At 41.0% G+C, this 144179-nt stretch overlaps 8 protein-coding genes and 1 long non-coding RNA gene across 23 annotated transcripts; 4 read left to right on the top strand and 5 right to left on the bottom strand.

Annotated features, from left to right (window-relative positions):
• Positions 1-15019: 15019 nt before the first annotated feature.
• On the bottom strand, positions 15020-19138 carry LOC127142675 (uncharacterized). The gene is made up of 3 exons (XR_007813637.1): positions 18651-19138; positions 18545-18577; positions 15020-18317 (listed from the first exon to the last, which is right to left on the bottom strand). It is a non-coding gene; the product is annotated as an uncharacterized LOC127142675 (long non-coding RNA).
• Positions 19139-20200: 1062 nt separating this feature from the next.
• Positions 20201-34035, bottom strand: gpr176 (G protein-coupled receptor 176). Its single transcript, XM_051071778.1, is given in 6 exon segments — positions 20201-22337; positions 22339-22489; positions 24856-24935; positions 24937-25109; positions 32747-33097; positions 33950-34035. Coding segments are annotated over 5 exon segments (1719 nt in total). The 5' UTR covers positions 32976-33097; positions 33950-34035; the 3' UTR covers positions 20201-21251.
• Positions 34036-34342: 307 nt separating this feature from the next.
• On the bottom strand, positions 34343-39386 carry acot20 (acyl-CoA thioesterase 20). Of its 4 annotated transcripts, none has more exons than XM_051071779.1 (4): positions 39175-39386; positions 37009-37563; positions 36710-36912; positions 34343-36290 (listed from the first exon to the last, which is right to left on the bottom strand). In XM_051071779.1, exons 2-4 carry the CDS (start codon positions 37463-37465, stop codon positions 35700-35702), a joined length of 1251 nt encoding a protein of 416 aa, XP_050927736.1. In that variant the 5' UTR covers positions 37466-37563; positions 39175-39386; the 3' UTR covers positions 34343-35699. The 4 variants fall into 4 exon arrangements, with proteins under 4 accessions (XP_050927736.1, XP_018538071.1, XP_018538070.1 ...); XM_018682555.2 differs by lacking the exon at positions 39175-39386 and adding an exon at positions 38572-38650; XM_018682554.2 differs by lacking the exon at positions 39175-39386 and adding an exon at positions 38523-38630.
• Positions 39387-41204: 1818 nt separating this feature from the next.
• susd6 (sushi domain containing 6) lies at positions 41205-72663 on the top strand. Of its 2 annotated transcripts, XM_051071780.1 has the most exons (8): positions 41205-41484; positions 46041-46223; positions 48195-48389; positions 67178-67372; positions 67718-67912; positions 68046-68184; positions 68977-69458; positions 70127-72663. In XM_051071780.1, the coding sequence occupies exons 3-8, from the start codon at positions 48236-48238 to the stop codon at positions 70150-70152; spliced, it is 1191 nt and encodes a 396-aa protein (XP_050927737.1). In that variant the 5' UTR covers positions 41205-41484; positions 46041-46223; positions 48195-48235; the 3' UTR covers positions 70153-72663. The 2 variants fall into 2 exon arrangements, with proteins under 2 accessions (XP_050927737.1, XP_018538073.1); XM_018682557.2 differs by lacking the exon at positions 46041-46223.
• An 828-nt stretch (positions 72664-73491) lies between these two features.
• srsf5b (serine and arginine rich splicing factor 5b) lies at positions 73492-79910 on the top strand. 2 transcript variants are annotated; one of them, XM_018682560.2, is made up of 8 exons: positions 73492-73648; positions 73935-74079; positions 75302-75372; positions 75463-75576; positions 76029-76101; positions 77459-77532; positions 77702-77809; positions 78342-79910. In XM_018682560.2, the coding sequence occupies exons 2-8, from the start codon at positions 73954-73956 to the stop codon at positions 78655-78657; spliced, it is 882 nt and encodes a 293-aa protein (XP_018538076.1). In that variant the 5' UTR covers positions 73492-73648; positions 73935-73953; the 3' UTR covers positions 78658-79910. The 2 variants fall into 2 exon arrangements, with proteins under 2 accessions (XP_018538076.1, XP_050927738.1); XM_051071781.1 differs by lacking the exons at positions 77459-77532; positions 77702-77809; positions 78342-79910 and adding an exon at positions 76452-76930.
• slc10a1 (solute carrier family 10 member 1) lies at positions 79778-84364 on the bottom strand. The gene is made up of 7 exons (XM_051071782.1): positions 84114-84364; positions 83890-83988; positions 83415-83527; positions 81434-81638; positions 81127-81305; positions 80663-80862; positions 79778-80164 (listed from the first exon to the last, which is right to left on the bottom strand). Exons 1-7 carry the CDS (start codon positions 84333-84335, stop codon positions 80103-80105), a joined length of 1080 nt encoding a protein of 359 aa, XP_050927739.1. The 5' UTR covers positions 84336-84364; the 3' UTR covers positions 79778-80102.
• A 5666-nt stretch (positions 84365-90030) lies between these two features.
• Positions 90031-102284, top strand: max (myc associated factor X). Of its 10 annotated transcripts, none has more exons than XM_018682566.2 (5): positions 90031-90208; positions 90490-90516; positions 97508-97633; positions 99544-99682; positions 100662-102284. In XM_018682566.2, exons 1-5 carry the CDS (start codon positions 90173-90175, stop codon positions 100847-100849), a joined length of 516 nt encoding a protein of 171 aa, XP_018538082.1. In that variant the 5' UTR covers positions 90031-90172; the 3' UTR covers positions 100850-102284. The 10 variants fall into 10 exon arrangements, with proteins under 10 accessions (XP_018538082.1, XP_018538083.1, XP_018538084.1 ...); XM_018682567.2 differs by having other exon boundaries at positions 99547-99682; XM_018682568.2 differs by having other exon boundaries at positions 99559-99682.
• Positions 102285-102803: 519 nt separating this feature from the next.
• Positions 102804-121329, bottom strand: fntb (farnesyltransferase, CAAX box, beta). The gene is given in 13 exon segments (XM_018682564.2): positions 102804-103316; positions 104616-104730; positions 104912-105023; positions 105911-106043; positions 108717-108846; positions 108944-109030; positions 110613-110696; positions 112123-112226; positions 112228-112270; positions 114970-115061; positions 115855-115927; positions 119189-119253; positions 121091-121329. Coding segments are annotated over 13 exon segments (1311 nt in total). The 5' UTR covers positions 121190-121329; the 3' UTR covers positions 102804-103142.
• A 1174-nt stretch (positions 121330-122503) lies between these two features.
• On the top strand, positions 122504-135525 carry rab15 (RAB15, member RAS oncogene family). The gene is made up of 7 exons (XM_018682565.2): positions 122504-122944; positions 130273-130333; positions 131085-131145; positions 131928-132005; positions 132643-132732; positions 133335-133400; positions 133583-135525. Exons 1-7 carry the CDS (start codon positions 122821-122823, stop codon positions 133739-133741), a joined length of 639 nt encoding a protein of 212 aa, XP_018538081.1. The 5' UTR covers positions 122504-122820; the 3' UTR covers positions 133742-135525.
• The last annotated feature ends 8654 nt before the right edge of the window (positions 135526-144179 follow it).

Below are 144179 nucleotides of genomic sequence, written 5' to 3' on the forward strand. Positions count from 1 at the left end.
GTGACAACCAGAGGTAAAATATACTTAGAAACCAATTCAGCCCTTATCACTCACAATACTCCAATATGAACATAATTTCACTACAAAAACAACAACATGGAAGCATAGTAATGCACCTGCAAGACAGCAACCCAAAAGAAAAGTAGGCTAGAGGCTGCAAAAAAATCGATTCACAATCATCATCAACACAAATAATTCAAGAGTAGGAGCAGCCTTTCAACATTTAGCCGTCAAACAAATGTAGGTAGTCAGCCGTAACAGCTAGCTTTAGCTGGCACCACAGCCTCACAGCAATTACCTTGTTGAAGTGAAGCCGTAGTCCCTACGTCTCAGCATGGAGTAAATGCTCCAGAAAGAGTGGATGGAAAAACAGTCCTCATATGGTGTTTGAACTCTAGAACTAATGTAACCAAAGTTGAAAAATGGCGGCAAGAGCGCGTAACGCTAACGCAATTGACGTTCGTTCAGCCACGCATCCTTAGTTACTGTTACTACTTGCGGCGTTCCATCATAGAACGCCACATAGGAAGTTCACCGTAAAAACTGTGGCAACTGCACCGCTACTGATTCTTTGTTATTTTATTAAACAAAGGTGTCTTTGATTTCAGAAGCAGACAAAAACAGGCTTCTCATTTCTAGTCGTGGACTGTTGATTGCTGTCTTGTTTGTACTTCCAGAAATTATATTTCAATTTTTCAAGTGGAAAGTATGGATAGTGTTATGGATAGTATATATAGTGATATGGCTATAGTTACGATAGACTCTTACAGTGTCCAAAGGATATTGCAGTCCTAAACTGGTTCTTTTCTAACATATTCTATAGATACTAATACTTTTGTGAGTTAATGATGATACCTAGTACTAAACGTCCCATAAAGAATGAAAGCTGAAATATCATAAAGTCTGGAAGATTGTTGTATCCCAGAAATCCCAGTATGGGTGTTGTAAGAGAAATACAATGTGGTATTTGGAAAACCGCCCTAATATGATGCAATATTTGCCTGGAAAGTTGGAATTTTTAGATCTCCTGGAACATCTGACACATACTTTTTATCTGTGACCCTGACACTGGTGTGACCTGAAATCTACCTTGACCTTAAATGGAGCTTTTATTGCACATAAGCAGGCCACTGTCTTATTTTGTCTCTCCTAGTTCATCCAGTACTTCCAGCAGGAGGTTTCATTGACATGCGAGTGATTCTGAGCAGATGCTGTCTTCACCTTGCTCCTCCAAGAATCTGACAGAGAAAATTAATTCATTTTCACCGGCCTGGCTGGAGCCTAACTGCCCTTTCAGCGGCAATTCAATTTGCACTTGACCAGGAATGCAATCTTAGATCCACCAGAGCTGAGATATTGCATTTTTGCTCCTGACAGACTCAGCCCTGTGCTGACAAAGAACACAACGCATTACAATATATTAAGACACAGGTGTCACATTGCCATATTGGGGAGACAGGTGAGGCTTTGAGGATATTTTTTTTTCCTTTGCCTTACTATTCCATTGAGTGCTCCCTCCATGAATAATATTTTCCATGGTGGTTATATCAAACCAGTATGCCATTGCTCACGCATCAGTGCTGTAATGGCTGGTAAAAATAAAAACCTTGAATGATGCATCTCCTCAGTCACTCAAAATCCAACATTTTTCATAATTAGTTAGTGTTGAAGGTCAACAGGTAGATACTGACTATGATTTGATGATGATGATAATGTTGACCTCATTGTTACCTCGAGATCTGGACATTACTTTAACTAGAATAATGTACTGTTCCATTTTGTATTTTTCAAGCTATGCAATGCAGTGAGTTCATGATCTCAGTTCCGTAACACCATATTGTCCTTTAATTGCTTGTTTGTTGTGTTTCTATGAGGGTTTTAAAATTCGGACCCATCATTATGGTCAGCTGGAGTCAGAACTGTTAATTGGGTGCTGCCAAGCCGAGGCCTCCCCACACAACCCATACACCCAGAGGATAACTGTGACTTCATAACCACATGTATAAATGCAGTCAGCGAAAGGAAAACATCAACAAGGTTTCTGTATAGACGTTTAATTGTTTATAGGGGATTCCCAAAGGTTTGTGCTTGTCGTGATGCAGTTTATAAATTCAAAGACAGTGATGTGACTCATATCGACCACTGGGGGATGTTTACGCCACATGACTTTCTCTCTCCTATAATATGATGCTTGTGGTTATTCAGTTTTTAAGCTCACTTGGGCATGAGTTTATATGAAAATACACCCTTCATATCAGCCGAAATTCATAGAATTGAACTGCAGTTTAGTAGAGCTTCGCGTCCCAGCTGCTGTAACGTATCAGTCACGCGGTCACTGGCAGGAAATCTTTGTCGAGCTCAGCAGCATGGGAAGAGTCATGTTTTGAAGAATACTTGACAATTCATCTTCAATTTACAAGGATTTCATGAGTAAAAACTTTACTCCATGTATACTTCACTCAGTGCAAAATAAGGAGACTCTGTAGTTGGGCACAGATTTTACCCTCTGGATTACTTACTCGCTCCTTTTTTATTTTATTCCATTTCATTATTATAAATCTTTGTCTGCATTCTAGCAGTTTATTTACTCATCATGGACAATGACACAGTGTGTCACAGTTATTTCAGTGTGTAAAGACCTGAAATCTTCATTGATGATGCACTGACTGTCAGCTGAACAATGAAAAACTTCTAATCAGTAAGTTTCACTTTTCTGAGTCTCCTTGATGAGATATCTTTCAGGCCCAGACTTTGTGTGTGTTAGTCTGCTCAGCTGCTCCTGATTTTATCATGACTGTGTGACCAGCTGTGGCTAATGCAGCCATGATAGTTACACAAACTAAAGGCCGACGATACCTGACCACAGCCAGCTCCCCGTCATAGTTCCTCCTTTACATTTCCCTATCCGTTACTTTTTCCTTGCCAGAGAAGTTCCCATCTGGGCACAGCCAACTTTTCCAAAATAGAAGCGTAAATGTAGCGGCGCACCACCCAAAACCAACAGTCAGTCTGTCGTCTCTGTGTCTTTCCCCACATTTTACAGATTTTGCCCCCTGGCTTGATGTGGCCCAAACAAGAGGGCGGTGGCACAGCGCACCAAGACTTCTTCTGACACTGTGCATGTGTTTAACCATTCTCATTATTTGCTGAAATGAGGAGAGGATAGTTAGAGTCTCCAATCATCTCCTATATAGTCTTATGGTATTTATTTATAATAATACTTCTAACAGTGACATAGAGAAGTATAAAAGAGTTTACAACTGGTCTTAGTTTTCATTTTTGAAATAATAACAGTACCTTCCAAACAGAGCAGGAGCCAATGTCATATCCCAGGAGAAGTGCAAAGACCTTGACTCAAGCAACACGATATGATTCAAAATGAATGGTGGCTCTGATGTAACAGATGTGGTTTCACTGGTCTGCAGCATCATAACTTACGTGTCCCCTCTGCCTCAGAAATCTCTCTCTCTCGCTCTCAGGCTGCATATGACCATGAATCCCCTCTTATTAACCTCTGATCCAAGTCCCTCAAAGAGAAGACAATTATTGACAAAGACATCTGAAAAATTGATAATGGCATCCGGCTGCTCCCCTGGACTCCTTCAAAAAATCCTGATACTATATTACATGTCATAGCGCTTACAGGGCTGGAATGCAAAGACAACTAAAGAAAAAGATCTGAATATATATACAACGAAAAAAGTCTTTTGGGACAAGTGAAATATTTTCTTGCAAGCTCCCCGCTATTTCTTTGTTTTTGAAGAAAGGCAGGGCAGAAGTGTAGTCTCTCTTACCTGACTGGCTTCAAGAAGGTTTCAAATCTTTTGAGACATCTTCTGGGTTTTACATAAAATAGAACAAAGTTGTTCAGGGAGCCACATAAACACATGGAGCTTTATGATCTAATGTGATTTTTGTTGCCAGGTTTTCTATACCACTACACCTTAAACTGTACTCAACAAAAAGTCAAACATTTTAACCTATAATTTAGCATCTTAAAAATCAAATGGAAATCAAACATAAACCAAAATATAATACAGAATTAAAAGACAGAATATTGTTCAGTAATCAGTGTTGCTTTTGTCGTTGCACACTTTTACTCTCCAGCATTTATTCAGTCTACATCTGGTGTGAAAAAATGTTTGGGCAGCTCTGTCCCTCTTTCTTTGAGATGTCAAAGGTCACTGATTAAGTCTGCCAGGAGAAGACTCTGCATCATCACATCCCCACAGTCCACAGGGTGTGTGTCACTAATCAGCAGCTGATGAATGGTAGCCCTGGGGTCACTCTGCAAGCTGCCTAATAATGTCTGTCTGCTGGCTGGTAACCCTCAGAGATGAAAGGACTCTCATGCATGATGCTCCCAGGCTGACCACTGAGGTCAAACTCCTTTTGAAAAGTCACTGGTCACCTGCGTGGATCTCAAGAGGAGTCTACTTGGATATTGCTAACATGTATCTTAGATGAGAGTTGTAAAATATCCACTTTATATCAAGTAAAAAAAATGATGAATTTGTGTGCATTTACCCTGCAGACAGAAACATATACAGACAGTATATCCTTTTCATTTCCTACAGATCACACTTTAATCTCAGTTCCCACTCATGGCTGGCACCACTTACCTCCTATAGATGTGTTTTTGCAATAGGAGCAGAGTTGCCAGGCATTCACATACCACATCACAGCATGTACCTGTGGAGAAGGTCTCTGCAGGTTTGAAAACAGTCCCTGGCCCTGCACAGGCTCCTGTAGAGCAGAGAGGCCATGAGCCGCTCCGTGTTGTTACTGCAGCTGCAGCCAGACATTTCCTGGACGTCCTGCACGTGCGTTGGAAAAACACATCACTGTCCGCTTCCAAAGTGAAATCCGCTGCCCTTTACCAATCCACAAAAGAATGTAAGTGACGCATTAAAATCACAAAATTAACAGACAGACGTACCTGAAAATGAATGGAAAAGCAATAAAACAGAGACATGAGAAAGTACGATCTGTAAGATGTTTTCAATTTTGAAGGTTGGTCACATGATGGAAAAACAGGATTCAGTGTTGTGGCTTCAGTACTCTATTACATTTTAATTTCTTTTTAAATGGAACACCTGGGCAAAAAAACCCAACACATTTGTAACCGTAAATCAAACAGTGCATCACAGTGTATATGTTTACATGCACAATGAAAATTCAGTCTTTATCCATTTACACTGGTACTATGATGACCTGAATTGTTATGTAAATGCCCCAAATGATCTTAATCAGATCAAGATTACAAACACAGCTAGAACATAACAATGTTGACAAACCTTTTGTTCTCAGTTTTGCGATTCTGTGAGATTATTTGGGTCTTTCAAGCTGTGAGGGTCAAAGGTCGCCAGCCACTGAAACCCAAGTGTCCTATTTTCAAGACAAACAATAACTGCCTGTGGTGATGAACAGTGGAACAAATACTACACTAAATTAATCCATATAAATACAGTTATTAGAGAAGTATTTACTTTAAAGCATGTAAATGTTATGACTGGAGACCTGACAACTGTAAGTCCAGTATTCACTCGTCTCTTAGCTCTGTTTTTTGCTGAATACTGCACATGTACATATGCGGCTACTTTCCTGTGCCACCCTTGCATTAGTTATATTGGATGTCTAGTAGAGGAGACGATAGACGAGTCCTCCTACCCTCCTTCTTCAGAGACAGCTGTAGGGCCTCTAACCACATGAGTGGCTCTCCTCCAAGAAGAAGTTGAATCAAAAACACACAGCTGGTCATTGGTGTACGCACACCCATTAGACACACACAACCTGAGAGGTGAGTTATTCATTCAGAGGTCAGTACCTGTTAACCTCTTACTGCCACGTTAGTTCAAACAATATGGATGGGTTTTTAATCACCAGGTGTGGCTCTCGTTCATGTACATCACATCTGGTTGTGAAAATATTATCTGAGGTGGAGCTACCATATATAATTTCATTTCAATAATTTTTCAAATAAGGGATCAGTTTTGCATGCAATATGTCTGTGGAACTGCTCTAATTATTATTAACTGTTTTGGTTCATTCTCATGGCTCTCGTTAACACGGGAAGGAGCTTTTTTACAATGAAAAAAGGTCTAAAAACCTGTTATACGCTACCTGCTCAGCACTGAATAGCAGATAGACAAAGGTAACGCCCAGCTGCTGAACATGGTGGAGCATTAAACAGCTGGCAGGAGAGTGTCCATGCCTGTATATCTGACCTGCACAGGCATGTTTGCCCGGTTAGGGCACCAAACCAACCCAGCCACATCAGTCCAAGTTTGGCCCGACCGTTTGATTCAGCGTGGAGCAGCCAAAGAATAATACATTGGCCGAGCAGCTGGTAATGTTAGCCCAGCATTGGCTTAAGCATCTGGTCCAGCACAGGCCTACCACATGGGTTGTCTTTTGTCAGAAGTGCCCCAATGCTGTGTCCCTGACCCCTCTTGACGATGCGGCTGCAACCCAATGTACCCCCATCCCTGGTTTTTGAAGGCTGTCCAAAAAACTCTTTGACCTTGAGGATACATATTGAAACAGTTTCTGCACTGCAAGGTATTTTTCCTGAAACATAATCTCACAGAGAGCCTGGTGCATATGAAGGGCACTGTGAGACACTGTGTGGCACAGTGGCACAAATGAGTCTTTGTTGCTTTGTGGGTCTTACATCATCTCCAGACTCCGGTTCCTGGATCAACTGCTGGAGGGTTTTGATGGGAGATCCCTGTGGTACACTCGACCCTACACTGAACCCACCAGCTTTTTACCTTTCTCACAGAAGCTGCTGTTAGCTAAATCCTCACCTTATATGTTCCCATGCAAGATTTTCCAAGTGCACTTGGCTAAAATCTCACCTCCCTGCCCTGCATCGGCCTCCAAGCCTTGCTGCTTTGGATCAGGAGCTGAGCCACGCTAGCTGGTAGGTCAATGGCCACAGTGTTAAAAACAGTTGCAGCGCGGCACTATGGCTGCCTCTGCTGCTCCATCTCATCCTGCCTGCCTGCCTGAGCTCAGCTTTTCCAGCCGTAACTCATTCCTGCTAATTAGGACAAGAGCTCTTGCCGCACCGAGAGGGAACCACTTTCACATGGGAAGCCCTTCATTTGTTTCCACCCCCTGGTCCCCTAGCACAAGTCAGCGGTGTTATAAAACAAAGCTCCAACTGAGAAAAACACAGACAAGAAAAATCCTCCAGCTCTTCCCTGAGGTCACCTTCACTTGGCAAAAAAAAAAAAAAAAAGTTCCCCTCACGTGAGCTTTGCTCAGCCAAACGCATAAACATAAACAATTGATGGAAACAGTTGTGAGCTGCTCATCCTTCATCCAACAGACATTTTAACATGATCTAACTTGACAAAAACTGTTATGTGAATTATTTTCCAAAACCACACAAGCTACAAAACAAGGTTCTATTGATCAAAACCAAACATGTTACACGTTGCTGACATGCTGGCTGCAACATTAATGACTCATCACTTCCAAATCTTCTCCCAGTTGGTCATTATTGAATGGTAAAGTGGCTGTAACATTTCTTGGTTGTGGCTCAAGTAGTTTTTATTCCTTTTCTTGTACAACACAACTCACTCAAATATGTCATTGGTTGCAGCAAGATTTACTTTAAATGGCTTATATTATAATTAGAAAACACAACACATGGCCTTTGGATTGGATAAATAACATAACAGATGTGGACAAATGAGTTGCAATCTAGATATAGAAAAACTGAAAAATTAAATTATTGCACTAAAAACATGTAAATGATAACAACAATTGAAAATTCTTCTCCAGAATCAGTCCTGAATTAGCAACACCTCCAGCTTATGAGCTTGTGGCAAAGAAAGACCCAACACAACAATGTTATGCAAGAATTCAACCCAGTGACACTGAAAAGACTGAAAGCAGGAAAGAATGCACAAACAACTTATGCCATTTGAATTATGATGTTAAAATCAAATCACATAATAATCCTACACATAGTGGTTTTGAAGGTGTAACTTAAACCTTTCCCATTTTGAGCACTTTCTGCAAATACATGGAATTCCATTCAACAAAAGGAAAATAAGTCACAAATATTAAATCAGTACATTTGGATCTAACATGCAGCTTTGATCAAATGTCTAATGTGACTGTGGGATATTGCCAACAACAACAAAACTGTAACTCTCTAGGCTTTTTAAGCATACCACAAAATGTGTGAGTGTTCCAGTTGATAAAATTCTACCTTGGTAGCAACAACACTCAGCCAAGAGAATGAGACTCTGAGAACCTTTGTGCATGTTTTTATATGAGACACAGTAAAGTTGGTATGTGTGGAAAGGTGACTGGATGGAAATAACAAGAGGAACACACAGTCTGAGCCACTATGGGGAACAGAGCACTCTGGTAAACCAGAAATTCTCCCTTAAGATTACAAGAGGGGCAAAGGAACAAGAGGCGAGGATTTGAAGAGAAGAACGGGAAAAACAGAGAGAGGAGAGAAAAGAGCACAAGACACACCGTAAAACCTGAAGTATGCCCTCCGCACATTAACACAAAAGGCTCTCCCCTGTAGAAATTAAGAGGAGCATCAGTAAATGACTTTAACCGGGACACCCTGCTGTGCTGTCTGTTGCTCTGCAGGCTCCATAGGTTTTAAATGAAGCTTCCCGCATTATATCTTAGCATGTGAAAACAGGCCAGGCTTTCTGTGGCTACTTTGTCCAGAAATGTTTTACAATAATAGCTGGTATTTTAATGCTAATGATTATTTTATTATGAAATCTAACAATGATCATGCTAATAAAACAGATTTATGAGTTATATTTTATGAAAAGCGTTTGTGTTTCTGCCACTGAATTAAAGACTCGTCAGAAGTCTTGCGTGCTCCTATTTTTGAAGGGCTCCCCTTCCTGAAAACAAGTCTATCTGGCACCCAGGAGGTGTTTCTGGCACCAGGGTGAGACCCTTTTCTGTGTTAGCTGCAAATGTCCATTCTGTTCTCTGCCCCGGAATAACACATTTTCTGAAAACAGCTTTCTCCACAAAGCAAAACAGCTGGTAAATCTTTCATACAGCTCATGCAGTAAAGCTATAAATCAGCATCACGCAGCTTCAGAGCCAGGGCATGTACTGAACCAATAGTAATATTTCACTATCTGTGTTCATGTTTGGCCTTTTGTCAGCTGTTATTCAGTGTCCCAGAGGTTTCTGCTCATCACATTTGGCCTCAATATCCTGATTGTTGGCACCTAAAGATGACAGCTAAGCTAAAACTCGCCTGTCAGTCCACATTAAAAGCTTTTCACTGCAGTATGTAAATTAGGTGCTTTATCATGTTTTATCCAGCAGATGGGGTTAGAACTCCAAAGAACTCCACCAAAGAGTGGAGTCCTTGATCTGGAATAGTTATGAGTGTATCTGATTTGTGTGTTACAAACATTCAGACCTGTGTTATTTCAGAGACTCTTCTTTCATGCAAAATATCAATAAATATAGAACTTTGTCTCTGAAAAGGCAAAACATTCACAGGAATTTCAAAGTTTTTCGAGCCAAACTCAAACAAAGCCCACAAATCCTAATTAAATTCTGACGATGAATTCCTTTCAGCAGGACTTTTTCAGCAACATTTTTGAACCAGAGTCCATCCACAAACCTGAGAAATGTACAGAGGCCAATTAGACCGGAGCCTGTCCGGTCTGACTGGGTCCCAGTGGACTCAGATTGAAAAAAATATCCATCTCTGTGTAGAACCCAGGCACCTGGAGGAGGACAGTCTGTGGTTCTGTGTTCTCCTGCAGGAAGGCAGCTGATGGAAAATAAAGTCTGTCAGCTTCACACACACACACACACACACACACATGGGCCTTCATCTCATGCATTAAGTCCTTCTTTGTATTGGACAGCATGGTTACAAGAACTTTATAAATAATATGGTATTCATATTTTTTACAGTTGTTACACACACTTCAGTTAAAGTTTTTATTAAGATTAATATCACGTTTGTTGAGTTTATATTTTTTGTCCTATTGCTTCTGCATGTCCACGTCCCTTATAGTTCTCTTATAGGACTTCCTTTCCTTTCCTTTCCTTTCCTTTGTCAGTGGTGATGTAATTACTAATGTATTTGGCTTTAATTATCTTGCAGTCAGCTCCATGGTGATACTGGTGTGCAGAGGGCTGGTAGGCATATATCAGAATGTAATGGAACTGATTGCAGACCAGGAGCCAACCAGAGATCCTGTGCTAATTAGCCCCCCCCTTTGACATGACTGAGCAGGGAGTCCTGATGCAGGCTGTTAATGCACTGTTGGGAAAAGTCATAACTTCTGTTTACGTTTCATTGAAATGAGGCTCTTACATTCCAACAAAATGTGATACTCGTCTCCCACATTGTTGTCATCACAGAAGCCGGGTTTTCCATCTATTATTGCAAACACAGGTTACAAATATTCAGTTGTAATTTTGTATGTTGTACTTTTCCAACTACATCTTTAAACCACACCTGAATGAACTGATGTTTCAGCTCAGGCTGATGTTGCCGCATTACCATGCTCAGTGTGATACTGTGAATCTTTTATGCTTTGCTGAGCTGACGTTGACCCCACCTGTCATGTTAACATACATGAACTCAGCCGCCGCCTGCACACAGTCATCCATCAAACGCCTGTTTGCCCGTGTTTACCGGTGATCACCTGACTGTTAAAAGAGATCGATGGGCATCTGTCAGCACTGCTTTTCTGTCATGCTGCTGCTGCTGCTCACATTCCTCGCTCATGCAAATCTGCTCTAAATCCTCCATAATATCGATGCTTTGATGGCCGCTGTCAGGTAACCATTAAAAAACATGAAAACACGCCAGTCTCGTGTGTGAAAGCTGTTCTGTAATGTGTGTTTAATTGTCAGGAATGAGGCGAGCGCCTGAGGGATGGGACGGCCTGTTATCATGACTAGTCATCACAGCCAGACGTCTCTTACTCCAACGACATGACCCAGGAATATTACTGGTTTCATCTGACCGATCCCACTGAATTTGTACGACTTGAGACTTCTTACTAAGAAGTCTAAAGAAAATTAGTCTCTTGTCTTTCAGTGTTGAGTATGTAGGACATGTCTGTGCCTAAAGGTGTTATTGTCAATATAAGGAAAGCACCCAAAGGTCAAAAAGTGCCTCCTATGGGGCACTACTGCCCCCTATTGGCAGAACAGTGAGTGTTTTAATTTGTTTTTACCTTCAACTACATGCAGCTGCCTCTAATAAGATTTCTCTAACATAAATCCAGGTGCTCTTTGGATCCAAGGACATGCAAAGCAGAGCAGTTACACCTGTTCTTTGCTTTGTTATCAATAAGTCATAATCAGAAAATACCAAGGTTCACTGCTCTTGCAAAATCAAACATATGGACTTGATACGTGACTGTTTTTATCATCTCTATGTCTGTTTTTTTTCTTCCTGCAGGGATAATAAAGTCTACTCAGTACCTTGTAACGGGGAACCTGTTTAGATAAAGGTCAGGTAAATTGAGTAAAAAAAAAGAAATAAACCACCCAATCATGTCATCCTAATGGTTCAGCTCAAGTCGACAAATTTAGAAAACGAAATGTCACCCTACATCAGCACCGAGTGTCTGAGGAGCAGGCTCTCAGCAGAATTAGGATTTGCAGTCATGTTCTGGGGGGTGGGGGGTAGGGGAATGTCAGCTGTCTGGGTTGGCCAATAATGAGAGGGTAAAAATGTTAAGCCTTCTGAGTCACATTCAGATGAAACTGTATGAAAAGTGGACTGTGGAATGCAGTGAATATAACCAGAGAGCACGGTGTGTCGGCTTGTTTTGAGCTCATTTCATCATTTCACTACAGGCAGTGGCAGGATGGCGTGAGCAGGACAGACAATCAGGCTCCTTGGTTGTGAGAGCAGCACTCATGATTAATGGAGGGGAAACTGTGTCATCAGAGGTGTATCAAGCAAACTGAAGGGGTTTGTGAATGTCCATCCTCTTCAGGTGGCTTTTGTAAAGATCCACGCTGGGAGTCTGACCACGCATAAAACAGCGGGATTTGGAAATGCTGGCCCGGTTTCACTCTGTAGACTCTCCGTCACTTCTAACTGTCTCATCTTAAATGTCAGTATAGCTGTTAACCCCATACAGGTGTCGTCAATAACGTGTATTTCTGTCGACTTTGTGATCATAAAATCTGGATGTACTTTGGGAAATCAACCCCTGAACACCCACTTTCCTTTAAGTAAAGCAAGATTAAATGTACTGTGAACAGGAGGAACAGACTGGTGCTTAAACTCCATGAATTAGACGCTTCCAATATGAAGGACAAAACCCCAGATCCTAGCCAACTGGTGGTGGTGGTGATGAGGAATGGAGGGACATAGATTAGCACTTCCTCATGAAAATAAGAGGTGTTGTCCTCTGACTGTCTCTGATCTCTAGCCTCAGTTGAGGAAAAACAACCAAGCCTTTCTGTAATGAATTCAGACCAAAGGTCAGCAGCAGACATTAGTCTGCTGACAGTATTGATTATTGATTCTAGTTACCCTCTAATTTATGATTTCATCACCTGAAGCCTGCAGGGTCGTCTTGCAGTGAGACCCCCCGGACTTCCTGTAGACTTCAGGATGTGTTTCGCTGTCGTCATTCCTTGAATCACCATCTGACACACAAACCCAACATGAGTCCCAGAGAGTGGGAGACGCCCCAGGCGGACACTGGGCCTCCCAGAGGGATGATGCTCTGTCGCCTAAACATCTCTGACAGGGCGAGGAGAGGCTGAGGCTAGGTCCTGCCCTGCGCTCTGCGTCTCTGACACTCAAATATCGGTGGACGCTTTAGCTGCGAATATGCCATCCTGAACGATGATGCCTGAGGTCTTTACTCCTCTTGTAAATCGAAAACTGGTTTGCTGAGACTTGAAGTGCAGACGGAGAGAGACAAAAGAAGACAAAAATAGACAGAGGCTGTTGAACTTTATGAGAAAAGAGGAGTCTTGCATGTTATTTTCCCAGTGCAATCTTACTGTTCAAATTATATAACAGGTCAGTCTATTTGTGCTTTCACCATCATCACTATTCAGAGAATTGGGGGACAGGTTGCCATGGGGATATTTGCTGGTCACCATTCACTAACACAGGTAATTGTCCTCCTCTCTCTCTCTCTCTCTCTCTCTCATGTCATCTTCCTCACACTCACTCACCATTTCTCTGACTGTCAAAAAAAAAGCACTGTTGTTGTTTTTTGTGATATTTGTAGAGTTTTTTCTTCTGGAGTTGAAAGCAAAAAAAGATGCAATATATATTTGTGTTGTAATAAAAATCCTGTGATACTACAAAGGTTGCTTTTTGGCAGCCAATTTTTAGGAGTTTCCCGGAAGCACTTAAATGCACCAGCAGGTAATATTTTTCAAAACAGGTCCCTGCTCACATATCCATTAATAACAATAATAATACTGTGACCCTGACAGAAACTAAAAGTGACCACAACTGCAGATGTTCAATGTCATGTACTGGCCTCTTAAAGCTGATGTAAAGCCTCCACACATGGACTACATTTAATGGGAAATGGACTGCGTTCTTATAGTACCTTTATACAGAGCACAAAAGTCCCATTCACCTGCCTACCCACACACACACACACACACACACATATAAATACACACTGTTGGTGGCACAGCTGACACATAGCTGCTCAGGGGAGGCATTTGCAGTTCAGTGTCTTGCTCAAGCAGACTTTGGAATCAAACTACCAACTGTGTGATTACAGGGTGACACACTTTACTCACCTGAGACGCCATTACTGAAGTTATCCTGCATTCATGTTCACATTGGCAAAATGGGAAGTACCTCCTGTTGGCAAAATCAGAGCATAACTCAGAACTAAAATCTATTGTTTTCTATAAAATATACATTTAGATTCATTTATATTGGAGTGATTAAACCCTAAAAACTATGCATTTGCTATGTCCAGTGGTCTGCGTCTTACTTTATCATTTCAATTAATGCTAAGTTGTGTTCATATTGTGCAGCTAGTCTGTGACTTCTTCACTGCATACCAGCAAAAAACTGAGGTGAAACAAGTTCACACTATCTTTGCTGCAGGCTAATTTACATGCTCAAAAAGCTAAAAATAAAAATATATAAAATTAAAACCAGAGATGTGTTGAGTGCACAGTTTCACATATGTGTAGTACAATGTATTTGCTGAAAATGTGAACAAAGTGGTGACTCGGATCCCTCAGGGGAGTAACATGGTCTGTCTGAGGAGGAGACAGGAGTCTAGATGGTTCTACAGTAGCACCAGCATCAGCTCTGCAAAAAGTCTCGAGAGATCAGTCATGACAGGCTTTTATGTCTCCATGAAAATACATTACTGATGAAAGGCGAGGGGCAGAGGAGGGGGTGAGGTCTACGAGCAGAGGTGCCAGCTGAGCTCTGAGGCCACGTCCACACCAAAACAAGTACAAATCTGGATATGGATATATACATCCAGGGAAAGTCCAGGGGATGAGGAGAGTAACAGTAAAGGAAAGAATCAAGGAAAACTGAAATACAACAGCAAATAATTAGAATAACAAATGAAATCAAAAGCAAAAAGTCCTTCCAAATAGGGAGCAGGACTAATCTAGGTTCACCACAACTGGAGCTGACACCAGCACACAGCCTGGAAGCCACCTGCTGCAGGAGGGTGATACCTGGAGGAGCACAGGACAAAAACAACACAAAACACACGTGGCACTGCGGCCAAAAAATGATATTATCTTTCTCTCATTGTTCGGTGTGTTGAAAGCAAAGATCTGTGTGGATGGAGAACAGCACACCTTTTGAAACACAGCTGCATGAATGTCAAGCTTTAACAGATGTGGTTGAGTACCTGAGTCGAGGTGACCTGACACCAACAGTGACAACCCCTGTCACGCACATATTCACATCTACACAGAAAGCACACACACACACACACACACACACACACACACATACACACACACAGAACCAACTCTTCAATTTGGTGAATATTACTGTGCAAGTAGCCAGTTTATTTTTCCTTTTGATGATTTCAGTAATTCTGTTCAGATACAGTGCTGAGAAACAAACATTTTTTAAATTCTCTTTTTACCTCCATTTCCTATGTACGGTCAAACAACCATTTAGCCTGTGATTCAAAACACTTTCCTTTCTGTCTTAATAACAGAGCTACGTGACATCCTGCTGATGAGTTTCAGGTCGAGGTAATTGTTTGACTCATTCAAACTCAAAGCAAGAAATACAAAAACTCTGCTGAATCACACGGCTGTGACTCACAGGTTTGGCTGTCAGACAACCTGAGCTCAGCCGAGGAGGAAAAAGTTGGGTTTCTCGACCCTCCAGCTCTCAAACAACAGCCCTCCATCTCACAAACAAGGCTGCATTTAAGGACACAACAACAACAAGAGTGCAGACGAGATATCAGGCAGATGTATCACACCTATGTATATACAAAGGTCAAAAAGTCAAAAAATTAATCCAGTTACTTTAGATATTGTATTGTTGCTTAAAGCGATTTTAATTTCTATTTTCATGTGTTTCTATATATTTTGGAACAATTTGGTTGGCAGAAATGTCAAATACAGGTGTAACTTTTTTACCTTATTTTTAAGTATATTAAGTATACAAACAAAACAACAAAAGACACAATCCCTCCTGTGAGGAAGGCTGTAAGTAACCTTGACCACGACACCTTGTGTTTGCAAAACTGATATTTTTAGCAGTCATGGCAGCAGGTTTCAGTCCACCTCTTTGGTCCAGACTGTGGTCCATTGGATGGATTACCATGAAATTGTTGAACAGACATTCATGGTTCCCAGAGGATGAATCCCAACAACTCTGGTGTCTTGAGATTTGGTGCACACATGATTTAGTCTGTGTACATTCAGGATAAACTGATAACTGATAACTTTCCATCTAACACCATCTTCAGACAACCTAAAAACCAAATACCTGCAGAACTTGTGACCTTGCCATCAGCCTCAGCTGTATATGTATTTATTTTTTGCTAATAATCAAAGGTGGTAGGTAAGATTAGACTTTAGCATTTAGCTTCACTGTGCCTAAGTATAGTCTCATGGAGCTGCTAGCATGGCTTCAGACTTGTGTTGTTTTACTTCCAGTGAGACAACTAACCATTCAATAGATTTTTTAAGAGAGTGTCCATCGCTCATGCTTGAACTTCATCACTGACACTAACAGCTGTGAAGAAGGATACCATTTTAAAAAATCACTTTGAATGCTTACCTAAAAATCAAGGTGAGATTGTTTCTCAGTTTGAGAAAACAGACAAAATGTCACACTGATTATAAAAGACGCTCATTTGAGTCAAAGAGAAAGTGGCTCGGAGGAAAAAAAAAAGAAAAAGGGAATATTCTTTTTTTTTTCTCCTCTGAGGTGCTTGAAATTAATTGAAAGGACTCTGCTTCCATCTCCTGCAGCCATTGCTTACAGAGTCACTCTACATTAACACCATCATGCCATATTACGTCCTTAGCCTCGCACTTGTACGGCCCCTTAACCCTGTGTTTGAAGTCAGGAGCGAGGGAAACGCTGTAGCTGCTGTACAGCATCTGGGTTACCTGTTGCCTAGCAACCATGCTAATTAAATCAGTTGCTACCAGTAATGGCTACAAGAAAAAAAGAAGTAGTTAAAAACTCTTTCATGCTGCATGTATTCTAAGTCCAATAAGTGGATTTGTTGTTAATGAATGTATCCATGGTGTCGATAATGGCTCTGTCAACTGTTTGGTGATTGATTTTCTCTAATGAAAATAAGCTTTGACTACTGCATAATGAGAGGGAGCATATTAAATTGTCATTATTGTTGTGCATTTGAATGAAGCAGTCACATTTAATGCTGCAGTACTGTTTTCTGTGAGTCTGTGTTAGCTTACAGCCCTCAGCAGCTGCAGCAGGGAGCAACACAAGTTCATTTCAGTGACTATGGACAAAAAAACAGAGAACAAAAAGATGGAGTCCATTTTTTTTTGGATAGGTTCAAGCAGGCAATTATCTGTATAACATAACTATAATCAATAAAGTCTATTCACCTTCATTATGTTGGAGAGGATGCCTGCAATTACACAGATCTGACACATTCTAAACTGATTTCACTGATGGGGACAGTGGATTTTTTTATACTGTTAAAGATAAGCCTTTTGCCCACCTTGTAGGAATTAAAATTCATTAGTTATTGTAAAATGAATAAATATGAGCAGGGCTTATACAGCCAAGAGCATCATCACCTCTAATTTAAATCAGAAACATCAGCATGCTGGGTGGTTTTGCATAATGCTTTAGCGTAAAAGCCAAGTCTGGTGTGATACATTTCCAGAAGGTACTGTGAACTTGCCTGGAAAAAAGATATTTGAATATGCAATACCTCTCAATTTAACAGCTCAAAAATAGAAGTTCACACTATAGTTTTAATGAAATGTTCACGAGAATGTATGAGCCTTTAATGTAAAACTAAATAACATAAAAGCACATAAAAATCCCTGTGAATTTCCACCTCTCACCTATTCTGTGTGGTGAGGTGACTGGTTTTACTCCTTGACAACACCACTGAATTGTCCCATGATTTGGACGACAACACACAATGCCATTTTCTGTAGTGGACTTTCCGTGAAGATGAAGACTGAAGGCAGAGGACGGCAAAACAATGACGACACCAGTGACAGCCATTCCTGCTTAGATTACAATAAACCAAAGCTGATAACAAAAAGAGACTTTGTTCTCCTGCCTCTGTTTCTCAAAGGCTCCTCATGTGCTCCCTCTTACACAAACTGCAAAGAAGATTAAACTGTGTTTTTATAGTCTGGATTGTAGCTGCTCTAATTTGCTTGAATTTTAAATGTTGCAACAAGGATTTCTTCTGCTATTTCTGTGAATAAAATCAGGTTTTGAGCTGACAAAGGATGGGTTAGAAGGCACACTGACAACCTGAATCAATATAACTGAATTGGGAGTTATATTGTTAATGTGCTGCTGGATGTCCAAACCCAGTGGTTGTGCTGCTGACAGAATACATTAGAGCTTTTGTGCAGGCAGTAAGCCTCTGATCTCCTATTAACACGTCTAGACGTTCACCACCCCAAACAGTCACAACAACAAAATCCTTGAAAATATGGCAGAAACCAGTGCTTTCTCTGAAAAGTCACCTTGGACTGGTTGAACAGCACATACAGCAACCCACCAAAACCCTCCCCCTAAAACCCTTCCCCTAAAACCTTCCCTAAAACCCTCCCTAAAACCCTCCTGAAAATGGTTTTAGGGAGAGTTTAAGGAGAGTTTTAGGGAGAGTTTACTAAAACCCTCCCTAAAACCCTTCACCTAAAACCCTTCCCTAAAAACCTCCTGAAAATGGTTTTAGGGAGAGTTTACTAAAACCCTCCCTAAAAACCTCCCTAAAACCCTCCTTGAAAATGGTTTTAGGGAGAGTTTACTAAAATCCTCCAAACCCTAAAACCGTTTCCCTAAAACCTCCTGAAAATGGTTTTAGGGAGAGTTTTAAGGAGGGTTTTAGGAGAGTACCTAAAACCCTCCCTAAAACCCTTCCCCTAAAACCTTCCCTAAAACCCTCCTGAAAATGGTTTTAGGGAGAGTTTACTAAAACCCTCCCTAAAACCCTCCCTAAAACCCCTAAAAACCTCTCTAAAACCCCCCTGAACATAGCTCTCTGTCAGATGGGCTAGGGTCTGTACCCCTCATGCAAAAAACTACAAGTTTGACCTTGAATGTATGAGCAATTGTTGAAAAAAAGGACAGACAGACAGAAAGACTGACAGATGAGTGTTTCTGATTGTTTACCAACCCAGACACCCTGCCCAAAACCCTGCCTAAAACTCTGCCTAACCCTAACCCTAACCCTAACCCTAACCCCAACCCTGACCCTCCCACAGTGCTTAGTTGGTAGCTCTGTCGCTCAGAGAAGAGCTAGTCAAACCCTCGGTTCTGGCTGACTGTAAGTCAGCTGCTTCAGGGATGGCTTCCCCTACCAGGGGGACTGAGGGGCCCTCATAAACCTCAGGTCCCCCCGGCAGTTGCCCTCCACCACCCTGGAACAGAAGCTCCAATTGGCTCAGCTCCAAACTTCAGACCTGTCCAACTCTCTGTGGAGGAGAGGAGGTTCTATTTACAAGCTATCAGCCAAGTGTTTCTGTGACATCACTGTGATGTCATTAGAGAAGAACTGTGTTGTCACAGCGACTGAGTTTCCATGGTAACTGATGTTATGATTTAAAGTTATGATTTAAACCACCCCTAATATTATATTTGATTTTTGCAATAAAATCTAGTAGATTAGTTTTTTTTGTTTCGATAATGTCATTGTTTTGTTGTTTTCGTTCAGCATCTTATGATAAAACAAACAAACCCTTAGTTATTATTTTTGAGTTAAACATTCAACAATTTGGCCTGTGTGGTTGTGGTTCTGATTCACAGTGACCTGGCAGCCTGAGCAAACAACCTACCAACTTTCATCGGGTTTTAACACAAATGCTGCTAACTCTGACTGATGCTTTTCCAACAAACTGTCCAACACTTTAGATTGAGCGTCTCAGCTATGAAAATGTATCTCTTTTTCCTGGACCAACCTTTTGACTCTCAAGATTTTTAAACTCACACATTTTACGTGAATCACGTCTGTGTTATATAGCTGTGCTGTATCTCTGTTGTCAAGCTCTTAATGGTCGCAGGAGTTAAAGACTGTTGTTTGAATAAGCCTTGAATCAAGTCAGGCGGGAAATATGTGCCGAAGCCATCGTATTCTTAATGATCTTCCTGTTTCATGTGACGCTTTGTATTTCCAACAGCATTTTGGGCTCAGTACTCCTTCTGTATATCCACCAAAACAGCAACTTTAAACTATGAGAACCATCTAACACAATCACTAATACAGTCATAATTGGGAGAGAGGTGTGAGAATAAACATATTACTCATCTCTTTCCTGCTTACGTGTAGTAGCAATGGATATTGTTTCCAGTCAGGCATCACTGAACAATTTCTCCTGGTAACACAGCATAGATTCAGGTTCTTTGTGGACATAGCAAGGGATTGTGGGTAGCCCCGAAGGGAGTTACAGCTTGACAAATATTTGAAGTGCAGCCCAGCTCTGTTTACCTCAGCCAGAGCTTCAGGTTGAGGCTGCTTCGATTGAATAATGCATCACAAAAGAATACAAAGCCGATAGTGTCATAGAAATCTGAAACTGAAAATAATTTCACAGAGCTTGTGACCATATAAAATGTGCACTTGCATCTCTACTCTTATTTGCTTTATTTAGAATGAACCAGCAAATTGATTTTCAGGAAACCTGGGAGAAATCAATAAAATTGATCAAAAGGGGCTAAAAGATCCCCAACCTGGATGATTTTCTTCTCATACCAGTAATATTCTTCCATTTTTCTGTCTCTTTGTTGCAATTTGGGTTCTAGAAAACAAGTTAACACACACATTTAAACTCTGAAAATGTCACATTTTTATAACACATATTTGCATACTGTCTTGTACATCTGCATTTTTCATCTTATCAAATCCACTTACATTTAAAATACAAAGGACAACAACATCTACCACATTTAAAGAAATATTCCAAAAGTGGGACTTGAGAAAAACAAAGGCCAGCAAAGGGCGAGTAAAACTTGTCAAACAGGTCTGAACATTTACAGAATGCAATTACAGCATAACCATTTTACAAAATGTTTTCTTAGGAGGTTCAATATCCTCACTTGATTATTTGCTATGGAAATATATCTTCCAGTATCAGTGCATCTCTCAGGATAATTGGGTTTGTACAGTGTGTTCATTTAACTACTGAAGCCAGCTCTAATCAAAGACGGGAGATTCAAAAAGGTATCTGCCCTCTCAGTCATGTAGTCATTGTAGAATGGAGTCCTATTATGGAATTGGTTCTGTTCCAGTGGTGGTGAAGTTGGACTGAGCAGAGTCACAGCGTGGTGAATATTTGATATGAAATTGATTTTCGTCCAATAAGAAAGCTGCTGTGCCTCAGGCGTCTAGCTTTTGTGCAGTAAAGTGGAAAACCTGGACTTCTACAATGGCTGCTACTGCATCTGAGAAGAATGAAGTCAAAAGGTTTAAATTACCCCGAAAGAAACCGAGCATCTCACCGAGCAGCTTGATACGTCAATATCCTGCCAAGGCCTGGTTGACCCATAAGGCCTAACCTGTAATGAGCTGTGTTCGGTGTTGGCAGATCTGAGGCCAGCCAGGAATGCTTCACTGGTTCACAGTGGGAATGGTGCTGACCTTATTGTTTCTGCTGATTCTCCGTTCAGGCCGTGGTCTGGGCAGTTTGGTCTGGATCAGCTCCTCAGGTGTGTTACCAAGCGGAGGCAGCAGCCTCTTCTTGCTGTTCCTGGTCTCGGGTAACCACTGAGGCGGCAGCTCAAATGGTCCAAAACCAAACTGTGTAGAGTCCTCGGCTTCTGTAGGCGTAGCTGGCGCCACCTGTGATGAGGAGGCGTATGCACATGTGTGGACGGGAGAGGCCCGGGGCGCTACGATTGCAGGAGGGCTCTCTTTGGTGATGACCAAACCTTCCCCTGTGCCCTGCAGAGGGTCCTTCTTGGTGATCACCTCCCCTCTGAGGCTCCCTAGTCTCGACCTGCCCTTGAGGTCCTCTTTTGGTCTGGAGCAGGTTCCTGATCCCTGAGAGAGGATCTCATTCTCCACATCTTCCTCTTCCTCCTCCTCCTCAGAGGGTCTGAAGATCTGCTGCTGGCCAATGTTGAACATCTCCAGAAGCTGACTCCCGGAGCGGCCGGCTGTCTCCAGTCCCACCGGCTCCCCGATCACGCCCTCTGCTCCTAAAGAGGCCAGACCCCCAGTGCTGACCACATTGCGGCGGCTGTAGCGTCTGTGAATCCTGGCCAGCAGGTCCAGCCAGCTGTGACGTGCCGAGCGGTTAACAGTCAGAAACAAGAGTGGGTTGGTGAGCAGAGACACCTTGGGGAGCCAGAGGGCTGTGAGGTACAGCGAGATGGGCAGTTCCTTGATGTCTGCCAAAATGGTGCGATAAACCACCAAGGCCCCATAGGGGGCGCTGCAGGCAGAGAAAGCCAGTACCACAGCCAGCAGGGTGGCGTGCAGCTCAGCCTCTCTCTGGGACACGTACGGGATAGAGATGCTGTTCTGCGGAGTCCTCAGCGCTGCGATGATCACCTTCTTCTTCTGGCTGGCACTGAGCGCTCTGCGGATCAGCAGCATGAAGAGGAAGACCAGGGCCAGGGGGAGGATCACCGTGGTGACGTTGTAGATCAACACATACACCATGTGGCCCAGGGAGCGGGTGTGATCGTCTGAAGCAGGATGAGGTGACATAGACGTCCGTCACGTTGGTCACAGCAAACACGGGGAGGCTCGCCACCACCGCATGGACCCAGATATAGATGACCAGATCTCTGGATCTTGCATCTGAGATCTTCCTCTCAAGTGGATACAGCACAGAGTAGTACCTACAGACAAAAACAGAATTTATTTCAGCATGAAGACCTGCATATGGGGAAGATTAAACTGGATTTATTGTGTATGCTGACTGACTGCCACACTATCATAGCTTACTGGGAGACTTGAATAGTGCAAAGCCAGCACCTGTTCTTTTCTTACTGTGACAAGTCAAAACGTCTGGTGTGAAAAAGGTTTATTATCTGACTAGAGCGTTGCCTGAAAGCAGTCACACTGATAATGCCTATTAAAAAACAAATAAAGTGGAAATTACAAGTGACTGTACATCAACAATAGCAGCAGCTGAAGTATGATCTGAAAATACACATCCACTATTTTTTGTGGTTGTATAGTCAATCAATTCATGCACCTTTTATATTAGCTGCAATTCTGACAGAAGTTGAAGGAGATACAGTTATTTTTTTAGTAGATTCTCTAGGCAACAAATTTATCCAGCAGATAATTTTCTCTGAAGTATGAAAATGTTCAATAAATGCCTCTGTAAAACAACTAATTATAGGGGAAAATGTTTCAGTTAAGAAAAGATACATGACATTTTTATCAAATAACAACTAATTCAAATGTGCTAATAGCAACCCAACTCAGACTCAAATCAATAACAAAGGTATCTTTAATAATATGAATGTTTTTGCAGACTGAATTCAGCTTCTGAAATAATGCTATAACCTAACTGCAACATAATGCCCTGCAACTAGGAGGGGACCGGAAAGGTGTGCATATTTAATGCTACAATAATTTTATTGGAATGGGATGAAAGGGTGTTCTCTCCTTTTATCTGTGGTGCAATACCTTATGCAGAAGTTGAAATCATGTGGGTGTGTTTTTAATGCACACCCACAACAGCATAACTAGATCTCCTCATATCTGTATTACAGATAATAATATGTAGATTGTCTCTCATCCTACTGTTGTCCCAGTTGTAAGCAAAACAAATCGTATAAAGAACTTGCTTATTTCCCTGGATTGTCTCTTCATCAGCACATGCGACCGTACGAGTGTGTGCATGTGTGTGTGCATACAGGAACCCATAACTGTACTGCAGTCTAAGCCTGCCTGTATATCCACAGCCTCGATTGCCTCCTTGAGAATAAATAATTCATTGGTTTGATAGCATTCTGCTTGTATTAGTTGCTACGGAGTTGATATAATCTTGTGTAGCAGTGAAACCAAGGCTGAGACGAGGCTAGAACAACACAGGATCTGACTGCAATCACCATAAAACACCAATAAAATATGGCAGTGTGGTTATACTGATTTGATGAAGTCCTGCGTGGTTTTTTAATTTTTCATAATGTGGCCTATAGTAGAGAAATGTCAGTCATCTTTTTGATACTGTTGTATCTAGTGTCAGGTATATTTTGAGAAAAGAGAAGGATTTTCAAATTGAATGTGATCCGGTCTCTACAATAACGTAAAGTGATTCTGGTCTCTTTAGTGTAACTTTCTTCGTTGTTGGTAGCTAAAGAAGGTTAATGTTTTTCGAGAAATTTAGAATTTTGCAGATTACATTTTACAAATATCAAAATAAATTTAAATAAAATGGGATTCTCCAGGATTTAACTACCCATAATCTAGAAAGACAATTTAAAGGACATTTAATTGAACACTTTAACAATATTGTTCAATGGTAGTGATACAAAATTACTGCTAAAGGCTGACAAATACAGTGAAAAATGTTTAGGTAAGGTAAAACTGGCATCCAGAGGAGCATTACTTTATAAGTGTGAGACTTTATGTATCAGCAGCAGCAGTAGTCATCTCAGGCTACTTTTGGCTGCAGCTTTTAGCTCTGCAGGGAGGCCTGGAACACGGCCTCTCAGCATGGTGTATACATGCTCCATCAACCAGCAACCTCTTACCCCCTTTCGTCCACACCACAGGGTGCAGATGGAGACTGAAAAAGACAAATAGAATCTTCCCGAGTTTACACCCTTGTTCGATGTTTGTGCTGCCACAGATATTTGTGCCTCCACAAGTGCCCATTTTCAGGAAGAGGATGCTGACTCAGCCAGGCCATGTATTGATAAACCGATCAGAGAATCAGTTTAAACCATCCACCTCTCTCAAGTGGTACTTCCAAATCCTGTGAAGTGAGTGGGATGTGCCCACTGGCCTTTTTCAAATAGTTATTTCAAAGTCAGTGGTTCTGGCTGCGGAGCTGAAGTGAGTAAAACAACAAAACATCACTCATCCTACTCAGGGACAGAGTGTTGTTTTGGTTTTTTACCTGTTTTGTAAGATGCTTGCATTTTAATTTCAAGTGAAAACTGCAATTATCCCTGACTAAAAAATGAATTTCCTCTGCCTACTTTACCGATGTTTAGGATTTTGTGTCAACCGTGTTTTCTGAATTGACCTGTCGAGTGCGATGGCGCTAAAGCTGAGCACGGTGACGGAGCAGAAGAGTTTGTGGAGGAACTTGATGGCTTTGCAGAGGCAGCAGAGTGTGAAGCCACCAGCAGCAGCGAGGGCTGGCTCCCAGCGCCACGTCGAAGGGGACGCACACCAGGCCAGCGCAGATGCCCGAGCACGCCAGGTTCTTGATGAAGCGATTGGTCACGGATTTAAAGACGTTCGTGCAGCAGGTGCACCACAACACTGTGGCGTTTCCTGTGGAGATAAAGATGAAGAGCTTTAGGATAAGATCAGACATACAGCTTTTTTTCCTGGTTTCTAATTTTTAGAGGAAATGTGGTGTGTTGCATCTTTGTGTATGTGTTTTAATTTTAAGTTTTTATGACCTGTTTACTTGATTTGTGACTTGCATAAACACAAACTAAAAAATAATGGATTTATTGGACAGAGTTTAAGTATCCTGGTAGGATGGCACATGCCCAAAATGATTTCTTGGCAGAGCAGTCCAGACTGCTGTTTGCCCTTGGTTTATTTTGAGGCTTTCCAAGAATGAGAAGCTGCTGCCTTAGATGTTAATATATATCATTAAAAGTTAAAAGTTAGTGTTTGGGGTTTATTCTTAATTTTTCACTTATAACCAAATATATAAAAAGACAAAAATCTACATTTTCAGGAATATTACTGCAGTTATTTTTGCCAAATGAACATAACTAAACAAAGAAATCCTTCAAAGTTGGAGATAATAATAGATTATAGATATTTATGGAGGCTGAGCCCCATCCTCTCCTCACACTTGTTTAGGCTTCTGCCAGGCACTCCAATTCCCTCCTACACTCCAGAGAGAAAATAGCTGGGTCGCCTGGAGACTCTAAACTGTCCATTGGTATGAGAGAAGGGTGACCGTGTGTCTAATCAGAGCAGATGGATAGATGATTTATCCATCACGTCTTCCTGACTTCCATCTAGCACAGAGACTGCAACTGAATAAATTAAGGAATAAAAGGATTGCATGGGGAAAGGAACTATGAACTGGTGCTTTTAGCTGTTGACAGCCAAGGTAATGCATGTTCAGTGCGGTGTAATATTCAAATGTAACAGGTGCAATCAATGAAAGAAAACTTCAAGGAGAAATCACACTTGGAAATGATCATTTGCAGGTGCAAACACTTGATTTGTTGCAATAAGAGCTCATTTATATTGTGAACTCTGGTGATCAGTGTCCTCTACAGCAGAAAACGCAACAAGTTTCAGACCCATGTTGATATTGAATCAAAAGTCAGTGTGAATTGTCACAATTTAAACATCTGCTGTAAGAAATGTTTGATTATGCCTGCATAGTTGCATACACAGTAATCAGCACTGGTAATCTGTAGCCTTAACTATAAGCTACTGAAGATAGAAATCACATGGAGCTCTTTGCAGGGAGGAGAAATCAATTAAACTTAAACTGAGCGAGACAGCACAGGATCAGGTGCAAGCAGGGGAACTGTGGCATTTTGATGTTAAAATCCTGCCATAATTTGGAACCATAATGATCGCTAATTAGGTTTAAAAAAGGTGAACTTTGTACTCTGTGTGCCGCACTGACTGATGTCAGGTCACACAGAGATGACGTGTGATACCAGCCTCTCCAGATGTAATTACCCACAAAGTGTTAGCTGTGCTCTCGTTGTGAGAAACAGAGCAAGATGTTCTCTGGGGAAGAAAAGGGGTTTTTTTATATTTTTTTTTCCTGAGATCGATTCTTTATGTCCGTAAATGTTCCAAAATCAGTCTGAGAGAAACATCACTCATCATCAAATGTGTACAAGAAAAAAAAACTGCAATGAAACTCTGGGCATGGCTAGATATAACAATCAATTACTGTGGATTAGGTTGTTGAGATTTGTCCTGAGAGGTTTTAGATGGAGCTGGCAGACACTGCTTTTATGGGAACATGGTGTGCTTTACTGCTGGTTTCTTACTGTACAGAATTTCGTTAACACAATGTGCGACAGAACACAACACATTATCTGATGTAGTATTTCAGGGAAACCCTAATGTAGGGGTAATTACTGATGAGGTACACTCTACTTTCAGTGAACCTGAATTACATGGGGTTATGAAAGTAGCACAAATACTCACTGTTAACAGCATTACATAAAATATGTATGAGTCCTACATGTACAGACTTGACTATATTGATATTTTGACTTCTTATGGTGCCTATTGATTAAGGCACTGACAAGCCAACACCTCCTCTGTGTCACGAAGAAGAAAAGTATCATATACTGTTTCGGCACTATAACAAAGTGATGCTACTTCTGTCTTTGCTTCTGAGCAACAAAAACTCTAATTCACATCAATGTAAACATCAGTCATTTGAACCCTAAAGGCAACTAAAACACTCACAGTAGTTAAGGTTAGGAAAAGAGTCTACAGCCATGCTAGAGGTTGAGTGAGTCTGTACTTCGGCACAGTGGAGCTACAATGCTAACTACAGCATGCTAACATGGTCACAATGACAATGCTAACATGCAAATGTTAACCAGGTAGCCTACAAGTTACTTTCACCAAGTTTATCATCTAAGTTTAGCATGTTAGCATGTTAGCATTTGCTGATTGGCACTAAAGGAATGTAGTCAGAAAACCAGTGTGGTACAAAATTAAATCCTGAGCTGAAAATGATGCGAGTGGTAACGTACAGGAATCCCCAAAGTTATTACAACTCATCCTGGGAGGATATGAATGTCTGTGCTGTGCTAAATTTCATGTCAGTCCATCCAGTAGTTGCTGAGATATTTCAAAGGATGCATGAAAACATTGACCTGTTGCTGCTTCTAGATGAAAATCAGGAGTCATCAATTTAAGTGTTTGTTAGAAAATTTCAATCCAACCAAAAGTTGTTGATATTTCAGTCTGGATCAAAGTGGTGGACTAACCTAGTGGTAACTGGAGCCTGGCTGCTTTGCCATGTCTAAAAAGCTACTGCAGGTCTGTGATGAGGTCGAACTAAACCCCACTTTAGGCATTTGAACCAATAACCAGTGCTGTTTTTCCTCTGAGGACAGTCTCGATGTGAGGGGGCAAGAAGAGGAGAGGGAAAAGATGAAGCAAGAAAATGAAAAGAAGAGGATTCGATAAAGAAGAGAGAGACAGATAAGAAGAACAAAGGCGATGTCACACCTTCACAGCGGTGGCAATAGAAGTGACGTATGTTAGTTTCAACATATATTTTATAATATTTAATAACAGGAAAACACACTGGTGTTACACACACTCACTTTTTTTTCCCACCTAAACAGGGAAACAGGATGAAAAAGGAAGCTTGCTAATGTCTTCCAGATGCTAATTAACAATTTAGGAATATGCTCTGAGACATTTTTATCATATACTATATAAGCTTTATGGCTGATAAAAGATAAAAGTCTAGACAAACATTACATAACTGAGAATGTGAGTGTCTTTTAAGAACATCTATAAAAACCAAAGTTTATTTGTGCAGCAATTTTCAAAGTGCAAAGACAAAGTGCTTCTACAAACAAAGGCATAGCTGAGACTAATAAATGCATGTCCTTGTAAGTGTTTTCATGCAGACAACATTGGGGCCTCTAATTTTTTATATCCAGAGCTTGCATTGTCTGTAACATCACTTTGTCCTTTTGTGCCTGGAATACTCACCTGGCACTTGAGCAACACCTTGGCAACCACGCTGACAGGAGCCAATGGGGAGAAAGAGCAAACACTAAACATGATTGCTTTTTCCACTTAACAAATAGCAGTCCCAGTATAGACAGTGACATGAAAAAACAAAAAAACAATACCTAAAAAAAAGGAAAAAAAAAGCTTCTGCTGACTGTTTCATGTACATGAAAGTAAGTTGTGTCATCTCAGGATTGGTGTTAATAAGCTGCTGTTATCAGTGAGGTGAACAAGACTCATCTGGGTGTCTAAACATAGTAGGGTGTGCTGTTAACATTCAAAGTGTGAAACATCATTAACACGTTTAACACCTTCGTAGTTGCATCCCTGTGGTGTTATAATCATTCTTCATTTCAGTGAGAGACTTTATCATGAATGGTAACCCACAGAGGAACAGAGAGCCACACGTCCAAATAGTTCACATAATTCCTCACAGACCTGATTATAGACTGCTGGCAACATTAGCTAGTGCCATGCACACTGTGGCACATTAATCAGATTTACAGTCAAACTTTGATCTGTGCTTCATCTGAATAAATGGATAATAGTCTCTCCTCATGACTAGGAATGTTACAAGCTTAAAGGAGTAGTTCAACATTTTCAGAAATCCATGTATTTCCTTTGTTCCAGAGAATTAGTTAAGAAGGTGAATAGTGCGTTCAATATGGAGGAAACTGCAGCTCAGCATAAAGACTAGAGGCAGGGAAACATCTATCCTGGCTCTCTCAAAAGCTGAAAAATCCCCCTGTCAGCACCTCTAAAGCTCACTAATGAACCATTTTGCTTATTTTATTCCATTTCCTACACTACTTATCTTTTGAGGGGCTTTGGGGTGGGGGGCTGTAGCCAATCCCAACTGATATGGGGCAAGAGGTTGGGTACAACCTGGACACATCTCCAGTCCAGAGACAAACAACCATTCACTCTCACACCTGCAGGCAATGTAGAGTCACCAGTTAAACTAACCTGCATGTCTTTGGACTGTGGGAGGAACTTTAAGTTTCCAAAGATGCCAAATACATTTGGCTGAATCTGGGGAAATCTGTATATAATAATGCACTTTCAGTTTGCTTGAATGGTGCAGCCATTAAAAAAAAAGAAAAAAGAAAGAAATCATGGGTTTGTATATTTCACTCATACCCCCTTTGCACTAGCCTGAAATGGGTCCCATTCAAGTTTGCGCATCTAATTTTCAACCATTCTGTGTTTTTAGTGTCGTATTCTACGGATTGGAAAGAGATGAGAACGAGAAAATCCATAATTATCCTTTGGGTGCATCTACTCAAAACTGGTGGAAATGTGAGGTGGTTCACTGGATAGTAATGAGTCTCTGAACCACATACAATGACTGTTGCCAGAGTGAGACCTTTAATGTGAATGTGTAGTGTGAATTACTTGAGGTCACAGTTTCTCTTCACCTCTGCAGTGGTGCTGTGCGTCATGGAAAAGGGAGGGAAGTGAAAAGGAGATAAACAAAACATTTATTTATATCCTATAAGTACATGGTCATGTCCGTGCATCAGGTGTCATAGCTGATCTGTGGAGATATTTAACACATGTGACTGCATCTCTCAAAGGTGTATCACAGATACGGACACCTCAGATGCACTGACTGTATTTCCACATGATAACTGATACCATTTTTTCAGCAACTCACACTGATTTCCTTTTGGAGATGGAGAGAAATTCAATCACAATCCCATCAGAACAGCAAAAGTGCCTACATGATGGAACCAACATCGGTATCTTGTGCATTCCTGATCATCTGTGCTGTCTGACTATGAAGAAAAGATGTATGCTGGCTTTAATCATGGCACAAAAACCTTTTTCATATCCTAAAAAGTGGGTTGAGAATGGAGGACATTTTTGAAAGTCTTAACCTCAAAGACCACCATTTTTTATTATTCACTGTTTTATTCTCCAGGTTTCAAAGTCAGGTCGAGAGCTGCCTGCTGATAAAATAGCTTTTTTCACTGTATAGATACAGTGAAATGACTGCAGCCTCCAATCAGCCTTGAAATGGTTGTTCGAATAGTGCCTGATCCTAGAATTAATTCAGCTATTTGATGCATTTTATTTTGAAGTGGCAATATTCTTGCATTCCATAACCAATAATCATGCACTCTGTGTCACTGGAAATGTAGTCTTAACTCTTTCCTGTTGACAAGTGCAGGATTTGTCATTTATTTTACATTTTTGGGTTCATATAAAAACGGTTGCTTGTAAAATAGATGTTTTGCAATCCATGTATTAAACATGTAGAGAGAAAATCCATGTGCCCAACAGGCAGCCATTCATGTCATCCTTCCCCGACCCTGCCACACTACACTGCACAGCAGGAGGTGGTATTGATTCAGAGCAACAGTTCTTTATTTTTTTGGCAGTTTTGGTGTCAGTTTCACCACATTTCATCATGGCGAAATATGTCTACTCGCAGGCACAAAGTCCAGCCTCTCAGTGAGTCCATACTTTCCCAAACAGCGCTACCAATCATGGCTGAGTGTGTTTGGTGCGGTGAGGAGGCAGCGTATTACCGGCCACATATATGACAAATAACACATTCATATGCGGCTCTCATTTTAGGCAGGGGGATTATGTTTCTGGCTGCTGATATGATGGAGGGGATGTCAAAGCCAGGACTGTGTGACACGGCTCCTTCCTTGCTCTCATCATTATCAGCAGCAGCTTTCCTCTGGCAGCAGCAGGAATATTTGTCACAGAGCCAGCACAGACTCAGGTTGAAAGAAGCTTAAAATGTGTGCGGTAAGAGTGTGCCACTGATATTTGCCAATTTCATGGGGGAACAGGTAATATTAGCTAACACAAGTCAAGTTCAGCACCACAGCCTGTACCAACATAACCGACTCTCATCAGTTTTCTGACCTAAAAAAATAGTCTTTAATGGGAGAAGGCACCAAATACACATTATAAGTTTTATAAGTCCATGCTTGGTTAGTGTCCATGTTTGATTTTGGGAACATTACTCATGAATGCACTGCTGTTTCAAATCCTTAGCTTCAAACGAAACTAAACTATGCACACAAAACTGCACACAGATGCAGACAGATGCCACACAGGTGCATGAGTCTGAACGAAATCACATGCACTTAAACTTGGTTCAGACCAGCTTGTGATCAGTGCTGGTGGTAAACTGACTAGTCTGGAGCTTGGAAATATACTAAACAAACCACACTTAACTTTAAAAGTAACATAGAGGTCATAGAGTCTTTAACTGTATCTGCATGTACTCACATATGAGTCTTGTCTCTGAATGGTGTAGTAGACCAGTATCCTAAACCAGCCTAAAGGTTTAAGATAAGATAATCCTTTATTAGTCCCACAATAGGGAAATTTACATTGTAGCAGCAGCATAAGTGATTGAAAAGATAGAAAAAGACATACATACGAGTAAAAGACAAGATAAAAACAAGATAATGCTATAAAAATATAAACATAAGGACAGTATAAACATGACAATGTAATAAAAAATATTAACAGAAGAGCAATATACACAGGACTCTATACATAGAGACAAACATGAACTAAGAGATTTTGAAATGGAATTGCACACAATGAATGATTGATAGCAGCTGTTTTGGATTAGGATGGATTAATTAAAGTGCAGAACCTAGTGAAAATGGTCCATGTGAGTATGTGGTATACTAGGAGCACCGCAAAATCTGTACTGGACAGCCGCAGAGCTGTAGTAATGTTAGAATGATCAGTAACCAGTGGTTTGACTGGTGAATGCCAAAAAAAACTGATGCAAAGATACAGACTGTAGTTTTGTTTTTTATCAGTATAATGTCACATCTTTTTGTTCAGGTCAGTAACTTATGTTTTTTGTGGCATTTGGCTATTAAACCAGAGAAGACGACCCAAAAAATTACAATACAAGTATTATTATTATTACTACAGCACTAAGTCAATTAACCCAAGCATCACCCACAGTCTTTTGGGCATTGAAGGTTTGGCTGCTTCTGGAAGATTTGTTTGATGCTGCAAATTTCCTCAGATATTTATGGCAGAAAGGATGTTCCCCCCGAAGTTCCCACTGACCCAGATTTGGGGAAACAAACAGTTGATGAAGAGTGTGGATATCTTAATTAAGCAATCCCATCGAAACGTGCAATACATTCATACTAATTAATGCACATGCATGATTTTGGGGCCTGCGTGTGAATCGTGCAGTCTATGTTTATGTGACTTACCGAGCAGCGAACCTATGAGGATGAAAACCTGAACGGTGGTGGTGAAGTCCCGGTAGGCTTGCTCTCGGATGAGGCGCTGCTGCTCGTCCAGCCCGGTCCCCTCCGCAGGCGGGCTGCTGTCCCACCGGGTCGGCGGGCTCGAGGCGTTCAGGAGATCCAGCCAGAGGTGGGCTGCTGTGAAATTGGCTGCGCCGTCCCCGACCGTCGCAGCCCGGCTCCCACTAGCCATGTCGGTTCACCCCCGCGGTCCTGACGGTTTATTTATTTAAAGAAGGCTGGCGGGATGTCAGCAGCCAGCGCTGGAGAGGCATTTCTCAACTGTTGTGTGCTGCTTGATGATGATGACGATTCCTTGCCAAAAAAGAGGGCGAAAAAAGAAAAGATCTAGAGAAAAAAAATCTACAGATGACAGATTATGTGCAGAGATGTCATTGAAGATGTAAGGACACAGGTAGGCAATGCGCCCAGCTGCCTGCAATGAGATGATGTGTTGTCTCTAAACGTGTCTGATAAATTAGGAAAAAACATGGTGTGTCAATCACACAAAATAGCAGGAATGATGAGCCTAGGCTGGATGCCCCGTCATTTCTTAATGCGGATGCAGGGTAGGAATCACCGCTGAAATCCGTGCGCTGCAGTGAGAGAGGTTGGCTGGATGCTATACTCTTTGACACCCGGTGCACCCAGAACAGCAGCGGGTTGCGAAGTGTCCTTTCCGGGAACGAGGCTTGCAGCACCGAGAACAGCACTATAGCATCACCTCTCGTCGTCCAGAAGAAAAAAAAAGAAAGAAGAAAAAAAAGGAAAATGTTGTGGCTGACAGGCTGTTACTCCTGCCGCCGCTGCCAATCGCACTGTCAGAGGCTGGTTATTGGTAGACCGGCTGGTGAGGGGAGCATGCAAGTGAATATTTCACAGCGTGAGGTGCAAGACTGTGAGAGGAGAGAGGGAGCACCTCCTCTTCTTTAGAGAATCCAGAAACTCCACTGAATCTTATGAATGACAAGCAGTGTGGAGGAATATAACAATCATTTGTCTGTCATCAGTACCAAAAGAGAGGGAAATCTTATATAGTTGAAGAAAGTTTTGTTTTTGAAATCAGTCTAAAAATAAGACATTTGTAACCCAACTAAAAAATCTTCACATGGGTCAAAAAACATGGTTAAATTCTTTGGAGGAAAAAAAGATATAACTTGACTTTACCTGGTGGTCTCCTTTCACAATACTGCTGCTGTTGTCTTGCTCTGCCTGTACTCTCACAGGAGCTCGTGACATTCCTCTTTCCTTTGCTGGAAATACCAAAAATAGAAGAGGGCATACCTCAATAATACAGAACAACATTTCATCATTTACCTCATGTTTTCATTCAAAACAGTGAATCCACTCTAGCGTCCTCTGTGAAGGTCCAGGGAACCCCCTTGTTTCACTCAAAAGATGAACAATTAAAAGCTTAAGAATCAGCATCAGCATTTTTGTTCAGTTTAGTCAGAAATATGTGACATTTTCTTTAGACAAAGAGAGCAACTGACTCAAAAAATGTAAAGTCTTTTCCTCCCTCAGGTGATCTACAAATATGTCATGCACGTCCGCACCAGATTCTGTAAAGGCTGTGTTTATTAAAGATGGATGTGGAGGCAGAGGTGTCAGGGTTTTTGTCTACCGAACTTCACAATCACACTCTGGTCTTTGAGGCAGGTTACATTTGTTAATAAAATCCCTAAGAGAGGAGCTTTGCGTCATCAAAGTAAATTCACAATCCTTTGAAAACAGACAAAATCCCTTCATGGTAAGTAATGAGACGTTTCTTAACTTCAACATTGGGAATAAAACCGCAACAGTGGGATTACTGATATTTAAAATATAGGCCTATTTCAAAATCTTTCATCATGAACGTTCTTCTCCTGTTTGGATTCACATTGTACTGAACGAGACAACACATATCTGTCAGTATACAGAGGAAACATCAGAGATGATCGTAGGGAGGCTGAGCTGCCACTAGATGCCATCATTTGCACAAATAATTCACATTCACTGAGTTGATCCCAGGAGACTCTCACTGCTGTACTTAACTGTGTTTGTATTACACTGATTGATGTAAGAGAGGGTTTCATAATTTAAGGTTTTCATACCTAGATGCCTCATTGTATTAGTTTTTAATTGGAATTATTTGTACGCTAATTTTGTAAAACCAGTTTTATTATCCAGTCACAAAGTAAATGATTAATCTTCTATCATCAATACTAAGAATTCATTATGATAATACTGCATTTGAGGCAGAGAGGTTAAGGTATTCTGGATGATTAGTGACGGTATCCAAACACAGTGTGATACTCACTCTGAGACAATTCATGGCCCATCACATACAGGTTGTTTTCAAAGCAGACATTTTGTCATGTCATTGTAGGAAGAGCAAAACGGTAATTAATACAAACAGTGGTTGCTGCAATCCATTTAGATTTATCATTGGGTTGTCTTAGTGGAATATTTAAGCTCAGAGGATCTATACAATCACCAGTTTCAAGACGGGAACCAAAGATTAGCGTCACCACCGACTCAGTATCTGACCAGAAGTGAAAGATGGTCACAATCTCCCCTTCTGTTGCTGAGGCACAGGGTTGAATAATGGCCAGAAAGTGTTTTTGCAAAACATTATGATATCATATGTGTCAACAATTCATCATTTCATCCTATTAGACATTTGCGCAAAACGTTGACGTAATTAGCATATGCTAATACGCCAGCATGGAGTCATAAAAAGCTGGCACCCCATTTTCAAGTGTTTGTTTCAAGTCTAGTAAAGTCAAAAACACAAAAGCTCCAACATAGGGATGCTCATACATAATCATTAAATGCCTCTTTTACAAATTCATTCATTAGAAACTCAAGGCAAAGCTAAGCATAGCTAAGGACAGCCATTCTGGGATGCTTGATGCACTTGATGCAGCATGGCTTGCTAACAAGTGCTCTTGTTGTCCAAGTGGCTCTTGAAGAACTCCTGGACTCTCTCCCACAGGTCCAGCTGAGCCTCAGAGTGGGCTTTTGGCTCCCCACCAAACACCACGGCTCTCCCCACTGCTGCATGAAACCCAGATGGACAATAAGGCATGTGAGGGACCTCCAAAAAGTGTCCAGCTTTAGGATAAGTAACCACCTGAAATGATTCTTTGCCGTTATTTCTCAGCGTTGCAGCAGCCTGTTCTGCAAAGAAAGCACTGTTCCAGTTGTGGTCGTCTTCAGAAACGGCAAACAGGAACTGACAGGTGGCACGTTCAATTGGAATCAAAGATGCCCTGTTCTTTTCCAAGGTGGGGTCTGGTAAGGCATCGCGTATATCTACGAGCCCAGAATCTGTAATTTTAACATTCTTCATGACAGGGGGGAGCGGAGGAATTACAATGTCTTTGTAGTGGAGAGGGATCACAGTGTTTGCACTGCAGCTGTTAATACAGACAGTTGCTGAGATCCCTGAGAAGAAAGATGACATTGACAAAGCCAGTGCACCACTATGAGAAATCGATATGATGCCAACCCCGGGACCTTTGACCTGTACAGAGAGGTATTGTATTAATAAGCACATATTCCCCTGCTACTGCGTCTTCTTTCATAAGATGTGATGAATAAATAAGAACTTTGCCTCAATTTGATCTGAAACCAGAGTTTATACAAACTAGAGCTGCATTACCTAGTAATCAGCCATTTATTTTCTCAATTAATTGTTTCATCTAAAAAATGTTTTGTCTCTGTAACAGCCATAGGTTTGTGTCATCAGAAGCCACTAGATGGCAACACCGACACAGCAAACACAAGCATAAAACAGTGTGTCTCTGATATTTTGTCAACTTATTTGTAATGAATTAATTGGACACTATTTATAGTAAGACATAAAAAGCAGAGTAAAATCAAACTAGGTGGATAAACTGAAGAGTCAGAGATTATGAGTATGATCATTTTTACTGCACTAACCTCTGGCTGACTCCTCAGATATGTTACAGCCTCCTCAAAGTACTCCAAGTCCAGGTTTTTAGGGTTTTTCGGTAAATCCTGGAAGCCGTAATAGGCCAGTGCCAGAACAACGAAACCTTTACTTGCCAAGAGGCTGGCTCTGGGTTCGGTCAAACCTCCACCTAAAGTGTACAAATCCACAATTCCAGGGAACGGCCCCTCTCCTGAAGGAAGTGGAAAGGAATGTTGGGTTTAATACAAACACTGTTCAAAGTTTTATGTACATTTCTCAACTCTCCATATAATTAAGTATAACTAACCTGGTGGTATGAAGAGGACTCCTCGTATTCTGCCCTCTTTCACAGGTATTCTCTTCATCCCCTCTGTCATGAATCCCCTCTCGTTAGTTTCAGAGGTTAACAGCTCACCGGTCTCCCCGCTCACCGCTGCGATCTCCACCTGCGTCGGGCTGAGCACATTCTTCTTCAGGAGCTTACTGTGCAGTGTGTCTGGAGCCATGGCCCAAAACAAACCCATGGGCTCCACTCCGGTGTAACTTCCTCCCAGAGAAGGCGCGCGGCTAACATCCACCTGGCCGGTTTCATCTGCTTTGTACAGGGCGGAGGCCTTGAAAGTCACTCCTCTGTCATCAACCAATTTGGATCTTAATTCTACAGGTTTGAAAGGAGCAAGTCCCTCTACTTTTACCTGCACCAGTTTATCAAACAGACAACGAACACTGGGGAGGATTTTCAGCCGGATCTGTGAGTAAGCCATTGCAGTTCTTCAAGATGGGAACAGTGACTCACAGTAATGGCCTGACTGTCCTTTCCCTTTATTTTAGTCCTGTTGGTACAGCTCTACTGCCACTGCATCTGTCAAGACAACCGAGAATTTAATGAATATCATAGCTTTCCAAAAGAATCCCCTCTATGTGCCTCAGCACTATTAAATATCATCATAGTCATTAAAACATATACTGAACAAAATTAAAAAGTTTTTAAAAAAGTATAGACTATACCCCTTTATTCATTTATTTATTTTTACACAGTCACTGAGCACTTTATTAGGAACACCATACTTGGTATTATTTCTTTGGGCCTACAGACAACACTTCCCACACCATTATACCACCACTACCAACCTGGACTGGACTCTAGACTGTCAATCACAGCATTGTCAAAGTCACAGAGATCACATTTCCCCCCATTCTTTTGTTCAACATGAACATTAACTGAAACTCCTGACCTGTATCTGCATGATTTTACACACACGTGATTGGTCGATTGGATAATTGCATGGATAAGCAGGTGTAAATGTGTTCCTAATAAAGAGCTCCTTCAGTAAATATTCTGCGTAGGGACCTGAAATGTAAACTGCATTAACTGACTTACCACCTTTCACCTAGAAAGTAACAGTGAAAGGAAATCACATGGGCAACACTAAGGCATTCAATTTGAAACACATTAGGTAAACAACATTTGCCGTGCTATGGTCTGTTATAAAACACATGTTTCCGTTGCTAACTGAGAAATGCTTTAGGGGGTCTTCAGCTGATGGAGCAGGGTGCATTCAAGGACAGAGTTATGTTTAACTGGGTGAAAGGTCAAGGTAACACAGCTCAGTTAGCTAGCAGCCAAAACACGAGAGCAAACTTTACATTTAGTGCATGAACTCCTTCTCTGTGGACTAATTAGCAAGCTAGTTAGCAAGAAAGTAAGTTAGCCGGTTTCAGTTTGGTTATGTTTTTTGTTTTTGTGCAGCGTCTTTGTTTTGGACAAACTAATGAACGAACTACAACAGCGAATAATAAACAGGGACACACTATTAATACCTGTTAAAGTATTGTCTCCCACCAGCCAGAAAGAGACTAAAAACCATACCTGTACTAAAGCAATGAGGTACTGATGATAATAGAAACAGCAGTAATCGACTGGGAAGCGGCGACCGGGTTAAACCACTTTACCAAAGAAGGGGGGGTGCACAGGTTTTGTATCAGCTGCCTCTGTTCACTTGTCTCTCTTACATTTTAATACAAATTCTTTTAAAAATATATATATAGTTTTGTTATAAATGTTAATTCCAAAATTAAATAAAATAATATTACATATCTTAATAATTAGTAATTTGCCAACAAAGCGACTCTGGAACCATGTAGGTAAGGAGGCGAAGCATCCACTAGATGTCAGCATTGGCACAGAATAAACACTGGAGGCCCACCTTGTACAAAATTAATATTTAATTTACTTAATCTAAATCTTTCAATTCAGCATATGTTTTTGGAGAATGCCCTGGTCTTATTGTTGTGAACACAGTAAATCAAGAGCAGTACATGGCAGGAGAATCATTTGCACGACATGTGTTTCCTCTATGGGGAAGATGATCTGATAAAGTAATGGACCACCTCGCTGCATTTCATACTGTAAAGAGCAAATTGAAAGGACACTCTGAGACACTGCTGCCTCTTGCATATTTCCAAGGTGTACCTGTGGGTGTCTTGTCAGAGCTTCTTTACAGGGCTCAGTGGCATGTCAAGGTGTTAAGCTGGAGTTTTATCCTATTATTCAGTCGTTGGCCAGCGCTGCGACTTCAAAACCTCTTCTACCACAAAGACGAGAGAGGAGAAGGGAAAGGAATCTTTCATAGACAGAGACGGGAAATTAAGACAGGGCAGGGGTGTGAGAAGAGATAAGAGAGGCAGCTAAATTTAACTGGAAGAGCCGAAAGTGAAAGTGAAAGTGAATTTAACAACTACATGGTATCAACAAACCTGTAAACATCTGACTATAGTGTTTGGATTTATGAAATGAAATGTCATGGTTTTAACTAACAGTGATCTGTTTTGGACATTGAGGCACACAGACAGAGAGCTACCTCCTCAGTTATTGTACGAAATGATTCATATGACTGGAGAGGGCCTTTGCACTGTTTGCTAAGGGCAGTAACATCATAACACATACAGAGACTGATTATTTAGACTAACAATTAAAGGACAACAAAGGAATATTCAAAAGTAGGAGGAAAAGATAGATAAAGCTACAAAATACAAATTACCACATAAATATAAATAGATATTAATATGAGTGTAGTTTCTCAGAGGCGTTGTGAACTCCATACAGTGCACTAGCCACTGAGGATAAAGGACGGATTACTGTATGATATGGATTAAATTATCCTCACATTAAAGCCAAATCTGGTTTATATCTCCCTAGTCAACATTTTTCAATAATAAACCTTATTTTGATGCCATAGTTGCCCTCTATATTTCATGGAGAAATCAATAACCCATTTGTTTTCTATAGAGAAACTGCTCTCTATATTCTGGATGGCATGATAGATTAAATGCTGTCTGGCCTCCTGTTTTATGACAGAGATGTTTGCAGATTCTTTATGAACTCTCTCAGGGTACAGGAAGTAGGTAGAGATTTGAAAAACAGGTGACTGCCTGATGTTTCTTCACAGTGACGCATTATCTCTTGCATGTTTACTGTGCAGAGAAGTGTGGTTAGGTATGATGAGAGATTTCACTTCTCCCCTCTGAGTCAATGAAAGTTTTCCGCCCACTCGTTCTCGTCTGTCTTTTACTTGCAAGTGCACTGTGTAAATACAGCACTATACTGTATATTAGATAATTTGCACATTCTCTTTACACACATTGATAATGTGTGTTTTTAAATGACCACCTTTGGGGTTTCACAAGTACTTAAGTGTATATCTAATGCATATGCATGCTGTGGTGATGTACAACACAGCTACAGAGATCAGAGAGAGAGATCAAATGATCAATGAAACACCCTTGCAAAGGCAACAGTCTGACCTCAGTGTGAACTGTCAGAGAAGACAGAGAGAAGACCTAAATTTTATTTCACCCTTTGTCCCTGGTGTTGTTCCAACATCTGACAACAGGAAATATTTATGAAAATTTGGATTACATGAGAAGCAATTGCTGTTTTTTTCAGGAAGTAGACATGGTAAAACAGCATGTTTAAGATTTCAAATGATATTCCAGTCAGAGGCTGTCACAGGCCAAGTCATCCTCTTTTCACTTTCAGCTTTTTGACTCACTGCAGGACATTTGCATTAAGAATTTGCTAATATTTAGTGGCATTCATCTTCTCTTTTATAATAATAACTTTTCTATCCCATTTTTTTTTAACAGGGTGCTTAAACATTTGCCTCTTTGCTATTACTGTTAAATCTTTTTTGAAGAAAGGCTAAATTTTAATGTCTGTTTGCTGCATGGGTTTTATTTACATCTATTCACTTTTTTAAAAAGTAATTTGCTTACATGTTAATGAGGAAAGCACTATACTGACACATGCGCCACAATGCTTGCAGTTTTAACTTTTAGTGAAGGTATCTGCCGTTTTTATTGTTCTGGTGTCTTGGTGTATTTTTCTCTTTGAGAATTCTTTTGTCTCCCCACCACCAAATCCTGTGCTTTTATTTTGAAGTCGAGCCTTGTGTGGTTTGTGCTTGACAGAATTTGGATCCGCCCTTTCAACGAGGTAGCCATGGAGACCGCGCGAGAGCGAGGCAGCTGGTAGAGCTCTCTCGCAGCGAGCGTTTCCGCTCACCTAAAATAAAGAGCTGACGAGCCGAGGACGAGGAACAACAGCGAAGAAACACTGACAGAGCCAGGCGGCGAAGACGTTATACATACATATATATATATATATATTGTATTTTCCTGCCACATTCTTGTTTTGGCTGTCTCCCCTTTTTACACAACCGTTAATGCCTCGAATGTGAACGAGAGAGAGGAGAGAGGCTCGCCGCTGGTAACCTTTACGTTGGTGAGTCTTGTCTGTTTTTTTTCGCAAGCTAAGCACAGATAGGCCACTACGAGATCTTCTGCTCGCTCTTTATCTCTCCTACCGTTGCCTGTTTTTGTTCATTACATAATTATAAACAACATAAAAAATGTTGACAGTGCTAGAGCAGCGATTAATAACTTACCGAGGAGAACAATGAGTTGTCAGTTTTGTGTTTGCCAACTAAGGAAGTGTGTTGATAATCAAGCTAGCCGCGACCAGTGAGACTATAAATGCTGTATTTTGTTGCTGTCACATCTACCTTATAGTATTCAGCTGGATATAAGTTTTAATCAGAGGGAACAACCCAGCTTGACAAAGTGTTAAGAAATACAGGAAAACAGAAAACCGGCTCTTGGGGCTAGTCAGTCCTGTTTTGTCTGTAACAGCTGTAACGTTACTGTATTGTTACATTGTGGTCATGTGAACTATAATCAAGAGGTTTGCTGTGGTTGAGTTAAAAAACGGTTGTCGCATAATGGTGTGTAAACATGCGACTTCCCGAAACAAAGGCTTAGCACTATGTTACTTTTTTAGAAAGGAGTTGCTTTGGTTTTGTCTTTGTTTTTATCCGTCGTCGTGTGTGTGTGTGTGTGTTGGCAACCCACCACACTCTTTGTTTAAATAGCTCGCTGTACAGTTGCACGTGTCGAAGCGTGTGACTCTGCTGCTAGCCTATGAAGACAGTTGACCACGGCTGGTACAGTCGCGGGGATGATGTATTAAATGTGTTTGGAGGATCCCTTTCCTTCAGATAAATCGCAGTATTGTGAATTTTCCCACTCCCTCCGCTTTTGTTCCGAGAAAAGTTTGCGAGGCGTTTGTTGTGCACAGCTGTGGGTAGGATTAGATGTCACACTTGCAATAGCAAAAAGGGCAGGGAAGTCCAAATGTGAGCTGTTGTTCATCATTAAATATACATTTTGAGAAACCACTGATGTCAGGGAAGTATCCTGGTATAATGTTTCCTCTAAAAATAGCCTCCTGTGCTGTATCTAATACAGGGCTGTGACCAATGTTTTCATAATCGTTGTGCACCACATGTTATTGTGAAAGCTGGGCTGGAGAAAATGATAAATCTGTCATCTATCACATTTTGCCACGTCATTTATATAGTGGTATCTATCTGTTTTATATGCTATGTAGTACTGCAACTTAGATTTTTCTTTTTTTTAATTATCTGCTGGTTAATCTGTCCCTAGAGCTCAAGGTGATGCCATTAACAGCTCAGAACCCCAATATATTCAACTTAACCTAATGTAAGATTAAGAAAAAACAGCAAATTCTCACATTTAAGAGCCTGGACCCATCAGCTGTTTGGTATTTTTGCTTGAAAAAAATGACAAATGACATAATAAATGATCAAAATAGTCAGCAATTACATTTATTTTGATCAGCTGTTTAATTGACTAATGGCTGAAGCTCCACTGGTTTCAATCTTTTTCTGAAGCCCCTTGTTTCATGGTAATATTGGATTTTAGATTGATTTTTGCATAAACTTGATAGGCTACCTTGTTATGTCAGGGTTTCATTTGCTGGATTGGCCAAAAACAGACAGTCCTGTCTGGGTGTTTTATCCATTAACAATTTCTCTGTAGGTTTTCCCGTAGTGACTGATACTATATATCAGTATTGCATTAGAGTACATTTAACATGATGTAGGAATTTATCCATATGGCCCACCCCTAGAGGTGATTTTCTTCAGTCTGCCCCCATAATTATAAAGTCCACTGTCAGTGAGCATTTCCTGCTCCTAAGCAACTTTATTGTGCATTGTAGTGTTCAATGACCAACTCTAAAAACTGACCAAACTGAGTCATTGCTCCACTTTGTTCCTAGAAAATCACCCTGAGTGATTTTTACTGGCAGCTATTATTTTATGTGGTGCGGGGAGTTGCTTACTTCTATTATTTCCCGATAATGTTTTTAACCCAATCACACCTGTGAGTTGTTGATACAGTATTTTAAATAATACCCGATGTGTATTTTGCTGGACAGAGTTCAGCGTTTTTATGCCATGATTCAGAGCTAAAGATGTTTTTCTTCGCAGAAGTGTTACAATCACTCATTTGACTCCCATTGTTCAGATTAACTTGTTTAGTTCTTACACATTGTACAAGCTCTGGCTTTCACAGAGTAACTAGCAGATATACAATGTGCAGCTTTAATGGATCTCTATTTAAAACACATTGTGTAACTGCACTGAGAGTTTTATGATTCCCGGTCCAGCTTTCAGAGGCTGTTTCTGTTTGACAACATAGCTAGAAGAAAACATCTTGTGAGCAAAGATAAGAACACTGTTTGGCGTCAGTCCCATTCTCGGATTTTCCTACCTTTCACCACTGTCAGTGTAACATATGCCAGTGTTTCTCTCATTTTTAGTGCGTTTCCCCTTTAACTGTCACATTTCATCTTACTTCACTCTCTTTATGTTCTTCCTTCCTTCTCTCTTTTTGCTCTTCTCCATTTTTTTCTGTCTGTTTCTGTCCTTCCTTGAGGCAATGCAGAGGGATGCTCAGGCGCTGTGGGGCTTAACACTACAAAATGCTTCATAACAAAGGGTCTTTTCTGTGCTGCCATGCAGAGCCTCATCTCAGGGCTCCCTCCGCAGGCCCAGACGGGCTCCACCAGCAGCAGTAGCACTGGGGCCTATCGGGTGGAAATCTCCTCTCGGCTGTTTCTCTGGCACACTGAGTGCTCTCTGTTCCCGGACACATGCCTGTGCTGCTGCTCTCCTTGGCTCCCTTTGCATTCCAGGAGCCCCGGGCAGCTGAAAAACTGCAGTAGCAGCCTGCTGGCTGGCTGGTTGTCTCACTGGTGTCTGAAGTGGAGAGTTGCATAGTTTTTTCCCCAAGTAGTAGACTAAACAGACAAAGTATTTTTGCTTTAAAAACTCTACCTTCTTAATGCAGTGGGTTGAAACATGGCCTACACTGCTGATAAACAACATTTCTTTTTTTTAAGCAGGGTTATTAGGCCTGTAACTAGTGATTTGTTTCTTTGCCAGACAAGCCCTAAGATGTTAAATTAACAATGACATAAAACAGAGAAGAGCATCAAGTCCCCACAGAGAGGCTGGAATTTGAACACGTTTGGTATTTTTGCTTCATAAATGACTTTATCATATTGATCATCTAAATGGTCCTAATTGATCCATTTATCATTTCAGCTTTAGTTTTATGTGCCAGAATATCAAGTAAAAATTGACTGAGCTTTAAAATGTACAAACACAGGACTAATGTCAGGCATAATAAAGATGTGTTGCTATTCATAAATTCTTGAATTGCAACAGTGCATCTTTATTATGAGCTGGCTTGGCATGATGTTTGATTTCAACACAGCTTTTTCTCATAAAGTTGCAGCTCTCTGTAAATCTGACAGAGAGCTACAGATTTGTGATTGTACAATATACTCTGCTCCTCCATATAAACATAGAGGCAAGCCAGAACTGGCAGCACCAGTTTTGTTGGATGGTTTGATGTCTGGTCTTGCCTCTCGTCTTTACCCTGTTGTGCAGAATGCTGTTTCTTAATTGGATTAGAACACACGATCACATTCATTATGGTGACAATTAAACCACATGCCACTCAGTGCTCACAGTAGCTCTTTTCTGTGCAGGGATAGTTGTGTTTTCTGAAGCTAACACTTTTGAAATTATTAAATCTGGGTCTCAGACACACAGAGCCTTTTCTGTCAAATAACCTATTCCATTGCTACTTATATAATTGAAAGTAGTCATACTGTGATAATGACTTGAATGTCAGCCATTAAGAATGACTTTGTTCAGACGCTGATAGCTATTTAAAGACGAACACTTCGATTATACATACACCAGTGTCATTAGCTGCCCTAAATTGTGATTGGGGTAAGCTAATGTTACTTGGCTTCACATAGCCGGGGGCAGGAAGTGTTTGTTTACGTGGTTTGATGCAAAATTTAGTTCCAGGAAACAGACGCTAAATCTCTTGAAGTTTAAAATAACAGCACATTCTTTAATGTAACGTGTCAAGCTCAACATATTCGGTGGTGTCTGACAGGAAACCCACACAGCTGCAAGTTAGAAAGTTGACTTTCAAACTTGAAATATCTCTGTGTTTCTTTTGCTGTCAAACTGCCTGCTGCGTTATTAATCAATTAAAAGCATGAACATAGAGTCAGCACATGAGGAGATCTGCAAAAATATTCCTTTAAGACTCAGAGCTATCTTGTTCTAACTAATTGGACTGCTGTATTTTCTGGGATACCTTAGCACAGAGTTAATGACTTTCTCCTTTCTCAGACGTTTTTGTGTGAAAGCAATTAAGCTAATTCTGCTTAAGTTTTCACTTTGCAAATGTACTGGCTGTTCAATACTCTGCCCTCAGCTCTCTCCGAAGGTCAGTCCTGCTTTATAAATGCCATCCCAAGTGATTATTTACATCCCAACAGTTGCCTTTGAACAAAAACACGTGTTATATTTATTGTCCTGCCTTTGACCTGACATTGTTTGTCCTTGATTTCTCTAAGACGTGTTAATGTAAAGCCTATCTGTAACCCAGGGCTTAGCAGCAGCACTCTGATCCCAACATGGACAAATGAGAAAGCGTCTATGGATCAAATGGCTGGCACGAGTCCCCTGCATGTGTTTTTGACCGGCTGCCCTTTGGCTCAATGCGGTAACCGAACTGTCCTGCCAAAGCAGACTTACGTCACTCTCTCCCACTGGCCTGCACCACATGCAGGTATGCTTCTCCATCCTTCCTACTCTTGGGGACATCAGAGAGGTGGCAGGCAGTGGGGGGCCTTGCTGTTTTTGCATGTTGGAAATTTCCTGCCAGTTTAAAAGATCTTGATCTTTGGGCATTTGAAATCTAGGCTAGTGCAGGACACACAAATGGGGAAGCACTGGCAGCAGTTTAAAATGTGCTGAATCTGAATTTCAGCATATTAAGAGCCACAGAACAGTGTGGATTCACCCTCTCAACATGTAGCATGAATACTGTGGGTGTTTGTTTACTGTTAATTCCCTCATCACAGTAGCTCCTGACCATATATATGGCAGCGCCAGTGGCCATGCGGCAGATCTGCAATCAAATCTGTGGTTGTCTAAGTGCAGCCATGCCATTACTATAGCCATTAGCTCAGCAGCCCGGTGTAACTGTAATGGGCCCTCTGCCCGCTCTTGAGGATATGCTGCCTGCCACAAAACACAGCTACTTCATCCCAGTGTCTCTGATGCAACATAACCGGTGCTATGTGCACCTGCATCTCATTTACGTAATGATAGTGTATGTGTCGTTACATCCCCCCAATCAACCAACAAATGCTTTTAGGAAGTTAGTTAAGTTGGTATCGTGGAGAGAGATTTGTGAAGAGAGGCTGGCAGTGTTTTTGTCTGCGTGCATATGGCTGTGTTTTTTTCCCCATTGCACTGATGCTGTTTAAAGGTGTCTCGCAAACTCTTTATCTCCTCCCTACTTTTCTCTGCTGCCATCCAGCTGGTCTGGGAGCACAGAATTTGATTTTCCATTTACATGTTGGATGTTTTACATTTACAGCACAGATATACTGGTCTTACAGAGGAAAAACACCTAGATAAATGGAAAAACAGTGTAATACGTGGTGCAGTGAACAAAATAGAACCTTGTCAGACTGATATTATTGGTTTATATTAGCTATAAATGATACTTTACACCTATCATCAGCTCATACAGTATGTCTGGCCATATGAGCAATTAAAAAACACAGGAGATATTTCAGAAAGTGGCACCTGATGTAGTTATCTTTACGTAATTTGTCCATCAAACTCTATTACAGATAACAATCTGTAGCATATGGCAGAGTAGCACCACAGCTGAGCAGACTGTGGAATAACATCTGGTTGTCATTCAGCTGTAAAACATGGTGTCCTCTTCATCATGACTCTTTAATAACTACTTTTGAGGAATTCCTGTTTTAAAAAGTCTGCTTTTATAAATGAACAAATTAATATTAAACAAATAATGAATAAACTTACAAAGTTTTGCTGATGAGCAACTCTGGCCAAACACTAGGGAGCAGCCAGAGTCATAAGCATTGAAATATTGTTTATTTTATGATGAAGCTCCAGAGAAATGCAGTAAATCTTTGGACCAGTGCCTCTCCTCACCAACAGGACTTTAAAAAAAAAAAGGTTGCAGTTGTAATCATTGTTTTGTTTTTGCGCTGACTCTCTCTCCCCTCTGTCGCCCCAGTGCTGCTACCTCATCAGCAGCAGGGATCTGTTTTCCCCCGTTACATCATCTATGGCAGAGACTAACGGCTGGTTTATTTAGTTAGATTTCGTGGCAGAGACAAGAGTGGGGATCGAGGGGAGATCAGAGGGACTCTCGTGCCTCTGCTGCTGCCACTATCGGGAAATTGTTGTCTGTCTCTCTAGGGGGTGTTTTAAATAGCAGCACAGTGTTCTGAGGAACTAACGCATTAGAAGAGGAAGTACACAGCGTCATTCATATAGTTACTGATATCCTCAGTAAACCTACTGTTAATTGATGACGTGCAGAGAAGGCCCTTTTCCATTCACTCTCAGTTGCTCTTCCTGTCTTTATAGGCTTCTCTCTCTATTTCCTGCTGTCTCCCTGTGTTGCTTTTGCTTACGTAATCCTCGCTGAATGTTGATAGTAATCCGTGTCCCCCCACCTCCCCATCCCTTCCTCTCTATGTGGCCCTGACAGGTTAAGCCGTAGAGGACTCTCGCTGGTCGCCAGAGGAAAAGATGTGCGATGGAATGGTAGCGTTTCAGACGAGAGCCCCGTCCTCCTCCTCTTCTTCTTCTCCCTCCTCCACCTCCTCCTCCTCTCTAGCCCACAGGCTGGCTGCCTCCACGTTTCTCCTCCTCTTCACCCTGCTCCCTCATGGTCACGCATCAGGTAAGACACACACACACACACACACACACACACACACACACACACACACACACACACACACACACACTTTCTCTATGTCTCTGTTCACACATGATACACATCGACCAAACCGCCATCTTTGCCTGTCTCTCGCAAATTGATTGAGGTTATTTTTTTCCCTCGGCTCGCAGGTCAGTTAGATTAAATTGGTCTCCTTTACCCTTGGGTCGGTCAGGTTGCTCTGCCTCCATGCAGCAGCTGAGAGCTCGATCCCACCTTCTCTGTGAATCTATTCACTGCCCTAATGAGTCACAACAGTTTTCTCTCTGCTATTGAGTGAGTGAGAGAGAGATGATGTTGTCTGTGGTCACATTGCTGTCATAAGGTTTTAATCAGCCATGACATTTAGCGTCCTCTGAGGGCTTTTAGCACGGCTAGCCAGCCTTCGTTATTACCCCACAACAGCCCTCAAATCAAGTTTTTATTTCAGCCTTATCTTAGATTATGAACTTTGACTGTGAGGTATCAGGTTTTGAAATTGAACAGATTTACACCTGGGAGTTACAGTAAACAGAGGCAATACAGGTATTTATCAATCACTGCAGGGCCTATGATAAAACTGGCTTTCTTTGTTTTGGGAATACAGTCGCGAAACCCCTCCACTTGTGCCAGCTTTCCTTTCACTTTAGCCCTCCAATATTTCCATCCCCTCCCCCCAAGCAAACACACACTACCTCCACACATGCACTACCCACACACACTCATTCCCTACACATAGCCAGCTTGTGAAATGTGCCAGATGTCCTTGCCACACAGAGCAGGCGGATTGTGTATGTATGAATAAATAACTGTGTGTGTGTGTGAGGGGAAGGGGTTCTCTGGGATGTTTTTAAAGCGTTAATTGATTTTCTTTCTTTAATGCCTTAAATAAATGAATGTGTGTGAGAAACAACAGGAGGAGTAGGAAGAGAGAGAGAGATGGGCGGATGGGCAAGGGGAGGGCACTGCTGATCCCTGGTGTATCGTCTCTCGCTCTCTTTCTCTGTCTTATGTAACACACATGATTCATGTTGAGCCCAGAGGGGCTGTGATCGTGCTCACGTTCTGCGTCCAACTCACACATACACACACACACCCTGCCTACCAATACCAAGGAAATGTGTCCTTAAATCCCCAGCCCACGTGCTCTCTGTACTGTATATGTGTGGTGTGTGTGTATGTATGCAGTCCTCTCTTCACGTGTGCGCTCCACATACTCTGGTTATTTGTGGATTTTGTACATGCTATAACATATAAGGCATTCTGTGAATCGGTGCATCAAAAGATAAATCCTGTATTGAACACGTTTGTGACCGTTGCTGCATTACGTAGAGACAAATGTGCACCCAAGAATTTCTTTCCTAGTACCCATGATGCACCTGCACCTTTAAGACTGCCAGTCAATTGATGGAAAAGGACAGATAGTTCTCTAGACTCCACTGCTAGGACTATTTTCAGCTGGCTTGGTTGAAAGACAGTGAGATTTATGAACTATGTGGTCTAGATCTTTCTAGACTGACTATCTCATTTGTTGCTTGGAGGAGTCTGTGTGGATGACACACCCAATCAGACTAACTTTGTATTTTTTTCACTGTTTCTTTTGTTGTTGCTTTGACTCTAGCATTATTTTATTTTGTGATCAACCTAGTTTTCAGGAATGTAATGGAAAATTCTACTCAGCATGCACTGATGACAGTACAAAGATTATTTTTTAGGTGTTGTCATAGCTGTGTATTTTTAACATAATTACTTCCTTATAGTAGACAAGGTAGCAATTTATGCTGACTCACAGTTCAAGAGTTCTTTCTTATCAGTACCTGATATATGAACATAAGCTAAAATATATTAATAACACCAGTGAATGGCCTATACACAGGTTTCTAGGTAAACTGTACTGAAATATATCTCTTCCCTAACCTGTTAATGATGAGTGTAGTATTTCATATTTCTCATGAGCTTTTGGCATTCTGAGCCCAGGCATTGTTGTATAAACTTAAATTTTTAATCAGACATCACAAGTAACTTATATTTAGGAATGAAAGATTTAGAGACTTGCCTCTTTGATAACAGAGGTAACAGAAAACAAGCTGGAAGATATTTTTAAACATAACTCAACTGCTCCGTTCTAATAGATTTTCTGTTGAATCCTGATCACGCAAGAAAAGATTAAACTTTAATGCGTATTGACAAGAAATAGATTCATTTCATTGCAGTAGAAAACAAAGGATATAAATGGGACTTAACAGCAGTTACAATACTAATACAACCAAGACATGAATCGCAGAATTTACAGCATGAAAGTATGAAATTAAACCTATAATTAGACATGTTACCATAAAGGTGAGGCACTCATTTTACAGCTTTAAAAGTCATCATGTTATTAGTTCTCCTGTTCACCAGCTTCTCTCCCTCTCTCTCTCTCTCCTGCTCACCATACATAATTCACATAGGTAATCCCCTCGACGTGTTCCAGGGATGGAGATTGCTCTGGAAATTTTCATGAATATGAAATTTCATCACCGCTGACAGGCTTATTCCAGACTCATACAAATAGCAGTGAGTGCTATGAATAGAAATGGATACTAAAAAATATACTGTACAGCATTTGAGTACTAGAGCAAAAGCTCCAAACACCAGAGACCAGAATATAGTACAGAGCAGCCTCAAACCTCTGTTCCTAGTCCATGGAGGTTTATGTGTCACTTTTGGTCTTTTTATGGATATTGCTCTTTCAGGAAATTTGGCATTTAAGTGATAGAAAGAGGAGATGATCGACAGTAGAGGTTGAAGTTCTCTTTGCTCCCACTTTTGGTGTTTTTTAACAAAGGAAGGAAAAGCTTTAAGCCTCAGCATTGGTGGTTTCATGTTCTTTGTGGAAAGGTCAGAACAACGATTTCTTGTACCTGTTAATACTCTTTGTTAGGACGTAGTTACAAAACCTTTTGGAGCAGAGGTATTTTTAGAATCAATCACAGTCCAAGTCATGTCTTTTATATCTGCCGTTCAGCTGTTCATTGCAAACAAGATTACCAGCAGGGTATCTGCTGAGCTAATGTAAATGGCTCCCTCAAATTTGCGTTTGTGATTACGTTTGTGTTTATGATTCAGAATGTTTTTTTTTCCAAAAGTGGCAACATGCTAAACAAAACATCCTCTGCATTCACACAGAGTGCCAGTAAACGCACACAGATACAAAGCAGCACCTTGGGTTTGTGTATGCAAAGGATAAATGGCATCAGTCTGGAGGATTTTCAGGGCACAGTGCAAATATTGCTGGTTTCATGTCTGTTCTGAGTCTATCTGACATCCCACTAATGTTGGCTGCATAGAGCTCAGTTCCTAATATGGTGTCAATGCCTTACAGTGAGCTTTTGTGGTTTGTTTCAGAGGAAGTGGGCTTAGACAGTGAGTCAGAGCCGAAAGAGTAAAGATGGGAACTCGAAGCGCCAAAGGGTCTATTCACATGATCACACAGCATGTTTTTGGCTCTAGCAGTGTTATATGTCGGGGGCGAAAAAGGACTCTGACCATCCTTGTAGGTCCAGTTAAATAGATAAACGATGCCCTCTAAAACCCCATTGTCCTCTGAAGTTGAGTTAAAGCTGTACATGAAAGTGCCAGCGAGGACCAGAAGTCTCCCACAAACAAGCCTGCTGTGTGCTCTGCGAGGCGGTGACGTTTATGTATGTTCATGTGTGAGAACGGGAAATGGCTTTCCCCCGGCCTGGAAGAAAAGTGGAGTCACAGGGTAAAAGAAAAGAACGGGGGAGGAAAGGGGAGGAGAGCAAGAAGAGAGGGAGAGGGAGCAGAGGGCTGCCTCTCTAATTTCCTCTGAGATCGTTGTTTGTTTTTGACAATCGATTGTCCATTCTTGGCTTGAGATGAACACATTCTTCTCAGGCTGAAGAAGGCCTATTGCACTGGCAGATCCCTTTGTTTTGACAGCTCTTGAATCTAGCGTGTAGGACTAACCCAAGGATATGAGGATGTTTTCTCGAAAGTGGAGTTGCTCAAGGAAAAAGACTCGACAACTCCCTTTTCTCTTTAATAACAGAGGAGACTCCAGTGGCTAGCATAGCGTCACTGCTCCGACCACAGAGGAAAATATCTGAATGAGCCATGCCCCACTTCTGGCATCTTCAAACAGCTGTAGGCTTTGAAAACTTGTTGCTTTCTGTAGCCAAACAAAATGACAAAATGGTGTATGTGTGTGTGTACAAAAAAGCCACATTGCGCAAGTGTGCCTTCCCTTGCAGAAAGTTTGCTAGATAGGCTAAGTTTACAAACAGTGCAGCCCTGGGGGGGGGGCAACAGGTCCTGTGCAATTAACTGTTCAAAATAGTCCCCTGAAGTCCTGTTAGCAAGGCGTTTTGCAGGCAAGCAGGAGTAAAGCAATATGTTGGCTACTGGCTCCTTTCTGAAATGTGAGAACAAAGAGGGCTTTTAGGATGGGGAGGGGGGGTTGTTGGAAGCCACAGGCCAAACCACAGCAAGCTGCAGCTCCACTAGATCACCAGTCTGCAATTAGGACTGCTAACTCACTCTGTGTCTGTGTGTGTGTGTGTGTGTGTGTGTGTGACTGGATATATTGAGCACAGCTCAGCCCCTTTTCTGTGATGTCTCTGTTCTTCGTTTCCCTCTCTCTCTCTCTCTCTTTAAGGCTCCAGCCATTAGCCAGGTGAGACCAGAGCCCATTAGCGGCGGTCTGGTCGAATCCATCAGCCTTTCTCTTTCATTACCTGTGTGTTTATCACTTGAGCCATCACTCTCTGCTCTCACCCTGTGTCATTTAACAGCTCTCCCACCCAATCAAGCCCTAAAGGGAAGCTTTAAACGCCTCGCCAGACAAAGAAATACTCCATGGAAACAGATATTGCAGCGCGGACAGGCGACGCAAGACCCATTTCATTCACTTTTAAACAGTTGACCAGACAGTTCCATTATTTTGTGAAGATCCCAGATGGCCAGCATTATCGTTAGCTACACATTGCTCCCACCTGCCTGTGAACACTGAGCTTATCTTAGGAGGTGATTTTATATTCTTGACTCCCACTTGATGTTAGTTATTTTTACATATTTAGGTGTTTTTCACTTTTTTCCTCCTTATACGTTGAGGTTGCAGCTTGTGTCTGACCGCATGCTGTTATTTCCTCTACTGATGACAGGTGCTGTGTGTTAAAGGTTAATTAATGTCGAAGCAGGGAGTGGTGGCACTAGCTGTACCATTCACACCAACGGTCAGATCTGATAACATACAAAACGGCTTAAAATGCAGAGGTGCGTTTATAAACCAAGCTCTCACTAGTTATTTTCCATGCTTTCCATGTAATGTTAAAACCTAAGCAGTTATTACTAAAAACACCATGTCACTTTGTGTTCTTCAAAGCTTTGTTTTTTGGGCCTCTCTCCAGAACTTGGGGATTATTTTGAAGCTACATTAAGGCTGGGGAGAGGAGAGGCAGTTTGTAAATTGTTTTCCAGTGAAATGTGTGTGGCTGTCTGAAGCAGCAGGCAGTCATAATGATTTCCAAAGGGCCTCATCTGAGGGACCAGCCTGCTGAGTAGAGGACATCTCTGACTAATGAGCTGCTAAATATATCCCCCAGTCTCTCCTGTCTTCTGTTGCTTTTACGTCTGTTCTTTCTTTCAGTCTTTTATTCATTCTTTTCCTTTAGTCCTCGTCTTTTCTTTCATTCTATGTTATTGACTATCTTTGTACTTTCTATCTTTCTTCTTTGTGTTTTTTGGATTTGCATCGTCAAGCTCTCTTCAAAATATTGCCAAAGTACATATTCATGTCAATTTTTATTCCTTTTTAGACTTTTTTTCCAAATCCTTGCTCTCTCTCCCATTTTCTTCATCTGTCTTGCCCCTCCCCTCCACTCTCACCTCTTTGATGTGTGTTTTTGAGGCCCACTGAAACAGTGTGGGCCGATTTTCCGTCACACCGTTAGTCAACACCAGCATCATGCTCAAACATGTTCACCAGCTTACACATAAGGCACTGAGCATCCTACTCACATGCTGAATTTGCCAATTGTTGAGACATCCTCGCTGTGCCAGACTGTGAGCAACCAAGATCAGAACTTATGACAGCAGTGCAGCATGATTAGTTTTCTTTTTAACAGTACAGCAGTGTAAAAAAGTGATGTCTTGATGACAAGTTAATGGCTTTTACCCTTTTCCCATAATGTCACTGGGAAAATTTTAGACTTTAAACTGATCCTCAGATGAATTTTGCGCAGAAAAACATCCATATTTTCCTTTGTAGTCCAAGGAGAGCTCAGATTTTCCTAACATTGGTGACAAAATAAAGCTGCACTTCCTGTAGATGCTTCACAATAAAGCCTTCCAGCGGTTTGCCAGTGTAAGGCTTTTAATATGAAGCAGCAGCATTGCATTCATTAGCAGTGTCTTAAAACAGCAATTACAACCCCAAACCACAGAAATCTTTAGGACAGAAGCCACCAAGGCACAGACAGCTGGATTTCACAAGATCTTTAAAAACATAACAGTGCTTTCTCCTTAGCTGCCTGCACGAAAATCGCTTTAGCACGACAGCAGCTCTGCAATATTGCATATCAGCACAGTTATTAACTGCTGCAGTGGAGTAAAGAGTGGATGCATGTGTTCAGGCTTCAACATGCCATAGATTGCACTGCAGCACACACAAGACTTGATCTGTTGATTCAGCTTTTAGCTTCGTCAGTAGCTCTCGTTAAAAATTCTGCTAGTTTACTTGCTAAATATCTTAACCAGAGTACACATAGACTTGTCAATTATAGTTGATCTTAGCAGCAAAACCACTTGATCTGACAGACTTGCTGATATTGAGCTGAGAGGAAGGGCTGGGCTATACATGTGCTATCCTGCCATGCTTGTGTTGCTTGTTGTCATGGGTGGAGGTGGTGTACAGCTGTTTCTCTTTAACTTACTGCAGTTCTGCAGAAATGGCTCCATCGCTGCTGTCTTTTTTTGTATTTTTAGGCCATTTCTAGCTTGATAGATGTTTAATAGAGATTGTAAACAAGGAGAAGAGAAGGGATGACACAACACAATTCATGATTCTTAGCCTATCGTCCTCCAGAGAGAAGTTGGGGCATAGAGTTGGATTCAGAACAGCACCCCTGGAGCTATTTACGGATTAAATGCCTTCTTAAAAGATACTTCAGTACTGTGCATGGTTGCTGACTCGTAGACCTGAGCCTGAGTGCACACTGAAAGCCTGGCCTCCCTAGTTTCTACACTGCCCTTCTCAGTTTTTATTGTCAGTAGATTGCATATGGTCTTATTTTTGCCAGTAGGGTGTCCTAATTAACATTCAGTATTTCCTGTCCACCTCTCATTATTTTGTGTTTTCCTTTTAGTTCTGTCCAGTCCTATTCTTCAAACTATCCAGTCAATTAGATGGCATTTTGAGATGTTTAGTGGCCAGTTGGCTTAGCTCCACTCTAATGCCCTCTGTCCTTATTACATCATCTGTAAACAGCTCTCTGTAACAACAGCCAAATGGCGAAGGTCTTTGTATAGGCTTCACTGGAGTCCATTTGGATAATTGTGTCATTAGATTTATGAGAAGCGTGCATGTCTCTGTCTTATCTATATTTATCTGCATATCTGTTTGTACAGGACAGTGGCTTTGTAAATGAATGTTTGAATTCATATTCAATTCCAAAAAGAAGTTACGGCCAGCCCAAGCTATCAGACTTCAAAGTTCTTAAAATTTCCGACTTAGTCTCTCCACAACATAACAAAAAGCTCAAGTAATTAACTTACAATAAGAAATTGAGAATTGTGAGCAACTCTCAGCATTTGTAAAGCTACAAACAGAAATGCAATTATCAGAATTGGATTTGATGAATTTCCTGTTGGTAGTATAAGTAACTGCTCGTTTAAACATGTTGTCCTTGACAGCTTGGGTTTGTATGAGTGGGCTGAAGTCATTGTAACTATAGATGTCCGTTGGGCTTGAGTCACAAATTTGATTATTTATAACTTACCTAGCACATTTTAAAATAAATTGGAACTTGTTACTTCCTTCTGACGTATTTGATGGGTTGAGGCTTAACAATTTCATTTGTTTCAGTCAATAACTGTATTGTTTGTTGTTTATTTCCTTTCACACTCTCATTTGTTCTCGGTTACTGAGAAGTGTGGGTGAAGTTACCTTTCTCTTCATGCTGGCAGGAGTCCCAACCAGGCTTTGGATGATGGCAAGCTTTCATATCTGTTTGTGTCCACAAACCATTTGATGTGTTTGAGGTCTAGCCAGCAATATAAACTGTATTTTGTATCTTTCTCATGATGATAAACAGTAGTTTGTTGGAAGCACTGGCACTGGACTTCCTACCTACAACAAAATTTGTGTGCTCTGGTAGTTTTGGAATTTTTGCATTTCTTCAACTTCACTTTATTATAAAATGTTTATTATAAAAATGTTACATGTCAGTATTTTTATTGTTGCATATGCATCTGTGTGAACTGAGTCATATTCAGCACTGACAGTCAGAACTGACAAGACTTGCTAGTTTGTCCAACTTGTCTTGACACGGCTTGCTTGGCTTTTACATCAGGCTGATGGATAGTTGCCCAGAACTTTGATATATTTCCTTGAGAATATTTCCTTGACAAATAAAGGTTGAGGCTGTGGCTAATCCTAGCTTTTCTGTTCTTTCACTTGAACTGACATAGTGATACTAGTGAGAGTGAATGTCCTGGTCAGATATTTTTACCCCTGAGTATGTCTTTTGATCAACTTCCCTTTATGAAGAGAGGATCAGTTGCAGTTTCAATTATTTGTACTCTTTTGTTTGTCTGCAGTGATCTACACAGTCAACTCAACACACACAGTATGCTGGCATGTAAGAACCCACTGTTATGAAAAAGCACAGGACACACGCTTAACAACAAATGGCATACCACTTCTCTCAGCAGAGCAGGCTGCATTTGTTAAGTAGGCCTCTGATGCTTGGTGCCATTTGTTCGCTCTCCTGGTGACTTGCTCAAGCAGTTGCTCTATCAAAGCCCAGTTGGGCTTCATTAGAATGATGATGGACATTTGGCTGTGACAATGACTGCATTATTGAATCACTGGATATGTAATTCAAAATGTGGGATACGGTCTCTTGCATTCCCTGCTTTTTTGGGTTTTGACAGTGATACATCACCATAACCCTGTAGTGTCTTAACAGAAATAAACAGTTATTGCTGTCTTATACTGTAAGTCTGCTCACTGCATTATGACTGCTCCATTCCTCCTAGCCAGTGTGTTGTCTGTAGTACAGTATGTGCTGTGCTATTGCAGTGAACCTGTTCACCAAACAACCCAGGCGTGCCGGTAAGTTGGCCAGAAAAGAACAGCCAGCTGCAGACTAAGCTTTTGTCTTACTGCAATTTTTTTTTTTTAAATTCCATACTAATACAGCTCTGGAAGGACTTACACTGCCCTCACCAGTGGCTCTGGTACTACTGACAGATCAGTGTGCCAGCTCTGGTAAGCAGGGTGGGGATTATCTCCCTGACTTTCACCTTCAACAAATGTCCCAGGCTCAGCACTCATATCTGTGCTGGCGGACAGGCTCAGGCTGCTGAAATATGATCAGCCCACAGTTGCATTGACAGTTTTTTGGGGAGGTTGAGGGAGGGAGGGAGGGAGTGTGGGGTTTGTGTGTGTGTGTCTGGACACATGCACGTGTATGTAGGAGGGGTCCCACACACTCTTTTGTTTTCCTCTGAAAGCTGAGAAGAAGGAATGTCTGCCTCCCAGCTGTCCTCTGGAGTGAGGGTGATAGAAGAGTGAAGGGGGAGCTCACTGTTCGCCTCCACTAACATCCTCCCATCTGTTACTTGAGGGCAGATAGTGTGTATATGTGTGTGTATGCTTGTATCTTAGGGGTTGAAGAGAGGGTCACACAATGGTGCTACTCCAGCCCTCCCCTTTCCCTCCACTCCCTGCCCTCACCCACTTTGGCCTCTCATGCATATTTAACCCTTCAAATGCAAAGTTGTCTGTTGTGCTTTTTGGAGGCACGCTGCTTAAATCTGCCACTGTGCCCCCATCCTTTAGTGAGCGGGGACAATGGGGTGTAATGGCAGCACACGTGGCTTGCTAAATGCATGGCAACAGCAGGGGTGGGTGGGGTGAGGGGAGGATGTTTCTGTCTGTTCAGAGACTTCCTTCACCATGGGTGTATGCAGTATGACATGGCTGTTTCTGTGCTGCAGCTGCAGGAAGAGATGTAACGAGTGGTTGGCTAAGTTCTCTGGAAATGCTCATTCGGAAGCCCACAGCTATTTAACTCATGTTTTGTGGTAAATTTCCTGTTTACTGTAGAAATGACACTGTTGGCTTTGGCACCAGTGCTCAATACGGACATTGCTTGGCCATTGTAGGAGTGTGTGGTGATGACATGAGTCTGACACTCAGATTCGTACCCTGTGACCTTAACCATTCACACAACACAGATAGGTTGTTAGTGAGTAACGCAAACCTGCTGCTTACAAAGGCGCCTTGCCTACACTCGCATAGTGAATAAACTGTCTGCCTGTATCTGTGTGTACTCTGGCTTTTATGTAAACGTGCCGCCACCTCCCTCACACTGCCTCCTCATCCTCCTCTTCCTACTCCTCCTCCTCCATTCTTCGTCAGTTTGGTCCCTCCACCTTCTCCCTCAGAGGCCCTGGAGGTGGAACAACGGCGCTTTTTGGAAAAATGGGCTTCATGCTTTGAGGTTTTAGCTCAGTTCTGCATTCTCTCTGCCTACAGTAATACAACTCCACCTTTTATAATCTGTTTTTTCATATTTTTCTTTCCCATAACCTTTCCCCTTATTCAACAAAATGTGCCTTAGTTCTCTTTCTGGTTTTTTCCTGAGTCAGTGCCCAGCTGTTATAAGTGGAACAGAATGCGAAAGCAGATATTTGCGTGTGTGTATGTCAGTGTTAATATATAACAACTTCTAGGTCACTCACAGTAGAACGTGACACTGCTAGTATCACTCACCCAGACACCGAGAGTCCCATGTCACGGCCCTGTGTCACCCACCCAGGTCAGCGTGTCACCTCACACTAGTTTGAAGTGTCTCTCTCACTGAAAACTCATCTGTGATCTCTGTGTATGTGTGAAAGAATGAAAGTGAGAGCTGTAAATTTACTCTTTACACACACACACACACACACACATATATATACATTATATCACATTTTGCAGTTGCAATATGACTCTCCAGATAGTTTCTAGTTTTGAGTCTATATTACTAATTTAACGGTTTGGAATTGAAGACAGATTAAGATAATATCTGAAACTCCCACAGGTGTCATTTTCACCACCTAACTAACTGTTTCTGTTTTGTGATTTATAAAGAAACTGTCTTTTTAATGCACGTCACACATATGTCTCTAATAAAGAAAGAAGGTTTAATTGTTACCTTTCAGGCATTACACAGTGAAGCCCCAGAGTATGTTTCCACATTGTTATGTCCATATGGTAACCTCAAGTCTCTCAGGTCTTCCAATCAATTATCTACTGGTTGTTCCCAGAGCCTCACTTAAAATGAATGGAAAGCCTCTATTCACTGTCCTGACAAGGAGCAGTTTGCCTCAGTGTCTTAAAAGGTTCTATACACTAGGTATATGCTAGCAATTACTGTACACATCAGTTACTCTGCTGATTCTGTTTTCTGAATTCATTGATTATTTGTTTGGCCCAAAAAATGTCAACCAATAGTGAATAATGTCTATCACAAGACCCCATAGTGGCATCTTCAGATGTACTGTTTTGTCCAGGACACAATCCAAAACCAATTTATTGTCAAATTAGACAAAAAAACCCTGAAAATATACACATGTGAGAAGCTAGAAGCAGTAAATTATTGATAGCTTTGTTTTTAAAAATGTCATAACAAATCTAAAAATTGATGGAATTTATTAATCGAAGGATCATTTCAGTACTGCTTTACCTACTTAGTACTTTTTTCATTAGTTAAAACAAAGATGGATTTATCTAGGCGTTCTCCAAGGTGTCTGACAGCTGAGAGTTTAATATGAGTACGATACAACCGCAGCGTCCCCGGTTTGATTGCAGGCAGGGACCATATCATTAGCTCTCTCCCCATCTTCCCATGTTTCATGTTCTCAACTACACAGTCAGCTGTCTAATAAAGGGAAAAATTAGTCTCAGAAGAAAGAGAAAACAAGATGCGCTGTCTCTGTCTCTTTTGAGCAGCCGCTATCCACCAACAGCAGAAACGACTTGGGAGCCCTCTTATTCTTTCTAGCACTATCCCACCATGGGCTCTGCTGCACTGCACTGCACTCTAATAACAACAGCTTGGCCAAAAATCCCATGGATTAGTGTTTGAGGCTGGGGAACGTGGCAAAAAACAAAAACACCCTCGTCCCAAAAATGACAGCGACATCATCAAAAACAACAACACAGGAGCTGGATGGCGGCCAACAGAGGAACAAAAACATATTTACCGGGCCAAAGAGAGCATCATCATCCTCTCGGTCTTTAGCTTAATCCAACACACAACCCCCCTTTAGCATATATTCATGCACACAAATTCCCCTGCTTCCCGACACACTTGAGCACGCACACACACACACAGGGGAAAACACACCCTCTTTTATGGCCTATTGTTCTCTGGAGCAACCAAACAGCTGGCTGCAGAAGTCATCAGTATCTGATCTGCTTTAGAGCACTCCCTGCTTGTAATATAGGATAATTAGAATTTTAATTTGCCTGGGCAAAGAGGGCTAAAACCCTTGTCCCCCCCCCCCCCCCCACCACCACCAGGGTTTTCCTCAATCCACCCCCCTCCTTCCAGCTCTTAGTGGGTGAGTGCCATCAGTAACAGATGGGGAAAGGGAGATATTCACAGCCAGGCAGACACTTCAGAGTGAGGCAGGGGATTTTAACGCCCCCCACGGCCCAAGTCTCCTCCAGCAGGGCCTTAAGGCGATGGATGTTGGGATTAGCAATCAGCCTCATGGGCCACTCTGTCCTGGCCCAGTCCTCCCACTACAACACAAGTGTTCCTCAATCTTTCAGCAATTAAACTCTTCCGATCAGCTTACAGTTATGTGCCCAGAAGATTTCTAATAGTTTATCCTTTTATATGTCCACTTTATAGTGGATATTGAAAGCAAACATGGGGTAATTCCCGATTTTAAACACATGTGTAATGTACTGAATATTTCTATAATTGTGTAATTTTTTAATTAATGTAAGCACGTTGCTCTTACCCACTATTTCCACTAGCTTTCATGAGGCACTTGTGAGTATGTTTTAGTCATTATTGTTTTCGACATTTCTCAAAAAATCCATTCTCTTGAGCAAACTCCTCACATCAGACCAGTGGGAGAACAGCTTGTGTTTAACTGTGACTCATTCCCTTCATAAGCACAAAACATGGTGTGCTGAAATCCACTCTGGCATTGGTTAGTGCTTTAATCAGTTTTTTTCCTTGTGTGTGTGTGTGTGTGTGTGTTTGTGTGTTTTCAAAGCCAATATTCAATCTAGGCTGAGAGGGTGATGGAAAAAGGAGAGACAGCAAGGTTATATATCTTTACCACTCCACCATCTCTGGATACCGAACCAGGCGTTCATTCTTTCCTTTGACAGAGTCTCTCCGTTTGTGCTAGCCCAGCCCACAGTGTGGTATGTACTGTAGCAGCCTGCTGCCTCCTCTTCCCCATTGTTGTCGTACAGAGCCTCTCCCTAACACGCAGAGCTATTGGTCAACCTGCCAAGACATGTCTCTTTTTGGCTTGTAATTACTCTGGGCCACAGTGCTCCATGATGCTGACGTTTTTCTGCGCTCTCTGCGCTCTCTTCCCCTCTCCCCTTCCTCCCCCTCTCTTTCTCTTTATCGGATGATGAGTACATTTCCTGTCAGAATGTGTTTTTTCTGTTTCTCAGTTATTCTCTAGTAATTATTTTCTAACCTGACCTCACCACCTCTCCTTTCTGAATACTTGTAAAAATATATTTTTTTCTTCTTTTTAAACTTTTTTTTTTTTAATAGTTAAACTCAATTATTTGAAGTTGAATACATATTTGTCTCACATTCTTGTTGGAGGGTAGGCGCTGACTTCCTTTTGACAAGTCTAATCCCATGAGAGAATGAGTTGAAGTTAAATTTCAAGTTTTACAACCACTTTTTGACATTTCTTTATCTTTCCATAGCTTCTCTTCATTTTCACTTTCCAAGCTGACATCTGTTTGAGTTGCTCTATTCTCAAGGGGTGCAGTGTACAAGGAAATGGTGTGTGTGTGTGTGTGTGTGTGTGTGTGTGCGCATTTATGCATATCTAATCTATATTTGGTGTCCATGTTGTCAGATGGTACTAATATGCAATGTGTGTTAAAAAGCTTTGTTGTCATTTACTTGTCTGTCAATGGAATTATAGAATAATATAGTTTCAGCTCTAATACAATGAAACATCACGACATTAGGACTAGCATAGTAACAGAATCAGACACATATTGTTGTACTATCTATCAGCTGATGTCAGCTTTTAAAAGTGTTATTAGTATCAGTCCAGTGATGTTATTTTTACCACCAAGGAGGTTATGTCTGTTGGTTTGTTTGTTTATTCGTCAGCAGGATTACTCAAAAAGTACTGAACTGATTCATACCAAACCTGGTGGAGGGACGAGGCATGAGCCAGGGAAGAAGCCATTAAATTTTGGTGCAGATCTAGTTAAAGGAGCAGATCCAGGAATTTTTAAAATCACTTTCCTTATGTTGCGAGATGGGACATTTTTTGATATATTTGTCATTTTTTCAGGAAATAAGGTCTGTATCTTTTCAGAGATATTTATGATGTTAAGATCTATGAGTTTGTACAGTTTGGTGCAGATAAGAGCCAGACTGACGTGTGTAGGATTGTTTGGCTTTGACAGAGGTATGCGCTCTACTGAGTGCCACTCTAGATACAGTGAAACTAGTTCACTGTTGTGGACGTTTTGATCTTATCTCTAGTGTTTCATTTAGTACAGCAATTCATTTAAAAAAAAAAAACCCTTAATAAAAGAAACAGTATGTCTGAAAAGTTGCATTATCCAATGTGGGAGAAACTAGTACAAAACCATGTTGGTACATTGTAATAATATACCTGGTTGTGTGTGTGTTACAAGGCGGGTGAGGGCTTGCAGCAGAGTTTTCTGATGCCATCTAACCACACAGTCAGTGTAAGTGTCTTGTGTAAGTGCAGTAGGTGCAGATGACATTTGGAAAACTCTGATGATGGAACAAGCTGGTTTGGACAGGCTACAATGTTTTCCTTGCATGAGAGGGAGAGCCCGGTTTGTTGGGCTTCTGAAACAACCACAAGTTTCAAAATGGACCTTTTACTGGCTTCATGGTTCATTTAGACTGACCTGACTTCAATGACCTCTGTGACCCGATCTCTCCATAAGAATTAACCCATGACTGGGTAAAGCCTGACACTGTATCTGTGTCTTAGTGCTTTAAACCCCAGAATAATGCAGGGAGGTCTGTTGTGGGCTTGACAACAGCATAAACAACAGAGGATTTGCTTAAAGCTAGAGGAATAACTAGCTCTTCGTATTCTGTATTTAAAAAATCTTGTAAGACATTGTCACTCTTAAAGCCAGAATATGCTGCATTTTCTTCCTACTGAAGCTCATCCTCTGGTCTCTTTCCCTCCTCATTATTTTTTATCAAGCAGTACGTTTAATCACCGTAGCCTTGCAGAGTGTGGGGGAAGCTTTTGTTACAGTTAGGTTTTCAGGTACTGACAAGGTCTGGTGTTTTAAATACATGGTATGCAGCATGATTACAGAGTTTTTCATCGGTCTTTATTCAAGAATAACATGAATCAGCATATTTAAATGTGCCCAATCATTTGTGTTTGCACATGCCTTAATCTCTGAGACAGTCCTGCAAAGGTGAAAGCAGTTCAAAAGCCAAAGATGATGAATACCATTAACACTCATCAGTCTTCTACAGTTCTATTGACTCCCTTGCAGCGCTCCACAAAAGATTATAACAGCGGCTGCCGGCTGAAGGCTATTATCCTAAACTGCACCCCGAGGCCTTTTTTGTCCCCTGCTGCCTCCCAGCCTGGGGTCATCAATTCATCACCTTTACCACCTCCATTAGCACCATCTCCTCCTTAGAGAGCCTTTAGTTGCCCTGAAGCAGCTCAGCGAACAACTGCTCAGGTCACGGTGTCAAATGGCATCCTGAGATGTGGGTGTACGCAGATAGTGTTTCTATGTGTGAGATCAAGAGTATAGATGTGTTTGACATAGATATTTAAGACTACATTAATGTACAGACCATGTGCATGTTGTACCCTATTAAACAACCATTCAGCTTGTTTCTGAGACATTAAGCCTGGTTGTTTGTCATGGCTGAATGCTGGTAATCACTGTCAAGGCATTGCTCTCTACATATACAGCTAAACCACATTAATATACAGAATATAACTCTAAAAATGGCAAACATTCAATGGTTAATTTAGCTTCTCAAACATGAGGAATTTCTGCTTTTTTGTCCTACATCATAGTTAATTAGATGTACTTTGGTTTTAGACTCTTTGTGGGACAAAACAAGTAATTTGATAATGTCACTTTGGCTTTCTGTAGACCAAATGATTAATTGATTGCTGAAAATAATCAGCAGTTTAATCAGTGATGAAAGTATTTTGTGATTGAGAAAGATAGAACTTGAGAACGCTGTAAGCCAGCTGCAACATCTACAGTAGTTTCACATCTATAGCTTTATAGTAACCAGGTGTTAACTCCATGTTTTGTTCCTCTTGAGCACACATACCAAATCTGTCCCCAGCTGAATTCAATAACACACCCTTTGGTATTACATGACTTAGTCCTGGGAGTGTCTTTGTTTGTGGGTGTTGACTTTGTTGCTGTGTGTGTGTGTGTGTGTGTGTGTGTGTGTGTGTGTGTGTGTGAATAGGCGCTCGCACCATTTGAGTGTTTGCATTTAATCTTGTGCTGCCAGCTTAGAGCGGTGTTTCTCCCCAGAGATTAGAGGATGTTAGAGGCACTGCTGTGGAAATAGTCTCTCTTTCAATCTCTAAACAGACACAGAGGCAAGACAAAGTGGCTGTTTGCAGTGTTGGTGTGTTTGTTTATGTCAAGCAAGTGATAAGGCATGGCAATACACCATGGCCAATATGATTTTATAAATACTCAGACCAGGGATTAAATAATGAGCCATATGGTCATTAGTGTTGATGGTCATTATGTTATTAATGTTCTTTATTGTGGGGGTGTTTTTAAATGTACTTATGTTGGCTCCATGTTACTGAGAAAAATTGTTGCACATCATTTAATTCCATTTAATGAATCAAACAGTTAAGAAGACAGATTTGATTTATATATTATAGCCCAAAGGGGTTTTAAGTGTTCAGTGTGGTACTGAAAAATATTCCACTGAAGCCAAGCCCAGATTCTTGCATAACCACTTCACAGATTAATCAGATCAGTAGTAATAAAACTGGGTTGTTGGTATCTATGATTTCCACAGAACTTGGGTTAGTAGTTATACTGGAAGTGAAGTCATCCCCCTGTTGTCGTGTCTCAGTTTACACAGGTGCTGCAATGTTATGTCAGATTGTGGATTTAGGTTCTCTGCTCTCGCCAGATTGCAGCTCCAAACATGTCTGTATATTATGTGTGAACAGTGTTTGGAGCTGTGGTGGGAGTGCAGCACAAATTCAGATAATTTACTCTCTCCCAGCAATGAAACACACACTCACACACACACAGACAAGAAGCTGGCGTGACATTGCAACATCTTAGCCGGAGCATGGGAAGGTGGATCAAAGTACAATTAACTTTAGGTCTTCTGCCTCATCTTGACTTTATTGGCTGGCTTAGAGCTTCAAGTCTGTCATTAGAGCCAAGTAAACGAGCCTCGCTGAAGATCCCGTCTCACCGCCTGAGAGATAGACCGGTCTTGGCGTGGGATGAAGACAGTTTAATGAGTGGGAGATAATCGAGAGAAATTAGATCTATATGGAGCTCCTTGTGACATTTTAATCCACTGTAGATATTCTCTGTACTGCGCAGCGTGGCTTTCTCTACCTAACTTCATGTTGACACAGTGCTTCTCCCATGCCTGTGTAAAATGCAGCCTAGTTTCAAGTAACAATACCTCTGAGCTTTAATTATCAGCTCAGCCTGTCAACCTGACAGTTTGCCTGTGAAAAGTTGTTTGACCCAGTGGCAGCTGCCTGTGGAGGAGACCAGCAGACCGTTCATGTCAGTGTAATGACAGAACAGCACAGTATTCCAAAAGCCCTACATTAATGTAAAACTGAAATTTTACAGTCACTATTATTAGGTCCTCCATTAGACGTTGATGGAGCCAGCCATAACAAACACACTATTAGTGACTGTAAACATTAGGTTTATTTGACATAATATTGGTACATCATAATTCTCAGAACCAGGCCACATTTGAGACAAATTGTCCTTGTTTCCCAGCAGGCCAAAATTGAAAATTAAGATGCTACATATCCTGTCTAGAGGCAGTCTCAGCTCCACTAAGGTTACTTACACACCTTATAATTACCTTGTTACCTTACATTATTAAAATATGGTTCAGAATCCCTGTTTGCCTGCAGCTGGTAGTTCCTTACATAAGCAGCAAAAAAATGATCATGAGTCCAGCCTAGAGCCAGAGGAAGGAGCCTTATATCTGAGTTTTGTCCGTGTCCCTTTAAGCAAACCAAGTAATTCTCATTCTCTTCTCTCGTTTCTGTGTCCTCAGGTTGTGTGCGGCCGCCCGGCGTGCAGCACGGAGACCTGCTGAACCAGACCGAAGCTAACCGAGGATCTTTTCCTCCGGGCACCCTGCTGACCTATGGCTGTGAGCCCGGCTACACAGCAGATGGACCCACCACCATCATTTGTATGAGTTCTGGAGCCTGGTCCCATCAACCACCACGCTGCATCAGAAACAATGGTGAGCAGGATACACTAATATGTACACGTGACAATCACAAGCACACACATTATGACTGGTCATGTCCTTTTTTTCCTCTCTCACTTCCCAAAGACAGCTTTATCAACTTCTGCTTTTAACACACATGACTGCATCAAAACTGAAATATCACATTGGTTCAGTAGCATATGATATCACACAAACAGTGAGGTTGTCCTTGAGAGACAGCAGGGAAACATAACAGGAAACCACAGGAATCAAACTCCAACCACAGGTAGAAATTACGGCCAAATACATTTTCTGTACACAACAACAACCATGATTGTTAAAAAATCTATCGCCTCTTTTTCTTCTTCTTCTTCTCAGTGTGTTCGCCCCCCACTGAACCAGAGAACGGAGGCTACCGCTGTCACCCATCTCCCTGCCACCGCCTCACCCAGAGGACCGTCATTGAGTACTTCTGCGACGAGGGCTATGCTCTGAAGGGAGACTACAAGTTCCTCACCTGCCAGAATGGCGAGTGGGACGGCCCCATGCAGATCAGCTGCCGACTAACACAAGGTCTTTCACCTCAGCTTCCATGCAACGTGTCTTTGTTTGTAATCAAACACAATCTCATGCAGGAAATGCAGAATCACTGAACCACATTCTCACTTCCTCTCTTTTTCTCTTTCTCTTTGCTTGTGCCCCTCAGACAAAGAGCCAAGTTCTCCGCTGGGTATACCGGCTCTTTCTATTGTGGCATCCACAGCTAGTTCTGTGGCACTCATCCTGCTTTTAGTGGTGTTGTTTGTTCTTGTACAGCCAAAACTCAAGTCCTTCCATCACAGCAGGTAAGACACACACACGTTACTATATTCTCACACCATATATATGCCAAACCTTGAACTTCACCATACCTGGATTGCATTGTCAGACTAAATTTCATGAATATTGTCAAATTAACTGATGACAATAACTGTTGACCAGTGAGAACAGTGCTTGGCGCTGGACTAAAGAGCTCAAAAATGTTGAAAGGAATTTTTTCTTATCAGCCTTTCACTTCTTAAGCAACCTGCCGTTGCCAGGAACTCTTTTGTTTACTCTTGAGGAACACTGGCCTTTTTATTTTTAGTGCTGTAAAACTACCTCCCACTTTGTCACAAATTAACACATGATTGTGCCCCTCATTCTTTCCAAGGACACACCTACTGTTCAGATGTTTTGGTTGAAACCAGTTACTTAAAGTTGCTTGCATAAAGTGGCAACCAGTTTTACAAGTTTGCATTTTTTTAAATACCTGAGAAATGAAAGTAAAAGTAGGAAAAAAGAAGTTAATCCCATCACAGTCACTGACCGTGTCTGCTGTGGCTCTGTGATAAAAAGGCCAGAACGATTTGATCTAATGCTCATTGGCACTCTTGTTGATTGTGTAGTGGGCCTGAGGGCTTAGTGCAGCCTGCTATAAAGGGATTGTACAGTCAACACTAATCACCTCCACTCAGAGGTTCTGCTGTGGCACGCAACACACATGACTGCATCACGCCTTTCAACCTTAGCCTGGTGTCACGATCCACCTTGCCCACACTTGTCTTTCTGTCTGACTCATTCTCTCTTTGTCGTTTCCCCCCCTCTCCATCCATCAGGAGGGAGCAGGGAGTCTCAGGCCAGGCCAGTTCCATCATGGTGGAGGGTGTCCAGGTGACACTTCCCTCCTATGAGGAGGCTGTATATGGAAGTGGCGGACCCTGCGGTGCTTCCGGTCCTCCTCCTTCTCCGCCTCCTCCACCAGCTCCGGAGTCACGAGTCCCCATTGTGCTCTCTGAGGGGCTTCCTCAGGGGGCCACAGGAGGCCAAGGCCCCAGCAGAACCCGCCACCACAGAGACTTAGACTTCTGTCTCCCATCCACCTCCTCCTCATCATCCTTCTCCTCCCGCCGTCACGCAGAGACGGTGCTGGTTCATCAGGCCCCCTCCTCCTCCTCCTCCTCCTCCTCTTCTTCATCATCATGGGCTAGAGAGCACCCTGGGGGTGCATGCGCAGGCCCCCTACCTCTCCGTAGAGACTCTGAGAGCAGCGACCAGAACAGTCTGCTCTCTGTCACCTCTACGGATGAATTTTCTGATGGTAAGAGGGAAAAGTCTGTGTAATTATACATACATAGAAAGATATATTAGGTGCAAATACTCGATAGTGATAAAGCAGTTCCCTTAAGTTTGTTATTTTAAAGAATTATAACCAAGGGATGTATTAAGCAGAACAGTTAATGGCTTAAAAATAAACTTTGGTGGACAAATAATGTGCACTGCAATGTCATGTCACTTACCTTACCCAGCTACATGCTATGAGCAGATATCAGCCAGTTTATCAGTGTAGCTCAAATAACAAGACACACAAAGTCATTCAGACGTTTTCCTCGGTTGCCAAGGACTAGTGAAGACAAAAAACACCTGTCCAGAGTGATTTTATTGGCCAACAAAATCAATACTTTTTAATAGAAATGTCAACCCATTTCCAATGTTATTTATTGTATGGACTCCGGTACCGCTGGAGACATTCAGTAAAGACACAAGAGCAAGTTTAATTCAAAACTTTAACTCTCTGTATTGGATAAAGTTTGTAATTAAGCATAAACGTACATTTAAATCAGTTGACACTGAAATGTTTCAGGTGATGGAATGGATTGCTACTTTAGAAGTACTAATACTGTGACTGTGTGGTGGCTAGAGCGCTGCACCAAACACAACTCTATAGCCTCTGCTCTACTCTAATATGTCTGCTCTGTTTCCCTGCAGATATTCCCCTGTTGAAGGAAGCTTGAAGCCTGCCAGCCCGCTATCAGCATCAGCAGGAGAGCCCCTCTTTCTCTATCTCTCACTGCTGACCAGGACTGACTGTGGCTGTCAACCTACTTCCCCCAACCCCCCCACCAACCCACCCACCCTTAGCAGCCAGCAGAGAAAAAGACTGGAACTATGCCCCATTCCCCCATTGCAACCTCTTCTTCTACCATTGCTACCCATGCAGAGCAAAGCCAACAGCCAATACTCACTGCACCACCAGCAGTGATGGAGCACCACTGGACCCAGCTACTGGATCAAACTAAAGACAAGTCAGACAAACAGAGTGGTGCCAGCTCAACATAAATCCTGTAGATCCTATGTATATGAGTAAATCATGCATACTGAGTCAAGGTTGTGTACTATAGGCTATGTATCACCATACACTTGCCTCCTCCCAGGTGTAGTTCTCTATCTTAACATTGCTCGCAATCGAGACACGTCGACTCTGTCTAGGATTGCTGCAGATAAAAAAAAAGAAAAGAAAAGAAAATAACTTGTGATGTTTGCCCCTGACGCTGCGGCGCTCAGAATCAGAATCGTCTTCCCGCTGTACTTGAAAAAGTTGTGAGTGACGGGCTGGGTTTTCGCGGCCCTCTTTGTGAATGCTGCATGTTGTTTTTAGTTATTGCTGTCACAGCACAGTGGCCCACTCTGAATGAAGCATGAAGCCTCCTCTCTCTGTCTTTCTCTCTCTCTCTCTCTCTCTCTCTCTCCAGCTGTCTAGCTATCTGTGTATCCGGTCGGCGTCCAGCATATGGATTAGTGGGATTGCGAACCACTTCACGAGAGCTAAAAGCAGGGTGCAGCATTTTACGAAGCACCATATCACAACTATTTAAAAAAACTGCTCCTTTCTTTTCTGTTGCCAGCTGCACCCAGTATCTGGAAGGTGCTGCTTCTGTCGCATGAGTGGGATTGATTGGTGTCTTGGTTTCAGGACTGTGCTGCACATCTTAGTTGTATAAGAGGGAGACATGATGTCACATTTTGTCTGTAAGCTTAGGAGAGGGGTTGTCTTTGAACATGGTGACTGGGCACATGACTTAACTTTAAGGTTGTTTGTGTTTAATTCTCTTCCCACTGTATTTATTGTTTGGCGTGTGTGTGTGTGTGTGTGTGTGTGGCTCATGAGTTGTTGAATCTGAGTGCATGTGTGTGTGTCAGCTAGGCAGGAGAGGACATGTCCTCATATGGATAGGCTTTCGATACAGCCATTTCCTGATTCGCCTCTCTTCAGATTAGAGGCTAGCTTCACAATGTCCCTGTCTTTCACCATAGGAAAAAATCCCTCCCAGCGTTGAATAAGTCACATGAACAGACCAGCGTCACTTCAGGCAACGAGTCCACTACACAATGTGTGTATTATTCATGCACTCTCAAGCTAGAATATTTATCATTTTCCACTGAATGGCTGGAAAACACAAGTCTCCTTAAGAGGAACTGGCTCTCGCCCGCCTCTACACCGAACTGAAGACTCTCTCCACTCTTGTGCATTATCGACACAACTGCAACTGGTTGCAGTGGAATAATAATAATAATAAAAGTATTTTGTTCTATAGCACCCCACCCCCGCCAAATACACTCACTCACCCTCCCTTTCTAATGCCAAGCGCAAATTTAAGAGAGAATCATGTTATTTTGTTAGAAGTCATCCATCCTGTTTTCATTGCCACTTGAAAAGCTTTTGGCGGTTGAGCTGGTCACCGTGGAAACAGCATGACTCAGATGGATTCTGAGAATTACTTTTTGAGCTTAGAAAAAAAAAAAAAAAAAACAAGACAAAACACAAAGACCTGTCTGAATTTCTATTCTCAGTTTTATTTGGCATTTGTGGCTGTCTGTCATTGTCAACGGCTACATTATTAATGCAAACAGAATGTTGCCTTAGACTTGTACATTTTCTTTCTTTTTTTTTTGATGTATAATCTTAAGCCTCCGCGTTGGTTGCTTTACAGTATTGCAACATGTTCTGTTTTCCTAATGGCCTTACTCTGTTCTTTTCTATTCTATGCATAAAACTGTCTTTGTGTATTTATCAATGAGTTTACTTTTGTTGTGTTTTGGGCACGACTGAACGAATGTCCATCCTTCTCTGTCCTCCCCTTTGCTTTTTCAGCTACTGTGATGATGATGATGATGATGATGATGATGATGATGATGATGATGAACCTATAAGCACCTATATTTCACTATTCCTTTGCTTCTCTTTTGCTATAAGGCATTAAAATATTATGGGATTGAAAAGAAAAAAAACTGAAATTAACTTTGCGTTCAGAAGCACTGTTGTACGGTGTCGCTTCCCATGAAAAATAACAGGTTTAAAAAAGAAGTACACATCCTGATTCTTAGTTTCGATGCTTTCAGCTTTGGTTTTTCCTCTGTACATGGCAGTGGGTGTGAAGATAGTAATTTAATATTTGTATAAAGTTTAATTTAATTTTACAGTGTGTATATAACTTTCTAATTAAAGCTTTCTTTTGAATGTGGAAGACGATGTGTCATTTATTTAAGATCATGTCCCCTGTGTTACTGTGTAATTCTTACTCTAACATAAAGTAGACATTTTCAGACTGAAAGTCAGGTCTACATCCAGTGTCAAAGACATTCCCAGCATCTATCAACCATGACAGTGCGTTTCCACTTTTATTAGTAAAAAAAACTGTGATCCATTTTCCTTTGGATTAGATCCTGGAAGATCTGAACCACGGAAATCCCTCTCCTAGCTGACGTTCCAGCACTATGTAGCCAGTGATAAAAATAATAGTTTTTTAGCTAATTCTAGTGTGCCTAAGGTACTGTATATGGTAGTACATTAGTCTCATATTAACTTGGGATACTCTTCTCTTCTGAGATTACTATAAAACCCCGCAATAAAGTAGTACCATCACTTCAAAATCAAGTCAATCATTTACCAATCTAAAGTGGAAGTTAGTGTAGTTCTGGGCAAAGGTAGCTTTTGTGTTGTATCATTTATAACTGATTCATAACTGCTTCTTGGATTATGCTGCTGTGTTTGATTAGTCGTCAGAATGACCTCCGTGCAGACTTAAGCACCCTGTAAAGCTGCAGTATCTTCAATAGTACCCCCTAAAACCACTTTCATATGTTTGAACTGTATGAAAAAATATGCTTTCAGGCTAAAAATGTGGTTTATTATTATGCCCTTTGTCCTGCTGCTGTACAAAATACAGTTATTCCTCTTTGTATAAGTATTATTGTGTTTGACTGACACCTAGTGGTCAGATTTTAAAACTGCACTCTTCGGCTGTTCAGTGACGTCATGTCCGGAAACCCATTCGCCACACTTCGGTTTTTTTCGTGTTCCGCAGTGTCAACCTCGTCCGTCGTGCGTCACCTGGGTCCGCGCTTTCCTTCCCCCTCCCCGAACAGCGGAGGCTCCATTTTGTTTGATTCGGGATTTTGCGGTCACTGTCGACAGCTAGCTAAAACAGTTACCACCAACACTACCCGAAGGTATGTTTACACACATCTGTAATGCCGTATAATGTCAACGTTTCAATTCTTGTTAGGATTACCGTTTACTGTCGTGTGCAGGTGTCGTTGGGTTTAAATTAGCTACCAACAAGGACTGGTTCATTTTGGTAGCAAGGCCCTGAAGTTACGGATTCCTGGTTAGCCTAGCTTGCTACCAAAATCACACCGGCCTGGTAACATAAATAGGTCACGTAGTTATTTAGCGTAAATATGCTATATTAGCCAAATCTTAAAGCACAAGTTAATGTGTACCACCCGTTTGCAGGAACACCTCCAGCATCAACATGAGTGGGTGTCGTATTTTCATCGGCCGACTCAGCCCCTCGGCTAGAGAGAAGGACGTGGAGAGGTTCTTCAAAGGCTACGGCCGCATCCGAGATATCGACCTCAAGAGGGGCTTTGGGTTCGTGGTAAGTCACGTAACGCTACAAATAAACAGGTCACGACAGCTCTCATCTATATGCAGAGAATGTCCCAAAACTACATTTAAAGATCCGTCAATTTACACTAATCTTTACAGCATCAGAATCTTGTATGTCTTAATGAGTCATCTTGGCGTATATGCACAGTGGATATCAAGTTATTATTAATTTAAGATCTGCCCTTTGTTCATCATCACCTTTGCTGACACACCCGCTCAGTAAAACAGTCAGCAGATTGTCTGTGATCCAGCTCAAAATCAATAATTTTTTGAATGAAGTCTTGCTTGGTGGGGTTTCTGCAAGACGTTTACCAGTCTGTGAGCCTTGATCTCATACATATATATATATATATACACACACACACACACACACACACACACAGTGTTGAGTCAAGTTAGTCAATCGGCAGAGAAGCAATTGGTATCCATTTTGACAACTGAATAATAACTCCAGTCAAATGTTTGATACCAAAAACCTGTCAAATGTAAGAAATACATGTTATTTAACATCATGATAGTAAACAGAAAATCTGTAACTTAACAAAACATTTGAAGATGTCAGTTTTGGCATTTTATAGGCAAAACTGTCAATCATTTAATCGTAAATATAGTTGGCAGGTTAATTGCTAAAAAAAATAATGTTATATGATAATTGCAGCCCTAGATGATTTTCTTGTTGGGAAACTATTTCACCTCTCCTTAAATGTAATTTTTTTTAGTTAAAATGAATAAAATGCACTTTTTGGCTCTTCTACTTTATAATCTATAATGTCAAAGCAAGGGTGTGCTTTTAGAAGGTTTCACAAAAAACATCTCATTCACACACATCGTGTTCAGAGCCTTTGCTGTGGTGCTGTATACTTGAGTTTGGTTGCATCCTGTTTGCTGATTATCCTTGAGATATCTGTAAACTACTGATGCATGTAAACTGCTGTTGATGGACACTGTTGTGCTGCAGTGCAATGCACAAAGGAAATGTATGAAGTTAAATTTGTAGTTGATGGTGAAGCAGCTCTAGGAACAGTATGTAATGGGGACATGGCAGTTTTCTGCTTGGTCTGTGCTTTTTAAAGCTAAGGATAGGAAGGTTGCGCTTGCATATTTTAAAATAGTTTGGCACTGTTCTCCTCACATATTTAAGTATGGTATGTAGTAGGTGTTAAAAAGGTCCGGATGTTTTAAATTAAAGTTGTAAATGTTGTTAACTGTAGGAGTTTGATGACCCCAGAGACGCTGAAGATGCAGTGTATGAGCTTGATGGCAAAGAGCTGTGCAATGAAAGGTAGGAATTTCTCCTGTGGTAAACATAAAATATAAATAAACTGTACTTTTCCACGCTAAGTTCTGTCAAAAATCTTTCTTTTAATTTTAGGGTGACCATTGAGCACGCCCGTGTTCGTCTGCGAGGTGGCCGCGGCAGAGGTGGCAGCGGTGGAGGAGGGCGTTTCTCTGATCGCTATGGCCGAGGCTCCCAAAACAGTCGGAGGTAAGATTTCTACACCACCCTCAGTTCTGGAAATAAAAGGTCACTTCCTCTAATGATGGTAGATAAGTTGTATTTGCTTTCATTCAAACAAGAAAGGAACATATGTAAATTAGTAGCCGTATAAGTGCACTGTGTGAATAGCTCAGTTTAAACACTGGTGAAAGTCAATAGTCAGATTATTGCAATCCATGTTTATAACGTAGTGGGCATTGATGTTTCTCATTTCAAATGATGTGAAGTAGCTTAATTAGGATGTGATAAATGACCTATAAGGTGGAAATGTTCAACACTTTACAATACATGTGCTCATTGCATTTTAAAGATCCTTGATATTCATTAGCCTTGGTATTGGCACGTAGCTAATGAGTGCTCTTAGGCTCTGTGCTAAAGTCTGTGACTCAGATATACAATGTTACCATTCAATTGATTGAGTTGGTTTTTCTTTGTTTCAGTCGAAACCCTCCTCCGATGCGCACTGAGAACCGCCTGATTGTGGAGAATTTGTCCTCTCGCGTCAGCTGGCAGGTTAGTATCGACACATGACACACACAGCCTCTAACAGCTGCAGCACCACAAATGTTGTCACCTCCAACAGTCTGCCTCCAACAATATACACATACATGTCAGAAGTGATGCTAAAAAACAACATAGAGACTCTGTTTCTGAAATTAAATCAATAATAATAGATTTAAGAGACTCGCTAATATTTATTAATAATCTATATGATCCCAAATTGTTCTATCAGAATCATCGCTCTTATCAATCTGCATTTCATGCAGTTTAGTTATAAGTCAAAGAGCAGTAAGAACAACAAAACACTTAAATCTGTTCCTGTTTTCAAATTTTAACCAATTCTTCACCCCTTTATTTGCCAGCCTGACTGTTGTGTCATAAGGAAGAGCTCGCTTATGGTGGAGTTAACCCCTTCTGGGTCCTTCTGTCTGGGTTGAGCCTGTGGTGTCAGCCAGTCTGTCCTACTCCTAGTTGACGCCTGCTGGTCATGTGAGCGCTCGCTCCACACTAGAGGCGCTGGCGGCCCCTTCACTCACTCGCAACGCCTGGTGTGTGGTTGAGAGCGAGAGAGAGGAAACAGAGAGTTGGCAGAGAGAAAGGAGAGGAAAGAGCGAGAGTCGATGGTGATGGTGGTGGCGTATTGATCGATGGTTCGTTAATTTGAGGGGCTTCGATCGATCGATATCCCCCCTCCCTTCCCCCCTGTGGTGTTCCCGCACATCGCGAGCGAGAGAGAGAGTGTGAATTCCTCCCAGGTGCCCATGGATATAATCTGCTGTTATCCCGAGGTTATGGTGGGCTCGGAGAGCCTGCGGCCCACCCCAAAGGGTTTCGCTCTCAGGTAGTAGTTTCCTCTCTTCCACCCTGTTCACTCTCTTTACTGAGGCGGGGTGCCGAGACGGGGGCGGTCCCGGCGCGGAGCCCTGTGCCCTCCTTGCCAGGGAAAATGGGGCTCTTTGTGCCAAATGCTGCCCAGGCGGCGCCACTGCAGTTCAGTTCATGCAGATGGTGTTCATCTCTCTGTAGTTGTAATGAGCAGTGGGTCCAAGAATCTCAAAGCTGTTGCAAATACTCAGCCTGTCCAGTAATGGCACTCACCAGAATTTGTTTATCTAAATTGGCACACATACCTTTTTATGCTTTTTATTTCTTTCTTTTTATTTTTATAAAACGCATGTTGTCGAGGATGGGCTGATGGAACATGGTCTTTGAGGTTCTTGGACTCATCCTCCTTATCTGCAGTAGCCTGTGTAGTCCTCTCAGAGAATCTAACCATCTCTCTTTTTGGGTAAATCAGTCCTGTTTTATGTCTCAGCCTGTGCTTGTGTCCAGAGCCCCTCCGTAAGTTGACTGATGTGTATATGTGTAGGACCTGAAAGATTTCATGAGACAAGCTGGAGAGGTGACATTCGCAGACGCACATCGCCCCAAGCTCAACGAAGGGTAAGTACGTTATTTCTGTCAGTGTTATCTGACTAATGAATGCCAGACAGTGAATCCTGTGTGTATCATATCAATTTTACATTTGCAATTTGGGGAAAATTACCCTCCAATTCATGTCAAAAACTGTGACTAAGATTCCAGATAACAGCGTCTTGTGTTGTTTTTTCAGGGTTGTTGAGTTTGCCTCTTACAGCGACTTGAAAAACGCCCTTGAGAAACTGTCTGGAAAGGAAATCAATGGCAGGAAAATCAAGCTCATAGAGGCAGCCAAGAAGAGGTGAGTTGTCTGCTAGAACCTCCATTGACAATAAAAAAAAAGAAAGAAATCAATACATATTAGAGAAGTCAGCTGATGTAGCTGATGCATTCCTTTTTACCCAGGATTAGTGCAGACAATGGTTTCCACTTGCAGCTCTCGCTGCCTTTTTATTCACAATAGCAGCAAACTGTTACCAAGATAACTTCATCCAGCATCAACAAATGTATAGATTTTTGATTTCTGTGCCACTTAGGCACTTTAGAGAAAAGCACTTAACAGTTATTCTTACCCCTCAAGAGTAAGGAAGTCCTCCTCATACCAGTATCCAGCAGGGTTGACTTTGATTGTTTGAATCACATGTCCACAGTCAGACTGTTAATCTTGGTTATTTTTTGTTATTTTATTTATATATACAGTTCTCTAAAAATGTATACCTTACTATACCTTAAAACTCTGGCAGCCATAATGTGTGTTGCTGTGCTAAATATATATATAAATAAATAAGTATGTGTGTCTTATCCTAATGTTTCCCTTTTTTTTCCTTTCCCAGGTCAAGAAGTCGTTCCCGGTCTGAAAGCTCTTCTCGCTCACGGTCTCGTTCCCGTGGTCGCTCTCCGTCACGCTCCCCTAGACGCTCTCGCAGCCCCGCCAAGGCCCACAACCGTTCCCGCTCCCGCAGTGGTTCTCCTGGCGGCGGCGCTTCATCCCCGACCCCCAAATCAAAGGAGCCGACCAAACGCTCCTCCAAGACGAGCAAGTCGGCCACCCCGCCCTCCCCTCCACCCGCTCAGAGAGCTTCTGTCTCTCGCTCCCGCTCTCGTTCGCGCTCCCGCTCTCGTTCCCCCTCTACCGACAGCCAGCGCTAAGAGCTGTGTGTTAAGTCTGATGGGAATCAACAGTAGAAACAACTTGTTTCAGCAGTAGAATCAGCTTGGAGGAGTTGGCACACTGGAGCTCCCATGAACCCCTCTGAAAGCCAAGAGGAGAGTTTCCTCAAGCGAAGTTTGGTTTTTCCTGTCTGGATTTTTCTCATCACTCTCATCAAGTTTTTCACATTAAACACGTAGATACATCGTCAGACAGGAAATAGTGATATTGTCATTATTGGACATTTAAATTAAATAACATTAATTGAAGACAGCAGATTCACAGTGTTGCTGTTTGTGTCGTTATCCTAAAGTATGGACCCATATGTATGTCCACCCTCCGTGACTCCTCACCTCTGCGTTTATTCATCCAACAAGGCTGCAGGTCCAGCGCTGCTGTGCCATCACCTCTTCTCACTAAAACACCGAAATGCCCGAGTGAACCAGCGTCTAGATTTCACTGGCATCGGGCTCGAGAGTCATTTATCTCTACACTCTAAACTCTTCAAGTGGGAATCTGTATTTTTCAGCAGTTAACGGGATGCTTTTGATAAGTCACGTGACCACTTTCTTTACTTCTTGTGATACTTTTGCTCGTAGGTGGGAGAATTTTTAATCACTCTCCACATTTTTTGTCCTTATCACTCATGTTTTCCAAGCCCCCTTTTTTCCCCCTGACCTACTGTACCTACCACAGCTGCTGTGTGTGATCTGTATAACTTTGGATGCTTGCATGTGCTTTTGTTTGATTAAAATTAAGAATCTTATTATTATATTAATACTTAATTTGTTCTCCATAATTACGACTGACATTGGCAGCTTCAGTATCAAGAACACTTGTGTACAATTAAGCACATTGTTCCACCAGTTAAACAACTGTACAATAAATTAACTTAATTTCATGGATTACAGTTTCTTGCAGTGACTGTTAAACTTATTTTGTTGGGAGATGAGGATAACTCTTTGATTTCAACTCTTCAAGCATTGTACTGAATGTTATTTGATCTTTCTGGTTTAAGGGTTTTGTGTACAGCATTTGAGAATTTTGTTTTGCATTAAGTGTACAAATGTAATTCCAAGAGAACTTTTGTTGGTACTGTGACTGGTGTTACTGTGGTTCAAATTAACATGTAGACAAGAGTTTGAAAAATACAACATTTTTTTACATAAGGATTTTATTTTCAGTGAAAAATATGATGGACGTTTGTATGCTGTAGGAAGACGATGAACTCAATAAAAGCATTTTAACTAAATCGTGATTTCTTCATCAGTACTTGGCAGTTCAGAATATACTTAAATACTCAGAAATTACTTGGCACAAAATGGCCCTGCAGATATACATGCGTTTTCAATTAGAGCAGGAGCCATCATGGCCTCCACTGGGCTTTCGTCAACAGGAGTTCACAGTACTGGAAGAAATTCAGGAGATGTTTGAGGCCTGTCCATCATACCGTCCCCTCACACAGCTCTTTGGGCTTGTCTTCGGTGGTTGCTGGCTGGTATGTGTCTGCAGGTTATGACAGCAAAGTGGGTTGAAATAGGAAGCAGATTACAAGTGAACAGGGTTGTATTGATGGTGGGAATAATTGTACCCAACATCCTAATATTGGGAATTAAAAGTTTATATCCAATGATTAGTTGAATCTCAAAATTGTCAGGTCATTTTACTGAATCAAGTAAACAATCACAATCTACTTCAAGCAAACAAATTATTCATACAGTGCACAAAGTTCAACCAAAACGAAACATAATTTACCACCAAACAGTTCCACCTGTTTTCCCACACCCTAACGATGCCCAGTCCCTAATGATGCAAACCTGTTTCCTCTCTCTCTGATTGAGCAGCTGATCTGCCCCCAACAACCAAAACAGACCAGGGCACACAGGTTGGGCTGACTCTCATAAATGTCACTCATAATGTCACATCCTGTGTATTCAACCCTGACAAATTAATAGAAACACTTGAGTGAAATACTGATGGTAAAAACCCTGGTGCTGGTTTTACCTTTCTGTTTTCGTGTGAACCACTGGTGACACCTGAACACCACGATGAGCATGGACGCCTCTATCAGCTGGAAGGACGCGTAGACCAAGGGGAACAGAAACAGAGAGCCAACCACTGTAGGGGGAAAGGCTATCTTCAGTATGGTGGAGCACAGCTGGATGTTCTGACAGCCTGTTTCCATAGCGACAGTCCTCCTCTCCCTAGTGGGGGGGTGGGCGACAGATTTATTCATAAGTCATGGATACATAAAGAAAGACTCATGGCTCTTTATTCCCTGACATGACTAATACCACAGGTTACACTATCCATTAGAGCTTGAATTTAACCAAGTAATGGTACCATTTTATTAAGGCTTTTTTTTTTTGGGGGGGGGGGGGGGGGGTCCAGCTGCCAAATATATTAGATTAACCAGTGATAGAACCATTAATTACAGCTTTTAAATGGTCCCCGACCGCCTGACTTACGACTGGTTGAGTCTGAAGATTGAGGAGATGATGTATCCGAAGGAGTAGCCAATGAGAGGCATGAGCGCCCCGATGGCCATCAGAGGAGGAGACAGCACCATCAGGATGGAATCTCCGATCCCAATGCTCGAGAGGATGCCGATCACTATGACGGCAATCATCAGTATCAAGAGGCCGACCTGGAAACAGCAGGACAGGAAGCAAATCAGACTTTATTAGAACAAAACAACAAAAGCAACATTTAACCCCGTTTGAGTGACGTTTGCTAGAAACCACAGTAGAAAACACAGGTTTTACTATCTATTACCTTTGTGATGGTCTTGGCGTACTGCGGCCTGTAGTAGTTGATGAGGATGCCGATTCCGCAGGGTATGAGGATCATGAACAATGATATAATGATGTCGACGTAGGGCACGGCGTTCTGCAGGTTAGTGAAACCCTGACAGTAGAGGTAGAGCAACAGGGGCATCATGCCCAGAGCCAGCACAGTGGAGCAGGAAGTCATCACAATACTAAGGGGAAGAGAGGGATGAAAGGGCTCATTAGCTGATGGTATGAAATGTGACGTCCAGTCCTGTGCAAACTTACAGGGTGGAATCTGGGACCAAAATTGATTTTTCCAACAGAAATTCACAAAATTTCAACCAGCACAACCTATTATTTGTGGCTCCCAGAGAATTAATGTAACCCCCCTGACTCTTCTTGTAGAACCACAATGCTCAAAACTTCCCCTTGACCTATATGTTTGAAACAGGTGGCAAAATATTCCTGAAATTTACAGTGGATGTTCATGAAATATCTTCTGTCTGACTCTCATAGGTGTGATGAAAACTGAAGCCTCCAGGGGCCGCTGGTGAGGCTTTGGACTTGTTAATTGTATGTTAAATATTTTCTGCCAGCCATTTTACAGTATATAAGGTTTATGAAACCTCATGCTGCCCTGTTATAGAACAGTAGCTGTTAAACTACATGCTACAGTCACCTTTTTATACTCTAGTAATTCATTCTGTAAGAGGTTGTTGCGGTTAAAGCTGATTGTGCCTGGGCATTTGGGAATGCAAACATGTTGTGACTTGTTCATTTTCTAGTGTTGAAACAAAAATAGGTGAAGTTATCTATGATATTGAAGGGTTGTTAACATCAAATTATTCTCTCTTTTTCAAGTATTTTGTCAAATGGTGCAAAATTACAGCATGAATTGTGTATTATGGCTGAAATAACCTGTTTTTTAATCAGTAGTTTTCATCTGTTTTAGTCATTAGTGCCTTCATTAATGCCACCAGTCACGCTGTCAGTTTATGCTTCAGAGCTGTACGCCAGATAAGGTCCTCAGAAATCAGATAGAGCAGGAATGTCCTGAGCAACACGCCACAATAATGTACACACCTTTGTGGAGGAGAGACCTGATGAGGTGAAGGACCCAGCGGTTGAAAGTAAAGGGGTTCGTTATCACGTTATTATGATCATAATGTGACAGAGTGGTGATGCCCGGCAGGTCATTCAACTCTAATAATGACAGGAATCATGCCACTGGTAATCAGACTACAGGATGTTCTCTGATTAGTACAATGTCATTGATTGCACCTGCATGAAAACAAGAGGTGGCACATGGGACGAGGTTGTTGAACTTTTTCTTAAAGGGGCAGTTCAAGAAAATCTGAGACTTTAAGTCATGTGTCTATTATTGGGTGCTAAGTTCCAATAAAACTGTTCACAATGAGGTCTGTGGATTATATAGAGAAAGTGTAAGATATTTCAATACCTTGGCACATAAAACCAAGAAATATCTGCATGGGTGCAGACTTGTGATCACATTGTGATCAGTCCCCACGCCTGAAGGAACTGAAGGCTGAGGGGACATTCAGCTGTCAAACACTGCAGGGTATGACTTAATTCATCATTTGTTGGAGACGCTTCTTCAAGAGAGACGATCTCCATCCTGATGTGGAGGCACAGGGCTGCTGACAATCATTGTCATCTCACATATTCACCAGTCTATCCAGTCAACAAAATCGCTCTCATTTATTTAATGTAAAATGCAAAGTGTCCTCTGCCACCTGAATGTGGATGCCATTCAAAAAGTAATTTGGGATGACTGTCATTGGCATAAGCTACTCAAGTGCACTAGTTTTATCAGAAACCCATGATAATATTGTGATGTAATTTCTTAATCTGCTACTGAGCTCAAAAAAGGTTCAGTTACGGTGTTCACTTGGACTTTAATCACTTCAGATTTTATTTTTGGAGCATATTTCGTGGTCAACACAACAAATAGGTCCTGTCTGTACCTGAGGTTCATGTCCCCCTGCAGAGCCAGAGCCAGGATGTTGGAGACACTTCCTCCAGGGCAGCAGCCACAGATCAAAACCACCACAGCCGTCATTTCAGCCAGCTGGAACGCCTACAGCATGAAATGATAAACACATCTCACTGATACCAGTGTCTGTTACTGATAACAGTGTCTGATAGTGATATCAGGATGGTCTGAGGGTAGAAAACCATGTGAACAAATAAATCAAATATATATAATTAATAGCTCACACGAGATACGTACCACGTTTTCTGAGTTCAGGGCAGCCACCAACAATTATTCTCATTGTTGGTTAATTTATTGGTAATTTGTGATTAATCAATGATTTGTTTAGCATATAAAATATCAGAAAAATACTGAGAAAATACTACATTCTTTCAGACCACAGGAGGCCTCACATGCTTCCTGAATAGCAAAATAAAGTGTTAGCAATCTAAGTGCCAGAACTAAACAGTAATACTAAACTTAGCTAAGCAGAAGGCTGTAAGAGGCATGACGCCGTACTGGGCCAACGCTGCTATCGCCACCCCTTTAGGCTTCACTATATGACCCTGGAAAGAAAGGAAAAGATGTTTTAGTATAAAAATGACTATAAAGACTGTATGTATCCATTGTGAACAGAAATAGTACACATTATACTGATGATTGTATAGGAACAGAGTGTTTCTGAAGTCACCTTGATCTTGGACACCTCCATGGTGCATCCCAGTGAAACCATGGTGATGAATAAGACAATTATCAGAAGTATGTTGATGGTTTTGTCCATTACTGGGGACATGATACCCATGTGAACAGAGCTGGTGTTAGCAGCCGTCATATTGAACGAGAAACTGTTGTTGTGTTGCCACAAATCTGGATCAGAAAACCAATCGTCCATGTAGTCCATGGTGTTTTCCATGCTGGAGCCGCACACGAGGTACTGGAATGGTAATCTTAAAACACAAACAGATAGATACAGTATTAGACAAAGAGAAAAGTAAGAAGATAGATTGTGTTCCAGGAGACAAGGCAGCGATTTTAATGTCATGAAATATTTCCTCAAGTTTCCTCATCCATCACTCATGCACAGCTCTTCAGCTGCTCTTGATTCTCGTGATTCTCCAATCAGATAAAATATTCAGAGCATGACAAGAGTTAAGCTGCCAGGAAAAGACAAGCAAAAATCAGTGACAGGCTGAGAACGAACTCTAATCACCTTGTTTAATAGACAGAGGAGAGTCAGCTTGTTGAAGGAAACCTCTCAGAAGTTTGACAGAAGCTTCACACAAGCAGCAGAGAGAGACAACACTGGTGCAGCTCTGGACAGTGCATACACACAATCCTCCGAAGAAATAACCAGCCCATGAAATCAGATGCTTTTATAGCCTATGTATATAATGGGATGGTACTACATATTGTTTTCTGTGACGTGTTTATTGTCCCTGGCAGAAAGGTCGCTGTTGTGTTGATAAGCTTGCTCAATTTTCAGTGATCAGTGATCATAGTGAGCATAATCTTTTAGTTCATAGTACACATTATATAATCCAGAGAACCTTTAACCTAATATTCCATGTGCAGCTTTACAGTTTGAAACATATTAGCAGCAGCTGTTAAGTACTGTACATACAGTGTGTAGCCTGCTGTTAGAGGCTGTTTAAAGTGATCACAATAAGCTGTTTCCAAATAGATCTGCGTCATGTCCACCTGTTCCTTGCGCATATATAATTTTACATTGCATGAGTTGTTTAAAACCTTCTGACGATGCAAAGATGCCACATTTCTGCAGAGAGTCACTCAAATCTCTTCAGTCTGAGCATGAGGAAAAACACGCCACATTTTGCTTTTTTTCAGACCTCACTCTCACTCCTTTGTGCTTCTGTGCCATATTTACCTGCATCTCCAGAGTTGACAACCACACCCTCCCTACTGGCATGCTCACATGCTGTGTGCAGACAAATTACTTTCACAGGATTTCTCATATCTATTTTGCACCCATAAAAAGAAACACAAATTAAAAAAAAAAGAGGCTAAAATACAAAAGAGCTTCAAAAATGTGTCTGGCAACTATAGACTGACTTCTTGGTTCTTGTGAAGGTGAGAATTGCACACCTTTTTTTTTTTTTTTTTTAGAAAACCCACACGATGGATTTTTCCACACAAAAACATTAATACCTGTTTCAAGTGTAAATCTGACAGATATATTTGAAGCTATATTTCATACATTGTTTCACCTGTTGGGCCCGAGGTTCCTCCTCCTTGTCTTTCCTCTCTTCTCTTCTCTCTGAGGCAATATCAAGTTCTTGTGTGTTGCCACTGTCTTGTTTGTCAATCATAAATCACACATGAAGGCTAGTGGTTGTGCAGAAGTGCCATCTAGTGCACAGTTGACTGAACAGTTGAAAAGACTGAATAAATTTACTAATGTCCAATAAATATGACAGTTTTTGATAAGATCAGAAAGTGTATTTGTGTTATAGTGTGTCACTGCTGACCCAGTTTTGATCATTTTAATAAAACATCATTCAGATTATGGGCACAATGTTGCTCAGTAGCTAAAGACTGGAACCAACTTGTCACCAAGTCTTAATTTATTTCACTATGTGTTTCTGAGAATCTATCGGACACATTTGAAGTGAATTATTATTTTTTTTAAATGTTGACTTTCAGTAATCCTCTCTGGGGTAAATTTGTGTCTGGAAGAGCGGACATCTGCACCGTGGAAATCTCAGAGGAAGAGCCTGCGAACGTTCCCCGAAGCTCTTTGAATGCTTTCTGTCTGACTTGTTTACTATAGTAACTGCACTGAGTCACAGAGAAGAAGAGAAGAATATCTAAATTGTCATCTCAGTCCTGTGAGAGTATAATTCATGTTGTTTGTGTCTTATCTGCTACGACTCTGACTCTCTTTTTAAAATTACAAGTTTAGAAGTAAGGCAAAGGTCAAAAAGATTCAACCACAACATTGCCATCAGGCTGCATGTTTCACAATAGAAAACCATTGTAGCTGTTTTGTTTTTACTGATGCCTAACCAATAGAAACACTTACTTCCTAGATTGTGGGCTACTGTTTATAGGAAGTTAACTTAAAATGACCATTTGGTGCTGAAAAATGTCTCAGAATTCATCAAGAGCAAAGCGTTAAAAACACAAATGTATGATCCTTCATTAGGAGTAAACAGCTTTGCTTTACAGCTTAGTAAACTCTTGATGTTATCATCACGCTTGTTGGCGACAGCACTCTGGCTAGCAAAGCAGATTAGCTTTTGCCAAGAAACAAACTCATACAGTTCACAGATTGTTACTCCAAAGCTCGTGCCAAGGTTCTTGATGGCTCTCACGTGCTGGGCGATCATGCTGTCGCCGACAAAACTGACAAAATCATCTACAGAGGAAAATGAATGAAAGAGGAAGCTCCTCATGTATGTAGCTCTGTGTCAGCCACAGAGAAGCTCCTGCTTACATTTATATTTACTGATTTGGCAGATGCTTTTATTCGAAGCAACTTACAAGTGAGGGACACTCAAACTTCAGTGTAGTAGGAGACCCTGATGTATGCAATAAGTACTAAATCTGTTCAAAAAGACTAAGTACAAGGAGATCAGGTATAGAAATTCACAGTAAGTGTGTGTTAGGAATTTGATCTGGGCCAGTGAAGGTCAGTGAACAGCGGCGAGACATGTGACCTTTTATGTTGAAAACCAGACATGAAGCCACATTCTGGATCATCTGTAAGGGTCTGACCAGGATCACTATGATCACTGTTACTGTCTTGTATGTTTAAAGTCTGTTCAAATAAACACAATTGTAACTTGACAAGTACTTCAGCATGTGGGGGTTGCAGGGGACCAAGGTAATATTTGTCCCCATACAGACAAAAAACTAAGCAACATCAGTACCCACACTGTAAATATCTGAGGACTCCATGGTGGAAGTACTGCGCTGACTGCAGTCTGTTTGACCCATTGGTGAATAATCATGATGAGTCATAACGAGTTGATTGAAAGTTAAATATGTAAATAAGTTTCTATAGTGAAACAATACACCCTGGATTTGTCTTCCTCTGTGGTTATAACAAAACAAAGATGAATAAGGCTGGTTTATTTCTATAGCACCTTTCAACAATTAAAACTCTCTCTCTTTTTAAAGTTTCTTATGCCTTTATTTGATAGCTACAGTGACGACAGACAGGAAATGTGGGAAAGAGAGTTGGGGAATGACATGACATATAAGGCTTGACTATCAAATCTCCCCAGCATTAGTGTGTTTTGAAACAAACCGTCTCATTGTGGTTATTATCTATGTGGTTGCTTTGTGTCTTTTTGTGTCTCCGTGGTAGTTTTTCATCTCTTTGTGGTACTTTTTTTGTCTCTTTCTATTCATTTTGTATCTCTTTGTAGTTGTGCCGTGTCTCTCTTTACTTGTTTGATTGACTTTGCAACAACAGTTTATGAACTGCTTTGGAAACTACACTATGCTCATTCAGGGCACTTTACTATCAGAGTGAAACTACTCTACCCTTGATCTGATGATATATCTGACTGTGCACCCCCCTCCCTCCCCTCTCTTTTATAAGTCATGCAATAACAACAATGGCAAGAACAAAAAAAAATCTCTTATGGTGACTGCATACTGGGGCCCTCGGTGTAGTCTGCAATATGCTGGAAGGGGACAAAAGGAGGGCATTTTAATGGTTTAACAGGCTGGCCATGTAAGGACATAGGGGGAGGGGATGGAGTCTCTGCCTGGGCTGATCAGCCTCTGCAACTATAATTACAGCCCATCGCTTCACATGCCTGGATATTTTACTACGTGCCACAGCTAATCAATGTTTGAGCTGCAGGCAGCCTCAATATTATGGGCTGAAATGGTGCTAAAACACTTCAGAACTCAGCTCAGGCCTGTGGGGAATAGCATTAAGGGTGTGGCAAGAAGGCAGATGAGAAAAATCTCAGTTTCTGTGAGCCCTGCCTCCTTATCACATTTTTCCTGTAACATTACCCATCCCTTGGGTTAATTTAAATGTGATTGTAGTACACAAACATAGCTAGATGCTTTCTCGCTGTCATCCATGAAGACGGAAAGGCTTCACTGCAGCGGATGCATTATTAAAGCACGGCCTTATTGTGTTCTCGTCCTTTAAATAGGCTATACAGTTACCAGCCATATTTCTGGGTGACCCTGTTTGGTTCTGCCGCTGCAGGACATACACAGTGCAATTCTATAAAATGGTAGATGAGGGGTAAAATCAGGAGAGAGGACTGGAAACAGAGGCTAAGACAGAATGGGGGGATGATCCAGATCAGCTTAAAGGTAGAGAAAGAGATGGTTAGGATGAAGGTCAGTGCAGGTCTGGAGCCCTGTTTCCGCTGGGAGGGTGATGGAGGGCAGGGTGTCGCCTACAGCTGCTGTGGCCTCTTGACCTGCTGGGAGAATGGATGAGGCTGCTCCCAGCTTGTTTTTTACACACTGACTGATCTACTGTCCACAGCGCCAAATAATCCACAGTGTAAGCTCCTTATCTACAGCACAATTTTGTGAAAAGGGAAGCATCAGGGCAGATTATTTGCAATTTGTCCTGTGACCAGCCCCCACACCATAACATAGTTTTATTTATTTATTTATTCCAACATTAGGATATCAAATAGGTATGTGTTATGAAAACTGGTTACTGCGTTTTGCATCATAATAGCAATATGTCAGACACTTATGCCTACAACTAATGATTATTTACATTATATTTTAATATCATACCATTATTTTCTTTTTTCAAACAACTAGTCATCCAGTCTATGAAATGTTGAAAAACTGTGATAAATATCCATTAAAATATCATTTTGTCTAACCAAACCTTTCAAAGATAACCAGGGTACTATAATCAAAGACTAAGAAAATCTCAAAATATTCACATTTTCTTGCTATTTTAGCTTTAAAATGACTAATCAATTAGGTATTAATCATGAGAGGCAGATAAATTTTCTGATCAGTTGATTTACTGACTCATTTCAGCTCTACAGTTGCTATTACAGCAGTACCGTCATATTTTCCAGACTATGCGTGAATAAGAGAAAAAAAATCAACAAAGACGGGAAGAACAAAATAAAAACAAATAAATAGGGCTGCATTTAACGTGGTTAGAGTAGGGAATCTCCTGATTGGTGCATATTTGTGAGGTGGTGTAACTGGACCTGAGTGTGTGTATTGAGTTTGTGTTTCTTGAGTGTATTCTTAAAATCCACGTGTCTCAGCCATGGCCCTATTTAGCTGCTCTGACATACAACTAGCGACTCAAACTACAATTCCCGTGATGCTTCTGAATGAGAAACGATGCTATGACGTCACAAGTGAGCTCAACGGCTCATGGATGCTGTAGTTTAAAAATACAAATTGCTTACAGTTTGAACAACATTAAAGCCACTTGCTAACGTTTGCTCAAGTCATCGCTTAGCAAATGTCTCTTTTTGTCTGTGTCTTATTTAAAATTCTTTCGAATGTTATGTTTCTTAAATAACACACAGAAAAGCTTTCTTAGCAACTACAATTCCCACATGCCCCAGCAATGTGGCGCATGCGTGCTGCGCAGCGGTAGGCTTCTGTGTGGAGTGTAGTCACGTGGAGACCGTAGAGTCCACCTCGGTTCTGTCCAAACAGAACGTGAGCTGTTAGCAGTCTGACTGTTGGAGCGCCGCTCGGTGCTAAACCGCTTCATGTTGTTTTTTTAGCCTCCCGTCCCTTTAAACTAGACTATTTTATCGAAGAATGAGTGATAACGATGATATCGAAGTCGACAGTGACGTGAGTATTGCCACTTTTCGCTTTTTATGGATGTTATTTTGCTAGCTGGCGATTTAGCTGAACTAGCTGCTGAGCTAGCGTTAGCTACTCGTAGGCTGGCTAGCTTTGCTCTTCTGTATTTTTGTTGGGATTCTAGTTGATTAATAAAAATACTAGCCTTTCTTGCTTCAGAGTATTATTAATCAGCTAAATTATTTTACTTTCTAGTGACCTCAGCGAAACAGTAAGATTTGCTGAACAGTTATGGCTACAATTGTACTTTTTGTTCTGTTTCTTTGCAGGAAGAATCACCGAGATATCACTCTGTGGTGCGTAATGCTGGGGGGATTTGTCCAGTGTCGAAAAAAATGTCTCACTGTTTTTACAAAGTTAATTTATCCATCACAATCTGCTTTTATCATTTTTTGTATATTTTAATAGATTGGTAAGAATGCACTGTGGAGGTTGATGTTACTTCAAAGAGAATGAAAGTGCCTGCTTTCTGCCTACATTTATATATCAAATTAATTTTAGTGCACGGCAACTTTCCGTCATTTTCTACAGCATTGAATTAGTTATTCATGCATTTCTAATCGTGCAGCGATTGTTCCTCGGCATCAACGTTAGTAGTGCATTGCAGGGTATCCCCCATCCTGTGTGTACGCGGCCATAGGGAGACGGTGACACGACATCTATATTTAGACCAAAGCTTTATTCCCGCTACAAAGGCTTATTTGTTGCATGTTTATTAATTTTCCCGATTAATAAAAAGCCTTTTTTGTGCGAGGTGGCAGCCGGTTAGTCGCCCCGAGTCGTCGCCCCCCCGGCGTTGCACTTCACACCGCGGGGATTCCGCTCATGATTTGCAAATTACACATCTAGGTCATCTCAGTAAAAGAGGGACCGTTTACATTATGTTACCGAATCCACAGTGAGGATGCAGAGGAAACGGTACAGAGGCTGTTGCATGTGTTCAGAGGAGCGGTGGCCGCGCCTGCATCTCGGACAAGCGTTCGTGTCAGGAAGGGGTGCTGCGGGATGTTTTCCTGTGTTGCAGCCAGTGATTAGAGCCATCTTCTCTCTACAGGCCACTAAAGGGCTGGCAGCCTAAGATGAATGACGTATAGCTGCATCGCATACCGGCGAGAAAAACACCCTGCACGACTTGGTTAATGCACAGCCTGCACAACTCGACGTTTTACCGCCAGTTCAGAAATTAAATGTCAGAAAAACGTTTAGGGAACTAGAGTTAAATTGTAGAGTTGTAGAATTTACATTAGTGATATGAAGATAAAAAATAGCTTTAATCCTGGTGCCCTCCAACAGACCTCAGACCTTTTGCTTCTAAGCAGTCTTCAGCTTAATTCCAGGGTCACATGAGAGACTCAAACCTGATTTCAGTTCAGGAAGCGTCATTTAATTTGATCACAGAAGCTATAAGCATAAATATGTATGTCCTGAGAGCTGTTTGTGCCCCTTAGAGTCAGACAGCTGCTCCATGTCTGCACGTCTTATACTGAATGAATTTGGCTTTTAAAATCTGCACATATGAAAGTATGGCTAATATTGGTATTTTAAATTGCATTTACTTTCTGTAAATTAAACTACAGCCCTTTATTTGTGGTTTGCATTAAGGGAGATTACACCAATGATAGTCACAAACTTGTTTTAATAAAATCAGACCAGTTAAATGTGGAAACGTCAACTTCTGAGTAAACACATGTAGTTTTCTATAGAAAAAAATCACCACTTTTGCCCCAATTAATTAATATATTACATTAATCGTGTATTTGACATCACTCAAATACTGAATTTATGAAAAACAGCTGCATATTACCAGCTGTTCATTGGCTGTCATTTACACTCAACAACTACTTAGCTCACCTCGTACTGTTTATGTAGAAAAAGACTGTTGGTTTTTTAGAAAGTAGCAAAAAGTCACAGCCTATCGATTTGTGCACCAAAAATGATGAGTGCTGTTTCTTTTTCCACAAAACCATCCTTGCCCACAGAGAGAGACTACAGAGAGCCCATAAACCAGGCAGCAGCCAAGATTTCTCTTATGTGGTTTTGGCAGCTCACAGAATTAACGTTAATTAGCTTCAGCTGAGTAAATTTACTACCAACAGTAGTCATTACAGCTGGTGAAATCAGCAGCAGCCAGGTTAAACTTTCACTGGCTACAGCTTGTTAAGACACTGTTGATAATGTAAGTCAGAATAAAAACCGTGGCCTTTAAGTTCCACACCTCTCATTCAAATAAGGAATAAATATTTTAGTTTTTTTTGACACTGATGGTGAGTACAGCATGCCAGACATTGAATAGGTTTCTAAACAGATAGTGGGTCTGTTGTCTGTAGATATGTATGAGTTGGTGAGATAAGAGACTGTCTTGTCTCAAAGTGAAATTGGCACTGAGCACCAAGGACTCAACATACAATATGCATTGTGTTATGTTAGGCCTAAATATAGCAGTAAAACCATAAGTTGTTTGACAAAAACGCTTTATCTGCAACCATTTTCATAACCACTGGTTAGTTTTTTTAAGCAAAGCAGGTGAAAATCCACAGGTTTAGATTCTGAACTGTGAGAGTTTGCTGCTTCTCTCTGTTTTATATCATCGTAAATATGTAGTCAGACAAAACAAGATGTATGAATATGTTGCCATGTACTCTGAGAAGTTGTTATAGATGTTTTTTTTTTAACTATTTGAAGAATTATCTAAGGAATGACTTGGTAGTTTAAGTAATGCTAAAAGTTTGTGAGTAGTGAGTTTGAGTTCTTTTTGAATATAGCTTCTCAGTTGGAAAGGACATGCTGCTTATTTTACACCTTATATTTTATTTTTGCAACAGTGGTTTCATTGGCCTGTGGGAGCATCTGGTTTATTGGTATTTCCACCGTTATTAGTGCAAGAAGGTTTTCCATGTCCTCCACCAGCCTGACAGAAGTGTAGGCTTTCATGCAGAGAATGTGAGACGACCATCAGTGGCCGAGAAGCGGCAGCTACCAGCTCTTCCACTCAGCACCTGGAGCAGTTATGTAATGTGTCATGGTCAGGTATGAATAGAATGGAGGGAGCAGCTCAGCTGGCATGCCCTCTTAGGCAGCCAGTGGCAATAGGTATCGGTTTTATGATGAACTGATTATGGGTGGACTTAGTAATTGGACACCTGTTTTTCGTGGTGCCTGATGTGCGTAACAACTCAGATAGTATTTAACTAGGAAGGCACCACCACATGTCTGAGTACAATATGCAGTATTTATAAAGGCAGTTTGATATCAGTGAACCATCACAGGTCATTGACTCTCATGATTTATATCGACATAATTCAGTTTGTTCTTAGTATAAATGAGATGCTCATACAATTCACAAGCAGTACAGTTTTGCTACATCAGTCTGGAATCTATGTAAAATACTTACATTTCTAGTAATGGGTAAGTTTGGAAATGTACAGAATTTTAGAAAGTAGGGTTGGGCATTAGGATAAAACATTGAGTGACCAGTCAATGATTTTGCTGTACCATTTATGCTGCTGTATTTATGAGTTCAATTTCTGAGGGTGTGTTGGAACATTGGTGGTAGTGTTGTAAATCAATAAGAAGGAAAGCCTCATGGCAATACTTGATTTTGACATGATTATTGTGTGTTTATTTACCAGTTTTTCAGTTTTTATTTTTTTTTTATTTTTACAGAAAATCCACTATATCAGATACATATTAATATTGTGCTAAAAAGTTATATGTAGAAAGAACAAAAAACAAAAAATCTAAATGATCTTGCAATTGCATAATTAAGATGAATCAGAATCTAAAAAGTAATATGGTAGACACTGGAAACCAGTCTGAACACTACCTTCAAGTCAAGTATCCAGTACAGTACAGTTTTTGCCATCAGTTTTGTTCGTAAATGACGGCTGATGCAACAGCCACACCCAAAAAATACGTAGCTCTGTTTGATTTTATGATTTTATGTCATGAATGTACACATTCTTCACATTCGTTATTGGAGGTGGTGGTTATTTCAGATGAGGTGACCCACCTCAACTGCAGCAGACCCTGTAATTACATTACTTCACTAAGTAGAAGAATGTTAACGAGAGCAAGCTTATTTTCACTGGAGTGTAGCAAGATTGTTGGAAATGGCAAATTAGCAAAAAGCCAAGTGTTTATTTAAATCACCCAGGGCACTTAATGTCTATAAGTTCCTATTAATTGTATATGGAGCAGCTCCAGAGAGTCTGTCCTTGGATCTTAATTAACTTTCAATGATTAATGATGAAAATAAATGCGTCTTACTTTTAAGCTGATGCTCATACACTTCTGTTTTGTGAGTACTGCGTGTTCCCAGTTTTTGTACACACACCTTGAAAATGCAGATGTTTTATGGTAAATGCATCTAATGAAATTGATTAACTCCACAACAGAAACAAAGTCTGAAATGTATTGAAGGCTGTAATTGTCTCTCCACACCTGTTGGGTGAGGAAATCAGCCATGTGTACATTTCTTAACATCTTCCCTGTCCGCAGAGACCGTGCATATGAAAATGGCTGCCAGACTTGTAATTGCACATGCCTTCAATACCAGTCACATGTTTTGTTTATGCCAGGGTTAATGTAGGGAGTGGAGTCACGCCTCTCTGTGGCTGTTTGTGTGATACATCAGTCGGTCCTGGTGGATTTGTGTCTCCTGGATGGTTTGTGGCTTTTGTGCAACAGGCTGCGAGAGCAGCTGTCACCATGCCAGCCAGGCTAATCACAACATAGGCATTGTTGGTAACATGCAGTGAATTGTAAACAGTGGTTATTACTACAGTTTGAGTTTCATTTGCGTGACTTCTTGGGTGATAGTTAACATTCCAAGATTTGGTTGCTTCTTTGTTTCTTGCATTAAATCAGTCATCACAGCAGGATGTTTTTCTTCTAGATATTATAAAGAGTGGCATTTGAGTCACACTTCACACGTTGTCCCTCCCACCGAACATATGACACATTGAAAGCTTGTTTTAACCTGTGTGCTGTCTCACTTGTGGCTAGTTTGGTTTTTGATCTGTGGACAAAATGAGTCAGATGATACCAGGTCACCTGACGTCTGCTTTTGCCTCCCATCGGCTTGAAGCAAAGTCGTGTCGGCTTGCATCACCCTGCTGTTTTGTTGCTAATATTTAGATCAGGCCTTTGGATTGTTGGAGGTGTATGAAGCGAGATGATCAGACGAGCTGCACTGGATCTGATTGGGCGTCAGACTTAATGTCTCAGCCTAACGACTGCGTGGATTAGTCCAGAATCAGATGTGATTGGAGGCTGCAACGGTTTGGCCTAAAAACAGGTCCAACTACAGGCAGCAAACTGATCTCCTGCCTGGCTGTGGTCATGTGATCATGGCAGCCATCTTATGCCTTTACAGTCTAATTAGAATGCAAATGTGTGGTTGAAATTTGCAGCCTGTTAGATGGATGCAGTTGCATGAGCCTCTATATGTCAATTGTGGATATAGAAAATGAGGATTAAGTTATTTTAATAACTTTACAGAGGACGTGGAAAGTATGGAGTTTGATTCAGTGCAGCAGCCTGAAATTAACCATGAATCTGGCCCTGTGTTGGGGTAGATCATATGATTAGAGCTCTGTAATGTAGAAAGCACAGGGCATACTAGAGAAGACAGATGTTCAGTACAGAAAACAACACTTCTACACATCATTGAGCCGCATTTTTCTGCTCATAAACCCTGAATCTTAAGCTACAAAAAGCAAATATCCCGTAATACTTTCATAAATACAAGGCTGTTTGTTGGTCATCATGCTGTTTAATTCAGTCGATATAATCCTCAGTCAGGATCTGCTGCTCTCCCCCGCCCACCTCTCATCTCTTCTGAGTGTCTTGACTTTGACCTGGTCACGGTTAAATGGCACCATAATGCAGAAGCTACCAGTGATGAGAACTGAATGTGAAAGTAGTTTTTCTTACAGTTTGTTGACCTTTTTACCATGAGACTCCTGGAGGCTATCCAGTGGTTGACTGTAGTGGTGACAGTCAGTCAGTTGGCAGAAAATTAATCAGTGTCACTTGAGATTATTGATTATCTGTCTTTATGTCCAGCAATGTGGTTAATTTTCAGTTCTCTTTGAGTCTCAGCAGGTATCCCTCAGACATTTATGCCAAAGAATGTATGATTAGTTTTTAGTCTGGCTCTGAACTGACAGATAATTTTCTAATATGAACTATTGCACTTAACCTGAATGAGAAAAAAGTTCATTTTTATTCCATGGTTGTCTTATCACTATTTGTACTGTAAAAATGTGAGGTTTTGAGGTTTTCTGTGATAATTTACATTTAGCCTGATTGTGCTGTCTTGGTAGAGATACATGCTTTGAGTGCTCTCTGGCTTCCTCAGTAAATATACAGAATATTTTCTAGTTGTAGCTTCACAAATGTAAGGATTTGCCTGGTCTTATAACTTTCATATGTAGGGATAGTTCGTTCCATCTTGGTTGTTTGAGTTGACACACTGACCTCATCGGGTCTGTGCCAAATAATTGTATCCAAACTGGGCTCTGGCATGTCAGTTACTGGTTTTTAACTGCTACAGGAACCAATGATAATATGTTAAGACCTGATGTCTACTTCAACAAACACAGGATTTATCTTAACAGCTTTTAATGCACATTAGTTACATTTCTTTTGTTGAGGTTTAGTTGATATTGCAGCTGCTGTGATGCTCTGCAACCACGAATAATAACAATAAGCATAAGCTTATAAGCAGTATGTCATGTGTAGCTGGAATAATCAGTTGATTCATTGATTGACAGGAAATTAATTAGTATTTTTTTCATCAGGATTTGCATTTCTCTGTACATGCTTGCAAACTGAAAATCTTTGCTTTTTAAGGTGTTTTTTGGACAAGTTGGAAGTTGTCACATTGAGCTGTAGGAAGTTGTGATGGGAATTTTTCAGTATTTTATTATAGATAAAGAAATTAATTGGAAAAGATTGGCAGATTAGTCGATGATGAAAATAATCTTTAGCTGGTTAATGTCATCTTGTCTCTTACTAAAAATCAGATGCTAACGAGTCGCCGTTGTTCACCTATAGAAATAGATAGAAATAAATTTGAATGTATATATTTTTGGTCTAAATGATAATTACTACATAGAATTAAAAGCACAGTGACGGTGTTGTCATTGTTTTAAAGGCAGAGCGGGACTTGGCAGCAGAGCGGTTTGTGTAGGTTTGACCACGGACGGCTGGAACGCCCACCGTCCCCTCTACCCACGCTGCTCTGCTGCCAGGCTGAAGGCCTTGTGACTCTTCTCATTGCAGGCAGACAAACGGGCACACCACAATGCGCTGGAGCGCAAGCGTAGGGACCACATCAAAGACAGCTTTCACAGCCTTCGGGACTCGGTGCCCGCCCTGCAGGGAGAAAAGGTTGGTAAAGCTCAAAGTGTAAGTCCTTTTATAATGATCACAGTCATGTAATATCATTTTGTACTTTGTATTTTATCATGTGTTTGTTGTATAATAATATATATATTATATATATAATATATAATGTGCTTAATGTGAAATTTACTGTGATGAATGTTAAGAAATGAGAGCATTTCTACCATGAGGTAGCTTTGATGATTTCTTGTGAATAGTCAGAGATGCAGATGTCTTCATTTGCTTAATGTGCGTCAGTGGAGGGAAATAGTTGAAGGGACTGGGAGGAGGGCAGATGGTGGAAGAGTGCAGATTGGCAGCAGCAAAACAGTGATGCAGTCTAAATACTTGGACCAGCGTCAGGAAGTTATTATGAGGAAATTTTGTTGCTCTCTTCCTGTTTTGACATCCATGACATTGAGAGCATTTGGAGTGGGTTCAGTAACTGGGCACACAGTGTTTTATTTTCCCCTAAAAGACCAGTTTTAAGACTCACACACAGCGTGAAGGGCGGGGGCCTATGAGATGCTGTGATGGATGTTTGCTGACAATTTGTATGAAGTGTTGGGTTACAGCTGCCTCAGTCCTCGAACTCCCCCACCCACCCCCCCCGGCCTCTCTCCCATGATCATACTGCTGTTATAGCTCTGTTTTGAATTGTTTCTTGTGAGAGGAAGCAGAGGCAATGAACATTAGGGCTGGGTATGAAAACTCAATACACACTGAAGTGCAAGAATCAAAGACTGTCAGGTACCAAAAGACCTGCCATTTAATGTCTGGTCAGATTCATGCTCAAGTTTATTTTTTCTTAGATTACTTAGTGTCTGATTTGAATCTAAATTTTGCCAGTTTTTGTTTAGATAATTAAATGTAGGGTTATGTAAAGTAATACAGTTGTTTCTCAAAGTAAAGTATCAACAAGGAAATTATTTAGCAGACATGGTAAGCCACATAGGTCCTGCCTCATCTAAGGAATAGTCAAACTCATTAAATAAAATAACTAAAGCTGAAAGAACTAGTCGGTCAGTGGGGATTAATTGGCATGAAGGTTGAGGATTGACTTGAGTTTAAATATTTAAAGAGAAAATGACATAAATTCGCAAGATCAACCTCTCAAATGCAAATATGTTCTGATTTTATTAGTATTCTATTATATTAAATGGAATAGCTTCAGGATTTTTGGATGTTGTTTAGGCAAAACACCTAATCATTATCTTTCTGACCCTCTTAAAGGCTAAACCAGTTACCAAAGAGAATAGTTGGCAGATAAATTGTGATAGCCCACTGCTATTTTTCTGCATAGGTTAATGTTTTGTTTTGTAAAATAGCACTGTGTTTATGCAATTTTGTTTTGGAGGCAGAGACCCCTCTGCAATAAAACACAGCAGTTTTGAAATCAGTACATAAATTTGGTAAGTATTGGTACTAGTATTGAAAAATTACCCAGCCCTAGTGTGTGCAAAACTTTCTGCTAATTTATCTGCTTGATTGTAAGACAGTGATTGGCCATGTCAAATAGATTATTGACACTAAAGACACATAATAGCAAAGCTGTGTCAATCACGAAAATAATGTGTGTGTGTCCTTGAACATTATGGAGCTGATTTGCAGTCCTCTGACGAGGGCTGCAGCAGTACTCTTGTTTGCTGTAATCGAGGCAAGCACTCTGACAGTACTGTGTCAGGGTTATGACCTAGCCCAAGGATGTCAGACTGAAATGCTAGAGGATTTTGGGAGGTTAAGAGGAGGCAAGCTGTGTAGAAACGCAGCGTTGTCCTAGATTTCCTTGTAGTCTCCTGCAGTCATTTGAGGCTGCAGTGTGTCAGTCTGTGTAGCATAATGACATGAGCATGAATTTTTTTTTGTGTTAGAAATGTGATAAGGACTCTGTATACTTGCGTCATTGCTTCAATTTTTGCATGTGTCACTAACAGCAGTCTACCAAACAGGCGTCTCGAGCTCAAATCCTAGACAAAGCCACAGAGTACATCCAGTACATGAGGCGAAAAAATCACACGCACCAGCAGGACATCGACGACCTGAAGAGGCAGAACGCACTGCTGGAGCAGCAAGGTAACAACACTGCTGCCCTTCTCCCTCAGACAGGGGGATACTTTACATGAGTATTTTGTTCTGAGAATTTAAATTCAAAATCAGAAACTGCTAGTTTGAGGCAGAATTCATTTTCCTCTCTTCAGCAAATCAAAATTGACCTGCAGCAGCTAATGAGCATTGAGTGAAAGAGGAGAGGGTGAGAAAAGTGCTCCACCATCATGTTTGTTTTGATTGCATGTTGTAGATAGATAGGTAGAGGAGAACGCGGATGAATGATCTGAGAACACATTGTCCCAATCAAACAACAGATAAGAGTTGATGGCCCGCCCCCACTGCCAGTTAGTCTCTGCAGCACTCGCCTCTGTTGTTCAGTTTCTTTTGTCAGTAACTCTAAAAGATTAAAACAAGTTCCTGAAGTTTTCTGTCCAAATTGATATGTACTACTGAAACAGGCTATTTGGCAGATAAACAGATTTTCACTTGCTTCTTTTTTCCACCGTTAAATGTTTTAATAATTAATTTCAGCCACAGAAACATGTGGCAGACATGTTTTCTTCAGTGCAAATGTTGGTAGGAAAATATTTATTTCATGGCCCTGGAGTGCAATTAAAAAATACTAAGACCAAGATTTATCAAGTTTAAAGTTTAATCTTTTGATGTAAACCTTCTTTGTGAGGAAAACAAGCGTTGTTATATGTGGGTGAGGAGAAGAAATCTTTACTGGTGTTGCTTCCCACCCAGCTGAGCAGGGTTGTATAGAAGTGGATGGTGTGACACAGCTAATATCATGGCTCCATCCATTTTGAATTCTCTGGTTATCTGCATTTCTTCAAAGGTCAGCACTGTCAGGACTGTTTGTAATTGGTCTGGTTTGACATGGCTCTGTAACAACTGTCATGTAATGTGTCCCTGTCCTACTTTTTTTCTCTGACTGTATCATTTTGAAATCCTGTTGTGTCTCTTCCTCCATTCATGTTTCCTGTGTCTGTTCACTCAGTCCGCGCTCTGGAGAAGGTGAAGGGCTCCGCCCAGCTCCAGGCCAGCTACTCATCCTCCGACAGCAGCCTGTACACCAACCCCAAAGGCAGCGCGGTGTCGGCGTTTGACGGAGGCTCTGACTCCAGCTCTGAGTCAGAGGCCGAGGAGCCGCCAAACAGGAAGAAGCTGCGCGTGGAGGCCAGCTAGAGAGCCGAGCAGCTACAAACCTGGCCAAGGTCGAGGTGGCGGAGCACAAGGGAGGGTGAGAGGAAACATGCAGCCTTCAAAGCTCTCGAGGCTCATCGAACCCTCCCCCCTCATGCCAACAACACCCACCGCCGGCCTCCCTCGCCGTCGTCCTCATTCTCTCTCCTCCATCTCTGGGTGGGCTCGCACTGGAGACTCATGACCCCCTCAAAGCCACCTCACACCGCCATCACAATCGTCTCTCTCCACCCGATCTCCACAGACAGGAGGGAGGAAGTCAGCAGGGTGGAAGACGACCGCTTCAGTACATCTAGAGAGCTTCAGGTTTTTTCCCCCCCGTTCCCCGATCCCTCTCTCTCTCTTTTCTCTGGTTCTGTGTCATTGGTATCCCCCCCCCCAGCAACGTCAACAATCCAAAACCCAAAAAGAGGCAGCTTGGCTACTTAAGGACTTGATGCTTTTTTTGTACCCTCAACAAAGCCCCTCCTCCTGCCCGGGTTGTTTTGGGGGGATTGGGAGGGTGCGCCAAGCGTACTCCTCCAAGCACTGCTATATTATATATTTTTTGTTCTTTTGTTTTGTTTATTTTGTTATTCTTGATAAAAACCTGTATGAATTTACACACACACACACCTAGATAAATGGTCCTGGACAAGAGTTTACCTTTTTAAAAAATATTAAAAAAAAACATTTGTATCTTACTTTTTCCACTTAAGAATGTGAAGACGCTTTGAAGCAAATGTTAAAGTGATACCCACCTCAGGCCCACTGGATTGCAGATGTTTTCTGCCTGACACGTTTGTTAACACAAGATTAAAAAAAAGAAAAAAGAAAGATGACTCCTTTGTTGAAATTGATGTTTTGAAGGAGAATATTCCTAAACTTGTATCGTATTTTGTCCTTTAGCTTGAAGTAGTGAATGACTTTAGGTGGCTGAATACGTTAGGCATCTCGTTTTTTATATTATTAAAAAAAAAAGAGCATAATTGGATGTTTTCAAGTTCAAAAATATGTTATGCATTTTTGTAGTAATCTCACAAGTCATGGGAAAATGCCAATTTGTCACTCGTAGTTTTCCTTAAGGGTATGAAATAGGTATTGAATGTCAAAAAGGTAGCTCCTGTCTTTTGCAGTACAAGGAAATGAAATAAGTCCCTGTCAATGTGTTTGTGCTTTACACAGTAAAAATCAATGTTGCTGAACCCCCGCCCCCCAAAGGAAAAAAGGAAGCATTTTGCGTGTCTAGGAAACGTGTGTGTATGTATATTGTTTCCATTTTATTTCCATTTAGGAGGATATAATTAGTGTAATAGGTCTTTGTCCGATTCCATTCCATGGAAATTACAAGTATGTTGTACATACTGCCAACAATTGTCTTGCAAGTTGAGGCCTACCTTTACTATGAGACTATAAAATAAACTATTTTATCCTTTAACATGCTCTTTGTGGTTTTTTTTAGCTGCTAAAATGATAAGCACATTTCCTGAAGTATGTTTAAAAAGAAGAATAGGTTACAGTGAATTTAATGATGAGTCTCCCTCTTTAATGTTGACACAGCTGCAGCAAGAAAGGTTTCCAGGACTGGATGTGCTGGTGTAGAGTAGTCAAACATGACTTTTTTCAGGTTTTTCTGGTTTGTAGTGTTGCTGGCAGGTGTCTGCAGTAAGACTGAGGGCATAAATGCACTTTTATGTCCTATTATGTAACAATTCTCCCCTTACACTAGAGTAGGTTTTTAAGCTATGTGGTCAGGAGCAAAGAACTGGATTAGGACAGGATTTGTTGATTTTTTTTTTTGTCCTCTATGACTGTAAACTGAACACTGTGCTGATACTGTGCAGATGTTACTGATGCTTGTTTATTTGACCTGTTTTGTTTGCCTGTATTTAAGTTATAATGTGTTTGAAATATTTTACCAACATATTTAGAAGTCATAAAGCATTTTATAACACCATTATGAAAAGCGCTATATAAAGTTTTATTAACGTTGGTCATACTGAAACCTTATAAAGTTTCACTTTTATTTCAGAGAATGAAAACAATAGGCATTGCAAGCAAAAACCCAACTGTATGCAAAGCTGCCCGCACATACAACTGTTGAGCCTTAATCTGGGCAAACTCCACCCTAAACTCCAGCCCTTGTTTCTACAGGGGGTCTACCATCCTGCTGGTTCTCGGGCTCGTCCATGTCAGACCTGGCTTCTGTTTTTTTTTGTTTTTTTTTGCTGGTTCGAGTCCTTTCCCCAGAGCTGACTGGTTCACAAAGTGTGACGTCTCCGCTGAGGAGGACTAACTAGGACTGATGTTCGGCTGATCCAGGGGCAGCCGCGGCGGCGGGGTCCGACGGTCTGTTGTCAGCGGTGGCTCCTGGCTGCCTGTTGTCCTCAGGGACGGGAAGCCGGTGAAAGTGCTGCAGGGCCAGAGCCACCTTCTCTGGACAAATGTTGTAAACTGGATGAGTTGGAGCCTACAGGGGAGAAGAAGAGGAAAACAAGGCATTTATTACAACACATGTTTTTTAAAGCATCAATTTTCTCTTATTTTTTTGACCTATTTTCTTTCTTTTTAAGCACGTCATATGTTACTCAACTGTCCCAAACACTGAATCTAATTTGGTGTGAGTGTAATTATGGTTTAACTATTATACAATATGTCTGAACAATGACAGTACTGTTAATACTCCCTCCACTCTCTGTGGACACTTCATTGATTTCTGAGAATGAAACTGGAGAGTCACTGTATGCAGTTGTAAGTAAAACTCAATAATCTAAAAAATATTTTTAAACTAGTTTGAACTGGAATAAAAACGAAAATATCCAACTCTTCTTATCTCCTGTCTGCATGTATGGAGGCAGACAACATGTCTCAGAAATAATATTTTAGACAAAAAACTGAGTGGACAGAAAATCAAGAACATATGTAAAACAACACTACCTCTGTAACACCTTTTCGTTGATAGTTTGTGGAGGCGGATGAGACATTACAATACCATCTAATGCAACACCACCTCTGTGAAATACAAGCTCAAAAACTTCCAGAGTTGAATCAACACCTTTCTCAAGAACAGAGGATGCTACTTGCCGCAGGGCTCATATAATGAATTGTTTAAATTGTACATGTTTTCTGATATTCACTTCATCAATGTGGCTGCTGAGAGCTGATTTAATGTGCATGCATAGGGGAACAGGCTTACTGCAACCAACTGTCAGTACCAGTAATACAACAGGAAACAGGAAAATAAAACCAACACTACTGCTGTTGCCGTTCACATCTTCAAGCGTAACCACACGTCATTTATCTTACTGCTTGACTTCTCAACTCAACCCAACATCAAACATCTGTCCGTGCGTCTTGTTTTAGACTTCTATCAAAATGAAGCCGGATCAGAAAATGATCCTCTCTGACCATGAAACTGAAAATACAAGACGTCTGAAGAGCAAAAATAAAGAACAAATTTACCCCACAGTTAATTTAATAAATGAAAAAATCTGATCTTTGTATTCACATGAACCAATACACTACTCAGTATAGCAACAAGACAGGCCCTCCACCTGAGTCAGCTGTGACACCCAAAATCGCTGTATAATAAAAGTCTGCTACACCAAGTCTCCAAAGGTTTTTTATTTACCTTTATCTGCATATGTTCTGTAATTAATGTTGCATATTGGACCAAACTATACACAAATATTCATGTAACATTGCTGAGCCTGTGTACTGTCTGGACTCTTTTTGTTTCTGATAGTAAATTCATTTATCTACTCCTCACCAGTCTGTTCTCCTCCCTGCCGAGGATCATCTCATGATGGAGGTCCATGTTTCCAAAGTGCTGTGCTATGGAGAGGCCGCTCAGGCAGTAACACGTGTGGTAAAAGTCTCTGGATCTGGACACACAAGAAGACACAACACAGGTCTGTGACGTATAAATGACATGCCTGAATAAAACCACGTGAATCGTGTTTAACAGTGTAGAGAGCGTGTGCTGCTGCTGCCAGTCTTTATGTTGTCGTAGTGTGTGTGTGTGTGTGTGTGTGTGTGTGTGTGTCCAGATGGTGTGGTACTGACTTGCCAGGCTTATCCAGAAGGCCCCCTGTTGGGTTCTGACAGCAGAGGAGGATGTACTCCTGCAAGGCCTGCTGCTCAAACATCCACCGCTGCCGACTCAGCTCTGACTCTCCTGCACACAAAAACGTAGCTCAGTCAAACACAGAACTCATGGCGACGACATACACAGAAACATAAGTCAGGACATTTTGGGCTCAGTATGTTAAGATTAAATGATTTTGGATCAAGCGCAAACATTCTGTACTTCAGTTACTTATCTCTTGTCTTTCTGTTACATGATGCATTTTATGAGCTGTGCTAAATATACATAGATAGACAGATATTTTCTGTAAATGGGGGTATGGGGATGTAGAATGTGAGTGAAAATCAGTTTAAAGCTAAAAAAAAGGGCATTTCTGGTAAAGAAACTGAAAAAAATGATGAGCCCATATTCATTCTCTGCAGCTTTAACAATGTCAGAGTTTAATGCCCAGAGCGTATCGCATTAGTATTCAGTGTAACACTGTGACATGCAAACCAGCACAGGAAAAATTCCACTAAAAAAAACAACTGGAGCTCAAACCAATTCCTCCTTACAACAAGGCAGCTGACCACAGACACTGAGTGAGTTTACATTAGTATACAGGATATGAGTCTTATCCTGGTTTTGAGCTGATTTGGGACATGACGTTTACATGGAACATGAGAAATCTGGTTACTCATATCCCTGTACGCATGATCATAACAGTATCCAGGTTTCTGATCATGTGACTGCAGGTGCGTAAGAAACCAGGATGAACTGTTCATATTCAACAGTATTCTGATTTCAATTACAGTACTAGATTCTCAGGCCTGGTGAAGCTGTTTTCACTGAAAATTCAACTGATATCAATTTGACCCTTGAGGGTAATGATTTGGAAAATTATGAAGCCTCTGGGTATTTTATAACAGCATTAAAAAAAAAAACAGACCTAATCCGCATCACGTCTAACCTCAGTGACGTGACCACAGATACAGTACCTTCTTTGAATAAGGCTCTGTGGAGTAGAGGCAGGAGTCCAGCCTGCCAGAAAGAGTAGCAGCCGTCCACCAGTTTATTACAGCGGCCCTGGAAGCCTCCCTCGAATCGCATCTGTCTGCTGACCACCCACCGCTGGGGGAAGACGCACGACAAACACACATTTAAGATGATTTAAAAAACAAAAACAAAAACATGAGGATGTTTAACTCTGATCTCTCATCTACCCTGAAAACCAGTGACAGAAAAACCCCACAGGATCACACAGGACGAGAGGTGGAGATGTGGAAGAAGGGATGAAGGAAGAGCTGTGTCTTGATTTTTTTTTTAATTATTCTTTTTAAATGGGAAGGAATTTGCCGTTTCGTTGCCATGGAAACCACTAATTGGTGCACATCCAGTCTGCTCAGCTTGGATTGAGTAATTATGGGACACTGGGTTTAATACCAGCTGGGGTCTAGTCTTGTCTGCGGAAGAGGCAGGATGATGTTTAGCTTATTAACGTTAGTTTGCGGCTAAAAAAAAAGAAAGAAAGAAAGAAAAAAGAAGATGCAACATTTTTAGTAAATAAAGAAAAGTTTAACACAGAGGAGGAGGCGGTTGAGGATACTGAGCCTTGCTGAAACTGAGCCACAGCAGCTTGTACCCCCTCTTACAAGCACCAGTTCCCACAGAGTAGATATACATACACTCAAATGAAGGACAAAGGAAACGCACTTTATAAATATGCATCATGGTCTATGCTTTGTGGTTCATGCTGGCCTTCACACATACTGCAAACACACGAATAACTCAATGTGGACATCGGGTCTTTGATCAGTCATCTACATCGTAAATGCTTCACGCATTGACTAGAATAGACAGACTGGTCATTCTTTGTCCAGGCTGCTCTGTGGGAACATATTGCTTCCCTTCCTCTTTACTTGACAGGTAATGTGTGACGCTGTCCTCAGCAGCTCCGGTGCAATTTCTCATAGTCAAATGACGCAGCTACATGAATCTACGACGTGAATCTCTTCTGGATGTTAATGATTAATTCATTCTCTCAGAGACGAAACTGGGACTGTTTTTGTGCAGTGACTCATCCTACATCACCACATAAAAAGAAACTTCATGAAAGACATTTTCTGTTAGTACCCACTCCAACACTGCATAATTTTAAGGAAATAAAAAGTCTCTCAAAAAAAAAAAGCTGGGAGCTCAGAACCTTGAAAAACTCATTATCATTGTGGTGCTATAAATCAGATGTTTCCTGATGTTTTCAGACACATCTATTGATCAGATTAATGTGAATAAATTTTGCAATAACCATATTTTGAACATCAGGGCTGCAAATTATGATTAATGAATGAATAAATGAATAAAATTATTCATCACCTATAATACAGAGAAAATCAGCAAATCCTCACATTTGAGAGGCTGAAATGTTCATTTTTAAAAATGTTTTCTGCTTGATGAACATTAATTCATCCATTAATTTTCACACTAATAAATCATTGCAGCGCTCCTGAGCATAACAGCCTTTATCTTGCTGTCTCTGCTGTGAACCAGGGACAGGGTGCTGTGCAGAGGAGATGAAGCAGGTGAGTCATGCTGCTGTAGATATTCTCGACCTGGTGTCGACTTGCAACCTTTGCCGCACCACCGACAAACCCATCTCTGCTCCCGCCTGGCACCTCCAGCTTCACTGACGCTCGGGTTAAACCACTGTGACAGAAATCCATACGCCGGGGGGTCTCAAGGGGGGACAGACAGGCGACACAGGACACCTCAGAGTGCGTGATCCTGTTAACCTGTGACACTGTCTGGGCGTTGAGTTGAGTTTTACTACAGAGCTGAGAGGCTGTTTAAGGAAGGAGGGATGTTTTAGCAGCCTGCTAACATGTGGGGAACAGGTTTTCTGGGCCGTCACATGCAAATTTAACTTTATTACCACACTGAATTTGAATACGTGTCAAAGTATGGACGGCAGTTGGTGCGGGAGTTCTGTAGAAACTGAATTTTAAATCGTTATTTTTCCAAAACCAATCACTGAAAACACTGATAAACTGTCTCTGAACGGGAGCTGTGTTTCTCCTTTCAATAAGAGAAGTGCAAAAATGCTGCAGGCTGGCCTCCTGGTGACACACCATCCCTCTCTCTTTTTCAGATGACCTTAAGCTTTGTGTCATTGAGCATCTGCCCTGCTGCAGAGTCTCTAAGCAAAGCTCTGTCCATACTAAAGCCCCCGGGGCTGCTGTTCTGATCTCTAACTTCTCTGGAAGTAGACAAATGACAAGAGGATTTCCCTCTGGGGATAAACTCTAAATCCTGATAGTCGCAACACGAGTCACTGAGGAAAAGCTGATGGAAACTTTGTCCTCTTAATATGCCAATGAAGAGCTGGGTGGCTACACACATACACGACTAAAATGAAATCTCGTAGAGGTACTGCCTCTTAAAGGCTGTACGAGACAGAGAATGTTACTGAATGTACATCCGAGGAAACTCATCTCAGGTGCAGGACGAGCCAGGCGTTATCAGTCGTTTTACTAAATGGAATCTCGCTTCAGGTCATAACGCTGTATTCTTATTTCCATCACATCTGTGTGGGTCTGCTTGCTCCCTCACAGCAGCCTATAACAAGGATATTACTTCAGCACAAAGGCTCTTTTGTGACTGACACGGATAGCATCTTTTCAGGACTCAGGCCAAACAGTGCCTGAGGTGACTCTGAGCATGAGGTGTTAACCTTAAAATCTATAAAAAAAATAAATAAATAAAAATACCCTTAAAAAAAGGAATGTCATATGGGGTTGCTCTGCTCACCAGCAAGGCTTTGAGATCCAGCATATGTTCTTTGCCCAGGATGACGAGGGCGGCCGTGCCACAGAAAGTGTAGCCGCCGTGGGCCTCCAAACCTGGCACTCCACTTAGACCGCCCTCCCAGTTCTGACACCTGGATGAAAGGGGAAATAAAACACCCCCTTGATTATGGAGAAACAGTGGAACTAAACAGGTCAACAATACACTGCTGTGGTGGTGGTTTGCTGTACCTGAGGATCCAGTTGGTCGTGTCCTCAAACAGTTTAGGCGTGAGGATGTTTGTGAGCGATGCTACAGAGGCTGCACAATATGCGCTCCTATGAGAGGACAAAACAGGGACACGTTGATACACATCAACAAAGAGAGACGTGGCTGAGCAGGAAGTTTGCTTTTCCTACACTTACATGTTATCTCCCAAAGCATTGTATTTTTAGACTGCCAGCAAAACAAGTATAAACATCCATTTTGTGTCCACCTGTTTTATTGTCAAGTCAGTCTCACCTTGTACGTACTTGGAATTGAATTTGAGGGTGACAGCAAAAATATTTAAACATGCATACTCCTTTAGAGAATGGCAGCACTGCTTCTGAGTCGCCACCTATGGTTTGTACAGAGCATATATCGAAAGTATATGTATGTCTAAAAATAATTAATCATCTCTGAGATGGAAGATAAGGTTGGTGTTGTGTGTTTTTATTGTCAGCAAATCTCATGAAGAGATAATACAGGCACACAGACGTCCCAGCCTTTATTCTTCTTCAGAGAGAACATAAATCTTTAAAAAACAGGTCACATATAAATAGATTCAATATTTTTTTTTTTTATTTATTTATTTTTAAAAAGCTCAGTAACTTCCTAAAATGGTTGGGTTTAGCAAACATTTTGCTGGGTACTATTTTCAGCTGTGGATGAATACACATTTAGAGGTCTACTGAGTATTTGCAGCAGCAGGATGGAGTATGTGGGACTGAGTGGCAATGAACTACAGTGTTCATCATTATGAAGAAACATGACATGTTTTTAATAGCTTTTGGACAACTATGTAGGTCTGTGGCACAAAGGAATAAGATGTTTCCAGGGTAGTCTTAGGTACATATATTAAAAATACACAATAAAACACTCTTTTAAGAGTTGAGATTCTCCAGCTTCTCCGGCAAACAGACCCATTTTAAAACCCACTGGATTAGCTCACAAATTCAAGTGAAAACATGGCTGCATTTTCTAGTTTGTAAAAAGTTGACATTTTGGAGGTTTGTGGTTTTTATAGGGGCACGACTGATAAGCAAAGAGCTGAATAATACATAATGACAGCGGAACATTAATTGGTTGGCAACAGATAACGGACTCCTGTGAGACTGAAAAAGTAACTCTGACTTCTGAGGTTCTTTGTTGGAACAGAAGACGATACCTCAAAGCTGCTTATTAAAAAACCCACTGCCCCACATAGGAGATTCAAAGTGAGAAAAGGCAACACACACACACACACACACTCACAGAGAGTAACTCAAATAACATAAATCCACTCTTATGCATGAGAGATGTGGGTATTTCTCCTCTTTTCTATCAACACCAAGAAGAACAAAAGAGCATAAAACATGCAGAGGGAAACTGAAAGAAAGGACGTTCTTTTTCAAAAACGTTCTACTTATTTGATGACAAGAAGAAATTTAGCTGTAAAATATTTGGACTTTTGTACAACAATGCAAAATACTGAATAAGACTGTGGACACAAAATGTTTGGTTTTTTTAAATAAATAATGTCTTAATTCTGTGTTTTTCATCCTATCTGATCTTTCTGTGCCACGCCAACAAAGCAAATGCTCAAATTGGGTAAAGATGTGAAAATAGAGGAAAGAGGCTAGAGGGTGGAGGATGTAACATTATCTTCTGGGCTCTCACCTGACATCCACCTCGCCTCCAACATGCATCACAAACGAGCCGTCTGGCTGCTTCACTGACCATAGGAAATCTAACAGCTTCTCCCTGGAGAAAGTCAGTAAAGGAGGAGAGAGAGAGAGAGAGAGAGAGAGAGAGAGAGAGAGAGAAAGGGTGATTAGGAAAAAAAGAGAGAGAGAGAGAGGTTGATTAGAAAAAAAAGGAGGAGATATGTGAAGAAATGGCGGTATGGATAGAGGGAAAGAGATAAAGCAGGGAGAGAACAGAAGGGAGGAGGTGGGAGGCAAGTGGAACAGTGTAAGTACTGCAAATTTAATAAAGCCCTAATGCAAAGTCAACACCTGCCAGTTTAAAGCTGCTTCACGCCAATGAAACAGGAATCACGGCTGGAAACATTAGTGGCTTCACCCTGTCAGTTTGGCTGATATAAACGCTGAGAGTAAAAAGTCATGTAAACACCGCCTCTGTGATGCAAATGGGTTTAATTAGCCTCTGGGTAAATAACATCTTAAAGAGATTTCTCTAATGTTCTCCTACAACTGTAACAACGTCATAGTTATTATAATGTAGTGCTGCGGAAAAATGGAATTTCACTAAAGAGGGTTTAAAAGCATCAATTAATAAATGAATGTCAAACATAATTATAGAGCCACCAATTAAAAGCTCTGAAATGTCGCTATGGTTTTAATGACACTTTGGGACATCAAATTCATACAATGCACAGTCCAGATCATAAGTATGTGTGTTCTCAAGACTCTGAGATTCAGCACATTCAGTTTGAAATAAAATAACAAATAATATATTAAAGTGTCATGTGATAAAAGGACCTCCCACACACTTCTGTCTCTGACTGATGTAAACCTGCTCAAAGCTGAGACATGGCACTTTAATGTAGTATTAATTATTTCATTTGAGAGTCAATGTACTGAAGCAGAGAGTCAGAAGAACAGAAAAATGTTGAACTGTTCAAATACTTATGGTCTGGACTGTAAATGAAAAAGCCCTTGTTTTTCAGTACAAAAACAGTGTGACTGACCCTTAAGGCAATTTGATACATAGAGTGTTGTGTATATCCCACTATTTATAGTACATTGTGCAACTCTGAGTTATATCTCTTCCATGAAGTCACTGTGACAAATTGCTAATCTTGGCATCTGAAGAGTCTTAGTATATCAGATACTCTCCAGATTTGCAGTGCCAAAGTATTGCTGACAACAAAACTCATGCTTTACATCAAAACCGCTGAGATGTTTGACATTATAAATCCACCATGTGTCCTCTTCTAAATGTGCTGAATTCAGCTTTTTATAGACAGAAGTCTATTTTCTGTGCTTTTTTCTGTTGTAATCAAAATGTGTTACTTGACTTGAGGATTCATTTGAACATAAAATATCACATGCATCATAGAAATGACAAAAAATAGTATAAACAACTAGTATAATAACAACTCAATCAGTAATTCTGTTTCCAGTCTGCTTTTCTATGTGTTTTTTATGTGAGGCCAGGACTGTACCTGTCTATAACATTATAGGCCTCTTCTGTGCCTATGATACAGAGGGCGTTGACAGCAGCATAGGTGGGTGCTAGGTGGGCATGTTGTCCTGGTCCCCCAGCGAAAACCTCCTGTTGGGCTCTGACAACGAGCCAGGAACTGACACACACTGGAGAGACAAGAGCAGAAGTCTTTTCAAAATGTCACTATATCAATATTAAAATATCAGACAACAAAAAGTAGATATTCAACAATGGCTTTCTAACCCTAACCAATGGAGATGTATGGGTTTAAGATGCAAACCTCATGGGTATGAAAACCTGAGTATAGAGTTTTTCCTCAAACACAAGTGAGCTTGTGTATGTTAGAAATCCTGGTGCTCACAAATGAGTGTGTCTATCACAAAACACAAACTAGTGTCTGTCTGTCTGGAAAAAGTCTGTGGGATAAACTTTAATTATCCAACAAGACAGTTGGTGCTCAGGATTTAGCTTGGTCTGCATAACAATACTATTTTAAAAATCTCAGATAATTACATAAAATACAGGACAGCTGTCTCAAAATGTATTTTAGATAAAGGTAAAAAATAAATTTTAAACAAGTAAGGCAGCTGTGATGAGGACAGCCTCATCTGGAAAATATGGCCAACTATCAACAACAGCAGAGGAATCTACAAACCTACAGTTTGCATCTCATACATACAGTTGACTATATGCACTATGTTAGGTTACCAGTTTTGGAAAACCTGTGCAGGCTGACTATACTTATTAAAAAAAAAGAAGAAAATATTTAAACTTCCCCTACTTTTCAAACAGAAAGACAGCTGCTAGATAGTAGAGATCTTTGTAGCAGAGGTTGCACAGGACATGTGAATGTGTCTAACTGTGCGAGAAGGCAGATGAGTCTGAAAAAGGCAGCGTGTTTTCAATTAACTTTACCCAAAAAATTCAAAAACAAATGCACAATGAAACACATTTCTTTCATTAACATTACTTGGACAAGCCACTTTTCTTACACGTCACACACAAACAACACTGTCTCAGTGCATCAGATCATCATGGCTCCAGCTCTGCATCTCTGGCCTGCAGAGCCACAGCAGACTATAAAACCAGCAGCACTGGGTTGGTTCCCTCTAGCTGACGTGGCACAGAGCACAGGCCATCTCAACCACAGCTTCTTTTCTCTTCCAGCCTCTGTGCACCGAGCTGCTTCTCTTACAAATGTCCTCTTCATCCCCCGCCATGGAGAGAAATCACAAAACTGCAAGCGCTTCTCGAGCCAACTGAGTTGGAAGGGGAAACCTACATTAACTTTGGCCAACCAGCCCCGGTGCCAATAATGACCTGAGAACAGTGTACGTTTCATGGGACAGAGAAAGCAAATCTCTTGTAGGTTGCATTGTTATAAACCCTTGAACGAGGCCTGTGTGTTTTTATGTGCGAGCACGAGGGCGTCACATTGGCACTGGGCAGTGCCAGCCGGTGTGTTGGCACGCCTCACAGTCATAATGAGAGAGTGGGTTGGCAGCCTGGCATTGCTACCCGCTACAGGCTTTGCAAAGTGTTACTTTCGACTGGCAGTAATTTAATCAAGTGACATCTCTGTGGCCATAACAGCAACACTATTTGAAGTCACGGCTGCATAAACATCTCTTAAATAATACACCTGCTCATTACTGCTCACAATTTAAGTTGAGTAAATACATCAGTATCACAGCTTCTTACATCAACACCATGACTATTAATTACTGTGGGTGTTTGATTACACAGGGAAATTAAGATGAATGGTTGCAGATAAGTTATTGACACTACAGGGGGAAGAAATGATTTAACAGTGGATTTTTAGAACATGGGAGGACTCCTCTGTTTGTAATGGTACATGGCATATACTGATTTCATCACTGCAATAGTATTTTTGGCCAGTGTGGGTAAACGTACAATATAGTGCCTGAGGTATGTAATGTAGCCAGAAGCTCTTTTTCAATACTGGTGCTGAACTGTGGGACAGCACTTTCAGTGGTCAAGTCAGAGCTTGTATCTTTCATGTTTTAAGTCTGTCTTTAAATATAATGGTTTATGCTGGAAATATCACTTGTACAGTACAGTGCAAAAGTTTTAGGCTCTTTAGACGTTTACATTCCTATCCATCACGCAGCACCATCAGCGAGACGTCTGATTGGTCCCTAATTTATTCTGTGGCAAGACAAACAGCCCAAACATACAGCCAGAGTCATAAATAACTCTCTGCATCTCCGCTTCATGGAGTCAGTGTGGGATTACATATATGAGGACAGGAGACACTGTGCTGAGCCTCGATCCACATAAGAACTGTGTCAAGTTTTCTTAAGATGCTTGGATCAACCTACCTGTACCAAAGAGAATTGGTGCTGTTTGAAAGACACAGTCTGGTCACAGCAACTATTGATCTGATTTTGGTTCATGGATTGATAAAACTATTCATGGCACTGTTTTTGAAGATATCTTCACTTTAAACCCTTCCACAGGAGTGTATACGTTTGCTGCCCTTTCTCTTGGATTGGTGTGTTCTTATAGATCCACAATCAAATTTAAAAAATGGTGTCAGAGATGGGCATTAGGATTATATATAATGTAAAACACACATTTTGCATCAACAACTTCTCCTCCTGCAGTTTGGGTGTAGCTGCTGCTGTTCGTTATCTATCAACAATTTTGCATTGTAGGAGTATTTATTTTTCTGCAGCATTTAGTAATTATGAGAACTATGCAATGGTAATAAATAATAAAAAGTATTTGGCAGTGCACAGGCTTTATTTGGCTTCATTTCTGCCCCTTGGTAGCAGTTTAGTTGTAGAATATGAGTGTGTGTGTGTGTGTGTTTGTGACTCACTCTGAGGCAACAGCAGAGGGAATGGGTTCCTCTAGTAACTCCAGACTGTGAAGAATCCAGAAGCAAAGCCACGGTCTGCTAGCATCCAGACACTACTCGCAGAGAGAGACAGATAGCACCACGTGCACACACGCACACGCACACACATCACATGATCAGCTGGGCATCAGATGACCAATTATAGCAATAAACGAGATAGAGAGATCAGATAGAGGAGAGGCCGAGGAGGAAGGTGAGAGCTGAGGCACAGGGAAAAACGTCACATCACTTGTTTTAAACAGCTAGTAAATATATGATATGCTGAATGTTTATGATACAAACAGTACACTGATGTCATGTCTTTTGTGCTGTTTTAATTACATAATATAATGACTCAGTTACTAATTTCCACTGCCAATTCTTTGCCATGTTTAGCTGAGACGTATAAACACAGTAACACTGCCACAGCACTACCAACACACTCCACTGTGAGTCTGACTTTCACTCAGTTCACTCTGATACTGAGGTGGAGGTGGGGAGAGCAACAAATTCTTTTCTCCCTCCCTCCCTCTCTCTCTCTCTCTCTCTCTTTTCTGGCAAGAGAGGAGAAAAAAGATGTGACCTTCCCGAAAGCAAACAAGCATATTTTTTGCAAAGTGAAACACAATGGTACTTCTATTTAAAGCAGAGAGAACCAATCAGGCACCTAATCAGAGGCGGTGAGTGTTACTGTCCTTCAGGTCAGCGCTGGTTATTACTGACACACTGGAACTGATGCGACCTCTGGGTGAACTCTGGTAGAAAACTTAGCTTGAAGAGGAGAACTCTGCTGTTATGTGGCATAGGGGCTATTCAACGCACAACAGATGTTTCACCACGTTGCTTGTTAGAAGTGTGATACCGTACCTCATAGGCGTCTGATAAATGACGTAAGCCCTTCTTGAGATATTGGTAGTGTTGTTCCCGCAACAACGTTGGCCTGAGGAACAAAAACAGGAGAGAGGGGTCAATCACAAACACGTAGCAGGTAGAGTACCAGAGAAAATGTCAACATGGACATCTGAGAAACAACTGAAAGACGAGGCTCGAAACACTCCTCTACTAGAAATGATATTCTCAGCCGCAGTTGTGTGTCAAATATAGTAAGCTCAGTTGACACACTTGTACACTTGTTTTTACTATTTGGAATATCACATGTACCCTGAAGTCATAATGCTGCAGGTAGTACAAAATGAAAAATGGTTTTATGTTTCAAATAATCTCACTACATGAGGTGCTCTATTTTCATCTTTTATTTTCCTAAAGTAAAAATGTGTCTGTATATGTTTTTTTTTCCTCTACAAAACACAAAAAAATGTTGATTTAAAAGTCAGAAGTACTGTAGAGTTTATTTTACTTCATTAGTTGTTTTTTTTTTAAGGTATTCCAGCCCTGCAGAAACCTAATTAGCATCTCCTTTTCATTTTATGCTCAATTTTTTTTATTCACTTTCAATTACCAGGAGAATATTCAGCACTGTCCTCATTATCAGCATAAAAGGAGGCTGGGTGAAGCAAAAAAAAAAAGAAAAAAAGACAAGATATTGTATCATTGTTCTTAGTGTGTATTCATTGTTGACTTCTGTGCATTTGCCGATGTAGGAGTAAGCACAGCTTAGGATATTTATGCTGTGATACGTGGCATTGGTCCATGTTATACACTTGTCCCTACAAAAATAAACACAGAATTAAAATAATATTTTTTTGATTCCCAGGGGGATGGCAGGTGTTACTGCAGCAAAAGATAAAGATACAAGAGGGCTCAAAACAGAGCAAAGGAAATAAGAATTAGGGGAGCTCTTCTAAAGCTGTATACAGATACAAACTCTCTAAGGCAGAGTATAGTGTAGGTATAAGAAAACTAAATCTGTACACATTACAATACCCTTGGTAACCATACAGGAATGTACTGTATGTGCAGTGATATAGTATGTGAACAAAAAGTATGAAATGCCAATTTTAACAAAGGTTCAGTTCCCTTTTATTCCTGAGCAAAATGACAAAAGTAGGTATTGACAGTAGGCATGTGAGCATATGCTCCCTTCCATGATTTTAACGTCAGCGTGCTTGTGCAGCTTTCACCTGCATCTGTATGTCTTTATACAGATGAGTGCATGTGTGTCTGTGAGTCAAAGGCAGCTGACACAACCTCCCTCCCTTGTTCTTCCTCACCAACCACCCAACCACCCACCCAGTCCTATGCTCTGCCTGCCCTTTTCACGCAATGTTCGCTACAACGATGGTAATTACACTCTACCTACACAGGGTTAGTCACAGATCACTGCCCAAGGTTTCACAGCGGCAATTCTGCAAAACAACAACAATCAGAGGGGGGGGCACAGGACCGACGCTAAGCAGCTAACAGGCGGTCCGCCCACCACAGTTATGCGCTTCAGATGAGTATTCAACTCGGCTGGTTAAATGCTGGAGCTAGACGGGGCTGCAGACAAGTGTGCATGTAAATTAAACCTATAATCTCAGTCTCGAGCTGAGCAGAACAAACATCTGAAAGAGAAAAGAGAGCAAATACTCCAATAAGTGCTACTGATACCTCACCATTTCTACCTCCATAAATCCTGCACATCATATCCATTTTACTGTCAGTATTAGGACGTTTAGCAAATTCCCTCCCATACCTGGATGCATTTTATGGGTGGGAGGGAGGGTGGTATGCATGGGCGTGTGGATTTCAAGTTGTCAACATATCTGATGAATAGTGCCTCTGTATTTAGGGGATGAGTAGGTGACTTGCATTTTGTATCTCCTATTCCTGTGGGATAAAAACTTGTAATGTAGGAAAATCAATAAAATATATCTATACACAAAAAAATCTCTTATGGGAGTGTGGGCGACGTCTGAATTCTGACCTCAGGATTTTTAAACTCCTGGCTGTGGCCCCATTGGCAGAAATGTTCTTCTCACATTTTTCTTTAATTAATAGCAGCAGAGAATTTACAGAAAATGCTGCTGTCCTCAGTATGTGGGCATGTAGAGTTTGAAATGTCACTGTGTTAAAGTGGACTGTTGCTGTTTAAATTGAAATGCAGTTAAAAAAAAAAAGTGCTCAGCCTTTAAGTATTTGTGAATTCTGTATGGATCTTTGTTTTCAGCCTATAGTATCCTAAAGAACTTCAAGAGATTTAATATAAAAGCTACAAAAACAGCTTCACTAAATAGTTTTTCTTACTTAGCACCACTGTCAAATAATCAAGGGGGGGGGGGGGTCATTAGGTCGGCAAAGCTTAACTGTTTTACACAAGAATTTGTTTTTGCAACATTCAAAAAATCCATATTTGACTTTATTGATATGGCTGGAAAATACAACATATCAGCAGCAACTGAAAATAAAACAACACATCAGTATGTTTCTGATTAAACTGCTGAAATTATGAACAGAACAGAAAATACCCAAAGCCTAGACGCCTACTTTTCATGACTGTAATTAACTTCAAAAACCTCCTCTCATTTTATCTTTTATCCAAATGCTGAAAGCTAAACACACGGCTTCTACTGATTAACACCCTTAATTTCCTTATCATACCATATACTGAATAAACACTGGCTGCTGTGCCAGTGACTTTCCGGTCCAAGCAGTTGTCATAGAAATGAGATGAGTCACCCCATTAAAAGAGGACTGATGACAGCTGATCGCGGGAGCAAAGTACGTGGGCTGATCAGCGCATCGTTTAGAGAACAACCATCGTACTTCTCCATGCAGCCATGTCTACTGGAAAACAGCAGGTGTTTGTGATTGGGAAAAAAAAAGACAGCCACAGCCAGTGAGCAGTGCTCCTGGAAAAAATGCTTCATAGCTTTTCAACATCTGACTAATTTATTACCTTCTGAGTTTGAAAATACATGTTTTTCTATACTTAATTTAATATGGCACACTACATAAAGGATTTTATGATGCTCTGAATTAGGGTCAGGCCAATTTAGCACATTATTATTGCAGTAATATCTAACCTAACAGAGTCACAAAGCAACTTCATTTCCCACATCACAGAGCAAAGACACATTTCAAGTTGGAAGTATTGTTACATTATGAAGCATACATTTCTGAAAATGCTGGGGGAACAGTGGAAAAAAGTACAGACAATTAAAAACTCAAGACAAAACTCTCCAACCTCAGTCACCTTCTGTGCATCTGTTTGATCAAACTGCTCATGAGCTGCAGCAGTGTGTTGACACTGGATACTCACTGTGGTAAGCTGTGTATTTGCTTGTAAACACTGATGACTTCTTCAATGCTGCATTCCACTTTTTTCTGATGGAAAAAAGAAAGGGCAGAAAAGAGGAGAGTATAAACAGTCATTATGAAGATCATGGTTATAAAACCATCCTTTCATCAGCCAGTCATTATTATGAGCTGAAAGCAGAGCAGACTGAGACTGACTGAAAAATAGAGACACTGCAGCATTTTCTATCAATAGTCACTGTGCGAAGTAAAACATGCGCAACACATTAGTTTTTTTTTTTAATTTTAGTAAGAACCTGGTGAGCTATTTGACATTTTTGCTGCCAAAAAAGATCCACAACACAGAAACCTGAAGCACCTGAAAGGACTTGAATATATACTGAATATAAGAGGATGGGGGAAGAGCCTCTTTTCATGACCTGCACAGTGTTTCTGATTTTTTTTAGAGTTTTAAAAAGTCTGATAATACATTGGGCTAATGTTCAGTTTTGATGTGAATTCTTTAATTTGGTTGTTGTCAAATAAGCGTCCACATATGTACTGAGCATGACATTTTACAGCTGTCAGTGCTGTCTGCTGAACTACACAATGATGACACTGTTTCTAAACGACTTTGAACTTCTCGGCGGCTGCTCTGTGCCACAGATGTTTATCAGCTCACAGGTGCAAATCAGCCGTTGGAAACACCGCAGCACATTTGCGTTGATGTCTTCAGTGTTTAACACGCAATGTACCATATAAATAAAAAAGAAACAATAACATCCTGTATATGCTGATTCTGACAGAGCGCATTGCAAACATTTGCTTCTTCCACATCAACATGTTTCTACAGACAGAATCTAAATGATGTTCAGGTCAATGGACTGGGTGGGATGTTCAAAAGGTTGTATTTCTTTATGTAATTCGTGTTGAATTTTAAGATCTGCTTTGGATCATTGTCCTGTTGTAGAGGCCAGACTCTTCTGAGTTCCACTTACTTATCTGACTAGCAGGACATGTGCATCCAGAATTTGCTATTTCAGAGTAGGTGGGTCGATCACTAATGTATCAATGCCACAAAGACAAACTTATTTAGTGTAACTGCGATGGTGTGAATGTGATTGAATCAATCACTTTGTAAGGTCACATCATGTACATTAGTTCTCTTATTATTGCTGCATCTCTGCTGACGTTGTGTGCATGTGATCCCTGTAGTTGTCCATTTGTTACACCACTGAAACGAACATGCCATTTAATCGTTAACTGTATGATCACTTCAGTTAAGTTTCAGGTAAATATTTGCTGGTTTAAGCTTCTCAAACGTGTTTTTTCTTTGTCATATATCTTCGTATCCAGATTCACGTTCAGTTTTGGATTGTTTGACAAAATGAAACATCTGAACACGTCTTCTTCAGATTTGGCAAGTCAGTTTTTTTTATTATGATTGTTTTTTGTCAGTTTAACGACAACACAACTAATCAATTATTTGAGAAAATAATTTACAGCTTGATCGAGAGTTAAAATAACATCAATCCTGACATCTTTTCCTAATGTGATAATACATTAGTTATTTTTTACCAATAAGAAGCATCGATTATCATTATATATGGGTATAAGTGATCCTGGCCCTGGTGTAACTTGGTTTATAGGATCTCCCACCCTGGTCCACCCGCACCAACAGCTAATTCAAGTAAATCCCATTAAGGAACAATGCTAGCTGCCTAAAAGCTCGCGGTTGCTGGCTAAAGCTCGGTGAGCAAATGACTGCGATTGATCATTTTTCTAATCTACGGATAAAGTCATGGGTAAAATATAAAAAGAAAAAATAAGTGTGTGACAGCTGATTCTCTGTCACACTTTTCCATCCAGAGTGGAAAAGTCAATCCTCGCAGCGTTAGCATTAGCCACATTAGCTAACGGAGCTCACCTGCTCCACTGAAGTCACCGTCTCCACCCCGTCATCCACGAACATCTCCGCGGAGTGGCACTCACTGAAACACCGCAGCGGAGTCGGTACACCGTCCATGGTGATCCCTGGGAGTCGGTTATATGCAGTGAAGCTGGAGCTGAAGCGATGCTGGTAGTTTGTTTTGATAGTTCGCTCACTTTCGCCGGACTCCGCTCACTTCCTGCTGGGGTTGGAGTGGGCGGAAACTGCGCGCGTGCCCGCTACGGCGTCTCCAAGGGAACAAACCTCTCTCAGTCACTATAGTGCGAAAAACGGCACGCAGACGCACAGGGAGCTTGTTGTAAAAGTGTTTAAGTGTCAGGTTTACTTTAACACCTATGTTTACAAGTGTGTGTTTGTGTGTACGTTAAATTTCCAAGTATTATTTGATCCGTGTTCGCTCATTGGTGTTTTGATACTGACGTCGAAAAAAGCAATGCAACCGCGCGTATTATTTCAAGTCAAGTTAGTCACACAAAAACGGCGAGGTACCGGACAGTGCCTTTTAGCCTTCAAATTAAATAATCAAAAGGCGTTAAAGGTAAAAAGCCTGCACTTCAGCAAGTCTGATGGCCCAGTTTCAAAATGTTGTCGAATCTTGTCGATGTTGCCCCTCTCTTCAAGCTCTCTAATGGAAAAATACTTGGCCGCTTGTTCTCTGTGTGTCAAGAATCCAACCTTATATCAAGGAAAATGCATCTTGTGAGTATGATATAAAGTATATAATGTATATATAAAGTATACAATTTATGTTTTAAAGCAAAACTTTGAGACATGACCCTTCTACAAGACTACAATTTCCAGAAAACTGTTACACAATAAGCCTGGGGCTATTGGAGCCCCTGAAGGTCAAGGGCCTGAGGGTAGTTGTTCACTTTTCCCAGTAGTCCAGTCAGCAATAATATATACTTTAATTTCTATATGATCTGTATCTTGTTGAGGGTCCCTTGGTAATTTTTTTGTTTTATGGCTGTTATTACTTCAGTGTATACTGTGCTTGCAAGGTGCTTTTTACAAAATAAAATAATGCTCAATCAAACTACAACAATCTAGTCACCAAGTACAATCTCAATCTTTGAAGAAAAGTGGTACAATAATACAAATAATAAAATACAATAGAATTATTCATATCTGTAGTAAATGAGAGTTGAGGATGCAAATATAAATGATAATTGATATTTAAAGATCCTGTTAGGAATAGATTTTGAATGTTAAGTGCAGAGACAGCGGATTTGTGAATATATACAATAATTAGATATAACAAACATTGTGAAGTGAAATATAACTACAAACAGTTTATTTTATTTTGTTTTAATTGTGTATTAATGATATTCTGGAAAATTTACCATGCAGTCATTCTATTTACCACTGAATATACAACAAAAACATTTATCCAAGCCATTTCCATCTTGTTCTCAAGTAGCTGAGGCTTTTATGCTGGAAAGCACCACCGGAAGCATTCTTTCCTCATTGAATTTTACTTGACGGTGGTCCACCGCACCCACTGGAAGCTGGAGGCTGCCTGGGAAGCTGGAGCATCCCTGTTTTGTTACACACCGACCCCCCAGCATCAGTGAACAAAAAGAAGCAAAGCCAAAGCCTTATGTTGACCGTCTGAGCAGACATGGGATGCGGGTGGGGAAGAACTGGTCATCCATCGCTGAGTTAGCTGACCGGGGCTTTTTTAATTCAACACCACATCCAACACTATGGCTAAACAGTACGATGTTCTCTTCCGACTCCTGCTTCTCGGAGATTCTGGGGTTGGGAAAACATGTTTGTTATGCAGATTCACGGACAACGAATTTCACCCGTCTCACATCTCCACCATCGGTAAGACTCTGCACTGCCAGCATGAGTTATTTCTTCCATATTATACTGCACTTGTGTTAAATTAGCACTCCCATCCGTTTGAATCGCCTTTCAGCGTTTTTCTATTGATGTCATATGCGCATCACCTTCTCTTTGTGATCACTGAATTTTCAGTTTACACCCTACAGATCAGATCAGGACTTTAAAGGAGGCTATGTATTGATTTAATTAGATGTGTGAATTCACGTGGAATAAAGAGAGTGTTAACTATCAAATTAACGTGATTGCATTGGTTGAGGAAGCCCTGGGGGCGAAAGATCCAACACTTGGCAGCCTTACAGATGAGTTTAATAACTATCAGCACTTGGCACTGACTTTCACATATGGGAATGGGCTTTGTTTTTGCATCCAGGCTCCCATGTTACCTGCCAGACTGGAGTCTGGGGGTCCTCAGGTATCTCTTTGCTGGCTCAGAGGGAGCTCCTGATCAAAGAGATGAACTGTTTGGTTTACTGACCCCACTATGTATCATCCTACTAATGAGCTATCGGACTTGTGTATGAATTCTCTTCTTAACTCAAAAGATAGAATAAAAATTTTAGTTTTGGGGTCATGGTGCTCGTTTCAGGGGGAAAAATGGAAACACCAGACTAAACCTCAGATAACAAAATGAGGTTTCTGGAAGATAATTATAGCACAAATGTGATTTTCTGTGCTCTCACATCAGGCCTGAGTCTGACATATTCAGCTCATTCTTTATTTGTAGAACAAACTAAAAGTATCTGTTTCCACACTTAGACGCAGCTTTGCAGCATCCCTGAAAATGGTACGGACTCAGCAAAGCTACACCAGCCTGTTTGCTCATGGTTAAAGGGCTGTGCAGTATATTTATCTGCATAATTTGGATTCAGAGTGTGGACCATGACAGGCACATTACCACACTTCACTTTGAGGTGGGGTGGGATAAGGACGTATAGTAAGCAGTGGTTTATTTCACATGCTGCAGTGGAGTCTCTTATCTCTTCTTCTGTGGCACCTGGTCCGTCCCAAAGTGTGTGTGTGTATGGGTGTGTGTGTTCACTTAATGGACATATTTTCCCCTGGGGAGCTTCTGTTTCTTTAGCTAGCGTCTACTTTCTGACATTGTTTGCAGTAATTGGCCATAATGTAGAGACAAGATACAGAAATCCCTGTAGCTTGAGGGTGTCGCAACAGTCAGGAGATGTTCCTCTTGGCTGTGACAGATTACTATGTTTTTATTAAAAAGACAGAGAATGTGTTGTCCAGATAAGGTCAAGACAATAAATCATGAAACTGGTGGCCGGGGTCGTGATCTGCAGACTGGTGTTACTTGAAAAGATCTAAAAGGAAAGACAACAAGAATAAAACTGCGTCATCATTTTTTAGCGTGATTTTTGCTCAGTGGGCTCCTGCAAAACAGCCACAGCAAGAGGCTCAAACTCAAAGTTTTACACTCTTCTCCTCATCACACAAGCCTCACCACACTGAACCTTGAATACTTTTGTCGTTTCACCTGCTCCAGTCACTCATGATATATGCTCAGATGCCTACAGAGACTGCAGAGTGCTATTTTTGTATCTATAGCTCTCTACAGGTAACTTCCACCCTGTAGAGTCATGCTCATTTTGTACGTAGTGAACCTCTCTGAGGTCTCTTACAAGAAACATGTTGAAGAAAGATGGAGGTAGAGATCTTTTTGTGCTTTTGTTGCAGTATGCCTTTGCAGACACAGCTGGATGCTTAGAAATCAGGCAGTCCAGATATTTACACTGGACTGAATGGTTGTGGGCAGCAGACTGTGTCTATAAGCCATGCTGGGAGGTCTTTCATGGGCCTGCAATAATTCAAAACTCTCCTCAGACTAAACAAGCCCCAACAAAGTTCAGAGAGAGAAAAGAGAGAGAGAAAGAGATCAAGAGTGACCTCCATCAGTGCTCTCCTGCTGTGGATCAATAAATAATTTCCTAACCTTCATGATGACAGAGGCATATAAATTCTCTCCCACGTCTCCCTCATGGGTAGCTCCATTATTCACCACTTCCTGTTACAGTCCACTCGCTGACTTTTTGCTCTTAATTATCTCAAAAACTGCTGGGATCTCTCACCCACCTGGGTTGCATTCTTACAGAAACATTAGAGGATAACAAGCAGATGAACGTCTCATGTAGCATCTCCTGCTGTTCTGCAGAGGAATGAACCCAAAGCATCTAAACACTGAGAGCTCCCACCAAACAGTGTGATGATGAATAGATGCTAATAAAGTGTGTCGACACCAAAAACATTACTTGATTGTTGTTGTTGTCCACCCTTCTAGGAAAACTTTCCATTAGATTTTGTACCCTGGCTAAAGAGATTTGCTCCCATTCACTCACAAGAATTTAAGTGAGGTTGAGCACTGACGCTTGGTGAGAAGAACTGTTTATGATTCATTCTAAAGGTGCTGGATGAGGTTGAGGCCAGTTAGATTCCTCCACAGAAACCATTTCTCTCATTTGTTGTTCAATATAATGGAGCATTTTGAATTTTTTTTTAAGCTTATTCATGTTTAACCTGGCTTTCTCTGCTTTCTTTGACAGGTCAATGGGAAACCTTTACAGCACTAGAATAAATATTCTTTACAGGCTGCATGAAGTACGGCAGACATACTGTGTATTTTAGCTTTGTCGTCTTGTACATTATTTCTGTAATCCTCAAGAAATTGAAAAGCAGCCTGGCTCTGTATTCATGCCATCAAAGAATTCCTGCATAGAGGAAAAAGAGTCAAAACTGCAGAGCAAGACCTGCATTCAAATCCAAACTTTGATCTACCAAGACTTTTTTGACAATAAAGACAGAACTCAGACAGGAGGACAGTCAATAGCACACCTGGCAATAGGATCAACAAAGGATATGACTTTATTCCCCGATTGCTGCTTATATATAAAATAATAGCTCAAACACTACAAATCAAACTTGTTCAAAATCATTGGTGCAGCAGAGATTCTGATTTCACCTGAACTATTAATATACCCGTGCTCATCCAGGTATTCTGTTTTATTTTAACAGGCCACTTTGTTCCTCGTAAAGGACTTTCATGTGGGCCCGAGAGAGCACATTTCTCTGGCAAAGAGCAGCTGTAGAGATGATTTAGTAATGGCACTCAGTCACGCTGCTGAGTTTAATCTTCTTCACTGTTACCCCGGCAGTCTCGTCACTGGACTCCTCAGAGCCTCAGGCTGTCAAAGTACCTGTGAAGCATGAGCGTGGCCCTGCTCTATATCATAGCTCAATAAGTGGCCATTCTCGTGGTGGTGATCCCAGTGGTGTCATGGTCACGACCTGGTCGTGCACATGGCCCGCTGCTGTTTGATGAGCTCATTAGTCTAAAGGGCCTGGCATGGATCACAGCCACCACAGATGGCTGGCCTGTTGTAAAGAGGTTTTCAAGGAAATGAATTCTGTTGTCTCAGTCTTGACTTCTCCCTGACTCTCTAGGAAGTGTGATCTTATATCTCTGCTGAGGCGGGCATAGTTGTGATGCTGTTTGTTTGTTAGCTTGTTAGTTAGCAGTTTATGTCAAAAGCTGCTTAACAGCGGCACTCTGGTGGCCTAGAGGTTAAAGTGCAGACCATGAACTATGGTGTCCCCAGTTTTTGCATCTGGCTGGGAGTTTTCTTCCTTCTTTCACCTCTCTGGCTGATGTCCATAAAAATGGATAAAAAAAAATACAGATCAGTTAAAATTGTTGTTGTCAGACTCATTGTGGACAGATCCAAATCAATGCAGCAGAACCAGAATGTCTGCTTATGTATATAGACATGTCTATGTGTGACATTTCTGTACTGCAATTTCCTGTCACTTATTGTCCCTAATATATGCATATTCCAATATATATATACCAGCCACACTCAAGTGTAGCCTCAAAATTATATTTATTTCCTCGATTTCTTGTAAAACCAAATTATAAAACAAATGCTTTCTAACACTCACTGAGTTATATACATATTTAATTTAATGTGGAAGGTCATTAGAAAGTTTAATTGTTCAGTACAGATTGATGACAAATTTATAATTGAAAAAAAAAAAAAAAAAACTGTTTGTCCTTTGTCCTGCTGTGGCCACAATACAGCAGCTGTTTACTGTCGGTGTGATAGTCATGGATGACAGACCCATTCTCCAGTGAATTTGTGTCAGTGCCAGAGCATCCATCCGTCCATCCATTAGTGAGTCCGTCACCATTACCTACAGCACGCTGACACGTGTCACCGCCTAATCTGTCTTGCGCAGTCGAACACAGTCATCCTGGTAATTAGTCAAGTCAATTTTGGGTGTGCACCCATTAGTTTTTACATGGCTCTCACACTGCTGATTGTGAAACGCTGCCATGTTAAATTAACTGCTCTGTCTCGTATTGTGCGCATTGTGCTTGTACCCATTGTCACAGCTCCCTCTGAAGGGAGGAGAGGAGCTGTAGAATGGATTTTTTATGTTGAACTGTTCTTCCTCACTTAGGATGTTGGCAAAAGTCCTCATCAGTGTAAAGTATAAGGTTTCCTATGCAGAAAAAGTCACAGTTAAGTCAAATGAGTAGAAGCTGCAGACACAGTTCTGAATCCAGAGACAACACAATAATAAAGGCTGCTCCTGAATGCCACATTTTTGGCTACATAACACATGCGTGCATCTATCCTGTAACATTCAGGACCTTCCAGACAATCTCTCATGCAGATTGAGCAATTGTGCAGCAAATGGGATGTCTGCTGTAGTGATGGAGGCACCCAGAACAAAGAGAAAGAGAGACATTTTGTACTTTACCTTCACATCAGCCTCAGCCCATTGTGTTAAGGGCCTTCACTGTTTGCACTGTGGTTTCCACCTTAGGAGAGCATCTGTTTCTATAAAATGACCTCATTTTACTCGGCTGTTGTAAAATAATACAAAGCAATCAGATGGGTGACCATGAAGTTGATTTGTTTAACAGCTGGAAGCAGACAGTGTGGGCTGAAGCTTTGTTTAGTCCTTATCCAAATATAACTGATTAAGCGACTTGCTGCTGATTTCCATTCACTCCATTATGAATTGCCTGTGTGGTCGTCTTTATTCATTTTCAAGTTTTCAGATTTCACTCACCCCGTTACTTCACACTCCTGCTGTACAACTGGAGAATCCATTAGCCTCTATCTGCATTTCATATTTGAACCACTGCTGTTTTCGCATGGATGAATTCTGACTGGAGCTTAATGCAGTGCTAATGCAGGCGAACAATGATGCTGAAAGACAGCTTCTTTTTCATTAGTCTCCTCTCTCTTCTCAAGCCTCAGGCAAGGCAAGCCACTGATTGTTATGCTGACCTTTCACTCAGTCTTGGTCTGAATACTCTCTAGTCAAAGGCAAAGGCCGCCGCATGACTTAAATGAAGCCTCACGCTGACGAGTCAGTGAGCACAAGACTTTGCTCGACTCCAGCTTGTTCTTGCACAAAATGTAAAAAAAACAAGTCAGCCAGGCCAGAGCTATAGTACATCTGTCATGCTGTTTCTTTATGTCAATCGTTTGGAATACAAACCTTGCAGAAATGCAGCTATAAAAACCACAAACAGCAGTTTCTCGTAGTTATGTGAATCGATCGGCCTCAGTAGTTCTTTCTCTGAGCGCGATGCCGGCTGTGACACATGGGTGCTGAGTGTCAGGTTAATTGGGATCTGAACTGTTAATTGATTTCTCAGGGATTAGTGTGGTCTATAGAAGCCTGTGGGTTTGCTTTTTATTGACTTGAATGCATTAGTGTGAGGAGACAGACATTGAGAAAAAAAGATAAGAAAAAAGAATGTAGTAGAAGCTGAGTTCATCTGATGTTATTATTTAGGCATTTTAATAATATCTCATCAAGACAGATAAACAGACTATACTTATAATTGTTATTGTTTTTATTGTTGTCAGTATTAGTTGTTTAGTGTACAGCAGCACCAGGGTGGTATCTACCATTGAGGACAATGAGTTCACCAGAACTTCTGTATTTTCTTCACACTGTAGATAAAGATATATCACCTAAACCCTTCCCAAAGCTTTCTGGCTCAGCAGGAAAGTCATATTTTACACCGAAACGATGGCACACTGTTCACAATATTGTAGGACATTATCAAAGGAAACCTGTGGTAAAGGCTCATTAATGCTAAAGTATTGGCACATAGTCAATGCTAACTTACTCACTGGGATCAAGAGCAAAAAATGCCAGTAACACATTTGCTTTTGACTGAGCTCTTTCAGCAGGAGATGTGAATAATAGTCACTTTAAACAGAGGTTGTGGTTTCAGGGCCACCGGGCCTGTGCCCAGTAATCCATCCATTGTCCTCTGTAATGTTTCTGGGAACATGAGAGTTGATTAATGATTAATGAATAAAGAGGAGTTTACATTCTAATACTGCATATGCTCTGCACATGCTGGGGATTTTAAGCCTGGTTCTGATATTTTTCAAGCAAATATCTTGGAATTGGATTGTTGAACCAGAAAAAAAAGAAAAGAAATTTGTAGAATGGCACAACTGGAAATAAGATATCTACCAAATAAATTATTAAAAAAGTCAAATGGTCCTGTCTCTGGTGGAAAAACATTCTTAGAGAAGTAGGGCTGTGCTGAGGGAATTTGGACTCATGACCTCAGTATCTGCCAAAATATATTTCTGGGGAAGTAATCAATACTTGGATTTGTTATAAAAAATATAAAACAACCTAACATCAGCACAAAATATTAACCATCAGCGACTTCTCCTCAAGAATATCCATATCAGTTTTGGCTTTCAAAAATGAACACAGGGTCAGTCTTTATAGAAATAAGAAATTGGTCCTGCCTGTGATTTTCTGTCTATGAGCAATATCACACTGAGTCGTCTGAAACGGATCAGAGATCACTGAGGCATGAGCGGCTTCTAGCTTAACCCCTCCCCTTCTCGGCTCTGCATCTTTTCTCTCATCTGTGGTGTTGTGCAGCATTCATTCCACTTTGCCCTTCTCCCTTAATCCACCTCCCCATGTGATCGATGCAAAGAACTAAACGAGGGCTCCGCTCACTGGATCATTAGCCTAGTCCTCAAACAGGCTGATTATACAGGGATGATGTGGCTCTCATTGTGTACATGCCCTCTGTGATGTTACAAAGCTGCAGCAGATACCGGTGAACCTTTGACTGTGAAAGACATGTCGGGTTAATAGATTTCAGTCACTTACTGGGTGGAAAGTGCACACACCTCTGAGAAGATTCACAACATTTAGCCTGAGCACAGACAAACCCAGAGCTCATCTGTGGATGCAATATTGTACTTATATTGTACCACATCTTCTCTCTCTTACAGGAGTCGACTTCAAAATGAAGACACTAGTAATAGATGGTATCAAAGTACGGACACAGATATGGTAAGATGTTGGAGCGGGACACAATGTTGGAAGGCCTTGTACATGAGATTAGCAAAATATTAGATATCACAGAGAGGATATTATTATTTGCAAAAGTACAACTATCATAGCTTATAGTTGTCTGATTGGTTACGTCCAATTTTTCCATTTTGTAATTGTCCATTGTAATTTATATCCATGCATTTAAAGTTGGGCTCTCCCATGATAACAATTTCCTGGTCTTTTTACCAGCCACCAGCAGCATATTCATTAAATATTTATCTCTTTTCAACCATGAATAATAGTACTTTCATACAGGAGACTAGAGTTTCTGTCCTGTCATTGACCTGCAGTGTAAGTTAGCTTTTATAAACTGGAGCAATGATCTACTAAACTTAGCATAGCTGCTGATATGTAGGAGCAATGAATTAAAAAAAAAACAACATGAGTGTATATTTTTTTAATTACATTTTTCAAAATATTTGTCGACAATTATCAACTTTGTCTGTCAACAGTATTGGAGTTAGCCAATTTATACATCTGAGAGTACATTTAGAGTCAACATAAGCACAAGCTGAAGCTAAATGCTGAGCTAAAAGCTAACATCTGCTTGCTTTCTGGTTTCTGGTAAAAATCTTCTGAGGATATGCACTCTTATGTCAACTCATGACCTCAGTATCTCTGTGATCCTGGCTGCTGTACTGCATGTTCTCATATTCTAATTTCACAAATGTCTTGTGTGCATATTCATATGTGTTTGTTTTGTGTCCAGGGACACTGCGGGCCAGGAGAGGTACCAAACCATCACCAAGCAGTACTACAGACGAGCACAGGTAGTTAACCTTAAGTCTCCTCCATTTACTCAGTCGCTATGAGTGATTTGCCACACATTAATGTAATATTATAACTACAGAGCAGCATAGCAAATTTAAATCTAATTAATTTCTGGAATTAGATTTGTTACAGCTATGAAAATAACTCGTGCCAAAGGCTTGGCACCACTTCATGTACTCAGATGAACCACTTAGGTGCTTTTAAAGGGATCTCTTCAAGGCTTATGGATCAAAGTTACAGCAGCTAGAAGCTTTAAAACGTCAATATTGTAAGAGGATTTGCTCTTACACCAGTGGTATTGTAAGTGTAGTGTTTCTCCTATTAAAAGAGATGACATGTCCCTTTGCTTCCCTAGAGGATCTTGTAAGTAGCTCTCCATGGTCACACACAACCCCTGCCACATTGGCACTGTCATATATGAATTCTGCTTTTGCTTTGGGCTGTTAAACAGGTTAAACTGGGTGAAATTGAATTGTCCTATTTCCCAGAAACTGGCAATGAAATAGGAACAAAAGTGTCCTGTTCCTGTTTTGTGCTATAAAACAATTCAGCAGAGTTCTCATCCAGCTGGTGGCTTACAATGTAAAATGCATTGTTGGTGGAGGCTGCCAGTTTTCCTAGTGGTGGTCTGGTTTGTTTATAGTAATCATATCAATGTGTCCAAACGTATTGATTTAAAAATACTGCTTTTAAGGCTCAAGATGAGAACATGACTCTCTCAAGTGTTTTAAAATACCCCAGTTCTCATCTGTTTTTTTAATTTTTGGCCATCTCTGTTCAGGGAATCTTCCTGGTGTACGATATCACAAGTGAGCGATCCTTCCAACACATCATGAAATGGGCCAGTGACGTGGACGAGGTGAGTCACTGGGATCTGGGGATTTAAGAATTAGATAAATCAGGTGGGTGGAAAATCAACAAGCAGTTTTTTCCCACGTTGTAGAAAGGGCAAAACTGTCAAAACTACTTACTGTGCAGAGGCTCCAAGTTGACAAAGAACAGATGTCTGACATGGTGTGATATAAACCAAATGTACTGACCTGACAGCTATGCTGTGTTTATTATGTTCCATCTTCATTTTCAAATACCTGTCATCATATTTTTTAAATGTGTAGTCATAAATACCGGAGGGAGAACATTTTTTCCTCTTGCAGTCATTTTTTTCTATTGGCTTTGAGTCTTCATAAAGCAGTTTCATCTGCCCTGCTTCCCCCTGCCATCTCCCAGATGATTTTATTCTATTAATTTAGTCATTATGGACCTAATTTCCTCTGTGGGTTTATCCAAATATATACACTATTGATCTTGGCATGCTTCCCACTTACTTTTAATCTAGGTCTAATTTCCTGAGCGCTGTCGCTCCTGTGTTTTCTCCCTTCTGCATTCTCTTGACATTTGAAATCTCTCTCTCTCCTCCTATCTGTTTAATTTTGTTTTTCTGTTCCTCCTGCTTATCTGTAAATATCCCTTCATATCCACATGACAAACCCCTGCAGTATGCTCCTGAAAAGGTCCAGAAGATCCTCGTAGGGAACAAGTCAGATGAGGTGGACAAAAGGCAGGTGGCCACAGAGCAAGGTGTCAAGGTGAGTCAGTCACTGCTTCTGTGGTATAAGCTATCTCCTGGTAGATTTTTAGGCTGAAATCAGAGGCCAATGATATGAAATGAGATATGAGATGATGCAAATACTTTGTATACTCTGACCTCTCTGAACAGGTTTTGTGTGTGTGTGTTTTTGTGCAATGGGACATGGCATAAATGATGAAATAAATACTTATGCAGTATGTATAAAAGCTGAAGTTTGGAGGCTGTGAGTTGGATTGGGTTTTGCTTGAAATTGTTGCACCCAAAACCTGTAATATTTTGTTCAGTTTGTGTTCTGGGATTCATCACGTTTGAAACTCTAGTCCATAATCAGGCTCTAAGGGCTCTGATGAACCGATCTGACCTCAGAGAACTACGTTAGTGCAGACACATACTGACTAATGCTTCACCTCCTGTTCCCTCACATTGCCTCATATTTTTCATTAAAAGCTGCATTTGAACACACCACTTCATCTAACTGCCAGCAGACAAAAAGGAAAAGGAAATATCTATTCAGTTGTCTGTGCTCCTAAATCAAAAAGATTAAAAGAGCAAGTTATTTTGTCAGGAAAGTAAAATGTGTCACTGTTATCTGTCTTGCAGTTGGCTAAGGCTTATGGAATGGACTTCTTCGAGACAAGTGCCTTCACCAACCATAATATAACAGAGGTGAGGAGATCTGGAGAGAAAGGAACTCATGACATTTTTTATGACCATGTGCAGACGAGTAACAAGATCAGAGCAATGCATGCAGTCATGGTTATAGTATAATGGGAGGAAATGACTTGATAAATGACAGTGCAGCTAATCTCTCGTCTTTTTCTTATCCTGTGGCTGCCATTCCTTCCAAGACTTTCACACGATTGGCTGAACAGGTGCTGGCAGCCAATAAAAAAGACCTGGATCTTCTCCGAATGTCCAATGACGAGCTTAATCTTGCTGCTCTGGAGGAAGAGGAGGGACTCTGTGACAGCACAGCGGGTGACGAACGCAAAGGCTGTTGGTGTTAAAGTGATAGCATGATTTTTTATTTTTATTTTTGGAATATACAGTATGTTGTCACCACACACTTTGCACAGTCTTGGAAGAATGTGTCTCATTTTGTGTAGGGCTGAAATAAAGAGGGACACCTAGCTGCAGTTTTCAATCCAGCTAGGACTCTCTGTTTCATTGAGCAATGCCAAAAAAAACAAAAAAAAAACAAAAACAAAAAATGAGCCATTTGAGAGAAGTCCCAAGGACAAATGTGGAAACATTTTGCTGCAAAGTGCTAAGCGTGTGGTGATTTAATCAACTGAAGGTCCAAATGTCAAGGTTTCCCTCAGTGGGACAGAATGTTCATTGTCTAAAGCACCTCTAGTTCCTGCTCAGTTCATTGTGTCTTCGATGTAACCAAATGCAACACCCGTCCACTACAAACTAAGCAGTTGACACACAGTTGAAAAGACTACATAGAAAACATCCAGAAGATTTTATCATCTTTTCTCCAGAGAATTTGTACAGCAGTCAGGATGTAGAGGATAGGAAATGACTTGGAACTGTTCAACACTGACTTGAAAATTTCCACAATGGTGTTGTATTTTTTCTCAAACCACTGTCTTTGATATGCCTTGCAAATCAACAATATGATTGATTACATTTGGCCTTCCTACACCCATTTTGTGTTTTCATTTATGAGAGTATTAGCACTCTTGCACCCCGTACATAGCCTTTCTACCACTGAATGCATTAGCTGTAGTTTACGAAATCACCACAAGAGGGTGCTACATGCATTCCACAAACAGCTCACACACTGGAGAGTAAGTACAGTTTGTTCTTCTCTTTTATGTTTGCTTTTGGTTGCAGTTACACTTGCAAAGGCTTCCTTGAATGGGGTGAAAGGATTCTTAATATATGCAGCTATTTTATTGTTTTACATGCAAATGTTGGCTACACTGGAAGTTCTGCAGCTTGTGTCTTTCATCTCAGCGGTCACATGAACCTGTTTAAGGCGTTGAGAGGGAGGGAAACGCTGAGAGCAAAATGAGTCAGTTTCCCTGTAGCAAAACTGAAGATATTTTTCATTTTATAGCCTTTGTTTATAGCAGAAAATATCCTAGATTTGGTTGGTTTGATAACTGCCCATCGCTGCATTGTACATACCAAGTTTTTCACAGCATTGTAGATTGATGAAACCATGAGAATACATAATTGATTTAACGTATTACCATTAGAGGGCTGTATTAAAAAAAATCCACAGTGATATTCTAGATGGTCTGAGATATTCCCTCTGTGAATATAATAATGTCTTGGTCATTCTGTCCTCACTGTTTTGTCCAGTGGAGATGCCATTTCTTTTCTCCCCCTCAGATTTAACAAGGGACAAGTGAGAGTTCTGCATGCAATTCACTCTTCTTTCCTTTCTTTTATTGCAACTTCAATGAAGTTAATAATCATCCGACTGTAATACAAGCATAGCATTTGACCAGAGTTGCCTGTCGGAGACTTACACAGAATGACCATCATAGGACAAACTTTGGCTTTTTTTTTTTTTTTTTGCAACTTAGTATTACTAAATGCTACTCAAAACAACTGTTAATGTGTGCACTGTGTGAAATGGCAGTGTGTTGTACTGAATGATGTTCTGGATACGCAATGTATCTGTGTTGTTTTCAAGAACTTTTTTCTTTCTTTCTTTTAGACTACTTTAATTGTATTTGTGTAAAATATATCACATGCAACATGTAAAATGCAACATGTTATTGCTGGAGAAGAGATGTCAGATGTTTATGAGTAAATACTTGCAGATATATGACTCAGTGCTGGGGTGTCTTCTTGGTTATGCATGTGTCAACAGTACACTAGACAGACTTTGTTCTACTTTCAAAGCACAACTTGACACAGACTTTGTTGTTGTTTCTTAATTTGACCACTAGATGACAGGCTCACTCTGTTCTCCTCTGCTCCACAGAGCCTGCCTTTTTTGGAGTGTAAAGCATTTAAAATGTGTCATGGTGAGGAATCTATTAGTCATTTATAGTGTTACATGGGAAATATTTACAACAGTAAATAAACCAAATCACCAGTTACAACATATAAATCTAATTGCCATCTGGTGGTCACTTAAATTAAGCATAACTTGAATACTTTGAATAGTCTAATGCCCATATTATTACTAAACCCTTTTAAAGCCTGATGGTTTAAGAGCACTACAGCACCCTGCAAATTAATTTAGTACGCAGACAAATTCTAGTAAAATAAAATTGTAATTAGCAGTCACTGATAGGGTTTTCTCAGTAAGAATTACAGGGAAAAAAGCTGCAAAGCTTTTGTTCATCACCTCATCTGAGTTGTTAATGTTGTGAACTCATTAAAGCTCTTTTGGGCGAAATTAGCATAATGATGAATATGCATGTGGAACTGTTGTCTGGTTGACAGATATGACAGCTCAGTATCTATCACAAGGCTGAGTGACACACGGACACACGTACAGAATAACAATTCAGCTTGCACGCTGACACATAGCACCCACGCACGAACATGTACACACACACACACATACACACACACACACAGATACATGCATACACATGTATATATATATATATATATATATATATCATGTGTGTATGCATGTATGTGTGTGTGTGTCTGCACAAGGAGGTAATTCAGTGTTGCTGTTGTGAGCAAGGGCCATCATCACTGTCATCATGATCATCACCATCATCATTTTCTGCAACACAATCCCCTACCACATTACTCCAGGTCTTGCAGCTGTCTGACATTCAGCCATATGGTGTGTGTGTGTGTGTGTGTGTGTGCGCGTGTATGAGTGTAAATGAGCAAATGTTTGGGAGTTGGGGTGATGTAACTGTATCTGTGCGTGGGAATGTGGGAAGGAAAGAGAAACACAGAGAGGCTCTCTGATGAGGACAGGTATAGAATACAGTGAGCAGAGTTCATTCATGTTCATATAAGAGATGGAGCTGAATTCCCTCGACTTCTTCACCATACAGGGTTTGATTTGTACAGATCTGCCAACATGAAGGCCCATGATCATGAGAAATGAATAACGCTGCAATGGCCAAATAACATTATAGGTGATAACAAGAAAACAAAACACAAGAAATAATCACACACTTGTCCATTACATAAGAGGTTAGCTGAATAAGATGACACAAAATTATCAGCAGCCAAACAAATGAACCACAACAAATTAATTCTATTGAGACGACCGTGTAGTATATTTAAACACACAATCAGCACAATCAAGCGCTCACAGCCACTATTACCCATGAGATGGCGACTTCATGCTAAGTCCACCAGAGGCCCTCTCTACACTCCCACTCCTAATCCTGAAATACCTGCCCGGCAACTTTAATTAACTGCTGTAGCACCCTGCCAAGCCAGACCCAGACACCCCCACTCCTCACTTCCTCCTCCTCCCTCCCCTCCACTCTGCACTTCCCAGCATCCTCACCAGTGCCTCCCTCCCAAATGGAGCTGTAGCTTCTACGGTCACAGCGAGCCAGAAAATCAGAGGAGAAAATAGACTCAAAATCACACATTCAGATGTAGCAGTGTAGGTGGAAGGTTTCTTGTACATCCAGATCTAACATCGAATCATTTTGTCCTCCATCTTCTCATGCCACCTGTGGTTGCGCTGTGCTTTTTAAAGCTACCTGTGTTCTTGAGAACCACCTCCATCTACCCTCTTTAACAATATCGAAAAACCAAGCTGAGTGGGAAGGGCTAGTCTGCTGCAGAAACATCTCCCTCCAAAAAAAAAAAAACCATCAACAACAGAGAAAACCTGCCTGAGTGTCTTATTGTCATTCATCCTTTGGTGTAATTTTGGAGTTCATATTCAGTGCTCTGACTTTGTTCAAAGAGAAAAGAGAATGTAATTAAGAGATGATGAGGAATTTGAGATGAGAGGAGTGGCCTGACAGTAGAAGTTATTTCACTACTGTTCCACAACTAAGTATGTTTCTCTGTGAATAATAAATGTTGCAGAGATCTATTTTTACATTTCAACAGATACAGCAAGTTTTAGCAAACTGAATCATTTAAAGCTGCACTTGCTGATATCTTTATGTTCACACACCTTTATGTGATCAAATAGTTTTGTGCAATGTGATTGGTGTCACTCATGGTAACAAACCCAAAAAAGTGATCACCCAGCACTGCAGTTAGGCATAGTTTTAATCCCACTGTTTTGGTTCACACACAAAGCTCTAATCAACCTCATTCCCAGATGCAGCAGACAGATGTTTTTAACAAAAAAACTAACCTGCACAGCAGCAAACAGCAGACAGACAAAATTAATGACTAGCCAATGAACATAGTCGAGCTTCTAGCAGCTTAAGAACCAGATGTTTTTCTGTGGTATTGGTGGAGACCAAAACAGTGCAACATGAGTGAATGATGGGCTTATACTCATCCAGTTAATGCTAATGATGCTCAGTCTCCTGGGTTTGTAAAAACTCTTGGTAACTGTTTGCTGACATGTTTGCCACATTAACTACATGAGGGGATAATGTTGATTTAAAATGTTGTGTTAACAACTGTGTTGATAATAAAACAAACACCTAGAAAACACTTTCTATTTCCAGGGTCCGTCTAGTTTTACGTTCAGACCAAATGCGCTTGACTCTAGAACAGCTTTCATTTGTGACGTCCCCACTGAGAAATGGGCGCGAGTGAGGAGCACTTGAAAGCAACATAATGCTGGCATATGTAAAAGTCAGTCAGTTCCAATTTAAACTTTACTGTCATCAGTGTTGCAGCTGCATCAGGAAAAATCTCAGATACATCCACTTGACACAGTTTATTGACTAACCGGTGGTGGAGCTGGATTTATTTATTTCTCAGTGATTGGTCAGACAACAGACAGAGCTAAAAGCGTAGTGAATATTGACCTCACATTCATCAGGTGGCCAGAAATATGACTCCAAAGTACTGCTAATATTGCTTTGTATGTGCTGGTTACATAAATAAGCGACTAAGAAATTTTTCACCACACTGGAGCAATATGGTGTCTACAAAAACATAACAACTTGTCTTATGATTCAAAGCTACTTAATGGACTTGATTTGAGATTTTGTTTTGTTGAAGCAACCGTGTTTGCATGACTCAAGTGTGTATTCGTCAGCCTGCATAACTATTTTTAAACACTGCCAAAGAAGACACAGCGCTTATTGGAAGCATGGTGAAATGTGTTTCTGTTGGTGAATCACTGTATCAGCAACTTGTCTTACAGATAAAGCTTTAATCCTGCCTTCTTCTTTTCAATCGCTTTAGCAACACTGAGCATGTGAGTGTTCTTGCATTTGAATGCCGTATGTATGGTTGGAAAAGGGAAGGGTGGGGGATTTCTGTTTGAAAATTAATCACACTCCCTTTCTACTTGTGCTGTCATCACAGACTCTGGAGGCAGGCCCAGGCAGGAGGGGGAGAACATGTAGCGATTGCAGGCGCACAAACATATATGCAGACATTTAAGAAACTGGTGGAGCTTCAGAGCATCAGAGTTGGATACCTTTTTCCTTTCTAATATCTATTTTTTTCATCCTCAGCCCCCAAATCCTATCAGAGTGTGGCCGTATCCTGGCCAACCACTGGCTTGCCTCTTCCCACGTTCCCCCCATATGAAGTTGAAAATCAAAAACATAACTCCAGTGTCTCCTCAGGACAACCAGTGTTATTTCTGGTGAGGAAATGTTCAGGGTGCGTTCGTGTGCACGTGTAGTGGGGGCGGTTGGTGTGACTGAGAAGCGGTGGAGGAGGAGGAGGAGTGTGTGTGTGTGTGCGTATATAAATGTATATATATATAAACGCATGTGTACGTGCCCCCTATGTACGTGCTTGGACAGGGTCCAACTCCAAGGGCGCTGTGATGTCATCCTCCCACCTCTCTGCTGTGTTTTCACACCAGTGTGAGTCACGCCGCACCGGCTCTCTTTGTGGGGGGGGTGTGTGCGTACAGTGCCAAACGGGAGGTATTTTGAACTTGAATTCTGTCTGCGCCTCTGCCTTTTCAAACATATCTTGAAAGTGTTCTGTGTAAGTTCCTGTACTCCACAAAGAGATGCTGGGATTGTAAGGATCATAGCGCAGCATGGCTTTTGACAGGCAGCTCAGATGTTAATCCTCTGAGAAACCACCTGCTTCTTCTCTAGCAGTATGTTTTCTTCAACATATAAGTCTCTTCATAAGTAATACATGTCTGCCTGGTAATGGAGTTTGCATGGAGCATGCACAGTTATAACCAAAATCCCCATGGGACAGACCCATCTAGGGCCCAGTAGTTGAGGAAAGACAAAAACTTTTCACAACCTTTTAGTCCTACAAAGTTTCCACAGCTGCATAGAAAAGAAAATCAGCAAAATTTAGTGAACAAGAAAACAAATAACAAAACTGTTTTCTTTTTTCTTTTTCTTTTTCTTTTTTTTTTTTTGCATGTGTAGCTGATTTTTCATCATCCGCTGCCAGACTGAAAGTGCATGGTAAGACTTGAGCTTCCACAGTTGCTTCAACCAATCATCCATCACATTCAAGGTCATGGTATCAAGATGATCAGGTTTAAATAAATAACAAAAGTTTCAATGACAGTGACATTTGTCCTACAATTTGGTCCAAATATTCATGATACCCAGTGAATGAATTCTAATGACTTCAGCAATTCCTTTTTCTCTTGCATGAAGTTGAATTTGAATGAATTGAATTGAACACCAGTCTCAGCTGTACATTGTGTATGCTGCAGTGTCCGCATATTAACACTCCAAATTAAGATGGTGACGTTAGCATTTAGCTCAAGGAACAGCTGTGCCCAAGTCCAGGCTTACAAAACTGACAGTGTGATTGCAGACTCCTCGCCTTGTTTCAGTGTTATTTGTGTTACTTGAGTTTCTTTTTCATGAGCAGTTGGGTGCATTGGATGATTGTATTCATGAGCTTGTATGAGGCAAGAATCCAGTTTCTCCCACAGTCTTTGACAAGGTGTGAGGGCTGAGAAAAAAGACTTTAAAAAGTTGTCCATCTCTTAGTATTTGCTGCTTCTTCTGAAATATCAATCAGACAGAACATCATCAGTCACTGTTCTCCTCCTGCCTATTCTAAAACGTCTGCCACTCACTCAGCCGGGCGGATTACCCTGCCAGTTTATCCTCACAATAACAGTGTGCAACAAAACACTAATTGCACACATACTCCAATCAAGACACAGTGCTCTCCACTTAAAAAAACAAGCGCATCAAATTCTGTCTATTTTCAGAGCACACTGTCTGCATTACGCCCCTTAGTAAAGAGGACAAAAGAGCCAGTGTATGTGAAAACAACTTGTCGCCTTTCTTCATGTCAATCTCTATTAGTGTAGGAGCGCCGCTTGAGTGGAACTTTGTGAATGGGGCCCATTCTTTTCATTCCTCTGCTTCCAGGGGCAACACAGCCAGGAATTCCTCTGCTCTCCCTCTCTGGGTTACCACGGTCACGTATCCAATAGGCGGCCACCCCACGTCTGACTTCACTTCTTGACATCTTAATATATCTCAGACAGAATGGAACAGTCGGCTGCTGTGGCGTCACCTCGCTTGATGCTGTGATGTAAAGGGTATTCTGTAATAGACTGTGGGTCAGAGACTGAGCTTTAAAAACAGCCTTCTCTCATTAAGATTCCTTCTTTCCTCACAGACCAGTCTGTCAAACCACCAACAGAGAACATGAAAGATAATAGTGGACGTGTGGGCCAAGGTGCCACAAGTGCAAAAGCTTTGACTCTCCCTATAGGATACCTCCTGAATTCAAATCTAAGCAGGTTTTGAGTATGTAATGTATCCATTTTGGAAAAGAGGTAATTATAGTCAAGTACATAAAAAATGGGGAAGCTACTCATAGCTGCAACACTAAGATGAATAAGTAGTGAAACATTTCCAGGAAAATTTCCCTTTGTTTATGTTTAATTGGTTGTGGAATTCCAAAGATGCAGTTATACTGAAAACAACTAACAGCACAACGAGTATACAATACAATTAGTGCATACTGTATGCAAATGATTTTGTAGTATGGAATTGGGACAGTTTTTTGCTCAATGAGAGCTACGTCCTAATTCCACCTATCTACAAATTGTAACTGCATTTTGAGAATGTAGAAAAAGTCAAAATCTTTTGTACCCTCTGTTAGTATGCATGCTAGATTTTTGACTGTACCTTGACGAACATTGTTGTTGTCTAAATGGAGCTGGAAAAAAGTTCAAATACAGTGTGTAAGATGATGAGACAGCTCCCAGTCTTAGAAAAGCATCTAAAACATTGAATATGACAGTGGATATAATGAAAGTTTTTTAGTTTTTGTCCATCAGTGCACATGATTTATATACCAGTCCTGTACACCATATTAGTGAAGGCAATGACTAATCCACATTAAAAACAGCTTCTTTTGTTAATGTAATTAAAAATTCAATGTTATATACATATATATTACTTTATTAGGCTGTATAGAATAGAGATGTAGCCAAAGTTTTTACCTTCACAGTCTTGAATTTCAGCTGCACACTCAATGAAAATGAACTAGAAAAAGAGTTTTGACAGCAAGAAATGGCAGCAGCTGGTAAAGTGTTTGTTGCATCATTGGTACACACATGGAAGAACATGCACACACACACACACACATGCACGTACGCACACACACACACAAGCTCCCCTGCATCAGGAATCATGAGTATTTTCAGAAGCTGCACTTACAGCCTCTGCTCTGCGCAGAGACTTTTCCCTAAGAATGCTGGGTAAATGTACCATCTTTTAATCTTACATGACATTACAGTAGTTTAGGGTGTTTGGAAAAATCCTGTTACACTGTTCTCATAAACAAACTGATTAAAGACACAGGACTCTTTTCAGGCAGTATAAACCTTATAGATGAATGAAGCTGTTCTGCCATCAAAGTAACTGATGCATCGCTGTTTTAACGCTGTAGCTAGCATGAAATTTTCGTAGTCATTGATTGTTGGTGATGTATCTTTTCTATGCTTTAATCCATACTGAATTGCATTCTGTGGCTAACCCAATTAGACTACTTGAGCTAATCCTGGGGGAGCAGTTTTTCACCAGAGAACAATACAAGCCGCCCACACAAATATCCGCCCCATGACAGAATGGGGTGGGTAGTGTTAAGACCCATAGAGCTGCAGGAATAGAGTGGTTTTAATGACGGTAATCTCTTTTCCTTTGTCTTTATTAGATTGTTATGTAATCCTGGATGACATTTCAGAGTAATGGATGCATAGATGGAAAGTGGAAATAAAAGAAAGGCAAGGGTAAATGTAGAGAGAATGACTAAATGAAGATGAGAATATGAACTACTGTCATCGGAACCAGAATTAATAATTACAGAGCAGAAAAGACAGACAGACTTTGAGAACAGAGAGTACAGAGGACAAGGTTGTAACTATTCACAGGTGATTATGTAGGAGATAGAGATGAATTCCTGTGACTCCCGTACTATTCACCCACTCCTGATGTTGGTACCTGCTGAGCTGCTTTAATTAGGGCAGTGTTCCTTCTCTTATCTAATTAAAATTTCATGCTGAAATAATTAATGTATGTGAGGAAAGCGAGCAGGTGGAATTTGCAAAGCTGGGCGTATAGTATTTAAAAAATAATCAGCCCCTTCACATACATACAGCAAATATGTCTTTGTTATTGTGTATTGGCATCTGATATACATTGATAACATATTAACGATCCAGGTTACTTTATATTTAATTGATAAATACATTTATATTTGCTGTTCTCAAAACTTTGTGTCTGGTATCTTTAGGCATGTAGGATGTTATATGTTTGATGGACATCGGGTGAGAGGTGGGATACACGCTAACCACTGCACCACCGTGCCACCCATGTTCGATGTTATAACAGATACAAAAGCTGTTGGTTGGATGCCATTATACACATTTTAATAAAAGAACCTCACTGGTTATGATTTTAAGGATGCTCAGATGCACTTTTCATCTGGCCACCAGATAAACAATGTTGGAATAGTAAAATCCTTAGATACTTTTACATTACTAGAGTATCTAAATGTTCTGCTACTTTATTCTTTACTTCTACTTTTCAGAGAATTAGGGTTCAGGTAACAATGTTAATGCAATAATATTAATCCAGTGGGATAATATGTAACCGTATGTGTAACACTCACAGGAGCCATTCTTTCTGCATAAAGAGAACTTTTACCTTCAACATAACTAAATCCAGCTGACTAAATCAATTATTTGTGTCTAAAATTTTGAATTTTAGACTTTATTTAATAAGGTAGTGTCACGAAGAGCACTGAGCCCTAAAAACAAGAAACATTCAAAGTTAAACAACCACATGTTTTTTCTATGAGTATGAGTATTTGTTGCTGTTACTTGAGAAAAAAAGTCCTGAATGCTTCTTTCACTGCAAATAAATAAGATAAATCAAGTGTGTCTGA

This window comes from Lates calcarifer, linkage group LG7_1 (assembly GCF_001640805.2).
Source record: "Lates calcarifer isolate ASB-BC8 linkage group LG7_1, TLL_Latcal_v3, whole genome shotgun sequence".
In the NCBI taxonomy this organism is placed as follows: Eukaryota; Metazoa; Chordata; class Actinopteri; family Centropomidae; genus Lates; species Lates calcarifer.

Bases quoted from the DNA above. Each gene is read 5' to 3' on its own strand.
- acot20 (XM_051071779.1), bottom strand. From the start codon at position 37,465: ATGGCTTACTCACAGATCCGGCTGAAAATCCTCCCCAGTGTTCGTTGT. The intron at 36,913-37,008 runs GTTAGTTATACT...CACTTCCTTCAG, and splicing joins AGTCCTCTTCATACCACCAG to GAGAGGGGCCGTTCCCTGGA. The intron at 36,291-36,709 runs GTTAGTGCAGTA...CTCTCTGTACAG, and splicing joins ATCTGAGGAGTCAGCCAGAG to GTCAAAGGTCCCGGGGTTGG.
- susd6 (XM_051071780.1), top strand. From the start codon at position 48,236: ATGTGCGATGGAATGGTAGCGTTTCAGACGAGAGCCCCGTCCTCCTCC. The intron at 48,390-67,177 runs GTAAGACACACA...CTGTGTCCTCAG, and splicing joins CCCTCATGGTCACGCATCAG to GTTGTGTGCGGCCGCCCGGC. The intron at 67,373-67,717 runs GTGAGCAGGATA...TCTTCTTCTCAG, and splicing joins ACGCTGCATCAGAAACAATG to TGTGTTCGCCCCCCACTGAA.
- srsf5b (XM_018682560.2), top strand. From the start codon at position 73,954: ATGAGTGGGTGTCGTATTTTCATCGGCCGACTCAGCCCCTCGGCTAGA. The intron at 74,080-75,301 runs GTAAGTCACGTA...TGTTAACTGTAG, and splicing joins AGAGGGGCTTTGGGTTCGTG to GAGTTTGATGACCCCAGAGA. The intron at 75,373-75,462 runs GTAGGAATTTCT...TTTTAATTTTAG, and splicing joins AAAGAGCTGTGCAATGAAAG to GGTGACCATTGAGCACGCCC.
- slc10a1 (XM_051071782.1), bottom strand. From the start codon at position 84,335: ATGGAAAACACCATGGACTACATGGACGATTGGTTTTCTGATCCAGAT. The intron at 81,639-83,414 runs GTACAGACAGGA...TCTTCCCCTTAG, and splicing joins CAGGGGGACATGAACCTCAG to TATTGTGATGACTTCCTGCT. The intron at 80,165-80,662 runs GTAAAACCAGCA...CATAACCTGCAG, and splicing joins GTTCACACGAAAACAGAAAG to ACACATACCAGCCAGCAACC.
- max (XM_018682566.2), top strand. From the start codon at position 90,173: ATGAGTGATAACGATGATATCGAAGTCGACAGTGAC. The intron at 90,209-90,489 runs GTGAGTATTGCC...GTTTCTTTGCAG, and splicing joins ATATCGAAGTCGACAGTGAC to GAAGAATCACCGAGATATCA. The intron at 99,683-100,661 runs GTAACAACACTG...CTGTTCACTCAG, and splicing joins CGCACTGCTGGAGCAGCAAG to TCCGCGCTCTGGAGAAGGTG.
- rab15 (XM_018682565.2), top strand. From the start codon at position 122,821: ATGGCTAAACAGTACGATGTTCTCTTCCGACTCCTGCTTCTCGGAGAT. The intron at 122,945-130,272 runs GTAAGACTCTGC...TCTCTCTTACAG, and splicing joins GTCTCACATCTCCACCATCG to GAGTCGACTTCAAAATGAAG. The intron at 132,733-133,334 runs GTGAGTCAGTCA...TCTGTCTTGCAG, and splicing joins CCACAGAGCAAGGTGTCAAG to TTGGCTAAGGCTTATGGAAT.